The sequence below is a fragment of the Eschscholzia californica genome, unplaced genomic scaffold (genome assembly GCF_041429995.1).
Source record: "Eschscholzia californica isolate CP2 unplaced genomic scaffold, dmEscCali1.0.p SCAF_1, whole genome shotgun sequence".
In the NCBI taxonomy this organism is placed as follows: domain Eukaryota; kingdom Viridiplantae; phylum Streptophyta; class Magnoliopsida; order Ranunculales; family Papaveraceae; genus Eschscholzia; species Eschscholzia californica.
The window spans coordinates 61,696,600-61,801,292 of NW_028238198.1; the positions used below are offsets into that span (position 1 = coordinate 61,696,600).

The following is a 104,693-nucleotide window of genomic DNA, read 5'->3' on the forward strand; positions in this document are numbered from 1 at the left end:
TACTCCAATATGATTCGGTGTATCTCAATGGTAATCTTCAGCGCTCCAGCTTAAATCTAAAGGACACATGGCACGGTGCTCACAGATGGAGCGCTTGCACGTGAAAACATATAACTTTGATGAGCCTCTTCTGTAGCAAAATTTTGGTACCAACCAATACTCACGTGAATGGCCCCCATTATTCACTCCCTCCTTTTAGATTTAATTCAAAATCTATCTCTTATCTCCTCCTATCATTTTGGAAATAAATCTAATCCCACAAAAGATCAAACCAGATTTAAATGGAAAGAGATCAAACCAGATTTCTAGAGAGAGGATCCATGGGTATAGAGCAAGGATTCGTTTTTATAGAGAAGATGCAGAGATGGTAAGAAAATAATCAAGAATATTTCTTCCCTTTTTCTCTCTCTAAACCATCCTCTCATTATATTTTACGGCAATGGTAGTTTTTACTACTTTATACAGTAGAGAGAGGAAGAAGGCATAGAGATAATATTTTTGAGAGAGAATTAAAGAAGAGATTATGGGTAATATTTTTAGAGATAGAAAGAGATAGAAATCGTGAGATTTTCTCACAGAAGATAAGGAATGAGTTTTTCCGCTGGATAAGTAGAGAGAGAGAATAATCAAGGAAGAGATTCGACAGTGAGATACAAGAGCTGGAGATTTAGTGATTTTTATCCTTATTGAAAGATTACAGTAAAGAAGGTGATGATTGAAATATTTACAGTGGAGAGAGGGAGCTGGCTGGATTTCTTTCTCTGATTCGAAATATTCTTTAGAGAGATGGAGCTGCTACAAATTTCTTCTTCTTCTACTTCTATAAATAACAGAGAACAGGCAATTGAATGGAAATCTCATCTTTGGACAGCAATAATTTCTCTGTTCTTATTCCTCTCTGTGCTTCAATTATAAATTTTAGAGAGAAAGAGAGAGAGAGAAAGGGAGAGCCTCTTCTCAGATTTAATTCGTCTTCTTCTTTTGTTTTATTTTCTTTGTTAATCTTTTTGTGAGAGAAAGTAAAAAGAGAGAGAGAAACATAGTAGTGATTTAAATTGAGAGATGTGAAGAGGTAAGTCACCTCTCGAATAATTGAGATAACAGTTAACTGTGTTGTATTCATTGGTTTACATGGTGGGTATTTATAGGTTTACAAGTGATTTACATATAGAAGTAATCTAGGAATATTGGAAACTTACTTATACATAAAATATTACATAATATAGCAACTTCCTATAATATTAACCCTAGTCGGTTTGCCCCTTGCTTATGGTCGGTCGGGCTTGTCGAGTGGGCCTGGTGCTATACTCTAACACTCCCCCTCAAGTTGAAGCAGAAAGGGACGTGAGGCCCAACTTGCCAATAATCGTCTTGAATGCATCAGCTCCTAGTGGTTTGGTAAAGATATCCGCAAGTTGTTCAGAAGTTGGTGTGAAACGAAGAGCGATGACATTTGCTTTGATCTTTTCCCGAACGAAGTGACAATCAATCTCAATATGCTTTGTTCGTTCATGGAAAACTGGATTATCGGCGATATGGAGAGCAACTTTATTATCACAGTGAACCGTCATGGGTGAAGAATGTGTTATGCCAAGATCTTTGAGAAGATACTTCAGCCATTGAAGCTCACTAGTGAGATGTGCTAGCGCACGGTATTCTGCTTCAGCAGAAGATTTAGCAATCGTTGGTTATTTCTTGGATTTCCAAGAGAGAGGGCTAGAACCCAACATAGTGAAGTAACCTGCGGTAGAACGACGAGTGGAAGGGCATCCAGCCCAGTCAGAGTCACAATATCCAGTAATGTGAAGAGAACTGGAAGAAGAGAGAAGAAGGCCATGGCCAATGGATCCTTTGAGATAACGAAGGACCCGATGAGCAGCATCAAGGTGAGTAGTGCTGGGTTTTTATAGAAATTGACTAAGATTATTGACCGCGTAACAGATATCAGGACGTGTTACGGTAAGATAGAGAAGACGACCAATCAGCCGTCTGTAAACGGTGGGATCTGGAAGAAGATCACCATCGGAAGGACTGAGACAAAGCTTTTGTTCCATTGAGAAGGGAGAAGGACGGCATGCCGAAAGACCAGAGTCTTTAATGATGTCAAGGGAATATTTGCGTTGGCAAAGGAAGATGCCTTTGGAGGATCAGGAGACTTCGATCCCTAAAAAATATTGAAGACGACCCAAATCCTTGAGAGAGAAAGTGGTGTGGAGAAAGGATTTGAGTTTGGAAATGGCGGATTCATCATTTCCAGTGATGACAATATCATCTACATAAACTAGAACGTAAAGTTGTACGGAAGATGTGCAGAGAGAAAATAACGAATAATCAGAAAGGGACTGTGTGAAACCCTTTTTGATAAGGACGGAAGAAAATTTGTAAAATCATTGACGAGATGCCTGTTTGAGGCCATAGAGAGATTTCCGAAGTCGACAGACTTTGGACTCCCCTTGTTTGGAGAAACCGGGGGGTAATTTCATGAAGACCTCTTCATCGAGGTCGCCTTGGAGAAAGGCATTATTTACATCTAGTTGGTGGAGAGACCAACCTTTAATAGAAGCGATTGATAGAAGAACGCGTACAGTAACTAATTTTGCGACGGGGGCAAAGGTGTCATGAAAATCGAGACCCTCGATTTGTGTGTATCCTTTCGCTACTAGACGGGCTTTGTAGCGTTCAATGGAACCATCGGCCTTGAATTTGATTTTGTAGACCCATTTACATCCAATTGCCCTTTTTCCAGAAGGGAGGTCCATAATGGTCCATGTGTTATTTGATTCTAAAGCGGCAATTTCTTTAGACATTGCCTCACGCCAATGAGGTGATTTGACGGCTTAACAAAAGGAAGTGGGTTCAATGGTTGTGATTACCGAATTGAGAAAGACTTGATGAGAACCCGAGAATTGTTCAAAATTCAGATATTGAGTAAGAGGGTATACCACGTTAGAATCCGGGTAAGAATGACAGACGTAGTCATTGAGATGAGTGGGCGGTCGGCGGTTGCGTGATGGCCATGGAGGATGAATCGGATCAACGGGAGGAGGCACCTCTAGTGAAGTGGGCGCGTGATCGATAGAGGAGGGAGCTGGGCTCCGGCTTTGATCCGTGAGGTGCTCAGGGGTGCCCGAAGGGAAGTAACTGTCGGGTTGATCCGAAGCGGAAGGGACATAGCTGAAAGGCCGTGAGGGAGTGCCTATAGGCACATCAGTGGCGGTATGAGAGGCTTGTCGAGTAGCCGATTGTGGATGTGATGTCCTCGGAAAAGTAAAAGTGCCATCATCGTGGATGGAGACCATCGGTCGGTAGGGAGGACAAGAAGGGATCGGATGTTTAGATAACATCGGAAATTTATCTTCGTAAAAAAGAACATCACGAGATGTGATTATTTTACGAGAATTCAAGTCGAATACGCGATATCCTTTTTGACTGTGGGGATAGCCGACGAAAATACCCGGAGATGCTCGGGAATCTAACTTTGTTTGTACCAAAGGGCGTCTAGTACATCCAAAGACCCGAAGATGGTCAAATTTGGGAGGAGAACCCAAGAGTTTTTCATGAGGAGAAAGGCCTTGTAATGTTGGTGTTGGCAATTTGTTGATGAGATATACTGCCGTCAGAACACATTCACCCCAAAAGGAAATCGGGAGATGAGCTTGAAGTCGTAAGGAGCGTGCTACTTCTAGAATGTGTCGATGCTTTTTTTCGACGATGCCATTCTGTTGAGGAGTATGAGGGCAACTAGTTTGATGAATAATGCCCTTCTTACGGAACCATGATTGAAGTTCATGGTTCATAAATTCCGTACCATTATCGGATCGGATTGATTGAATTTTCGGAATAGGAATCGTTCCTTGTCCGGATTGTAAATTTGAGATTGAAGAATCAAATTGAGTTGATATATAATTAGAAAAATTCTTGAGAAATTGAGTAGTGTCGGATTTATGTGACATTAAAAAAATCCAAGTGCAACGAGTAAAATCGTCCACTAAGGTTAAGAAGTAACGACAACCAGAGTTTGAGGGAACGGACGAAAGGTCCCCATAAATCCGCATGAATTAATTCAAAGGGACGAGAAGAAGTAGAAGTACTTAACGGAAAAGATAATCTTGTAAATTTGGACAAGGGACAAATTTCGCACGGATTTTTATTGAATGAAACTAATTTCATACATTGATTCTTTGAAATTAAAGACTTAAAAATAGAAGAGACGGATGTCCGAGGCGCCAATGCCAAATATCGGAAACATCTTTATTATATAGACTATTACTAGAAATTGAAAAAGAGCAAATCCTAATATCCGTGCGGAGAAAGTATAGTCCTTCATGGAGATCACCAAGTCCAATCCTCGCTTTCGTCAATGGGTCCTGAAAGACACATGAGCAAAAATCGAATGTTACTAAACATCGAAGAGGATTGGTGAGTTGGGAGACAGAAATTAAATTGATTTTAAATTCCGGAACATGTAAAACGTTTTTGAGAATTAAGTTTGAATTGAAAACAATCGTTCCAATGTGACGTACTTGAATACGTTTACCATCCGGTAAACGGACAAAACAATGAAGTGGAGCATCAACATAATGTGAAAAACGAGATAAAGAACTACATATATGTTTAGCGGCACCGGAATCAATAACCCAAGGAGAAGAGAGGAATTTAATACCTGTAAAGTTAATACCTGCGTCGGTAGAACCTTGAGTAGGGTTGAAAGCGCCGTTAGACTGGCGTTGGTGATCAAGTAGTGAAAGAAGACCTTGATATTCCTCTTGAGTAAATGAGGTGGCTAGAGGTATTCCCGTGGGAGGAGTAACCGATTCGGTTATGGTGGCGGCAATAGGACCGGTCGGTCGTGGTGGGCGATTTGGCCGAGCACCCGAGTTGGATCGGTTTGGATAACCGTGTAGTTGATAACATGAAGCCCAAACGTGGCCATGTTGTTGACAATAGTCACAAAAGGGACGAGCTCGTTTAGGACGTTGAGCGTTTGGTTTCTCCATTCGAAAAGGTCGTTGATCATTGTTGTATGTTGCAAGGGTGGCGGCTTCCGGTGGATTGGAAGTAGCGGCCATGATGTTTTGTTGGATCTCTTCTTGTTTGACAAGAGAATGAATCTTTAGGATCGAAGGAAAAGGGTCCATTAACAAAACTTGACTTCGAATTGCCGAAAAACGGTCATGAAGCCCTTGAAGAAATTTCATAGCACGTTCTTGATTAGTACGATCAAGTAACGATTTCCCTTGACCACAAATACATGGATCGATTACCATAAGGGATTGTAACTCATCTTGTAGAGATTTGTGTTGAGTAAAATAGGAGGATACATCATGTCCTTGTTTGAAGGAAGAAATTGTCCGTTTCAATTGATAAATTTTTGGGGCATTGGTTTGAAAAAACCTTTCATAAAGATTACGCCAAATATCGGCGGTACTTTCATCGTATAAAATGGAAGACCGAATATCCGGAGCAATGGAGTTGATAATCCAACTACTAACAAGATCATTACACCTTCCCCATGAGTGTAATTGAGTTAGAGAAGTGGGTTTGGGAATAGAACCATCTACAAACCCGAATTTATCTTTTGCCCGTAGAGCCATCTTCATGGCTCTTGACCAGGAGGCATAGTTATCTCCGGTTAACAATGGAGTGATGAGAATTGTAATTGGTGAATCAGAATGATGAACATCAAACACCGGATTAGGTGGAGAATTAGGAGTATAATCTCCAGAATCGACTTCAGTAGTAGTCATGATAGAGAAAATTGATTATTAAAAAAAATTGAATTGGCTCTTATACCATGTGAAGATGTAAGTCACCTCTTGAATAATTGAGATAACAGTTAACTGAACACAGAGAGAGAGGGAGAGAAATCGTGAGAGAGAGAGAGAGAGAGATGTGAGAAAGAATTCTCTGTGTGTTGTATTCATTGGTTTACATGGGTATTTATAGGTTTACAAGTGATTTACATATAGAAGTAATCGAGGAATATTGGAAACTTACTTATACATAAAATATTACATAATATAGCAACTTCCTATAATATTAACCCTAGTCGGTTTGCCCCTTGCTTATGGTCGGTCGGGCTTGTCGAGTGGGCCTGGTGCTATACTCTAACAAGAGAGATAGAGAGAAAGAGAGTTGATGTTGTTCTCTGTTGAGTTTTAGAGAAGGATAGAGTGAGTTTGTGAGAGACTTTCTATCATCTTTTCTTCTAATAACAGAGAGTGATTGTAGAGAGAAATTAAGAAGAAAATTCAGAGCAAAGATTGTAGAGAGATGGGAGGAGATTGTCTTCTTCTCTTTTGCTATTATTGAAATCTCAAAGAGTTCTTTATCTTATTCATCTCTTTGTGAGAGAGAGTTGAAGAGAGAGGTGTTCTTTGTTAATAAAATTTCAGAGAGTTGGTTGAATGTCATTTATTTCTATTGAATCATTGAGTTTCTTTTCCTGTCCTCTCTGTTGGAAGTAAATTCATATTTTCTTTAGAGAGAGCGACAGAGACAGAGAAAGAATCCATTTCTTCAACTAATCTTCTTCATCTAACATCAACAAAGAGCTTCAGATTTGGTGATTTTCTTCGCCTCTCACTTGATTGTTATTTCATGAGAATATTTATGACATCTTTGATAAGCATGAGTAACTAATTTTTCTAGTCTAAGGTTTTGGATGAAGTTTTAACATGTTATTTTCGATGATATATTTTTATGCTTAATATCTTAATGTTTCAAACGTTGTAAGAATTTCATAGTTTCGAATATTCGAATTTTTCTTCATTACCTATGCTTTTGATTTGATGGTTCATGTTTAGGTTAAGTTCTTTAATGAGTCATGCTTACTAATTGATAGATAATAGTTGCGAGTTCGATATTTCGATACTTTGAGTTTTAACTTTAGGGTCAGCCGGCTTTAACTCGAAAATTTTTCGGGGTTCGGTATGATAGGTTACCGAAACTTGAGTGATAAGAAAAGATATGCATGATTAAGTCATTGTTAATACGTGTTAAGATGGATTCTAAAATCCTAGGTCTCTCCCCCATTTGAGTTCCTTGTATCATTTGTATTTATTTTCATTTCCGTTATTTTATTTTAATATTTTATTCACTTTAAAACCAAAATCAAAACATTTGAAAAATCTTATTACTTCCTAGTTTTAGAATAGGTTTAACTAGTCTCTAAGGAACGAACCGGTCTTACCGGAATTTATTACAACTTGACACCCGTGCACTTGCGGGTGTAGACCTATTTAGGGTAACCTTTTAGGCTCATCATTAGGCGATTAGACGACACTTTCGATGACTCGGGATTAACCGATTTAGACGTTTGTTTGATTAAGTATGATCTCCGGATATAAGTAGTACTTAGAGACATCTACTTTAGGAGTCGAACATCGATTGCACTTCGACACATTAAATCGGACTACACATAGTCGTAGGTTTATCATTATGGATTCCCGGACTTCGACACCTCTCTCACTTATTTGTTGCCCGAATCGAGTCTTACCGTCTCCCGACTCTTGTTCCTCTGACTCTTCTCTCGAATCTCTCTCGCCCGTTTACTTTTATTGTTTAGTCTAGTTTCATTTATTTTCTTGTTTTGTTACCCTTTCAATCCAAAACCCCCCCCCCCCCCCCCATTTATCCTTGTTTCTCTTCTTTTTAGTCTAAGTTAGCCTTTAATATCTAGACAGAGGGATAAGACCCTTCGATATCCACACTATCTTCCTATCCTTGGATCGATCCCGGCTTTGCCGGATTACTACTTGATACCTCCGCTTGGGTGTGCAACCTTTCCGGGTGCATCAAGTTTTTAGCGCCGCTGCCGAGGATAGGTTTAGTAGTTAGGATATCGTTTGTTGTTTTGTTCATTAGTTTAGTGTTATTTGCTTCTTAGACGTCTTTATTTTATTTTGTACTTTCTTAATTTCATTTTCTTTTAGGTACCATTATAAGAAAAGAGCCAAAAAGAGACATAAAAGCGAAGGAAAAGGAAGGAATCGAGGAGCTAAGGAAAAGACGAACGAAAAGAGAGGAGCACTCGATAGTATCACATTCTATCTCCTCCTTTTTACTTGTGTGTGATTGTTAGTCTATAACTGTTTGTTCCCATTTTGCGATTGTGTGTTAGTATCCTTGAATATTGTGAGATCATGGCAAGTTGGTCATTTGATGAGAATGACCTTATGAGAACTCTTTCCAACACTAGTCGACCATCTACAAGTCATCAGGACTACTCAAACTTATATAGGAATGGTCCGACTAGTGATAGGAATAGGCGAGTTGAGCCTGACCGACCTAGGATGACCATGGGTGAATATCGACAGATGTATGGAGTCGGTGAGACTCGTCATGAGTATGGTTTTAGGGATTATGAGCATGAGGATAATCAACCCCGTAAGAGTCTTCGAGACTATCGACAAGAATTTGGGATGACCATACCTTCACGTATGAATTTTTCATTTGATGAGGATCGTAGTTCCATTAGTATTGATCGACCACGTCGAAGTCTTCGTGACTATCGACAAGCATATTTGAACGGTCCATTTAGTGATGACAATTCCCGACTCGATGATTTTACTCAAAGAGTCGAGTCTAGGTATCTACATGAAGGTAGTGAAGAAAGGACCATGGAGACCATTAGCCTGGTTTGTGCTATTTGTGCGAGCTTACACCATTTGACCGATTATTGTCCCATGATCCGTGTTCCGCAAGAGTCTTCGTTTAGTTATACTCATATGCCTTATTACGAGGAGATGTCTGAAGATACTCTTCAAGCACTTTTAGAGTATCAAACAAGATTCAATCGAGATATAAAAGAAATCACGGAACGGATTCTCAATATTGTTGATAGACTTGAGTCAGAGCCTATCGTCGACGAAGAAGGGGTTTGCGCACCCCAAACTCAAGAAGAGACTATGAATGATGGTGAGGGTAATACACCTGACTCTAGTTTTAAGTTAAATGTCGAAGAAGCTCCTGATAGACCCTGTGAGATTGAATTGACCGATGACCCTTGTTGCTCACTCCCTCGACCATCGTCATCTCACCATGATTCGACTACACTAGACTTTGATGTTCAGGATGATAGCTCTATGAGCAAGTTTGGGGATCACACAATGTTGAACTTTCCAATCTTTAGCACTTGTGATTATTTGGATGGGTTATGTAGAATGGAAGGTGTTATAACTAACTTTGAGGCTCCCGATGCCTTTAAGGACGTCGACGACATAGAAGTTAGCGAGATAATGGATAGCTTGTTGGATTATTTACCTAAGGAAACCACGGACCTTGACTTGGTCCCCGAACATATTGCCTTACCCTTAGAGTTTAGTTCGACCTTCCACATGATCTCAGACTCGGTTGTTGACCCCTTCAGGGACACTTCGGACGTATTTCCTAGCATGTCTAGGGACTTAGTGGATGTTTTATCCACTAAGCTTGAGTTTGATTATTTGCCTCGGACTGACCTCTTAGACCTTCATTTGTATGCCGATCCTTTTGACGACTGTTTAGTCGTCGCCCCTAGCTTCTATGCGCACTTAGTGGACCGTGCATCCACTAAGTTTGGGGATGGCTTCTTTTCGCTTATAGTCTCACGTGCACTGTTTTGGTTTAATGTTCTTGTGAGACTTTTAGCATTTGTATATAGCTTTCTTTGGGTTGACCCCCAAATCTTCCGTCTTTTGCTATATGATCGTCAGCCGATTAAATTGGCCTTTGATGTTCGTGGGTATCATCTCTGGAAACCCTCCACGAGACATAACTCGTGCTCTTGTGTGAAAGCAAGAGAATCAAAGGCTAATTGCATAGCTCAGTGCAATCGAGTGATCCCGCGTGAGTGGTCATTTTATATGGTCATGTTTTTATGTGCTTCACTCTTATGATATTTGTTGATACTTTAAGAGCATTTCTTACGTGTTTTACTTCTAAGACGTGGTTTGTTCCAAGTTTGGGGATGGCGCGAGCTTGGCATCAACTTGGAACCTCTTTATACATGAGCCTTGGTAGTATCATCTTTTATCTCTTTCGGTTATGGTAATATCTCTCCACTCTTCTCTTTAAATTGATGTGCCTCCTTATCTTTTGGTGAGTGTATGCTTAGAACATTGAGGATAATGTTAGTTTTAAGTTTGGGGATGCGGGATATGACCATAACCAATGCATGACCATGGGTTTCAAAGACAAAAGGGTTCAAATTAGCCAAAATTTGAAAATTTTGAACATTTTGAGTAGATTTGCATGTGATTGTAGTGATGGTTTTAAGAATGTTGATGCATATGTGTTGAGCTAATGAGTTTTGTGATTGCTAATGGTCTTTGCATGAAAGTCGAGTCTTTGAGTGTTTGTGTTATACTATGGGAGTAACATCTTAGTGAAGAAGAAACATCTCTAAGAGACCTAGAGTAGGCATTAGTGGAGACTTAACCCATGTGAGAGCTCAAAGCCTAAATTGTCCTTCGAATGTACTCTTCCGCGCTAACTCCGAGTAGAATGAAGAGCTACTCAACCTCGTACCTATTAAAAGAGCTCATTTGATCTCGTGTGCTCAACTTCCTTAGCCACTAGGAGTGACATTAGGATAGCGAATTAATCTTGTCCTTGTAGTCTATGAAACCCGATCAGAATGCCAACTAGAGGGAGGCGGATACTCCATTACCATCATCATCTTATATCCCGAGAATGAATACATGGGAAGAAAAGAACAAAGAATGCCAAAAGCAAGTATGAAAGGGAAAAAAAAGTTGGTTGCACGAATATAGTACTGTGTGAGTTATGTTTGTTTTATGTGATGTTGTGTTATGAAAAAAAAAAAAAGAGAAAAAAAAAGTGAAAAAGTGAAAAAAAGAAAGAAAGAAAGACAAAAGGAAAAAAAATGAATGATGAATAAAGTTGTTTATGTTATGTTTGAGCATGTTAGCTCTTTTGTGTGAGTGATGTGATTGTATATATGTGTGTGTTTGTCTGTATGTTCATGAATAAGTATTCGAAGCAAGAAACGAATGTGGAAATGCTTAAGAGGTTCTATCATGAAAAGTTCGACATTCTCGGGAATCCACCATCATCACCCATTTCTAGTATCCGTTAACCTTTAGAAGGCATTCTTAGAGGGTAGAATGGGTGAGAAGGGCGAGTGAGCTTCCCCACTCTATTTAGTGGCTAATTCCTTTTCGAAGATCATTCGTTCCAAAATGTTGTCCTCGCCCCTTTTTATGTGTTAAGTCCATGTTAGTGATCACACTCACACATACGAGCGAACCATTCTTGAGTGATTTCATATTTGGAGTGTATGCCCGTGAGGCCGAAGTCGAGGCGAAATGTACTAACTTAGGAATCAAGGTTTTGTGACTTCGGAACATAGATGTTGCTCATTATGGTATGACACTTGCATTTTAGGGTAAGATCATTAGTGAAGGGGCCTTTAGCTTTTACAACAACTTATTTACTTGATTCATTATATGTTGACATGCTTAAACCCTTTACTATATGAATCATGCTTATCTATGATTTCGATGTCGGACCCTTGTGTCTCATGAGACTCGATGTTTGTGGGTGTCATCTATGGAAACCCTCACGAGACGACACTCGTCCTCTAGGGGTAACCTAGAGGTTTAAAGGCTTGTTGCATACGCTAAATGCAACCGGGATGCCTCCCAAAGTGAGTTAGGCTTTTATTTTATTTTGTTTGCTCGAGGACGATCAAAGTTTAAGTTTGGGGATCTTGATGTGACACGAAAATGTCACATTTGGAGGGTCTAATTAGACTAATTAGTTCTTTTCGAGTATTATAAATAATATTTTGTGTATTTTTCATGTTAGGTACCTATTTTGGATTTAAACATGTAAATCGGAATAAAGGGAACGAATTGTCACTATCATTTCATGTGCCGAAAACGAGAGAAAAAGGCTTCAAGCAAATCAAATGACAAGAGGAGTTAATGACGAGTCCGACGGTGAAAACGGAATTCAATTCGGAGTTCGGACGGGGAAGATGTGAAAGATAGAAGCTAAGGTCTTTTCTTGAAGGTACCCCCTTTGGTCCTTAATTCTAAGCCCAAGTTCAAGAATACCCAAAGAAGAAGGAAGGTGTAGAGATTTTATGAGTACCCACTTTTGTGCCCAAGTCAAAGTAGTCTAAAGACTTAGTCAAGTTGACTAAGTCTAGGGTTTGAATCAAGTGAGGTTACTATTCATCTTCTTCTTCATTCATCATGGAAGAACCAACAAAAGAAGGAAGAGAGAGAAAAGAGGCAAGGAGGCTAAGGCTTTTAGGGTTCTTATTCTTGAAAGAAGAGCTTGAGAGAGAGAAAAAGAGAGGAAGGAGAAGGAGGAGTGCCGGCCAAGCAAGGCCGGCCAAGCTTGGCCGGCAGCAGCTCGGGCTGCTCGGGAAGCATTCAGGGACGCGCGACAGCATCTCCAGGACGCGCAACAACAGCTCCTTCACGAATCAGCAACAACACGGCAGCAGCTTCACGCCGGCAGAAAGCTCGGACGTGCATGGGTTCTAGCTCGGGACGCGACCAAGGACGGCAGCTGCAGCTCGGACTCATGGGACGCGGATGGCAGCACGGTACAGCTCGGGCCGGAAGCCTTTAGCCCGGATCTAAGTGTTTTGGCCGGATTTTGAGCATCCTTTGGCCGGACTTATATGAGTTTTCCGACAACCTTCTTGGCTCGAAACCTTAGGGATTTTACTCTCCATGTCTTGATCTAGCTACCCATGTGATTTGATTTGATTTTGGACTACAAATTTCTAGAGAGAGAAAGCTAGGGTTAGCTTTAATGGAGGTTGTGTTCTAAATGGAGAAGATGATGGTGGTCGCTATGGGGAATCCAGGATTTGCTAAGGGGAGATCGGCTGAACCTTAAAGACTCATATTTTTCGACGATCTTAGCCTCGAATCACACCGAAAAAGGGGGATTCTCTCATCATCTTCTTTCCATTTCTTATTTAATCACCATGTTTAGCTAACTTTAGTGTGTCGATTATATGAGATGAAATGTGATGAATTCGTGATTATGTTTAATATGATTTGATGTTTTGATTATAAATTGATGTTCATTTATTTCGATTATCGTTTTGATCGTATTTTCATGTGTCTTGTCAAGCACTTCGTATAGTTAATAGACAAAACGAAGTATTCGATATCGATCGTAGTCTAAGTCATAATTTCATGTGTCTTGTCATGCACTTCACATAGTTAGGCGATTAGACGACACTTTCGATGACTCGGGATTAACCGATTTAGACGTTTGTTTGACTAAGTATGATCTTCGGATATACGTAGTACTTAGAGACATCTACTTTAGGAGTCGAACATCGATTGCACTTCGACACATTAAATCGGACTACACATAGTCGTAGGTTTATCATTATGGATTCGCGGACTTCGACACCTCTCTCACTTATTTGTTGCCCGAATCGAGTCTTACCGTCTCTCGACTCTTGTTCCTCCGACTCTTCTCTCGAATCTCTCTTGCCCGTTTACTTTTATTGTTTAGTCTAGTTTCATTTATTTTCTTGTTTTGTTACCCTTTCAATCCAAACCCCCCCCCCCCCCCCCATTTATCCTTGTTTCTCTTCTTTTTAGTCTAAGTTAGCCTTTAATATCTAGACAGAGGGATAAGACCCTTCGATATCCACACTATCTTCCTATCCTTGGATCGATCCCGGCTTTGCCGGATTACTACTTGATACCTCCGCTTGGGTGTGCAACCTTTCCGGGTGCATCATGCCTCAGTATTGGTTGGGAACCAAGATGACTTGATAGTCGAGACGCTCCGAAGATGTTCGGGAAGGTTGGCTATGTATTAGGAGGGAATGCATAGCGCCGCACGGCACGTTAGGATTTGATATTCCGCATTATCGTCCCGTGTGTTTTGAGCGTATTTAGCCGGGTCGACCTAACGGTCCGTGACACCAGGATCATTAATCAGATGATAGAAGAATGGGAGGGACTCTACAAACCAAAGAAAAGGAAGGAATTCTGGGAGCTTGATCCAGCTGCCATCATTTGGAATAGTTGGATTGATAGAAATAACGAGGTCTTCAAGGACATGAACCTCTCAAGCACCATAGACATAGAGGATATTAAAGGAACAATGTACTTATGGGCCAAAAGAAATGTATCTTTTAGATCTATTTCATATCTAGAATCTAGATGTGGTAGTGAATTGGGAGGCGTGGAATCGCCGTGGATATCGTGAGAGATTCCATGTCCAAACCCCTATCCTTTGTAATTAGTTTCTTTCTTTGATATATTCAACCAAATTTTCAAAAAAAATAGTGCACAATATAACCTCTTTGAAATATTGAAAGTGACCGATGGTTCACCAGAACTTCCACAGGGAGCATTAGCTCCAATTCTCTGGCCCCAGTTTTATCTTTGATATACCTGCACTTCTGAAGCGCAAGCTGGGAAATTGTAGCTCAATGTCAGAGATGTTACCAACTAACAAGAATCCGATGAATTGGAGAAGTTAATAGTATCGACATTCTCTTTTATTCTCTCATACTTCCTTACTTTCTCCCTTTCAGAGGCTTCTGCACTGCACATGGACCACAGACACCGAATTATGTTATACATATACAGTACTATGTACCAACTAGGATGAAATTTCAAGTGACAGCCATGCCTTGGATTTTGGAAGCACAGGCAATGCAAACTAAATTATGTTGTTCTTCACAGAGAAACTCATATAGTAATAATGGACAACTTGAGAAAAGTCTGTTTTATTTGTTTCACTTCTGGAATGGAAGAGGATGATGGTCGAAGCAGTCCAAAATCGGCCTTTGTGAAGCAATTTGCCGCTGGTTGCATGCTAGGCCACTGAAACTTCGAAACCCAATTATTGGATTAAAGGTAAACTCATGCTTTTGATGAGCTTTAAATAATTATAAAGGTTGATATGAGTAGACAATAAGCTATTTGCCTATCCACAGAAACCAATATTCCAATAATGGTAACTATTTTGAGTTGGATTTGAAACTCCGAAGTTCTGCTCCGTGAGTATCAGTATCTAGATCTTTCTGTAGATTCTTTAGTTTAATCATATTTACTTCGTTATATATTTTGAACAGCGTTGAAAAATACCTTGGTTGAGCATCTTGGGATAAACTGCCCTTATACTTGTGCAGTTACAGATGGATGATTGAGCTCTATGAACAGAGCTCAGTGCTGAAAGGCTCTCTCTAAGCAGTTGAACCAAATGGGTTTTGTACAGACAGGAAGGTTGAGCTAAGTAAACCGTTAGTCTCATTTGCCCAGTTAAATAAGACGGACCAAACCATCATCTATCATGTAATGGATCTTGTTATTTTTTCTCACGCATTGACAGTTCGCTTGGACGAATTCATGCTTCCTAAGATTGTTAACTGGTAATTATAGGCAACATAATTTGTTTATATTCTCTTTTGTGCACTCGGCTATCAAAACAGATATCTATAATCCTATAAATTATTAGCGGAAACTAAATATTTTGGAGTAAGGAATTGGATTTTGTGTTTATATTTTCAACGAACGACAATAATTCTATGTTATTTCAAAGTTGATTTCCAAGGCTGGAAATACTTTGCAAAAACTACACATAATAGTTTGTAACCTTACAGGAGGCTATGTGTTCGACTCTGATTTAGCTTCTACTTCTGCTGTGATTATTTGAAGCAGAATACAAATTATTTTCACCAACCACATACGTAACGAACGAACCAACGTTTTCCTAAGTTTCATACTTTTGCACCTGCTACATTGACAATTGCTTGAGCCAAGATGTATGTTACTTTATTACTTTCACTTTTCCTTTTCTATTTTTTCCTTTTGACTTGATTCCACTAGGATAAAGCTCTGACATATGGCCCTTCACCACTTTGGTGTCTCTTTCAGATTGAGTAATACCAACTTTGTTTTCATGTATTATGATTAAACTTTAGTTCTTCTTTTTCTGGTATGCAGGTACCTAAGCCTATCCTTGGCCTATGCGATAATCGCTACAGGAAGCTAAATGCTACAACTTCTCAAGTATGTTTGGTTTTCATGTGTCACATAAATTGGAAGCCAAACTCTGACTTTCGTAGTTTGCAGGCTTAGTTTGCGTATCCAATAGAGAGTCGCTTATAATATGTGAAGATCTAGTGATAATATTTCGACCGATTCATAAAATACCTTTTCGTTTTTTAATAAAAATAGTTTCGATTATTAATGGAGAGCACGTTTGTTTCTTTATGAAATTTGAAGCTGGTACTCTTACCTAATTTTCATTACTTTACCTATAAATACACCATGGCTCTAAATTTTTCCATATTATAGATCAACCACTTTTAGGTACCAAATTATTTGTCTGCATCTTACCTACCTTGTTCCCTACTTCATCTATAGGCCATACATACTAGTAATTTTAGTGTGATGAGTGGTAAAAAAATGATAAAATAGAATTTGCTTCAAGAAGGTCTATACAATAAAGGTATACCCTGACAAAAGGGAAAGACAAAAAAGAGAGAGAGAGGAGAGGGAAGAGAATAAAATCTTTTCATGGATCAAGAACAAAATTTATTAAGTTGACAGAGTAATAATTGTAGAATTCATTAAATATTTCGGTGGATTTGTAAATCAGAATTTGAATAAATGTGGGTCATCTTTGGATTCTTGACAGTCAGCCCTAAATCATCACAAACTTTAACAAAAGAAATAACAAAACAAAGAAAAATTCAAAAGAGATAAAAATGAAAGCAAAGCAAAGGAAAACTCTGTAGTTGGGCTTTTTCTACATTAGTTAAGATTATTTATTTCAGTGGAGAACAGTAATCATTCCAACATTTACTTTGCCCCCATCTTTAATTATACCCACTTAAGTAAAGAGAGAAAGAAACATGGAAAAGCAACAGACAACAAAAACAGGAATACTGAATATGAATTTAAAAGCTTTAAGTTTTTCAATTTGAACTTGAGAAGATCTTTCTGGTCTGGGTTTGTCTGCAATGGCTTTCTTCTCCTTGTTCTTCTGCTTCAAGTTCATCATGATCTGTTTTTTTCTCTATTTTACTTCTCTTTCAACTTCTCAACCCACTAATGACACCGAAATACTTGTTCAGTTTCGATCTCAAACAGATAGCCACGGAAATCTCCTCACAAATTGGAGCGCAGGAAACGCTTGCTCCGCTGGATGGCGTGGTGTCAGGTGTACTAAGGGTAGAATCACGGCTCTAATTCTTCCGTCTTTAGACTTGCGAGGGACCATCGATTCATTAGCTCAACTTGATCAGCTTCGTCTTCTAGACCTTCATAATAACCGTCTTAATGGTTCTATCACTCCCATTGCAAAGTTTAGTAATCTCAAACATCTTTATCTATCTAGAAACTATTTCTCAGGAGAGATACCGAGTGAGATTGGATCATTAAAACGTATTCTTAGGCTTGATATATCAGATAACAATCTAAGAGGTTCAATTCCTGAGAGTTTCTCTAAACTTGCCCGTCTCATTACAGTTCGCCTCCAGAATAACATTCTCTCGGGGAAGGTTCCTGATCTGTTTTCGACTTTGCGTGAATTGATAGAGTTGAACCTGTCAAATAATCAGTTATACGGGAAGGTACCAGAGGACTTGCAGAAGAAATTCGGTGAGCAAAGCTTCGAAGGAAATGAAGGCCTTTGTGGGCTTAGCCCATTCCCTTCTTGCTCATCTGTCAACATTCCTACTACACCGGATCAGTCGGTGGTGCCTTCTAATCCTAGTTCCTTGCCTTCAACAACAAAAGCAAATGGTAAGAAAGGGTCTCATAAAGGATTAAGTAGTGGTGAAATTGTTGCAGTTGTCGTAACAGCAGCAGTTTTACTGGCAATTACGTCGTTAGCCATTGCTTATTTATGCAGGAAGTATACTAGGGAAGAGAATGATATGAACATGAGTGAGAGTAATTATTCTAGTGAGAAGAAATTTAATGGGAAAAATGGAGGGGGAGGGGAGAGTGATGGGGACAAGAGTAAGCTTGTATTCTTTGACAGGAGAAAGATATTTGAGTTGGAAGATCTGCTCAGAGCCTCTGCTGAGATGTTAGGGAAAGGAAGCTTGGGAACAGTTTATAAAGCAGAGCTTGAAAATGGGTCGATCATGGCAGTGAAGAGACTCAAGGACTCGAATCCTTGTTCAAGAAAGGAATTTGAACAGTACATGGACATGATTGCGAAGCTTACACACCCAAACATAGTCCGTCTTAGAGCCTATTACTATGCCAAGGAAGAAAAGCTTCTGGTTTTCGATTACCTTCCCAATGGAAGCTTGTATTCACTTCTCCACGGTTGGTATTTACTATTTACTTGCAGTCTAACAGTAGTCTACTCTGAATCTTCCTTTTGTGCCTCTAGATCTGATGACATGTTTCTATATATTATGCAAAACTAGGAAACCGAGGGCCAGGAAGAATCCCTTTGGACTGGACAACAAGAATCAGTTTGGTGTTAGGAGCAGCTCGGGGCCTTGCTCGAATTCACCAAGAATACAGTGCAGTGAAGATGGCTCATGGGAATGTCAGATCGTCAAATGTGCTGTTAGACAAGAATGGTGTAGCTTGCATCTCTGATTTTGGGCTGGCTTTGCTTCTTAGTCCTGTTCATGCAACTGCAAGATCAGGAGGATATCGGGCACCCGAGCAGGCCAAAATCAAGAAACTGTCTCACCAAGCTGATGTTTACTCCTTTGGGGTATTATTACTCGAAGTACTTACAGGAAGAGCTCCGTCGCAATATCCTTCTTCGAATCGTAAGGAAAATGAAAGAGAAATCGAATTTGATCTTCCGAAATGGGTTCGATCAGTAGTGAGAGAAGAATGGACAGCTGAGGTGTTTGATCCAGAGTTACTGAGGTATAAGAACATAGAAGAGGAGTTAGTGGCAATGCTACATATTGCGTTAGCTTGTGTTGCAGAAAATCCAGAGAAGAGACCTACCATGTTAGAGGTGGCGAAATTGATCGAGGAACTAAGGGTGGATCAGTCCGATTCTCCATTTAGAGAAGATTTGGATGAATCCCGTATTTCAGTCTCGCCTTCTCTCACCACTACCACCACCACCGCTGCAACTGAAGATACCTCGGCAATGTAGTCATCAAACTCCTGCGTTTAATTTTTGGTTGGATGTATGCAAAGTATGTCTTTAGCACTAGTGGTATGTATTATTTTCTTGAGAAGGAAACATGTATATTTGGAACTTAACAAAAACAAACAAATATAGCAAACTGCATTGTCTGCACCTTTCTCTCTCCTAACCCGATAACTTATCACAAGATCTGCGAATGTGGTGAAGATTAGTGAAGAAGTATGAGATGTGCTTGGTGATAAGAGCTTCAAATCGGTCGAGCTTAGCCGATGCAGTAATCTGGAGCCCAACGTGGCTACATTGACTATGCCAAATCACATAATGGACTTGAGAAGATAATAGACCACATCAAGAGCAGAACAGCGGAATATGAGAAACCGAAAACTACTAGGAATCCTGTTATCTTCACTGCACTAATGCCATCATGTCCATGGAGATCATGCCGCTCGAACTGTCACGAAATATGCTTGAGTTGTTCCTGGGATGGCAATCATAAACACCCTCATGTTTTGCGCCTTCCAGGACAGCCAAGTAAAATACCCAAGAGAGTCGTGAACATACTCATATTCTCTGAAGCAGACTGAAGCATTAAAGCAGTAGAGTTGCCATCATCTCGAACCACTTCGGTTGCAACACGGTTAAGAAAATTACTATCTTCTGAAACAAATATACTCGCCATGACTCATCGCTCTCTGAGAATGACCGACTGTAATGTATTTCCTTCTATTGAAAAAAAGAAAAGCTCACAAACACAACAATGACATTTTTGAGTTTCAGAAAGTGAACAAGAAATACAATTGACAAAGAGAAGTTGATCATTGACAGGAACTAGTAGGACAACACTCTTTGTGTTAGGTCACCCACTTATGGATGAGAGAGAAAAGGCAAATATGAGGTCCTACCCACATGATGTGAGCTCCATTATCATAGATTGTTTTCAATTTTGTCATTCTTATATGTGATGATAAAAGTTACCAAGTAACAAGTAACAAATGACGTAAAGAAGAGAGAAATTGATAACTCGAAATAGTTCTCAATAATATATAATTTTAGAGGCCTTTTATGACTTCCAAGAAATGCATCAACCTTTACTAGCTTCGTGTACCAACTATACAGTAACGTATTACATTATAATCAATCATTTTTTCTTCACAGGAATTTGGTGTATTTGTTTCTACACCCATTTTCCGAAAATGTGTGTTATATACTACTAGAGCATTTCACGTTATGCTCATCAATCTATAAACTTTCCGAACAAGCTATACCTGGAAAATTTGGGCAGTATAATTACATCAGAAGAACGGAAAGAAGTGTAGTTATAGAGCCTCTGCCATGGCTTGGTGAAATGATGATTTCAGTTCTTCCCGAACATTCACATCTTATCTGCTGTGTTAGATCATATTTCTCAACTTCTGAAGGTGGAGCTTCCCGTTTCTTTATCGGTTTTCATAATAAAGATGAGTTTTTCCGGTGTCTAGAGGGTCTTGCCAGTTCAACTGAAACTCTGGGACTTGGGATCACACTTTCTACCGTGTCTGCTGGTTGGCCTGATGGCTGTGATAGAAGGTTGCACCCGATTTTCCTAGCCAAAAGACGTGGAGAACTGAGGGAGCTATGAGATTTAACTACTTTTTGCATTTCCTGTTTTATTTTACCAAATTCTTGTTCAAGTTCCCCTACTCTAGACCTCATTTTCTCGAGGTTTACTTTCAGAACCTGATTCTCGCGGACAACTGTGACCCAACCATCTCTCTGGATGACCTTGCCTGCCACGTCAGTACTGTTGGCAGCGAGACCAGAATGGACCACTTCGCTGTCTAAGGTATTGAGACAACCAGCAAGAGCTGTTCTTAACTGCAATTGCTCGAAGAATAGAACTTGAAGAACAACTCTTAGTGGCAAGCGGTCATTTTGAGAAGCATGGGCACATGCATCAATCGAGAGCTTCTGATAGTCAATGATGTTGCAGAGTCGCTCCTTCTCGCTATCTGAAAGCCATGGGTGTGCCTGGAGAGCAAATGCCCATAACATAATAAATGACCATCCACGAGAACGATTGCAAAACAAAATAGCCAGAAAATAATGAATGACCGTTCCTGAAATCAGTGGAATAATATATTCCCTACCCGCCTTCAGTGAAGAATTATAATAAAAACGCAAGAAACAATGAGTAGATTCAAACCTTGAAGTAGATATCTACTGCTCTATATAGCCCATCATGTAAGGTCCGAGAAGAATCTGGAAGGGCCTCAGCAAGATGTCTTATCTTATCAGGTTTCAAGTTAACATCTGAAGCAATCTCTGCAATGTAGCTATCGATCAACTTGGATACTTTTCTCATTGACCCAAGTGATGGTGATGCTTCTAGGTCAAGAGATGATGGTGAAAACAATGCTATATTTTGTTCTGAGGTCACAAAGTACCGAATTATCCGTTCAACGGAATCTGTGTTGTACAGAGTATCAGCATCTGAATAAGTAGGGATTAGAAGACTGTCAAGGGTTGCCATGTCCAGTTGCATCCCTATTCTCTTCTCAAGAGAATCCTTACATGCTTGACTAACATCAAGAATCATGGCAACACGAAGAAGTCCCAACAAGAAACGGCAGAAGGACTTCCCTTTCTTCTCTGGAAGCAACTTCTCGACGCTTTCCAGTAATATTCTCTGATTAACAGGAGCAGGTGTCATACTAAAACTCGCTACAGTTCTAGTTTTTCCACCTTCTCCACCTTGCCAACGCCCAAGACCTGGTAAATACTTTCTCGCGTAGTATATTATTGCTCTTGCTAATATTTCAGGCCTCATACCTCTTGCTTTCATTGTTTGAACAAGTCTCTCGAACAGAGGCACACTGAGGTAGGAGACATCTTCGAACCACCAATCAGATTCTGAGCTTCTAATTTTTGCTCCCGTATTTATGCCGTTCCATAGAATGCTTCCACCAGGACTCTGTAAGCTACCGTACATCATCATGGGCCATCCAAATAAACTTGGATCAGTACAGGCCATCATAGACAGAGCACCAAAACATTTGGTCAGTATTTGGAGCTTCTCGGCCCTTGGAATGATAACAGTTTCACAACTCTGAAGGGACAACACACAATCTTTCCAGCTCCGTAGTATTGTCTTGTGAAAGAAACTCTCTGATTTGGCTAATAAATTGTCATCCCCATATTCCTCTTTCATTTCAAGAAAATCTGCTGCACAATACACCACCACTATGTTTTTTGCTGTCAACTCTACTTTAAACCCATAGCAGAATTTAGCAACAAGTAAGAATGTTTCAGGTCCGCCAGGAAATTCAACTAATGCTGTGCTGAATGGCTTCCCATGGGCATCTTCAGACTCTTCTAATATGTTTGCAATCTTTCCGCATCTTGAAATAAGAGGAAACTTGAGAGATACAGTTTATTGTTAGATGCAACATAAAGGGGTAAAATATAGCAATAAATAGCAGGCCAAGGTGTTTGAATACAAGAATTTAAACCAATTTCTTTCCTTTAAGGGAATTGACACACTCCAGGACATAATGAAAAATGTGGGTAGCAATCAAGATTCATCATTGACGACGGAATCATTCTCGAAGGAGAAGCAAATTCAAACCACTTTTTAATTTTTTCTTCGTTTTGCCAAAAATTGCCCAATACTAAGGTCTCTCCTGGCTAGGTAATCTACAGCAGAATGACACCAGGTTACCAGCCACCAGAAGCAAGTGCTGCCGAAAAGCTGTAAGTCAATTATTCTACCAATCAACTAGATGGTACTTGTAGGCAAAGATATTAAGGTTGAAATGGTGTGAGGTGAATTACATCTTCCCAAAGGCATCATACTGACCGCCCCCATTTCCCTTATAATTTATAACCAAAAGAGGCTTGCTAGGGTTACCGTTTCCTCTTCTACACCTTTCCAACCTTAGAAAATTGATACCTAAATGAAACATTCTCGCAAGAACAAAGTCTTAAAGTAGCACAAACCACTACTCATTCTCCCTCACTAGGATGCACAAACAATATTACCTCAAAATTGTTCTAGTTCCAAAACAATTCAGCGAAATTGATAGAAATGTACATGAAAAAGAGTAAATTGATAGATTTTTCCCCAAATTCATGATTTAGAACAGAGTAAAACAATGGGAAAGCTTACCTTATGAAGATGAAAGAATAGGTCCTCAACTTCAATAGTAATATCACTAGGCAAACCAGAACCACAGTACCTATTATACAAATACATAAGTATGACCTAATTAAGTTACTAATTTACCAAAATCTACAGTTTCACAAAACCATTAAAATACATAATTTCTGTGTAGTATGAGAATCAATTGAAACTCATCAGTGTTTATTTAGAGATTTTCAAAAGACAAACACCATAATTTGGATTCAAACACATCGAATCAAACTACTTCAAATTTTGATCAGAAGTAGAAATTAACACTAAGAACTTCATAACTTAATAGAAAATCTCTGATTAAAGAAATTTCTTGAAGCAAAAGAGACCCACGAGAGAGGTAGAAAGAAGAAGAAGAAGAAGGTACGAACCAGTGGTTGTTGTCGCGATAGAATCCGGGAACTTTTCTAGTTGAAGCCATCAGAAGAACACGGAAACCCTTTATTTCAAAATTGCTATTAAACAGAGAGTTCTAGAGAGAGAAAGAGAGAGAGTTATAAAATGAAAGTTTTAGAGAGAGAGAGAGAAAAAGAGAGGGATTGAAGTGTTTGTGGGGAAAAGAAGAATTTACATAGCTTGCTTAAAATTAACAACAACAAAAATAGTAAGTAAGCAATATGGAAGACAGAGGACCCAAGGAGAGAGAAAAGTTTAGAGAGAGAGAGAGAGAGGAAAAGATTAGGAAGGTTTGTTTGTGTGTGTGTGGAAGATGAGTTGTACCGTGGGGACGGTTGATGACTCACTAGACAAGTAAATGTTTGGTCAACGTTATTATATATGGATGTAAATTTAGGTTTAAGGGAGGAATGTTTTGGGGAGTCTATTTTTTTTTTTTTTGAAATATATTGCATTAATTAAATCAAAACGTTATTACAATATTTATTCGCTAAAATACACGGTACATTCGACCACACTTTGTTACGTTGATTCTTCCTCGCCCATTTAGCCAATTTGTCTGCATTATGATTCAGCTCTCTCCCGATGTAATGGAATTTGAACATCTGAAAATCTGGAATATATGTCTTGATTTTCTTTATATGATTGATAGATTGTCATTGAACTGCATGTTTCGCATTTTGAAGACGATGGATAAGGTTGATGTTATCACTTTCTATTGATGATTCATCTCTTTAGCCCACTCAATACCAAGTAAGATTGCCTTAGCTTCGCTTTCTTCGTTGTTTCTCGCTCTACTAGATTTAACTTGTGCACCGATGAATTTAGATTTATCATTATGTGCAATAATGCTAATACCCATATTAGATATGATATTAGTAAATGAAGGATCAACATTAATTTTTATAGCAGTATTTGGCGGGGGTTGCCATTTTTCATCAGTTGAAGGGATATTCTTTCTATCGTTATTATTTGGTTTTTTGATTAATTTCGGGTAGTTTTCTATTGATGAATACCTTTAACACAAGTATATTTTAATTCTCTCATAAAAAAAAAGTATATTTTAGTTTAATTTTCGGCAATTTCACATCAGTGAGAAAACGTCACATGGTTGTTATAAGGTATTAAGCACCCTTTTGTACTTGTGTTTTTTTAAACGTTAAGAGATCTCCAATGTAAAATTAAAAAGAAAAATTTGTGTTCATCTCATGTGTCAAGTTCCAATTAAGATTTTCCCTTTTAAATGACGAAAATAGAAATTCTCAATTTTTTCGTGTTTCCAATACAAAACTCTAAACTTATTTTATTTACTTATATAGCATAATTATTTTTGTAAACAAATAATTATTTATTTAGAAAATAGAAGACTCGATTTATATTGGTTGAAAATCAAATATTGATGAGTTGGACCATTAGAGATATCTTAAGAGGACACTTTATTCCACCCTCGACACGTCATCTTAGTGATCCAAATAGAGTCTAAAAATCATATGTGTAGAGCATCTCCAATGCAAAACTCAATCTTAGAGCATCTCCAATGCAAGCCTCAATCTTAAAATCTTAAGTGCCACCTATGACTTCAGAATTTTTTTTGAGAAAAAACCTCTCCATGCAAAACTCAATTGTCATCTTAAGATGATGTGGAAGCATTAAGTTTTAAGATGTCTCAACTAGAAACTCTATTTTTGAGATCTCTTTTGAGAGTCTTAAGTGTCCTAGTCATCAAATTTAATTTTTGGACCAATAGAAAGTCGTTCTTTCTCAACCACTTTTTCCTATTAAATGTATGTGTGACATGTGTATCTATTAGAGTTTTTTTAGAGAGTTGCATTGGAGAAGAACTTGAATTAGAGACACTGAAGTTAGCCACATAGGAAAGAAAATCTCAATTGAGACTCAACACATAAGCCAAATAGAGTTTTTTTTTAAGTTTTGCATTGGAGATGCTCTTAGAAATTCGGAGTGCCATGTAAGATTTCTAGAATTTTATTTTAAATCATCTCCAATGCAAAACTCAACTAAGAACTCAAAGATGGCGTGTCAATGGTGGAATATCTCAAGATGACATTTTCGAAATAGTGTCCTGTTGAGATATCTATAAAAGCATCTCCAATGCAACACTCAAATTTTAAATCGCGGCACGTAAGATTTTCTTTAAATTTCTCTTTAAAATTCATCTTCCATGCAAAACTTAGCATGAATCTCTAAAATGATGTGTCAAGATTTATTTTAGAGATCCTTAAGATGACACTCTGGATTTAGAGTGCCCTCTAGAGAATCTCTAAATGCCATATAAATAAATCAATTAATTTTATACCAAAATATAAGTTTTTAGAGTTTCTCTTGTGTTGCATTGGAGAAAGCTTTCCAGTTGAGTATCTCTAAATAGCCAAATAGGAGAGAGACAATTTAGATACTCACTTTCACACTTGACATATAAGATATGGTGGCCAATACGCGGACAACCGTTTTTCTTATATGGACAATTATTTTTTGGCCGAATGTGAGTCAACTATGCTTGACTTAGTTGACTTTGATTTAATAAGGGGCCAACTCCATAAAGTCTTAAATACTAATAATTAGTAACTTGTGGACTACTAACAAAAATAATAGTTAAAGATTGAAAACCTAAACTGTCTTCTTCTTCCTTCTTCTTAGTCTTATTCTTCTTTCTTCACTTCTACTAAAAGTAAACTGTAGTTTCTACCATTTTTTTATCAAACCCTAGATGGATGAAGAAGACAAATATCTTCTTAGTCTTATTCTTCTTTCTTCACTTCTACTAAAAGTAAACTGTAGTTTCTACAATTTTTTTATCAAACCCTAGATGGATGAAGAATACAAAATCCCTCAAACAGCACCTGAAGAAGTTTTTCCGGGCGTTTCTATAATAGGCATTAATGACATTGATGAGGTAAAACAGAACATAACTTGCGACGAAAATCTGGTAATATCGGACAATTTTCCAGATTTTCGTAGCAACTTAGCTTCTGTTATGCCGTATTTTCGGAGAAAACTGACGAAAATATTGCATAACAAAAGCTAAGTTGCGACGAAAATCTGGCAAGTTTTCTGATTATGCCAGATTTTCGTCGCAAGTTATGTTCTGTTATGCCATATTTTTGCACAACCCGAATTACCAGATTCATCTTCCTCTTCACGATCGTTTTCAGAGTCGGAACCAACAGATCCATCTTCGTCTTCCACATCTTCTCTAATTTTCTCTGCCATCAGTACCATCTTCTTCTTAATGGTTGGTTTTAGAGTTTTAGGGTTCTAACCTTTGTCTTTAGGGAGATTCTACAACAACTCCCTTGCCTTTGTTTGATGCCATAACCACCAATGCTTCTCCAAGGAGTTTCTCTCTCTAGAAATTTGAGTGATGATGAAGAACAAGTAATAGGAGAGATGAAGACTAAACTAACCTAGGGTTTATGGAGAAAGAGAGAGGTCAGCAAATAATACATCTGATTCTAAGAGGATTTGAGTGAAAATAATAGAGAGTTGTCCCCTTAGAAACTGATGTCCACATAAAAATTTAATTTTTTTGCGTTGTCCACATAAAATAGTTGTCCATATAAGAAAAACGGTTGTCCGCGTATTTTTGCGTTGTCCACATAAAATAGAATTTTTCTAAAGTCTTGCACTGGAGATGTTCTAATTGTACAACTAATCAACATTTGAATTTTAACCAATATAAATTAAGTATTTATATATTTTCAAAATAATTAATTATTTATTTATAAAAGTTATGTTAGATAAGTAAAAAACTAATTTAGAATTTTGTATCGGAGACATACAAAAATTGATGATCTCTATTTTGTCACATAAGAATGAAAATCTTAATTGAAACTTGACGAATAAGACCAATTGAGTTTTTTTGAATTTCCCGTTGGAGATGCGCTAAAATCCTGAAGTGTTAAAAGAGACGATTCTTCGAGCAGCTAAAAAAGCTAGTACGCATAATTTTTCATCTTCTTTTTAAATCTTCATTTTTTTCTCTTTTATTTGTTTTTCTTCTTCATCATCGCTAATATTGTCCTTACCAGTGTTAGTTGTTGCCACCATCTCTCTTTGTCAGCTCCTCCGGTGGAGAAGGTGATACAGGGCTCCTTCTCTTCCGTCCGGTCGGGAGGACATAGAGAGGGAGAGAGAGAGGGCAATGATATATGCGTGTTGGTAGGTTGCTTAAAGAGTGTATAATGGTATGGACCCACTCACTTAAATTAGTGTCTGAAAACTGGTATGCCGGGCAAGTGCGGTTTTATTGTCCCCTCTATACAGCGCAGCGTTTGCACGCTTAATACAAACCCTAAATGATGATCAACCTAACCAATACTCTGGTCCCACTTGATCTACTACCACCTAAATCAACCCTTGGCTAATCCTGTTTAAAAATACTTGTTCCATCAACCCGTGAATAACCCCAAAAAATTCACAATCTGACAAAGATGGTAAATTTTGATCTCTAATATTGTTTCACAAAATCTAGTCGTCCATGTCTAGTTTCGACTAAATTTTACCTTTTGTTGGCGGACGTTATGTCACCTCTTAATGAATTTTGTTAATGTTCCACAAGACAAGGAATAGCTCTTACAAAACCAATTGGAATCAGGCGTGGACGAACACATTAAGACCCATATTTTTCTCACTATCATTTCTTCTCAGTATGAATTTATTTAACATACGACAAGATATGGAATGGTTCATCACAGAAAGGATTTGCATCCATCTAAAACTCCAAATGTGTTTATAACTTGATGGTTCTTTCAAATGGTATTTATAGAGATGTTTAAGATGGTCATGGAGAAGGTTTATCAACATTTCATGTGTTTATGACCATTGTATTTGTATTTGAAAAACTATAAAAAGGAAAACATACTCATCGTAAAAAAGAAGACCTAGAAAATATCAACAAAGAGCACTACTAATGCAAATAAAAGGGTAAAAACCACGAGTACTCTAATAAAATGTTGATGTTTTTAGCAATGATACTTTTTTGAGAAATATATTATATCATGTTAAATGGGACCATAAGAGACACAATTTAACTAGTGAAGGGCTGAGGGCTATGACAGCATTGTCTAATACATACACCACATAAACTATTCTTCATATCTTACTCATTAAGGCTGCAAGAAAAATGAACCTCAAAAATATAAACAATATTAAACATACTCAGATGTGATCATGATCTCCCCTGATGAGGGAAGGAAGCCCTACACCACATAACCTCCACTTACTGGTTCACAACGAGCCAACGTCCAGACGACCCATTTAGTCCCGTTTATATTGTACACCCCGTTTAGGAACGAGACATAATTTGCATCCACATCTGACACAACTCGTTTGGCCACAGAATGACCCAACCGTGAGCCGTGCACATAGGTCCCTCGCAGTTCCTAAGCAGGTTGCGCCACCACATTGTGAACCACTACCTCCACTTACATATTTAAATGTAACCAGAGAAAGGTTGGTATGAACTAAAATTTAAAAGAAGAAATGGGAGCAGAAAAGAGTTTAAATTATAATTATAAAAAATGAAAAGCTAATTTGTATTTGTCAAGTGAATGTGGAAAAGTGAGGTCACCTTTTCTTTTTTGACAATCAAACAAATGACAGTTTGATACTCAATACTAAGCAAGAGTTAATGACAGTGATATGGCATGTGCCCTAATTATAGGATGGGACCTCCACCATGATAATATGGCATACTCATGTTAAACAACAACCCACTAGTGTAAACAAAGCAAACAAAAAAAACATTCTCACTCATCATCACTAATTAACAAAAATAATTCAGAGTAAATATGATATATAATAGAAAGAGAGAGAGAGAGAGACTAATATTGGTGAAGTAAAGAACAAAAGCAATATAAAGCTAAGTATGCCAGTATTAGGTCTTATGGTGTAAGAGTTTGCATATATTCAAGGGCATTCTACTAATGAAACTGGTGTCTTAAGAAGTTAGATTACGAGTCATTCCTGACGCTTGGGGCTTCATCTCCAGAAGCTGGCTTCTCCTTCGATTCCTTCCATTTCACCCACATCCACCTAGCTATCATGAAACCTCCAAGAGCGTACACCTTCGAAAAATAAAAGAGAAAGAAAACCAGTTATACAACTTGGCACGAAACCAAGAATGATGGTCCCGCAAAGAGATGGCCTTAAAATTTGCATCTTACTTACTGAACTAAAATCCTCAACCTTCACAATTAGATATTACAATAGAAGTGCAAATATACATTCATTTGGGACACTCTCATATGAATACAAGCACACAGAATAAGTGAAGATACTCACCTATCAACTTTGAAACCACAATTCCAGGAATCTAATGACGGCAAGTAACAGTAACAATATATGGCGTAAATAAACTCAGTAAGATGTCCCTAGCTCCTTTTCTCGAAGCAGTGCACACTTCCTCTATCATCACAAATACATGTATTGTGGTACTTAAAACTGGTTAGTCACGTAAATGTTCTAACTGTTTGGACGACTAAGCCGATGGGTTTCAGCTAATTGGTATTACCAACACAAAATCAGCACTAGGATGAAGTCTTCTCTTTTTCCCGGGCGGATTCTAATATGAAACTATTAAGGTACACCACAATCATACACAAATGAATCGAGCACCCGACCCGATTACAAAGTCAACAACCTATTGATACTACAAGGATTCTTATTTATCTTTATGTATATTCTTATATTCTTTCTGTAATTATACGTACCCTAGTTTAACCTATATATACTTATACTCACTTTGATAATCAATACAATGAGAAACTTATTTATTCATTTCTCTATCTCCCGGCTTCTCTCTGACTTTCGATTTCTCTTTCTAATCTTCTCCCTCTCATACCAGTTCTCACTAAATCTCACAACAACACTTAGTTATTGTGTCTGAAAACTTTTTTCTGTCATAAGGTTGGACTCCATGTTCTACCACATGAGCAGTTTGCGTATTGCATACACAAGAAAAACTACTCTGAATCCTCAGTAATGCAACTGAGATGCGTGTCGTAGTAGTCTAAAAAAGTACTTCATAACCTTAAGTCTGTGTTCCTCATCACAAACAAGGAAGATACAACACGCGGATATCCTCACTGTCACTTAGAAGTGTAAGTTCATTTGGGTCGATTTGAGATGAATGGAGCGTCAGGTCCAGCACCAAATGAACAAGCATTGTGTAAGTGAAGATATATTCACCAATCAATTTCAAAACCACAAGTTCTGGAACTCCAATGAATACTGATCATGAACAATAGTTGAATACAACCGTATTTGACCAATTGACCTTAATACACTCAGTAAGATATTCATGTTTTGTTGAACTTAAAACTTGTTACTCATGCAAACATGTAGATACTAATAACTCTTCTAATGACTAAGCCCATGGGTTTTCACCAATTGATCTTACCTACACTAAATCACCACTAAAGGGCAAAGTCTTTTCTTTTTCCAATCGAATTCTAATAGGTAGCACTACTTAGTTGTTGTGTTGAAAACTTCTTCTCCGTCATAAGGATGGAGCCAATTTTCTACCTTACGAGCAGTTTGTAAACACGTCAAAACTAATCTGAATCACTAATGAGCCGAGCGTGTTGTAATAGTCAGGAGAGTACTCCATGACAATAAGTCTCTGTCGGTTGTCATCAACAAGATAGAACCACTGCATATTCTCACTGCAATTTAAACGGGTTGAAGAAATTTGCTTACCCAAAGTAAGGAGAACCATAAATACTTTTTTAATAGTGGTGACAAATAAATGCAAGATTAGGTATCCTTCAGCTATAAATCTTGGCAAAATTTCTTGTAGTGGGTCAAGCAAATTGGTGGATTACAGGCACAGAAGAACCTTAAAAATGAACAATGCAGTAACCTAATTGCGCTATAAAGACTTTATGAAGATAAATATACTACAATACTATTATTTTGATTTCTAGGGTTTAAAACATTGATTAAGGTTCCAATTTACTTGATTCACTAGGTATGCTAAATTCAATTTCTGCTGCGTTACAACCCTCATTATACTTGTATTTAAATGAAGACCAACAGTCAATACTAAACTCAAAGCTTTTTTAGGGTTTCAAGTAATGAAGCAAACCTGCCATAAATGGTTAGAACTCTTTCCATGTTCTTCGTCAGCATCTTCAATAGTCAATTTCAATGAAGAAAAATCTTGACGAGGATTTGCAAACCTAACTATATCAGGTTTCTGTTGTTTACTTTCTTCATCATTTTTCGTGTTTGTTCCTTCTTCAACAACAACAACCTTTTCAGTATCTCTCTTAAAATTAAACGGAGGGAAGTTAGACTGAAATTTCTGAAAAAACTCAACTACATAATTTTTCTTCTCTCCTTCAATTGATTTAGGTTCTATCTCTGCCATTTTCTCTCTCTCTCTCTCTCTCTCTAAAATTCTCACTTTCTCTCTCTACTTCGAACAATGGCGGAGAAAACAAATTTTCGAACTTTAGCGGAAGTTTTCGACGATTAGGTCCTAAAATGTGCTTGAAACTTCTAGGGTGCCTCTATGGTACCCCCTCCTTTTTTGTAGTCTACAGGGCCCTTATTATTGGCGCCCCCATGGATTGGGGCAGTCTTACAGCAAAGGGACTAGACTAGTCAAGTCTGTACTGTGAGTCGGAGGGCCACAAAGTGTGGCAAGAGAGGCTGAGGGCAGTCCAATAGAAAAAGGACAGAGTGCCTTTAGAGACACCCAAACCTTTAGAGACATCCAAATTCTCTCTTTCCTAACGATGAACAAAATACTGATACGTCAACACTTGGCTACCCAAGTGGTTGATAGTTTGACAAAAACTCCAAAACACTGGAGGTCTCAGGTTCGATTCGAGGAGGAGGAGGAGGAATCCATAGTTATGAATTTGGATTATTAAAGGTATAAATAATGCAATAAGTTTGTCGGGCTTTAGGCTTCTTTCATGTTGTTGGGCTTCAGGTCTCTTTCATTATTGGTTTAACTTAGGCAGTTATCGTGTTTATCACATCTTCATGATGTATCAATGCATTGTAACGATTAACGAAGATCGTAGTCTATTTCTCAAAAAAAATACTGATACTATGCTCCAGGTAGCGAAATAGGATAAACAAAAGTGTGGATTACATAAGATATTCAGGTTCGAGTTAAATTGGTCTTTTTTTAGAATCTCTGATCGGTTCCACCTCTCGATTTGCCAGAACCTTCAATCCAGTCGACCTCTCGACCTGTTCCAGAAGACCAATGACGAGACATGAAAATGTCTCATCTGAATCTCTTAACTAGGGTTAGTTAGTCCAATTCGAACAGTTACTCTGGTGAATTGTGTGTTTCTTTTGCTCAGGTGTCTTCTACGAGATAGAGCTCGAAAAATAGATAAAAGAGGGGCATTTTGGTCATTTTGGTGGTAAGGGTATTCGACGAGTTGTAGCTGATTTTGGCGCTCAGATGAAAGTAGATTCCAAGACGAATCCAGTGGCGAAAACGGGAGTCAAATCGGAGTTTAGATGAGAAAGATAGTTGGAGCCAAAGACATTTGACCAAATCAACTAAATACACGTGTACAGATTTAATCATGTGTGGGCTATATTCTGTCACACAGTTGGTGGACATTGGGATTTTTGAGAGTTCCTGATTCCATGTAGGCTGCCACAATATATCTCCGTGAACCAAAGGCCATCTAACGGTATACACTCACGTGGCTTTACCTTGGCTTGCTTGTAACTTACTAGACAACTCCGCGAAGCACATAATCATTTCTCTATTTTAGTTAACACATCACAGGCTGACCCTCAATATCTTTTTCCCCTATTATCATTCAAAAATGATGCTATGCCCGGCGGATTTCCCGGCCCAATCCCGGCCATCCGAGTTGGCACGCCAACCAGGCATAGCATCATGAGTTGGCAGCGTGAAATGAGTGATGTTTCAATATTTACACTTTGGTCCCTCAAATTTAATGCTTTCTGAGTTGAGTCCTTTTTAAAATAAGTGGAACCAAAACACGGGATTTCTTTTACTTTCCCTCTTTTGCTTCAAAGCTAGGGTTTGCTGCCAACAAAAAAAAAACTAAAACCTAGGGTTTCCTTGATTTGCAACTCTCAACTCGATTCCAGCTCGGTTTTGCTTCAAATTACTCGATTCCAGCAAGGTTTCTCTCTCTAAAAACCGCTCTTCTCAGGTCGGTTTAACCTCAAAACCACTTATTTGAATCCCCAAAACCGCTTTTTAGCTCTAAAAACCGCTTATAAGCTTTGCTCCCTTACTTCAAAACTGCTTAATACCTCCATTATTGTGATTTTAAGCTTTTTGCTTGTCAGTCACTAATACAGAGGTTTGAAGTTCTGAAAGGAAAACTCCAATTTGGTCTGTGAATTGAACCCTGAGTGAAAAATTTAGGTTGTACCATGAGGCATTGTCCCTACTATTATCTCTTGGTAGTGTGTATGTATTCTACTTGGTCCAAATCATTTGGCATCACCTTTATAAGTTCCCATGAAACTTCTTTCATATCAACCTCTTTATTATTCAAGTCCTTGACTCATTGACTAAATCCACTGTTAAGAAGAAGAAGAAACAAACATAAAAACAAAATACAAGAACAATCACTTAAACTACTACTGTAAAAATAATGTAGATGTTCTTGATACAGTCTATTGTATCTTTGGTTGCCAAGAAAAATTGTCCACATTTTGTCCAAGTCTTATTTTCAATTTACATAAAAAAAAATATAAACACACTTGATTGCACTGTTGCTTGACTAACTGCCTATTCAAGTATGTATTCTTTTCGATCTTTTCTTTTATTCTAAACATGCATGCTCTAGTATACTACCAATCCCGCTCTTCATTCACGGCTTCCTCCCAGCTGTCTGCGTATCTCGTTCAGTCGTCTCTCTTTGCATTTAAGATTGTCAGTCGTAGTGATACAAATATTAAGCTAGCTACGTACATCGATCTAATTAGAATAATCTCGATAAACTTCTCCATTTTATGATTACTACTTGCCTGATCATCTAGCAGCAGGCTCATCCTGGTACCACTACTCTAGCTAGGGTGATATATATGTTTGAGAATTTGGAATATGAAATATTATTATATACTAACTAGGATGATTACCCACAACCACAAGCTACTAAAATAATAATCATTTACATGGATTAGATTCCTTGTTACCAACCAAACCTAATTTAGAAATGATTCATGGCAGAGATAACCTAATGTAAACACCCTATTAATTAGATAGATTGTGTTTGGTAATATTTAGTCGAGACTTTAGACTAAAGGTAGGAAACCATAGTACAAACTACTAAATGTATGTATAATCTGGTTTTTAATTATCTTCTTGTTTTGTTGCTAAGATGTAAGAATTTTTTATATCTTATACTTATTTTGGCTGCAGAAATGTTATACTCTTCAGAGAGTGAGGATGTGGAATGTTTCGACAAAATGACCGAGAATGACATTGGCAAACAAAAAGAAGAATTATGCGAAGTTACAGTACCAACTATAGGTTTGGAGTTGAACAATTTGGATGAAGTGTATGCCGTTTGTCTTGCCTATAGTCGAAAAGAAGGTTTCTCACTCAGAAAACGATCAACTAAAAGAGAAGAAGGGGTAGTTCGATATATTACATTGACTTGTGCGAAGAGTGGGACAACTAAATCAGTAGGTAGCAATCCTATTGAACAACAACCTAGTAGTCGAAATGGGTGTAAAGCCAAAATCTGTTCGAAGTTGAATGAACGTGGGAAATACGAAATAACTAGTGTTATTTTAGAGCACAATCATATTCTTAGTCCCGGAAAAGTTCTACACTTTAGATGTAATCGAAAGATTAATGCTCATGTGGCAAGACAACTCGAAATTAGTGATATGGCAGGAATTAAAGTGAGCCGTAATTATAAGCAACATGTTGTAGCAGCTGGTGGACATGATGAGAATGTCCCATTCAATGAAAGAGATTGCAGAAATTATATTCAAAAGAAGAGATCTATACGTCTTGGAGAAGGAGATGCTTTAGCTATTCAACACTATTTTTTGACAATGCAAAAGAAGAGTAATGGTTTTATTTTTAGTATGGATTTAGACGTAGATGGTTGCTTACGTAATGTGTTTTGGGCAGATAGGAGGAGTAGGGAGGCATACAAAGAATTTGGCGACGTTGTGACGTTTGATACAACCTACTCAACAAATAGGTACGGTCTTCCTTTTGCTCCTTTTGTTGGCATTAATCATCATGGGCAATCAATCCTTTTGGGTTGTGGTTTATTGTCGAATGAAGATACAGAGACGTTTAGTTGGTTGTTTAGGACTTGGCTTGATGGTATGGATGGTAAGGCTCCAGATGGTATTATTACAGATCAAGATCAAGCTATGCGGTGTGCTATTGAAGAGGTTTTTCCTAATACAAGACATCGATGGTGTCTTTGGCATATAATGAAGAAGATACCACATAAACTAAGTAGCTACAAAGACTACAAGAAGATAAATATTGCGTTGCATGATATCGTTTATGACACACTTAGCATTGAAGAGTTCGAGTGTAAGTGGAGATACATGATAGATCATTACAGTTTACGGGATAATCGGTGGTTGGATGATATGTATAGAGAGAGGAAACGATGGGTTCCAATATTTGTGAAACCTTACTTTTGGGCGGGAATGTCTAATACCCAACGAAGTGAAAGTATGAATGCGTTCTTTGATGGATATGTCAATGCGAAAACCTCATTGAAGGTTTTTGTTGAACAATACAATGTGGCTTTAAGAGACAAAGTTGAAAAAGAGGCTAGAGAAGACTTCAGGACTTATCATTTTGAGTTGCCTTATGTGACTCCTTTCGAGATTGAAAGACAGATGAGAGACATTTACACACTAGCTAAGTTTCAAGATTTTCGGTCAGAACTTAATGGAAAGCTTGCTTGTGACTATGTAGAAGTCAAAGAGTACGGCACAATGTATGAGTATTTGATTTCAGAGAAAAAGGAATTTGGTCGGGCAAGATATTCCGTGGTTTTTCATCCTATTGAGTGTGATATTAAATGCAATTGTCTTTTGTTTGAGTTTAAGGGCATTTTATGCCGACATGTACTGATGGTGTTGTGTAGAAACGATGTGAAGGTAATACCGGAGAAATACATTCTAAAGAGATGGAGGAAGGATGTGAAAAGATCTCACACCCGGGTTAGTGTCAACTATGGCGGATGGGATTCTACACCGGAGCAAAAATGGTATGATGAATTGTGTGTATTATTCAGCGAAATAGCAGATGAAGCATCATTGAATGAGAGAAGCACCAATAGTTTAAAAGAATGGATGTCAAAGTATAAGTTGAAGATGAACTCAAAAGAGGACAAGAGAACTAGTTCAGGACCAAGCCGACAAGCGGGTTATATGGTCGACTGTGAGGATAATGTAAGGGAAGATATCCGTGATCCAGTGTTAGTTAAGTCGAAGGGTCGGCCAAGAGAGGTTAGAATTAAAAAGAAAGCATACAAAAGGAAAAAAGTAAGTAGTATTTGTCTATATTACCTATATTTATGTTTTGTGTTACTCTTATTTAGTATTGAATACTATGTTTGTGTTTTAGGTTTCAACAACTAAGATGCCGTCATGTGAGGGAGGGTTGAAAACACAAGAGAGTTCGCTTGGTAGTCAACAAAACACAAACTCTACACCGGAACCTATGATGGTAACTCTTATTGGCTGCGGCTTTGGGGAATAAAGAAAATTCTCCGGGGAATAAAGACTTTTCTTAAAACTAGTCAAATAAGTTTGACTTTTATGTTTTTTTTTATTACGAAGGGACTTCTAATTTTTGGGAGTTCTCCTCCATCTCATCACCTCTCTCTACCACCTCATCTCCACGCCATCTCATCATCTTCTCCGGTGAAGGTCGCCGGCCGGCGACCTTCAAACATAAAAAAAAATTATATTAAAATTTTTTTCTCTCTCCTCTCTCTCAAAATTTTTTTTTTTCTTCCTCTCTCTCTAGAACAGATCTAGAGAGAGAGTAGATCTTCACGAACAGACCCAGGTCTGTTCGTGATGAACACGAACAGACCTAGGTCTGTTCGTGAAGATCTACTCTCTCTCTCTCTAGATCTGTTCTAGAGAGAGAGAGGAAGGACAAAAAAAAAATTTGAGAGAGAGGAGAGAGAAAAAAAATTTTAATTTAATTTTTTTTTTTGTGTTTGAAGGTCGCCGGCCGGAAAATTGGCCGGCCGGCGACCTTCGTCGGAGAAGATGATGAGGTGGCGAGAAGATGAAGTGGCAGAGAGAATAGATGAGATGGAAGAGAACTTTTATAAAAATGTATTTTGTATTCCCCATAAAAATTTATTCCCCGGAGAACTTTCAAAAAAATCTGGATTCCCTCGAGAATTTATTCCCCAAAGCCGCGACCCTCTTATTTAGTGTTTCAGAAATAATCCTATGTTTGTGTTTCTTTTTTAGTTTTCACAGTCTAAATTGTCTTCATGTCAGCCCGTGTTGAATACACAACAGAGTTCGTTTGGTGGTAGTCAACAAAACACAAACTCTACACCGGAACCTATGATGGTAACTCTTATTTAGTGTTTTAGAAATAATCCTATGTTTTGTGTTTCTTTTTTAGTTTTCACCTTCTAAAATCTCTTCATGTCAGCCCGTGTTGGATACAGAAGAGAGCTCGCTTGGTGAAAGTCACCAACACACATACTATACACCGGAATCTGGGATGGTAATTTGTTTACCTTTCTTGTTATTAAGGTAATAAATCTAAATATATTTTTGTGTACTTTAGTTTGCTAATATTATCATATCTTATTACAAATGCAGTCTAACATGGAGTTATTGGTGGGAATATATCGTCCTGAATTTGAAAGTGGTGCAACTGTTCCGTTCTCAGCAAATGCAGCAGATCGACAATTTTATCAGACAAGGACACGTTTTCAATTGATCGATGAGCCAGATAACGATTTTGATTTTTCAACCGACGACACGTAATGAATGGTTAATTATGGTCGACTTCAATGTTTGGTTTCACGAACCATGTTATTTTGATTTTATGTTTGGATTCTATGTTCGGGTTTCATGAATTTTTGTTTCAAAACATCTTTGGTTTCACGAACCATGTTATTTTGATTTTATAGGTATAGTATTTATTGCAGAATTTTGCCTTGATATTTTTATGCCCTTAAGGTAATGGGGCATGCCTGTTTCTCTGCCTCACTAACTTGTTTTTGAGCTGTTCTTCCATGATTGATGGAACAATGAGAAATGCAAAAAATACAAAAAGGAAGACACCAATGTTAGATTATTTCCAACTACTTTTCGACTCGTTTGATACTAATTCAAAATTAATCATCAATATGAGAGCAAACAGGGCACTTAATTGTTTGATAATGGAGATTTTCTAATCCAGAAGTAGCTTTCGTCACTCATGGAATTAACTGTTACGCGGTTTCTTATTATACTAGTGCCAGCTAGTGACAATTCCAACTTCTTAATAAATAAACAAAATGGAACTTTGGCCGTCCCGTTTTTCAGCCTAGTGCCGGCTAGTGACGTGACCGGACAAAAATTAGAGAGACATAATGAACATTCTGTCATGGTCGGTAAATAAGCCCTACTTGAATACTTCACAAAATATTAATATTAATGATGGAGTAAACAAACTCTTACTACTGTTGAATAGAAATACAAACAACAATAAACACAAAGAAAAGAGACAATATCGCTTTTTAAGATTCACACATGTACCAAAAATACAAATCAAATAACTCATTAACAACAATTAAGATGAAATTGATTTTACATCTATAATTGCTTATTATATCTAATTATGGAGATTAAATATAGGATCAAATCGGTTCCATCAAACAAATCAATCAGTATGTTGAACAATCTAAGGAAATCATAAAGTAGCAAGCAAGATTCATATTAGTAGCATTACTTTATATACTTTACATGTTTTCTGTTCCAAATTTTAATCGTTTGGAAAGAAGAGAAAGATGTAAAAGAGATGTTCTAAAGTCAGGTCGGGGTCGGAAGGAACATGAGATAATAGTAGGGCACAAACAATTTCCAATGTTAACAAACTTTACAAAAATGTTGCTTAGAGCGAAACAAGTGAAATTTCAGTTTTTAATCAACTCTCTCAGATTTAATGTACATGGAGACCGAACTTCAGTATACAGTTACTTGTATAACATCGGGTAGTTATGCAAAAAAAGTTCATAAACCACGAAATTTTCTCCACTTCTCCAGTACCACTCTATGCCATAAACTCAAGATACATACTTCAATTTTACATGGAACTACCTAAACTTGCATATAATATACAAATTTGATTTGCTTCCCTAGATTTTTCTATTGATAATAACCAAATTATAAAATCAACTAATTCAAACTGAATATCTTGAAATCATGAAACTTAGAATATCTTCAACTTTATTAAAGAATTAGGGTTTCAATTCAATTCAATCCAAATACAACAAACCAATTTGTAAAATCAAAGAAACAACAACAAATATATATAATTAAAGAAGGAAATAATTTAAAGATTGAAATTAAACTTAATTTTGATAAATTTTGTGATTGTTCTAGTGGTGGTGGTGGTGGTGAAGAGATAAAGGGTTAAGAAGAAGATCAATAAAAAAAGAAAAAGAGTAAAATTAGTGTTGTTGTGTTATGGGGTTGTACCTGGATAGGGTGAGAACTGCAAAACAACAGAAACAAAGATACCCTATACTCCATTAAACACATAAAACCCTAGAATTTCAACAAAATCTTACTAGTTATGTTGTTCGATTTTGAGTTCAAAACTTACCTGATGATGCCTGGAGTTGAATCGAGTGAAGGAGTTGTATTTCTCGAGTGATTTGAAGCAAAACCCTAGAATTTCTCGAGTGATTTGAAGCAAACCTTGCTGGAATCGAGTTGGAAGAGGGAAAGTGAAGTGAAATAAACCCTAAGTTTTAGTTTTTTTTTTTTTTTTTTGTTGCCAGCAAACCCTAGCTTTGAAGCAAAAGAGGGAAAGTAAAAGAAATCCCGTGTTTTGGTTCCACTTATTTTAAAAAGGACTCAACTCAGAAAGCATTAAATTTGAGGGACCAAAGTGTAAATATTGAAACATCACTCATTTCACGCTGCCAACTCACAATGCTATGCCTAGTTGGCATGCCAACTCGGATGGCCGGGATTGGGCCGGGAAATCCGCCGGGCATAGCATCATTTTTTATTATCATTTCATTCCATCTTCAAAAATTAGAAACTATAACAGAGAGATAGAAACAGAAAGTGTGTAAACCAAGAGTGTGAGAAAGTTGGAGATATCAAACAGAGATGAAAACTTCACAAAAAAAAGGTAACAACAATATTCTCTTTCTCTTTCTATGGGGTTACTACTCTACAGATTTAAGGAGATTTGGGGATATTCGAAACAAAGAGAATGAAGAAAGTGTTGTGCTCGGTTATGGAAAAATATATTCTAGAGAGAGAGAATCAAGAATTCTCTTATCTTCTCTGGAAAATCAATTTATAGAGAAAGCTAGGTTGGAAATGAAATTGATTGACAAAGAGGATTCTAACCAGAGATGGAAATCTAGAGAGAAGGAAAGTTTTTAAACATTTGGAAAGAGAAACTGAGTTTTATAGAGAATACATTTTTAAGAGCAGAGGAGGAAAGAAATCTTTACTCAAATCTCTCGCTAGAATTCTTTCTGTCTTCAACACCTGGATTCATTATTTTTCAACCAAGAAGTGATTTGATTCACAGTATTGAATGGAGAGAGTGTGAACTGAATATTGTCTTACTATTAACAAATCAGAGAGAAGATCGAGATTGAAGAAGAGATATTCTTTACAGCAAGGTGAGTTTGATTGAACAGTGAGAGAAGTTGTTGGGATATTTTTAAAGAGATATTCTGGTATAAGATTGAAGAAGATATATTCAAAGATTGTAAAGAGGGAAGGGAATATTGATTGGCTTTGGATTTTTCTAATTCTTATTCTTCTCTATATAACAGAGAATGGAGAGACAGAGGAACATCTCATCTTTGGGGGATCATCTCTCTAGCTCATTTAGAACTAAAAATCAGAGAGAGAGAGAGTTAGAATCCAGAGCATCATCAACTGTCATCATATATTATTCATAGCTTTTCTTTTCTTTGTGAGAGAGTAAAGAGAGTGATTGTAGAGATAGAAACAGAGAGAAAGGAATGAGAGAAAGTGTGACAGAAACAGAGAGTGAAAGTGATTTGTAGAGAAAGATGATTGTTTTATAATTTTTCATTTAATATAATTATTCATCTTCAATTATTCAATTTTCTTCTTTGGGAGAGAGACAGGGAGTTGAGTAGTGTGAATATTCAAAGTTTTGAATCTCTAGATTGAAATAAACAGTAGAGAGAGAAATTTTGTTGGAGAAGAAGACCACGTTTGGCTATGAAATATTACTGGAAAATAATTTTCCCACACTGCTGGAAAAATATTTTCCCTAGGGGAACGTTTGCCTGCCAGAGGAAAATCAGTGAGAAAGTCTTATTCTTCCTCCATTTTACTCTCTTATTCGTCTTACTCGCTTAATCTTGTTTCATGAATAGCTAATCTCTCAAGCTAGGGTTGATGATGAAACCATATTCGAGCTTTTAGAAACATAAGTTATTTGGTTAATTCCTTGAATGTGATTTAATGTTTAAATTGTTTTAATTTTTCAAGTCAATTATCTTTTCACTATCTATGCTTTTAGGTTTGATGTATCGTGCTTAGGTTAAATCCTTTGACGGTGCATACTTATTGATTGATAGATAGTAGTTTAGAAATTCATTTTTTTTTAAATAAGACAATTACAATTTCATGGGTAAAAACCCGATCTTATCGAAAACATATTCCGGAGTTAGAATAGTTCATTATCCGAAATTCTGAGTTATAAAAAGGAGAATTAATCATTTTAAATATTTGTTCTAAACAAAAGTGATTTTATTGTGTGGATTCCAAAACCTTAGATCATATCCCCATTTGAGTTCACCTTTTTAATTGTTCTAATATTTTTATTTTATTTTAAAACCAAAAACCAATTTTCAAACAAAACTGTATTATTTCTAAGTTTTAGAATAGATTTAACTAGTCTCTGAGGAACGAACCTGTCTTTCCGGAAATATTACAACTTGACACCCGTGCACTTGCGGGTGTAGACCTATTTAGGGTAACTTTATAGGCCCATCAAGTTTTTGGCGCCGCTGTCGGGGACTATGTTTTAAATTTGTTCTAATCTTGGAAAGTTTTTATTTTTGGTAAGTTTTGATTTTTGGCCACTTTGACTTGCTTCTTTATTTTTGGTGTGTAGGGCATTAAGGAGCGAAAGAGAAGGCGCAAACAAGGAGGAGGAGTCAAAAAGAAGAAATTTACAGTTTTATTTTTTTATTTTATTTTTGGTGAGAGAGAGACTTTAGACTTTCTTAATTTTATTTTATTTTTCTGGATTAAAGTTTTGACCCTAAATTAGAGGGCTTATAAATTGTAACCGAAAATCAAACGAAGCCTCGAGTTCGGACACTTAAGGGAAGAGTGGCCCGGGTCGTCTACAAAGGTCGTCGCCCGTCTAGAACGGGAGGTAACTTTTCTGATCTCCCACGAATCCCCGTAAGTGGGTCCTTGTATGTGTTTTGTGTGCCTAATTGATTTGACAAAGTACTGCTTAGTTTAATCGTCTTTAGTAAGGGCACAAACCCCATTACAAGATAGGAGTCGGATTTCATCCCCGATCTCTTGCCCATTTAGGAAATAACGTTGCGAATCACAAACCTCACTTTAATTAAAATTTGGTGTAGACATTGGCCTTAGGGTATCGAGCTCATAGTATCTTTGAAACAATTCAAGTACTTAATTTTTATTTGGGCATTCCTCAAACGAAAAAGTCACTCAATTCTTTAAAAGGTCACCTCGAGAAGAGGAAACGTTACCGAAGGTTGGACGGCTATCACAACGTTCATCGTTGGTCGTCTCCAAGAATTGTTTGACCGTATTACTTTGACGGAGTAACCCTCATAACAATTATAGTTCAGGCTTTGTTACAATATAGGAGCTGTCTAGACTTTTTAAGTGAAATTGACCAACCTGTCAGTCGTCTAGATTTTGTTTAGGTTGCTTGGTTGAGTCAGCTTGATTGTGGTTGTTTTCCTTCTAGGATCTTCGTAGTGCTTCCCCGATTTTCGATTTTAAAAGAAAAAAAAATAAAAATAAAAAAATAAAATAAAATTTGATGAGAGATGGATAGATCGTGGTCCCAACATAATGGCAAAAGGAACGAGAGTTCTTCAAATCTACCATGGTGGTATTTAGCTAATGGTCAGAATAGTGTTAGTCATCCTAGATACAATGTGCATAATGATGGTCGTAGGGAGTATTATCAACCTCAAGAAGGTTATGAACCATATTATAGATATCCTGACAGATCATCTTACATGCATTACAGTAGAGAGTCTTATGCTCCAAATGTGTCCCAACCTCAATGGGATAACATTGAAACTAATGACTCTTACATGCATTATAATGAAGAGTTTTATGCCTCACACGTGTCTCAACCTCAATGGGATAACGGTGAAACTGTTGATCCTTCATCTTTAGCATCACCTTCATTAGTCCAAGTTGTCAGTGATCTTCAAAGATTACTTTCGAAGCTATTAGTGCGCTAAGGAGGATTTAATGGAGAGTCTTATGCTCCACACGTGTCTCAACCTCAATGGTATAACGATGAAAAGGTTGACTCTCCATCTTTAGGATCATCTTCGTTGGGCGAAACTATGAGTGATCTTCAAAAGAGTTGTCAGACTTTCGAACAAAAGACTGACAATATGTGCAAAACTATACAAGAAATGCTCAATAGGAGAACTAGTATTATAGAAGAGGATTATCAGGATAATATAGAGTACAATACACAACACCCTGTGTATGATGAGGTTACAATTTTAGAGGACTATAGTTCTCCCGAAAACATCGTTATTGAGCCCAAAATCTCAAAAACGGTAGAGCCCAATATTGAAATATCCTCTCAGTGTGCTGAGTTTGAAATCCTTTCAGGCCAAAATGAAGAGTCTGCTGGAGTTGAAGATGATGAGAAACCTAAACTCCCAACTGAGTCATGGTTGACCAATTTGTTAAATGAGTGTAATGACCCGTCTGACTTAGACGATGATCTAGAATTTTTAGAGGACCTCGATTACATCGTGATAAAAGAGATTACAGAATGTCTATCCGACCCGACTTCTAGGGACTTTGAGTCTGATAGTAGGGTTTCTCCATTGAAGGAACCCGAAGTACCTGTTTTAGAGAACCCTAGTTTAAGTCCGGGTATCATTGATAGTCCTCTAGATAATTTTGCATTTTGTCTTTCAGATACATGTGTAGATTTTGAAACACTCTCTCCCGATGTCTATCATCAATATAATGACCCCTTCTATCCGGTTTTTGATCTCTCTGGTGCAGTACCAAACTTAACGATCTTATTATCGTCTAAGTTTGGGGATTGCCCTTCTTTCTCGATAGTCTCACTTACACTATCACCAAATTACTCAAGTGTGAGACTATCGTTCACTGATCACTTTGTGTTTTGGGTGGACCCATAGATGTATCGATTATTGGTTTACAGTTAGTTGCACTTCTGTAATCTAGTAGGTATAATTCTTTCTATTTTCGAGTCATCTGTTTCGTCTGGCTGAAGACGTTAAACTTAGCGCTTTCTGGGAGGCAACCCATGCAGAGGACGCTGAATCGGGTAATATCTCTCCCTTCATCCTATTATTTTTGCATAGTCTTCAGAACATTGAGGACAATGTTCGGTTTAAGTTTGGGGATAGGGGAATGAATTTTTGCTAAGTCCTTATTTCAAAAACTCAAAAGGGTTTAAAATTTTAAAAATTTTTGATTGAAAATGTGAGTCTAGTTGTTTTTGCTTGTTAATAGTTATAAAGTCTAGTTGGTTGTACTACACTTTCGCTAAAGGTTTTTCCACGAATTTCGAGTCTTTGAGGTTGTCTGTGCAGTAGCCATGTGAGTGTTAGATAGGTGAAGAGTTGACTTTTCTGACAGAACTTAATCGATCATTAGTGGAGACTTAACCTATGTGAGATTCTGAGCCTTTCTTGTTGTTTTGAGTGATCTCTTCTGAGCTAATTCTGAGTAGAATGAAGAGCTACTCAACCTCGCAATATTGAAAGAAGAACTCATTTGATCTCTTGAGTTCAAATTTTACAACCACTAGGGATGTCATCAGGAAGTAAACCTTTCTCTTGTAGTCTGAGAAACTTGAAAACAGTGTCAACTAGAGGAAGATAGAAATCCATTTGTTAGAACCCTGAGAATAAGGCATGAGGCAAAGTGGAGAGAATTATACCCAAGGAAAGCGTTAAGAAAGTCTATTGTGTATCTTGAGTTTTATTACCAGAAGCGTATTAAAAAAAAAGAAAAAAAAAAAAAGAGAAAAATAGAAGAAAAAAAAAAAGAGAAAAAGGAAAAGTGTTTGTTTAGTTGTGTTTGAGTATTTATCCCTTGAAGTAGTTCTTGAAGATTTGAAGACGTCGAGTTCTCAGGAGTTTTAGTTCATCATTATAGTCTATTGACCTCTAGGAAGCATTGTTAGATAGTTGATCAGGTGAGAAGAGTTGGTTAGCTTCCCCATTCCGTATTAGTGGTTGTTTCCTTTCTATGAGATCAGTCGTTCACCAAAAATTTAGTCCGTTTTTTTCATGTGTTGAGTTTTCCTTCATACTCATACTCACACATTGAGTGAACCATTTATGAGTGACTTAAATTTTTGAGGGTATGCCCGTGAGGCAGTAGTCGAGGCGAAATGTATTGAGAAAGTAATCGAAGTCTTATCTGTTCTGAACCGAAATGATACTCATATTGGCTGGTCATGTGCACTTCGAGTCTTGATTACTAGTGAAGGAATTTTTAGCATTTGTATGGTTTGGTCGACTTAGATTTCATTTCTGTTAACTTTCGAAATCCTACCGGATAAACATTTTTAGTCCATATCATATTTAGACCTTATTGGATTTTGAAATTTCTGAATTTTGTGGGTATATTCACTGCAAACCCTCACGAGACAAAACTCGTCCTCTAGGGAAACCTAGAGGTTTAACGGCTTGTTGCACGTGCTAAGTGCAATCGTGATTCCCTACGAAAGTGGTGAAATGGGTTTAGGTTTATTTTTCTGTTTTGCTCGAGGACTAGCAAAATCTAAGTTTGGGAATGTTTGATGAGACATGAAAATGTCCCATCTGAATCTCTTAACTAGGGTTAGTTAGTCCAATTCGAACAGTTACTCTGGTGAATTGTGTGTTTCTTTTGCTCAGGTGTCTTCTACGGGATAGAGCTCGAAAAATAGATAAAAGAGGGGCATTTTGGTCATTTTGGTGGTAAGGGTATTCGACGAGTTGTAGCTGATTTTGACACTCAGATGAAAGTAGATTCCAAGACAAATCCAGTGGCGAAAACGGGAGTCAAATCGGAGTTTAGATGAGAAAGATAGTTGGAGCCAAAGACATTTGACCAAATCAACTAAATACACGTGTACAGATTTAATCATGTGTGGCCTATATTCTGTCACACAGTTGGTGGACATTGGGATTTTTGAGAGTTCCTGATTCCATGTAGGCTGCCACAATATATCTCCGTGAACCAAAGGGCATCTAACGGTATACACTCACGTGGCTTTACCTTGGCTTGCTTGTAACTTACTAGACAACTGCGCGAAGCACATAATCATTTCTCTATTTTAGTCAACACATCACAGGCTGGCCCTCAATATCTCTTTCCCCTATTATCATTTCATTCCATCTTCAAAAATTAGAAACTATAACAGAGAGATGGAAACAGAAAGTGTGTAAACCAAGAGTGTGAGAAAGTTGGAGATATCAAACAGAGATGGAAACTTCACAAAAAAAAAAGGTAACAACAATATTCTCTTTCGCTTTCTATGGGGTTACTACTCTACAGATTTAAGGAGATTTGGCGATATTCGAAACAAAGAGAATGAAGAAGGTGTTGTGCTCGGTTATGGAAAAATATATTCTAGAGAGAGAGAAATCAAGAATTCTCTTATCTTCTCTGGAAAATTAATTTATAGAGAAAGCTAGGTTGGAAATGAAATTGATTGACAAAGAGGATTCTAACCAGAGATGGAAATCTAGAGAGAAGGAAAGTTTTTAAACATTTGGAAAGAGAAACAGAGTTTTATAGAGAATACATTTTTAAGAACAGAGGAGGAAAAAAATCTTCACTCAAAATTTTCTCTAGAATTTTTTCTGTCTTCAACACCTGGATTCATTATTTTTCAGCCAAGAAGTGATTTGATTCACAGTATTGAATGGAGAGAGTGTGAACTGAATATTGTCTTACTATTAACAAATCAGAGAGAAGATCGAGATTGAAGAAGAGATATTCTTTACAGCAAGGTGAGTTTGATTGAACAGTGAGAGAAGTTGTTGGGATATTTTTAAAGAGATATTCTGGTATAAGATTGAAGAAGATATATTCAAAGATTGTAAAGAGGGAAGGGAAGATTGATTGGCTTTGGATTTTTCTAATTCTTATTCTTCTCTATATAACAGAGAATGGAGAGACAGAGGAACATCTCATCTTTGGGGGATCATCTCTCTAGCTCATTTAGAACTAAAAATCAGAGAGAGAGAGAGTTAGAATACAGAGCATCATCAACTGTCATCATATTATTTTCATAGCTTTTCTTTTCTTTGTGAGAGAGTAAAGAGAGTGATTGTAGAGATAGAAACAGAGAGAAAGGAATGAGAGAAAGTGTGACAGAAACAGAGAGTGAAAGTGATTTGTAGAGAAAGATGATTGTTTTATAATTTTTCATTTAATATAATTATTCATCTTCAATTATTCAATTTTCTTCTTTGGGAGAGAGACAGGGAGTTGAGTAGTGTGAATATTCAAAGTTTTGAATCTCTAGATTGAAATAAACATTAGAGAGAGAAATTTTATTGGAGAAGAAGACCACGTTTGGCTATGAAATATTACTGGAAAATAATTTTCCCACACTGCTGGAAAAATATTTTCCCTAGGGGAACGTTTGCCTGCCAGAGGAAAATAAGTGAGAAAGTCTTATTCTTCCTCCATTTTACTCTCTTATTCGTCTTACTCGCTTAATCTTGTTTCATGAATAGCTAATCTCTCAAGCTAGGGTTGATGATGAAACCATATTCGAGCTTTTAGAAACATAATTTATTTGGTTAATTCCTTGAATGTGATTTAATGTTTAAATTGTTTTAATTTGTCAAGTCAATTATCTTTTCACTATCTATGCTTTTAGGTTTGATGTATCGTGCTTCGGTTAAATCCTTTGACGGTTCATACGTATTGATTGATAGATAGTAGTTTAGAAACTCATTTTTTTTAAAATAAGACAATTACAATTTCATGGGTAAAAACCCGATCTTATCGAAAACATATTCCAGAGTTAGGATAGTTCATTATCCGAAATTCTGAGTTATAAAAAGGAGAATTAATCATTTTAAATATTTGTTATAAACAAAAGTGATTTTATTGTGTGGATTCCAAAACCTTAGATCATATCCCCATTTGAGTTCACCTTTTTAATTGTTCTAATATTTTTATTTTATTTTAAAACCAATAACCAATTTTCAAACAAAACTGTATTATTTCTAAGTTTTAGAATAGATTTAACTAGTCTCTGAGGAACGAACCGGTCTTTCCGGAAATATTACAACTTGAGACCCGTGCACTTGCGGGTGTAGACCTATTTAGGGTAACTTTATAGGCCCATCAACCAACTTGACAAACTACCCCGTAGAACCGAAACTCCGATCACTCTATGAGCCGAGACTGTTGGGCTATGTTGTCTCCTAGTATTGTTAGCGGAATCTCAGACATCTAATATGTCTAACACTAGTATCTCCAGGGTCTCATGCATAAGCTAATATAGTACTAAGTTAGTCTAGAGATTACCTTAATCGCTAACTTTCCCTCGAACCTTTCCAATCGCTTGAGAAGACCAAGAGCTTCAATTGTAGGCCCTCTACTTGAGGGTCCGAGCAATCAACTTAGTCTCCCACCTTGTTGTTAGTAGAACTCCAATGGTGGTTAGACGAAGAACACCTTCTTCTTTAGACTAGATAGATGTTGGAATTTCTCTCTCTTTCTTTCTCTACTTAATGTTGTAGAGTTAGAAAGCTTTTTGAGAATTTCCACACCTTATTCAACTCCAATGAGACATTATATAGAATTCCTAAGTTCGAGTCTAACCCTAATTAGGTATCCTAAAAGCCAAAATAGAAGTAGAATAAGGATTTAATCAAAATAGAAACATGTTTCTATTTCTTTCTCTTCCCTTACTCTGGCGGGCCAGACTAAGCCCTAATACGGCATATCTGGCCGGCCCCTATAGGGTAGTCGGCCACGCATGGCCGACCCCTATAATGGGCCTTAAATCTTCTTTTAAGCTCCGACCCAAATACCTCTTTATTTAGGGTCTTCGTACTATCTTTTGCCTTAGTTTCCTTTAGGCCTTTTGGACATATTTATGGGTCTAACCCATGTTTATATGTCTCATCCATATCGTCATATCTTCCGATCAAGTACACACCACTCTTTCGTGTAACTCGGTGTAGGATCCGGACAAAGTTAGCCGCGAATCGTTTCGTGATTCGACGATCGTAGTTGGTTTCTAGCTAACCACTATGTTCCGACAAATTGCTCGCATTGCATCTTTGGTCGAAGGACATCTCCTTCAAAGACACCTTCCGACGATACAACACGGCGATACCCTCAGCATTCCACTACTTATTCACTCTCTTTCTAGTTTGCTGACTTGACCATTAGAGCCACCTTGGCCGGCACCATCCTGGTGTCCCCAAGACTTCATGGTTCAACTTATTTTTGTTTGTCTACAGGTCCAGCTAGAACTTTGTCCATCTCGAGGTCTAAAGCCCAGTTGCTGGTGGCCACCAATCGACCTTCTGTTAATTGTTTAATTTTTCGCCGTCCACAGAAGCTTATCACAGTGAAAATCACTTAATAAGTGCAAAAATCAAACACCCTCACCCTACAACTTTTCATAATAACCGAGGCTCACCCAAGTTGAGTCTAGGTATCTAAAATTGCTCGGTAACAACTGAGGCCTAAGAGCATCTCCAATGCAAAACTCAAAAAAATCTCTATTCATCATATGTGTCAAGTTTCAATTGAGATTCTCACTCCTAGATGGAGTCAATAGAGATCCTCAAATTTTTTGTGTCTCCAATGCAAAACTCTAAACTTATCTTATTTACTTATGTGTCATGGTTATTTTTGTAAATAAATAATTAGTTATTTTTGAAAATATAGAAGACTCGATTTCTATTGGTTGAAAATCAAATATTGATGAGGTGGACAATTAGAGATATCTCTTGAGATATCTCTATTCCACCCTTGACACGTCATCTTAGAGATCCAAATAGAGTGTTGCATTGGAGATGATTTTTAAGAAAAAACTCTAAAAATCCTAAGTGGCACTCGGAGTTTCTAAGATTGAGTGTTGCATTGGAGATGCTCTAAGAGCATCTCCAATGGGACACTCTAACAAACACTCTATAAATCCTAAGTGTCAAGTGTCAATAGAGATTCTCTTTCCTAAATGTTAATATAGAGACACTCTAATTTTTGTTGATCTCCAATGAAGATCTCTAAAGTTTTTATACTTAATACACATGTCCATCTTCAATTCAATAGATAAAAAGTGGTTGAAAAGCAAAGTTTTCTATTGGTTGGAATATTAAAGTAACACTTAGAGAGTCTCAAGTACACACTCTCATTTTAGAGTTTCTCTCTCTAGACACTCTATAATAAATGTGTCCACTTCATATTAGAGTGTCTAACAAAGTGTTCTATTGGAGATGGTTTTTTAACAAAAACTCTCAAAAATCAAATGTGACACTCTAAATGTTAGAGATTGAGTGTCCCATTGGAGATGCTCTAAGTCGTAAGGACTAGTTGAGTGTACACATGGAGGACACAGATAGGCTAGAATGAAGGTAAGACAAGTGTGCACGTGTCATCATTCACAAAAAAAGATGTCTTAAAATGTTAATTGGTTACGGTTCCTTCTAAAAAGAGTAGTTACTCATGTCCTCTCTCTTCTTCTCTTCTCTTCTTCATCTCCCCCAAAAGTTATAAAACACTTTCAAACAGAATCCCAACTTTTTAAGATTTATATTGTTCTACCCACTTAATCAATTATTGTTTGTTGTTGTAAAGATGATAAAATTTCCAAAGTTTTGATTTTCAATAATGGGTTCGAGTAAAATTGATGATAGCAATCACAGAACAAGTAATAATAATAATAATAGTAGTAATGGCAGCAATACTTGTTGTGATATGACTTTAAAGTGTTGGTGTAGATGGAGATGGAAATGGGATCAATTTTCTCTCTCTAAATCTTCTCTCTTCTTTTTCTCATCTTTTCTTCTCTTTGTTTCACTTGTATCTCTTTATACTCATCTTACTTTCTCTCCTTACCGTTTCTCTCTTTCTCCTCCTTCTCTTGGTTGTCAAGATGATAATGAAGGTTCTTGGTCGATTGGAGTTTTCTATGGTCATTCTCCTTTTACTCTCAAACCCATTGAATCTGTAAGTCTCTCTATGTGTATATTGTTTTTGGATCTGGATCTGTTTTGTTTGATTAATTGTTTTGATTTGAATTTGGGAACAGATGAATGTGAATAAGGATGAGAGTACTGCTTGGCCTGTGGCAAACCCTATAATTACTTGTGGGTCAATCTCAAATGCTGGTTTCCTAAGTAATTTTGTTGCTGATCCTTTTCTCTTTGTTCAGGTACTTCAATGTTTTCCCAATTAATTAGGTTTTGAAGTTTCAAATTCTATGTTTAATGATTTTGACCCTTTCCCCAATTGGATTTCCATTTGATTTCTCTACACTTAGTGCCCTAATTACCTAGTTCTGTTTTAGAGCCCTTCAGTTACTGAATGAAGTAGAATGTGTATTGAGATTGATTCCGGTTCAGTAGAATAAATAAGATAGAATCACTTCGATTTGCTAAAAGAAACTTGATATATTCACAACAAAATCATTTAGTGACGAAGTACGAATTAGAATAGCTTGTGAAATTCTTTAGGACAATAACACTATAGGAGGCCTTAAAGGATCAGATCAAGGACTAGGGCAGATCCATTACAAAAGATAGGTAGGCGGAGAATGCAGAGTTAGTAGATGGGCTTATTAGTTATTATCTATTGTGTGGGGATATACCGGTTTGCTATAATTCATCATTTCAAACTAGGTAGTTATTCGTATTACTCAACGAGGACATTACTTGTCTGGTCGTTTAATTTTCCTTCTACGAAAGACAATTTACGTGAGCTTATCTTTTGTTCAGGGTGATACACTTTATGTGTTTTTTGAAACAAAGAACTCCATCACTATGCAAGGAGATATTGCTGTTGCAAAAAGTGTTGATAAGGGTGTCACTTGGGAGCAGTTAGGCATTGCTTTGGATGAGGCGTGGCATCTTTCCTTTCCTTACGTTTTTAACTACAATGACCAAGTAAGTTTTCACTTGTTACTTGTTATGTTCGGTCTTGGGCTTTTGGTTATTTAATGATATAGAATTTCTTTTATCGATATTTGGTGGATAATCCACTTAATTATTTACCCATTTGTGGGCTTTGGTTGTAATCTTCCTTTATTGACGCTGTCTTTTTCCCCTAGATATACATGTTACCGGAAAGCAGTCAGAAAGGGGAACTTCGTATTTATAGGGCGGTTGAGTTTCCTCTTAAATGGACACTAGAAAGCATTGTCATGAAAAAGGCGCTCGTGGATCCTGTCATTATAAACTACCATGGTAATTATTGGCTATTTGGCTCAGTTCACAGTGTTTTCAGCACAAATAAGAACGGACAACTTAAGATCTGGTATAGTAGTTCTCCTCTTGGTCCTTGGAAACCCCACAAGCATAACCCTAACAATTTAGGACTCCGGAACGGAGGTAAACCGTTTATATACAACGGAAATCTCTACCGTATAGCTCAGGATTGTCGAGAAACATATGGCAAGCGAGTTCACATCTTCAAGGTCGAGGTTCTCACAGTGGACGAATACAAAGAAACTGAAGTCCCATTGGGCATAGAAAATACGAAGAAGGGTATAAATGCTTGGAATGGCGCTCGTTACCATCATCTTGATGTGCAAAACCTAGGCCCGGAGGAGTGGATCGGGATTATGGATGGAGATCGAGTTCTTTCAGGTGATTCTTTTTACAGATATACAATCGGCTGTACTGCCGTTGCTCTTGTAGCTGCACTCATTGTACTAGTTGGTGTATTGCTGGGATATCTGAAATGCATTTTACCCCTTGGTTGGTTCTTCCCTAATACAGCAAAGAGAAGTGATGCATTCTTGACATGGGATAATCCGAATTCCTTTTCGTCCAAACTGAGGCAGTTTTATACTTGTTTGAATAGAACAAATTCGACAATTCGAGCCTGGGTGAACCCCAGTACTTGTGCAGGAAAATCGATTCTCGCTTTAATGTTTATAACCGGAGTGGCATTAATGTGTACAGGAGTTAGTTACATTTATGGTGGAAATGGTGCAGAAGAACCTTATATTTGGAAGGATCACTATTCTCAATTCACATTACTAACAATGACATATGAAGCTAGACTTTGGAATTTGAAAATGTGTATAAAGCATTACTCCAGATGTTCTTCGGTGAAGGAGATTGTTGTTGTCTGGAACAAAGGGATACCTCCTGACCCAAGTGATTTCGATTCCGCAGTGCCAGTTCGAATCAGAGTCGAAAACCAAAATTCATTAAATAATCGGTTTAAGATAGATTCTATGATAAAAACTCGGAGTGTTCTTGAGCTAGATGACGACATAATGATGACATGTGATGATGTAGAACGAGGGTTCAGAGTATGGCGTGAACACCCAAATACGATAGTTGGGTTTTACCCACGGCTCGTTGATGGAAGTCCGTTAAAATACAGAAATGAGAAATATGCTCGAACTCGAAAAGGGTATAATATGATATTGACAGGTGCTGCATTTATTGATAATAAAGTTGCATTTGAGAGGTATTGGAGTGAGAAAGCAAAGGAAGGAAGAGAAATGGTGGATAAGGTCTTCAACTGTGAAGATGTTCTTTTGAATTTCTTGTATGCAAATGCAAGCTCATCGGAAAAGGCGGTCGAATATGTGAAACCAGCATGGGCCATTGATACGTCGAAATTCTCTGGAGTAGCAATTAGTGGGAATACTCAGGCCCATTACAACATAAGAACTGAGTGCATTGTCAAGTTCACAGAGATATATGGAAGTATAGCAAACTGGAAATGGGATTTTGGCAGTCGAGAAGACGGTTGGGATCTATGAGTCGAAATATTAACAACAGCAGAAGATCTCTTATCTTGGCGCAAACCCGATTAAGAAATGTAGAAGTATGGTTTTATCCATGTTTAGGGTTATATCAACAGCCAAACAGCCATTGAAGAACTCTTGACTAGTCAGTAGGGTATCTATCCAACTATCTTTGTTTGAGACAGGTACTACCCCACAGCAACTTTCTCTCACCAAAAACCAGAAGAGACAAACTTTGTATGGGTAAAGGCTCATGGTTTCTTTATCTTCAAGCTTTAATAATGGAGATTTGTTATCCTACTTGCAATATGATCATGTAAGGACACCACAGTAGTGCTACAGTTATATATTACCCTTGAAGGTTTGTTGTTACCCATAAAAGTATAAAAAGTAGAACCAGATTCTTAGTAGTTAGTTCTAGTCAATTTGGCAATTTTTCATTGTTGTAACATTCATTTTGATATCAAAATAAGGTTTGAATAACTAGCAATTAATATAGTGAAAACTTATGCATTTGACCCAATACTGGATGTGGTTGTTTTCATGTAATTTTGTTCTACGCCCGATATTGTCTGGACTAAAGTTAAATTTTGATGTACAATTTTCAAAACTTTGTAAGAAATAGTCCCACATAGCCTAAAACTTATATAGGACGCCACAAGAATAGGTTTAGAGTACGTTAGGTGCTGGCTATGTTGAGATCAATCTGGTGTATCTATCGGACATATCCTTCAGGTTCAACCGTTCAAAAGGCCGGACATATCCTTCAGGTTAAACTATTCAAACGGCCTTCAGACGACCTCCAATATCCAAATCCAAACCTAGTCACTTCTAGACTTCAGACATTCTTATGCTCATTCGGGCTTAGGTGAATATAGGTTGTCTAACTTCGAACTTCTCCAACAAACAAAGAATTTTTTTCCTTTTTCCCCTTTCTTGAATTTGGTTTTTCTTTTATTGGTTGGGCTATAATTAGTTAGGTGTAACTTGTTGGTTGTTACTCTAGGCTAGGGAATATAGGTTGATTGAAGAGGAAGGATAGACAAGACTGATAAGTTTACGAGAAAGAAGAACCTTCACTTTTTATTCTTTTCTTTATAGAGAATTTATTTTGTCTTTTCAAATTTTATTTCTTCTTCTTTTAAAAATCACTTTTTGCAGAGAAAGAGGGGAAGAGAATCTGGTGAGATAGGAGAGAATTGGGTTCTTTCCTGTTTCCGTTGACCAGTCTTTCTTTCTTTCTTTCTCTCTTTCTTCCCTTTCTTTTGTTTTCGTTGGAGGCTGTGAGTCCTTTCTCCCCTTTGTCTCTCTTTCTCTGTGAAAGAGAAGAGAGAGAAACTAGAAACTAGAAAATAGAGAGAGAGAGAGAGAGAAGCAAATCAGATTAGAATTTAGATAAACACAGAGAGATTTAGGTATAGAGAGAAAGAGGAGAGAGAAAGAGAGAGAGAGGGAAATAATGGCTTTGGTTGGGGATGAAGGTGGTGCAGTAGAAATGGAGAAAGAATTCGAGTCCAAGCTTCATCTTCAGAACTCCCACACTGATGCCAATACTAATGATAGTTCTGTTCAGCGATCGAATAGTATAGTTTTTAGGGCTCCCCAAGAACAGTTCAGCATTCAAGATTTCCAATTGGGTAAGATCTATGGTGTTGGATCCTATTCAAAGGTACCTCCTTTCCCTTCTTTAAGTTTCCTGTTTTCATCTCTCTCTCAAATACTTTATACTTAACGCTTGCTTACTGTTCCAATCATGGTTGTTTATGGAAATGGGGATGTGGGATCCGAGAGAAAAGCTGAGAACTTTGATGAAACTTTCTATCTCTAAACCCATTTTGTAGATGATCTTGATTAAAACACTCCAGAAAAGCAATACCAAGTTGTTAAACTAAATGGGTTTATGATCTGAAAATCTAGATGAATTCCTTTCTGATACTTTGTACTGAATTCTTAAACCATAATTACTTTGTTATAGTGTTATACCATACATACTACAGGTTAAGTAATTTAGGTTTCAGCCTCTTATGAGCAATTGCTATGAGGTTTTGCTGGTTGGGTACTTAACATTTAGAATCAGTCCTAAAAATGTTGAATCTGGATTAAGATGCATTAGTATTATATACTATGAAGATAGAGTTAAGGTCTTTGTTAAGGCCGTGGGAAAGGGCTAACAAATAACAACAGTCAGTGTCGATCTTGAAGTGGGCCTTTGAGGCGGTTCTGGAAGTGTGGTAGAATGTTAGGATCCTAGATGTTAAGTACTTAGTTGCAGACTTTTCGCTCTTAATCAGCATCCATCAGTCACTTTTGACGTGTATTTTATCGAATAGTTGACACGTTTTTTCTTCCTTAATTTAGGCTGTTATTACTTACAGGTTACTTGGGTAATCATCGGTAAAGTTAAGTGTTCTTGTTAATGTAAATGATTTTATTAATTACTAATTAGGTTGTGAGGGCGAAGAAGAAGGACACGGGAGTGGTTTATGCCTTGAAGATTATGGACAAGAAGTTCATCACGAAAGAAAATAAGATATCTTATGTGAAGTTAGAGAGAATTGTACTTGATCAGTTGGACCATCCAGGCATCATCCGCCTGTTTTTTACATTTCAAGACACATGTTCTCTGTGTAGGTATTTCTGTCATCATCCATCATTAGATATTGATGTTATCCGTGGTTTATCATCCATATCTTTCTTTATTTATCAGTGCCTTAGTTTCACATAAAAGCAAATACAAATGCTTGCTTATTCTTCTGCACTTTCGTGATTTTTCCTTGTCTGACATGGTTGTGTTGATCAAACTTTGAAGATATGGCGCTTGAATCTTGTGACGGTGGTGAACTATTTGATCAAATACAAAGGGTAAGTCCTCTCTTTTAGTTTTGTTTATATCCAAAAATCGCACCATGTGCTCATAAGGTTCTTTTCATAGTTTTGCCACCAAATGCTCCTGATATATAAGCAATATAGAGCCTGCAGATAGTTCTTGAATATACTTTGTTTTTGTGGTCCAGAAACGCCGTCTTTCAGAAGATGAAGCCCGATTCTATGCAGCAGAGGTCATCGATGCTCTTGAATACATACATAGTGTAGGATTGATTCATCGTGATATTAAGGTACTTCTGGCTACATATATTATCCATCCTTTTCTAGAGCAGTTCCAGACATACTAACGAGTTTTCTAATGGCAGCCAGAGAATTTGCTACTTACTGCAGAAGGGCATATCAAAATTGCCGATTTTGGTAGTGTGAAGCCTATGAAGGACAGCCTAATTTCTGCTATTCCATCTTCACCATCGGGTAAGGTTATCATGGCATCCTTAGGGAAGACGTTGCTGTTAGTTTGTGCAACTTGATGGTAGCTTAAATTTGTGTTTCGCTGCATTATCCAGATGAAAAGGCTTGCACATTTGTGGGAACTGCTGCATATGTTCCCCCAGAGGTCCTTAACTCTTCTCCTGCAAGTTTTGGGTAAGGGAAATATCAGCTTTTCGAAAGGTTGAAAACCTAAGTTAGCTTTTGCCATTCTTAATTATACTTATGAAGTTATATTTTTCGTAGTTCAACCGATTTTATATCGAAGTATCAAATATTTGTTCGAGGTTCTGCAGATTAAGTTCTCTTCTTTCGTATGTTTTCTTCAAGTGTTTCGTGCATGTCATCTTATTTTAGTATATCCAAACAGCAATGACCTTTGGGCACTCGGATGCACCTTGTATCAAATGCTATCTGGATCTTCTCCCTTCAAAGATGCAAGTGAGTGGCTCATTTTCCAAAGAATTATTGCGAGAGACCTTAAATTTCCAGATTACTTTTCAGAAGAAGCTAGAGATCTTATTGATAAGTTATTGGTAAGAACAGTTTGCCTGAGAAGTATTTTGCCTTCTTCTAACTACGAGCTCGTCTAACCAGTACATTTTCATTCACTGAACTGTTTGTCTTTCTTCTTATTCACTTCATGTTTTTCTTGCTTAAATAAAAAATTATCCAGTCAAAACGTGCATATCTTCAGATGGCAGCTTAGCATTGTTGAACTTTTTTGTTGTCTCTGATAAAAGAACAATCCATCAAACCTGGGCTGAGGAGAAAAGTTTTACTAAAGAGTGAAAAAACAAAGTTTGAGGAAGGGGGTCTTAAACTTACAGAAATCAGCATGACCACTTATAAGAACATTGGATTGTGTGATCTTTAAATGATAGATATCTTTATCACTAGGTACCCTGTACAAAATATATTCATGTTCTTTATGGTGCATTCTCTCTCTAAATTTTGTGCTACCAGTGGTGTTAAGGTGTTTAACTTCCTAGTTTAACTCTTACTTTAGTAATCTCTTGAACCACTCTCTTTAGGTCCCTGTATTTCTACTATTAGATCCCCATATAAATCATATTAATTTTCTTTATGGTTTTATAACTTATACCTGTACGGTTTTTGTATATTCACTACTCATATAAGTTCAGAATTTATACTCGGGGAAATATTGTTGAAAGAGCAGAGGACCTTTCTCATGCAAACTTCCTGAACTTTTACTTCTCTTTTAGTTTCTTTTCTTCATTGAGGAATAAGGATGGTTGGAAAAGCGTTTTCACAGAGATAAGTGGAAGATGTCCTAAATGGATATTCGAAATTTGAAAGTATTTTTTGCCGAGTGCAGGACACAGATCCCAGCAAGAGACCAGGTGCTGGACCTGATGGCTATGCTTCACTTAAGAGGCATCCCTTCTTTAAGAGTGTAGCCTGGAAAAATATAAGATCTCAATCTCCTCCCAGACTTGCTTTGGAAAATGTATGGCACTTGCAATTAGAAATTTGCTTCTTCAAATTGAACAATATCGAGCTTTATCATTTCCAAAATTGGTTATTGAAATTATTCTTTTGATTTCAGACGGTGGAGGCTGATGATGCTCAGGATTGCGGATGGAACTTATCACACATTGGTGATGGTTCCGTTGGACTCACCGATGGAAGTAGTGGTGGTGCTACATCATCTTCTGAATCGTCTGCTCATATAACTAGACTTGCTTCTATTGACTCGTTCGATTCAAGATGGTAACTTTCTTGTCATTACATACTCTTGAGGAGATGTTCAATGGGATTCATCAAATATTTACTATAAGTTTCTTAGTCAATAAATTCCTGTAAATAAGATTAGTTGAATCTGTTTTACTTGTATAAACAGGCAACAATTCTTGGATCCTGGGGAATCTATTATTATGATATCAATGGTGAAGAAAATACAAAAACTTACTAACAAGAAGGTTCAACTTATACTCACTGACAAACCCAAATTGATTTGTGTGGATCCTTCAAAAATGATCCTAAAAGGGAACTTGTTATTTTCCGAGTCAGACAACCTCCGTGATCTTACCATTCAAGTCTCAAGTTCTTCGCATTTTAAGATTTGCACAGTAAGTTTATCCCCATCTATCCAAATTTCTTCTCCTTCATTTTGTTATTCAATTTCTCTAATATAGATTTCTTGAGATTTTCAGCCAAAGAAGATAATATCATTCGAGGATTCAAAACAGAGAGCGTGGCAGTGGAAGAAAGCAATTGAGTCCCTCCAGAACCGGTGATGTCTGTTAGGCAGATTCCAAACCATATTTATTTAGATGTAGAAGAGATTTTGAAGGATCGGCGGATACTCCAGACAAAATTTTATTGGTGAGATAGAAATTCAGAATCGCTTCTCCGACCAGTTTTTCAAGGTGCATTTCTTTTCCCTTCCGACCCTCCTTTTCCTTGTACCTTGTCAAAAATATTGTGACTCATGTAAAAACATTAAGAAGAACAGGGGAAAGTTCTTGTAGTGTGGGTGTTCGGGGTTGGTTAAATTTATGAACCGGTTTGTTTGTTTTATTGTAAAAGATACAACCATTAAATGAAAATTTTTACTCAGAAATATGGGTCACCATCTCTCCGACTAGTTGAAAATGCAGGTTGGTTTATCACATGTATGTATGATAGATTGACAAGAAAAAAAGTGATCAATCTCTTTAGGAGTGTCTAAATTATGATTGATTAGATGGGCCAAGTTTTTTTTTTTTGGAAGTCGACTACGATCAACGTATGTCGTTACATTTGGCACTTGATACATCATAGATGTGATAAGTTCGATAACCGCCCACTCAAACACTCACAAGACCGGGCCTATAGCCCAACTAGACATGGCCTAAAGCCCAACAACATTATTTACACCCTAATAATCCCAATTCAAATAACCAAAGATTCCACCTTCTCTGGTGATTCGAACCTGGGACCTCCAGGGCTTTCTGGAGTTTATGTCAACACCTTGGAACCACTTGAGCTACCAACTGTTGACAGATGGGCCAAGTTTGACCTTCTGTTTTTCCATATGAAATTCTGTAAGCATGGCTACCAAGTTCGTTGATATACTACTTAAAGTCCAATAACTAAACTTGAACAAAACAGAGATAAGACTTTATGTAGCCTAAGTAAACTTAGATGCAGTTCTAACTCTTTAAAGTATTGAACAAATTAGCGAGAACATGAAAGAACAGATACTTAAACCCTAAAACCCTAGATGTTCTGTGAGCAGTCTTAATGAAAACTTTGTGGTAAACTCCAGTAAGACGAGGAGATTGAATGATAGTCATCGATGGCAGAGTAGTAGCTTCCCTGGACAACTTGTTGGCCGGAACTGACTCCTTGTATGGTATGAGGGCTTTGAATATCAACTGGTGTGCTTTCGATTATCTCTTCTTCAGATATCTCAGTATACCCTGTAGAAACTTGCTTCGCCTTTGCCGTGAGAGTTTCAATCTTGGCCCGCAGTTTCATAACCTTCATAGTTATATACAAGTTTGCATTAGAAAAGAAACAATTGTTCATCTTATTGCATAGTCATTAATCTTGAACTTCTGCTGGATACTAAAAATTAAGGGTATCTGTATAAACATAAGAAATCTAGAGAGAGAGAAGGAGATTACTTCCTGTTGAAGCTTATACTTGTCTTTGGATACAATATCGAAGTCTTGCTTAAGAGCATAGTAAAGACGTTCGAGTTGCTTGTTCTTCCACCTAGCTCGTCTATTTTGAAACCAAACTGAAACTTGACGAGGTGGGAGACCGAGTTCTCGAGATAGCTTCATCTTCCTATCTGGTTCAAGCTTTGCCTCCTCCCTGAAGCTCCTTTCCAACAAATCTATCTGATCACTGGTTAGTCTTCTCTTCCTCATCATCGTCGTCTCTTCATTAATGTTGCTCTCATTTCTCAAACCAACACCCACAAGCAGAGGATTTTCAGCTGCAGATGACTTTATCATCATCCCTTCTCCTAAAAATTTTCACAGTAAAACCAATTAGTCAATATATACAACAAATCTAATATATGAGAAAAAAGTAGAAAGATTATGAAACCTGCAGGGGATGGGTAGCGCTTATGGTGATCGAAATAGTCGTCAAAGAAAGTAAAGGTTTGTTCTGTTCCTCCTGTAATTCTGAAGGGAACCTGTCTAATGTTGTTATGATCACAAGCCATTAAGAGAGAGAGAGAGAGAGAGAGAGGTGGGTTTCTTTCTTGTTAATGCCAAAAATGAAGAGAGAGGGGAGTGATGAGAATTGAGCTTGATATCTGATATTCACATTTATAGAATGGAAGAATGAATGCAGGTGCAGTTTTAGGTGACTATTCAAGTTAGAGAGTGAGAGAGAGAGAGAGAGAGGGGTTGGTGTCAAGAAGAAGAAGAAGAAAAGAGAGGGCAGTGGTTGTTTTATATAGGCAATGATTTAAAAAGGAGTAGAAAAGGATGGAGCAATGGTAATTAATTGGGATAAGAGATCCAAAAATGGTATATTGATAGAAAGCACAGCTAATTCATTTCCTCATATCCGTACACTAAAATTATAGACTAGAAGAATCCAGTAGTACGTACACATGCATGAACCCTAACTCCTGCATGCATAGCTAAGGGGGACTTACTACTACTACTACAGTGCAGTACTACTCTGATTATCATTTATTTCTCTTGATTACCCTCCTTCCTTATAGCCTGCCTGTACAGAGGAGGAGCTAAATTGTTCTCTCATTAGTCCATTTTTTGCTTCAACACAGAGAGAGAGAGAGAGAGAGAGAGAGAGAGAGAGAGAGAGAGGATGAGTATATGAAAGGGGTGCAGATTTTGAGCCGTAATTGTCAGACGTGACGTTATGAGACACCACACTGGACAAGAAGATGATGATTTGAGATATTTATAGGGTTATATTCCAAATGGCCCCAAGTGTATAACCAACTTCCCGCTTAGTCCTGTAGTTTATCAACAGTATCTAGATTACCCTTATTTTTTGCCGTTAATGTCAAAAGCCCGTTAAATATATATTTTCTCTCCCAAAATTATCCTTCATTTAATTATCTGACATACTCGACTCTTTTTTTCTCTCTTTCGATCTCTATGAAAAATCTCATTTCCTTTTTCCTAAAAACTTGCTTTCTAATTTTTTTTAAATGAATACCCGCAATTAAGTCCCATTTAATAGGGAAGAAGATGAGGAGTTTTATAGTACATCAACATTTTTAAGTAGTAATCTATTATAGAGAAGTATGTGACATTTTAGATGAAAAAGAGAGACAAATCTTGAAAAGATAATTTGATTAGTACCACCAACCATATTCATAATCAATGGTGGAGTTTCATTTAGCCAGGAATTGTTGGGTTTCTTGTTGTTGTTGGTAATTGACACGCCTCGTGAATAACATTATGTGAGGCTCATGGCGATGAATCGCATAACGACCCAACCATTAATATAATGATGACGAAGGCCGTGAAAATCAAATTTTTCTATGGTCAAGAATATGATGGTTAATATGATGATGATCATGAACAAGTTGTTCCATGGTCATCAGGATGATCTTGCCTTCTCACTTTCTCAGTCAAACTATAACTAAAATTTTAGGACGTCAATGGTTAATCGAGTAACCGATACTGAAGAAGAGGGAAAAAGGGATTCATTCGTCTCCTTTAGATCATTAAAAGATTGAAAAAATTATTAGGTCAAATTTATTTCAGCGACAACAACAACAACGACAAGATCATCATCATCATCTAAGTAGAACTCTTCGTGAAATAATTTTAACTTTCTTTCTCTCTCCATAAAGATATTTTATAAGAGAGTTTTTAGAAAGAAAAATAGATGATGAGAGAGAGAATTTTCAGAGGAGAGAGAGAGAATTGAATATGTCAGAGAATTGAACATGTCAGAGAATTAAATGAATGATAATTTTGGGAGAGAAATAAATATAAAGTAACGGTCTTTTGACGTTAATGGGAAAAAAGATGTCATCTGGATATTTTCGATAACTAAGGTGTTTGATTGCAAACTAGTCGTAAATTAAGGGATCATTTAGAAAATAACCCATATAGAAGCCCCTCTGACGCTATTCTCTCAACCAAATTCTCTGCTCCCTAATTTAATTGGGCTAAACCTTGGGATTGAGACCTATGACTTTTTCTTTTATGAACATGACACCTATGACTTCCTTGCCAAATCCCCACTTCGGTTCTCTTCAACCTTATTATCTTTTTTCTTTTTTTTTGTTGTTGAAACATTCAACCTCATTATCTTCTCTTCTAATTTAAAACACATCTGTCATTCTTCACATTAAATATAAGAAAATAATTAAAAGAAAAACTTATAAGAAAGGGTGCGACTAATAGCACCTACTAAAAGCGTCGTTAGCGCCGACCTCTGTAAGCGTCCGGTACGGAAGTGGCTCGGGCACCCGAGAGCACCCAACCCTTTTGACTCCGGTCAAAACACTAAGATCCACTTCCCTTTTGCCCTAATTTCCATTTCCATCTTTCACACCCAAGAGCACCTAGCCCGTTGTGTTCTTCTCCTTCCATCATTTCTCTGTTTTATGTAAGATTTTTAAATCTTTAGTTTGGTTGGATTAATCTTATTTAACGATGATAAGCTGTGATTTAGATTTTCGGAAGACTTTATTATACTTGTATGTTGTATGTCTAAGGACGATTTTTTGGAATTTGACTCGAGTCTCTTTGTTTGTGGAATACCTACTTGGAGTCGAACCAGTCTGATTGGTTCGGATTCACCAGTCTGATTGGTTCAGACTGACCAGTTCGAACAGAAATGTTTTAATTTTCCGTTTTAATTTTTCTTAGTTTTGTTTATCATTCCACCTTAGACTTTTGTTATTTTCATGGCGGAGCGTGTTCATCCTACCAGGAGCGAGAAGGCTCATAGAGTTCAAAGACAAATGGGGGTTGATATTTCGGTTCCGACCGAAGAACCTGTAACTACACCACCCTTAGAAAGTACTAGTACTGCTAAACCTGGATCAGACCCTTATCGTGGAGGTCCTCCGGATTGATCTTTGCTTCGAGGGTTCGAGAACACATTGCATTCCTGATCTGGAATAAATCGGTAAGTTTAGTCATAACTTTGAATGAATAATTTATTTTTTAATTGTTAATGTTTATTGAGTTATTTCTTTTTTGGCCCCCTACATTAGGACCAGCTTCCTTCTTGGCCCCCTATTTAGCATAAATTCATATATGACCCCCTTTTTTTAATGTAAATGTCATGACTACCCTTCCTATAAATATTTTTTCAAAATAAAATTAAATAGAAAACATGAATTTCCACCTCACTTCCACTTCACCTCTCTCTCCACCTCACATCTCTTTCCACCTCACCTTTCTCTCTCCACCTTACCTCTTTCTCCAACTCACCTCTCCCTCTCTTTCTTTGACTCACCTTTCTCTCTCCAACTCAACTCTCTCTTCTCCGACGAAGGTCGCCGACCGGAAAAATTTTCAGTCGCCGACCTTCAAACAGACAAAAAAAATCTCTCTTTCTGGTCGACAACCTTGAAGAACAGACCTACCTGCGGCGAAGGAAAACCCCTTCGCCGGAGTGTTTAGAGAGAGATGAGAGATTTTATTTATTTTTTTGAAGGTCGCCGGCCGGAAAAATTTTCGACTGACGACCTTCGTCGGAGAATAGAGAGGTGAGTTGGAGAGGGAGAGGTGAGGTGGAGAGAGATGTGAGGTGGAGAGAGAGTGAGGTGGAAGTGAGGTGGAAATTCATGTTTTCTATTTTATTTTATTTTGAAAAATATTTATAGGAAGGGTAGTTATGACATTTACATTAAAAAAATAGGGTTATATTTGGATTTATGAAAAATATGGGGCCATGAAGGAAGGTGGTCACAAAGTAGGGGGTCAAAAAAGAAATAACTCATGTTTATTTATTTTTTGTTATTTTAATTTTTCAGGAGAGACTGCCTTTGAAATTAATCATGCTTCTACTATCCTCACCGGATCTCTATCCAAGGAGACAATATATTCCATAAAGAAACAACAAGTGTGGGGCTTGGAACGGGAATGAGACAAAGTTCAAACAATAGAGCAGAAGACAAGAGTGACTCACATTATTAAGTATTCATACCAAAAGTTGGATCAAATCCTACTCTCGGCATTTGTGGAGAGGTGGTACGAAGACACCAACACTTTTCACATGTTTTTTGGAGAGATGACGATGACAAGAATCGTATATGTGGTCTTCCAGTGATAGGTGATGTAGTTTACGTACCAGATGAGAACAATGGAGGAGATATAGTTTTGGTGACCCAACTTCTAGGTGGTACGCTTTGATGATGTCGAAGAAGCGATGGGTACTTCAGAGCGGATATAAAGATGAAGAGAGTGAATGTCAGAAGATTTGTTGTGCTTGAGGATACATACTTCATCTTTTTGGATCCACACTTTTTGCTGATAAAAGTGGTTCCAAGGTCCCGACTACATACTTACAGTAGCCGAAGAACCTCGACGAGGTTCCAAAATACTCTTGGGGTTCTACAGCTCTTGCATATCTTTACAGATAACTTTGGCTTGCCTCGACAAATGGGGCTCAGTTGGCGGGTAATCTAACCCTCTTACAAGTAATACTTGATCTACCTAAGTATTTATATATTTATTTATGTAGTTTTAGTTTGAAATTTAATTTCTTCTTTTACTTTGCATTTGTAGGCTTGGATAGATGATCACTCTAGCCTGGGTTTATCCATTCCAAATCAATCATACGTGGCTAATGCTGACACTTCTCATATGAACAAATGGGAGGAACACATTATGAAAGGCACCCAAGATAGTACATTATCCAACAACCACCTCATCTGTTGAACAACTTGGAACCAACTTCGTGCCTCCTCTATTGAGTATGTTAGCCATTGTAGTGTGAGTGGAGGAAGTATAGTGTTTCTTCCAAGTTTAATAGAAAAAAAGGGCAACTGTTGACATATGCATGACCGATAAGAGTTTTGGCTGTCTTATGGTTATGCATTCCAGACACAACAACCACCTTCCACTTATCACCTTCACCAAGTATTCCTTTGAGATTGAATGGACAGTTACATTTTTTGTGCTACTTTTTCCTTTTCTTTTTAGGAGGTAAATTTACTTTTTTAACCAGATCCTTTTTAATATGTGACTGAAACTCACCTCTTCTTTCACAAATTAGTTGGAATCTTGGTTTGGTGTCACCTCTACCCTCTGACTTGCCTATCAAACTCACCTCTTTTTAATATGCCTTCTACCAATTTCTTTAGCCCATTGGATTAGTTTCTCACGGAGATTCGAACACATGAGACTCGTATAATAGTTTTAGATGTAAAAGAAACCTGTTTGTAGTAATTTTTCAAAAAACCAAAAAACTCAGATTTCTAAGCTAGGTTGTTTTCTTTATTTTTGTGTTGTCAGTTCTTTTGAATTTTTCCTCAAAACAATTTGTTCTTTGAAATTTTTGGTCAATGCTGCCATTTTTTCAAAATTTGAAGAGCCATAACACCGTAAACCTTTATCACTGGAAAGCATTTATGGGTTGTAATTTTGGATCGGAAACTAAAATAAAGAAAATGATTTGACATAAAAATATAAGTCTACAATGTTTATCAACCGAAAAGTTCAGATTGGGCAAACTCCTTTCAGCCAAATGGCCCAAATCAGATTTAGACAAAAAAAAAAAAAAAGATACAACTTAAATCAGACTTGAAAATAGACTTCTAAATCAAACATGAAAGACAAATGACCAAGAAGAATACGAAGAAGGTGTCAAGGGGCTTCAAGATTTCATAGAAGACAAAAGGATTAGGTCCTGAACATGCTCTTATAGAGGGCGTTGTTAGTTGGGTTTTAGGCCCATTACCTTGGCCGGTTTAATTTTGGTGGTTATCTTGCTTTATCACATATCCATGATGTACCAATGTCTTATAACGACTATCGTGTCTTCATATGAGATTTCATACATGGACTTACTAAGCTTACACACGCCCACACATATAAGTTTATGATGACATGAGATTTTTGTATGGATTTCATAGAAGACAAAATGATTAGGTCCTAAACATGCTCTTTATACAGCCCCCACCAAATCAAAGTTGTTAGTTGGGTTTTAGGCCCATTACTTTGGCCCTTAAGGGTTTAATTTTGAAGGTTATCTTGCTTATCACATCTTCATCATATCCAAGAAAATCATAACAGATCATATCTTCATATGTGATTTTATATATGGCCTTACTAGGCTTACACACACATAAGTTTATGATATTGACATTAACATGAGATTTTTGTATAGATTTTATGCATATAATAGTGTAACATAAATGCATTTCAAGACTAAAGAACAAATGAGATCTCTTGCAGCAATAAACTCTAAAGTCTAAACCTTAGATGCTTTACATTTTTCACCAACATCAAGAAAATCCAGTAAGAACAAGAGGATACATGAAAACGAAATGAGGAACTATTTCAAGTTACAAAAATCATCAAGAGGGACATGTAAATACAATGACAACTAAATCCCTGCACAATGTACCAAGTTTGTATGTATGAAAAACAAACCCTTTCAGTTTCGGGAGGCGAAAATATCAAAGCAACCAAAAAATACACTCACATTTTTTCATTCTTTGCTATTTCAAAACTTCTCTTCTTCTCTCTCTCAAATCACTTGGGAAGATATACACAGAATCTAGACATAACCCGCCTTTTGAGTGAGTACAATCGATCTGCTTCATCGAAAACCTAATTTCCTTCGTGGGTTCTGATTCTGTCACTATGAATTCCCCTACCTTGTATTCTATCCAGCATCCACGTTTTTGGTTTCCATTATAATCGTCCCTTTCAGACTCGTCTAAATAGCATTCACAGGTTGCTTGTTGACCATCTGAAGTTGATAGCTCAAATCGAACAGGTTTTATATCCCATCCATGGGTTTGCTCGTAATTACAGACACGTCTTCCCAGTCTTCTTGAAAATTTTCCAATGTGAAGTCGGAATGTCAGTGCATATATACCAGCAGGAAAAGGAAACCTCACTGTACCATCTACTTCAAACCACCATATTTGCTGGAGAAAAGCAACCACATTGAACCTGCAAAGTCGTTGGAAAATGAACCAACATGTTATAATCATCAATCAAAATTTGGTAAGTTAGTTAAAGCATTATAATTATAAATGAAACAAACAAAAAATCTATCATGAACTGAAAAGTTCCCCTTGTTATACTAGAAAAGGGGTCTCAGTAACAACTTATTTGGCTTGGTAGTCATCTTAAATTCTTCTTGTTAATATACTCTTTCAGATACTGGAAGAGAAGGAAACCTGACATTTACATCTCAAGTTAACCTAATGTTGCAGCTGTTCTAAAATTCATGAAGCTAAAGGAAATAGTTTTAACATGCTCGACAAAATTGAAGAACAGACAAATCCTGGTAGCAGGCCAGATTTTAGAATCGTAGCTTTTCTCATGTTAACATATAAAAGAAACACCACAAAATGCATGAGTTTCTGATAACATGAGTTTCGTCTCAAAAATATATCAGTTTTGCTATTGGTATTGTTTTAGCAGGAGCAAAGGCTTCTTGGAAAATATGAGTTTCGTCTAACAGTGGTTCATCGGAACTGCTGAATTGCCAACTATCTAGTACTTCTTATTGGTCTATGACGTCAGAAGCCAATTAACTGAACCGTGAGAAGGATCCTAAATATGCCATCTGCGAAAGCAGATAGTGACACGAGGATAAACATTCATCAACCGATAATTAATGCAAATAAGTATATCCAAGCCTAGTATTGGACGCCACTTACGGAGCACGGTAAAATCATAAAATACTTCTAGTATATGATGAGTTATTCTCCTCGGAGAAAATGAGGAAAATGGATGATTAGAAACTGGCATATAATGAGAAGAGAAGAAATACAAAAAAAATACGAAGAGATTTGTGCTTAAAGATTTTATTGTCAAAACCATTCAGAATATGCTCCTAATACATGGATGCAAGTAGGACAAAAAACAAACTGAAAGCACTTCATCTGACCCAGCAAACTATTGCTCATTTTTCAATACAAGATAATCTAATCCATTTATATTTTAAACCAAAAAGCAAGGGACTGGGTGTCCAACAATTACGTTTCAAATGCTCCACCACCACCACCATGTCTTTTACCACAATCTGCCACCCCTTGGCACTTCACCTTGATGTGTTTTAGTTATGCACTCTCCTCATCTCAAAAGAAACACAAAACTCACTTTACAAGATCCTTTCTACAGTCTCTCTAGGAAGGATTTTCGTTAAAAGGAAACGCCTAACTAATTCCACAGTCCAAAATCTAAAATATTCTTCTAGAATGCATGCTACCCACCGTTACCTGTAACCAGTTTCAATGATCTTATCCCCCTAATGCTCTGTACTTAAGATAAGATATTCCGAGTGAATTAGATGGGTTGCTTCTAAGCATCAAAGAAGCTACTAAAATCTAGTAAACCAAACAACATTCAATCCTTTGGATTGCTTCTATGCATCAAAGAAGCTACTAAATCTAGTAAACCTAACAATATACAATTCTTTGAGCTGAACCCGCTACCTCACAAATCTTAAGTCCCATAGTATTACACCTATTTAAAGCTTCAAATCTTTTTTGCTAGCATTGGTCAAAAACTGGATATGGAACATCATAAATGAAAAGTTTTAGGGTTTTGTGTGGATGAAACACTAGATGAGTTAATTCCATCTAATAACCACTACGCAATTTCTTTACAAGAAATTAAAGAAAGAACTGAAAATTGAAACTAACCTTGATTCTTCAGTAGGAATCCAATTCCAATATCTCCGATCTTCAATCCCTGTTATTGCCATAGCCTTAGCTGAAATTGCCATACAAACTCCTCCCGTAACCCTATCCAACCAAACTTCCTGCAAAATCACCCTAAATTACATAAACCCTAATAAAGAAACTAAAAGCCCTTGTTCAAATAACAAAAATTACTTGTTCAAAATACAATTAGAAGTCACCCAAATAGGTCTTACAAATAACAAATTGAGCATTAACCCTAAAACCCTAAAATTAATACAATAAAATTGAGAAAACCTACCTTGTTGCCATCATCAAAAGAGACGGAACGAGCAAGAAGAGCAAATATATCTTTCTTTGACAGATTTTGATGATGATCAGAAGGCAAGAACTCTAAAAGATCTTGATAATTTGAAGGTAATTTTGATTCCCAAACGGCATCTGAAGAAGCAGCACCACGAAAAGCACGATTCAGGCGAGCCAAATTACATATCTCTGGAGGCGATAAGTACATGAATACACACGCTACGCAACTCTCTGGTATATCACCTAATCCTGGACCGATTGTCGAACCATTCCATCCTCCTTCCGTTAGGTTAGAGAGCGATGCTCCCATGGTTTCTCTCTCTATCTACTTTGTCTCTCTCTTTCTCTGATTTTAAGTTATCGTCCTCTCATCGCCACCGTTGTTGTTGTTGGTGGTGGCGGTGGACCGGCGTCCGGCGGTGGTGGTGTTGATGGTGACGGCGGCGATGATTCGTCGGTGATTTTCTCTCTCTAAAAAGAAAAAGCAAAGCGTTGATGGAGGGAAACGGGGAAATGGACAGAGATATTGTGGATGAGGTGCGGGAAACAGCTGGTTTTAGAGAGAGAAAATGAAAATTGAAAGAGAGAGAATCTTTATAAATTCAATCTCGGGTCCGAAAATTAAAACTTTTTCATTTTTAATGAAATAAAACGAATAATTTTGTATTAATAATCAAATACTGGTTTTCTTAAATTCCACGTCTTCTCTGTGGTCTTATCACTGTTGAATGATAATTAATACAACCTTTTTTTTTTTAACTTAATTAATACAACCTAGAAAGTGATAAAACTAATTTAAAAATAAATTTATTATTATCATTATCTATGTATTATTATTAGATTAGAATTAACATAATATTCGAGCTTTTAACAGGAAAAAAAAAAAGGCAAGTGGTTGGCTACAGGGGCACCCATAATAGGAGAATGGGTCTCTAAAATTTTGAGGATCACATGTACTAATTGGAAACAATTCAAGAAACTTGATACATAGTTTATTTATTTATTAATTAATATTACCTAAGTAAATTAATTAGGTTTGTTATAAGACAAAAAAAAAAAAGTTAGTAATCCTCTTCATCTCTTGTGGATGAGGTTTGAAAAACTTAAAGAAAACAAAGAATTTCAAGGTAAAGGTAGAGAAGCATAGTCTCTCCATTAAGAATGTTTACCATAATTCTTATTTCGTTCGAATTATAGGTTTTAATATATCTACATAATAAAACAGAAGGGAAAACGTTCACTAGGACAAAGATTCTTTTTTAATAAAGGATATTTCTAGAAATTATTCCTAAAAAATTAAAAAATATTGTATCTCTTAGAAATTATATAATCTATTTAAAAAAGTAATCATATCATTCGTATAAATAAATAAAAAATTTAAGAAAAAAGAAAACAAAAATACAAGGATTAGAAAAATGAAATTGAAATCTTCTCTTAATAAAATAACTAATTTAAAAAAAAAATGAAACAAAAGAAAATAAACAATACGCATATACTAAAAAGTTAAAGTATCCATAACAAAGAGCAATAATAAATATGGAAAGTCGAGTGACACGTTTGGGAGGGACCACTAGGATAATACTATAGGGCGCCTATAGAGACACTGGAATAAAATTTCGTCAAATTCGATTGATACAACTGTTCGTATGTTTATAAATAAGACCGTCAGTCCAAAACATCTTAGCCTCATAACTATTATATAAATTGATATTGATTTATTCTTATTCTTTTTCCTTTTATATATTGGAGTCATGTGGAGCCATAATATGTTGTATGGTATCCAACAGTATTTATAGGTTCATATAGTTGTCAAAACTGTCTTTCATGCAGCCCCTTTCCATCCAATTTGGTCCCACTCTACTTGGTTAGCCCCATTAATTTCATTTATATTTGGTGAAAACATGTGTTTGTGCTGTTAGTTGGAATAGGGGTGCCACAAGTACAGATTTTCTTTGACGAAGCACAACGTTTAGTCAATAAAAATGGGACCCCAAATTGGTTACACGGCAAACCTCGGGTCAGTCTATAACCATCCACGTCCAAAAGGGTCATAAATGGAGATAGAAATACGAAAGCCTTCCACGTTGCTACTTCTCAGAGACGCCAAAAAAATAGAATTCACCAATTGACTCTACAAAATGATTCTACATCTACTAATGAAGGTGAAATTGTTAATGATTTTGTGAGCTTTTTTCAGAACTTATTTTAGGCAGAGCCCGTTAGCTCTCCCCCAATCGAGATTTTAAATGCATACCAAGTGCTTTCGGCTACGGATTGGGACTACATCTCTAGGGTTCCTATTGCTAAGGAAGTCAAGGATGTGGTGATGGAAATGGGCTCACTCAAAAGTCCCAGACCAGATGGACTCCCTTGCAACTTTTACCAACATGGATGGGATATTTTGGGCGATGAACTAGTTACTTACATCCAAACTGCATTTACAACAGGTGTTATTGATCCTTCTCTGAATTTCACTACTCTGGCCTTGATTCCTAAGGTTAGAAGCCCGAGTATGCTCAAGACTTTCGACCTATTTCAGTTTGCAACTCGATTTATAAGTTCATCACTAAAGTTATTGCGAATCGAGTCCGATCATACCTAGAACACTGTATTATGTACACGCAAACGCCTTCGTCCCACATACGCAAATTTTAGACAATATCATAGTCATCCGAGGGCTTTTACACTCTATGTCTCTGTCGAAAGCCCGCCCAAGGTGGATTTTCTCAAAAGATGGATATGGCGAATGCGTATGACAAGGTTAATTGGAATTTCTTGAGTTTGGTCTTAGAAGCCACGGATTTCTCAGGTAATATACTTAATCTCATCATGCCCTACATATCTACTGCACATTTTAATATCAAGATCAATGGGGGTCTCTATGGGGACTTTGTGGCTTCCCGTGGCCTTAGGTAAGGGTGTTCGTTGTCACCCTACCTATTTATCCTAGTCTCTCAGGCTCTATCTCTTTTGATTAGTCACTATGAGTCCAGGAACACTTATATGGCTTACGAAATAAATAAGCACTGCTCTAGTGTTACCCATCTTCTGTTTGCGGACGATCTTATTATATTTGGTAAAGCTTTCTCCCAAAATCTCCAAGCCGTCCTTGACATTATGCATGAATACTCCAACTTCTCTGGCCAACTTGTTAACTTTGACAAAACCTCCATTTTCTTTGGGATAGGAGTGCCCCAAGATGTTAGAGACATGTATACTTCATCTCTTCAGGTGCCGATCATGCGAACCAGGCTAAATACCTTAGTTCTTTTATCCTGAAAAAAAGAAATAGAATAGACAGTTATGCTTGATTAGTTGAGAAATTTTTGCACCTACCCCTGGTAGTTTGCAATTGATTCCTAAGCAGGTGTTAACCAGCTCGAACAATTACAACGATGTTTTTGGTAGGGTCACACGGTAGAGGAACAGAAGACATCGTGCGTAGTGATAATGTTATTCAACAAAAAGAAAATAAGGGGGAGGAAAAACTGAAAAAGATTTCATCCGTAATGATAAGGTTATTCGACACAAAGAAGGTAAGGACAAGGAAATTCCGGTAACTAAAGATGATTATGTAGTTGATTTAAATTGTTCAGAAATTTGGGAGTATTTAGATGAAGAGGTGGGTGGTCTAACGGATGCTTTGTCTTCAGATGAAGTGGAAATAGTTCATGAAAGTGCTTGGGATCGAGGTCGTTTTAAATGTGGAAAAGTTGATGGAGATGCTTAGGAAGATAGTCATGTTCCGAAAGAAGAGAAATCGGCAGTGATGATACACAAAATGGTCAACCGTTGACTAATGTCAAGAAGTAAAGAAAAGACCAAGAAGACCAACAGGTCAACCCGTCTCAAGGTAGCAGAACAGCTGAGCCCGAAAAGGTCTACCACCTAAGCCCAAATAGGGAGGTGGGCAAGAGCATCTAAGGAGCTCCAACCCTATTCTGCCTAAAATACGACAAGGTCTTGAAGGAGATGTCCTTCGACCAAAGATGCAGTGCGAGCAATTTGTCGGACAAGACAATTGGTGAAGAAGATCATCAAGTCCAGGCGATTTAGGGATCGTAGTGTTTAGCTAGAAACCAACTACGATCGTCAAATTACTATGTAATTCGCGGCTAACTTCGACCGGATCCTACATCGGCGTACACCAAAGAGTGTCAACTTGATCGGTAGATATGACTAAAGGGATGAGACATATATACATGGGTTAGACCCCTAAATATGTCCATAAGGCATAAAGAAGTTTAGGCAAAAATAGTGCAAAAGGCCCGAATAAAAGGTATTTGGGCCGGAGCATAAAAGAGATGATCTTAGGCCCAAAAAGGGGCCGACCTTGGCTGGCCGAGTGCCCTTATAGGGCCGGCCAGATCTGCCCAATTGGGCATGGTTTGGGCGGCCACAAGTTAGGGAATTGAGAAAATAGAAACTAGTTTCTATTTTTGAGTATTTCCTAATTCTTATTCAAAAGAGACTTTAGGAAACCCAATTAGGCTTGTACTCTAACTTGGGATTCTATATAATGTTTCTTAGAAGTTGAATAAGGTGTGGAGATTTCTCTAGGAGCTTTCTTACTCTCAACATCAAGTAGAGAAAGAAAAAAGAGAAAATAAATCCCAATTATCTATCTGGTCAAAGAAAAAGGTGTTCTTCATCTAACCTTCATTAAAGTTCTAGCTAAACTTGAGGAGGGAGATCAAGTTGATTGCTCGGTGTTCCAAGCAGAAGAGCTACATTTGGAGCTCTTGGTCTTCTTTATAGCGATTGGAAAGGTTCGAGAGAAAACTAACAATTAAGGTAAGGGTTATTTCCCTATGGCCCCCTACTTTGTGACCAACTTCCTACCTGGCCCCCTAAATTAGCAAAAATACCCATATGACCCCCTTTTTTCTGACACCGTTAACTTTCTGTCACTCTCTCTCCTCCATCATGTTTTCTCTCTCTGCCAAGTCACGCCACATCATATGTTACGCCACCTCATCACCTTCTCCGGCAGGGGTCGCCGACCGGCTAAATTTTCGGTCGGCGACCTTCAAACTAGAAAAAAAACTCTTCCTCTCTCTCTTTCTCTAACACTACTCCGGCGAAGGGAGACCTTCGCGCGGAGTGGTCTGTTCTTGCAGAACAGACCGAGATCTGTTCTTGCAGAACAGACCGAGATCTGTTCGTGAAGAACAGACCGAGATCTGTTCGTGAAGAACAGACCGAGATCTGTTCGTGAATAACAGACCTCTGTTCATTGAAAAACAGACCATTCCGGCGAAGGTCTTCCTTCGCCGGAGTAGTGTTAGAGAGAGAGAGAGAGGAAGAGAGAAAAAAATTAGTTTGAAGGTCGCCGACCGGCGACCTCTGCCGAGAAGGTGATGAGGTGGCGTAACAAGTGATGTGGCATTAAGAGAGAAAAAAAGATGGAGAAGAGAGAGTAACGGTGTTATAACGGAAGGGGGCCATATGGGTATTTCTCGTAAAGTGGGGGGTCAGGCGGGAAGCTGGTCACAAAGTAGGGGGCCATTAGGGAAATAACGCTGACGGTAATCTCTAACTTCTTAGTTCATCATTAGCTTATGCATGTGATCTTGGGGATACTAGTGTTAGACATTAGATGTCTGAGATTCCGCTAACAAGACTAGGAGATACCATAACCTAACAGGTTTGCCCTGGGATTCTCAAGAAGTGTAGGGGGTTCACGTAAGCAAGGCCGATCCCTTACGCTAGGGTGGGATAAATGCCCGGATACCCGAGACCCGAAGCGTTCACCGGCGCCCACAAACGATCATGGAACGTCCGCGCCCGAATCTAGGTAGACCCTGCCCGACCCGATAAATACTTGTGGGCGGACTCGGGTTGAATCCCTTACCCGTTCCCCCGCCCGAGCCCGACACCATTAGGTTAGGTCCGATGAACACTATTATTTGCCCAACCAAACTTGGCACATTTAATCCCTTAAATGCTTAACGTTTGTGGGGAACAGATCAAGTTAGCTGGTAATCTTCGTTATTGGGGTTATATAGCTTCACTCAAATATATTTCTCACACTGATTACTTAGTGTGGGACTAAAGTTTTCTTTTAGAGAGAACAAAATGCCTAGGTTTCTTCATCCCACATCGATGACTTTGAAGAGGAAGACTGGGCAGAGATGTATTAAAGTGGTTTTGGAAGATAGAGTCTCTTAGACCCTTTAGTCCCACATTGGCTCTTATGAAATAAATGAGAGCCTAGGAAGCTTATAAATTTGAGGTCAGTGTTCCCATCTCTTTGCCAAGCTTCTATAGGTTAGTTGCCAATCAAACCTCAACATTAAAGCAACCTGATACCCGGTTGTCCGAGCCCGACTTACCCGCTTCATTCAATGGGCATGGGCGGGCTTTGATCAATTGAAAACTCAAGATTACCCGCCCGATTTACCTGAGTGCCCGAAGAGCCAGTTAGGAAATCTGCTCGAACCCGAAGGCGGCCGAAGCCATGCTACCGATAGGCGTCCATGCCCGCCCGATTCCCACCCCAACCTTACGCCCTGAACATGGGAAGGTATAAGCATGAAACATGCTTACTGACTTAATCCCGAATCATCCTAAAGATCTCAGTCAGCTACGATCCTAAGTGTTTAATTAACCTGGGCTTCAAGAGTCTCAAAGGAGGAAACATCTCCTAGAAGATCTATCAACTCGGCATGATATCTATGAAGTATCCTTGAACATAGGAACTTCTAAATATCCAAGATACGATATAAACTCAAAACGAAACCCTAAATATCTCAACTACTAAAGATTAGTCTCAATCCCAAACGGTGGATCAAAACAACTTCATCTACACCGTCTATCACAGTCGGTCCATGGTAACCTATAAAAGGGCATCACATCACCTTCAACAAGGTATGTTCCCCAAGGATCAACCAATACTCAATCTTTAAACTGCAAAGAAAATCTGGTTATCTTGAGCGTCGGAGAGGTTTCTGAACTCTTTGTACGTTTTCCCCCCAGGTTTCCAAGAGCAGGATCGGAAGCTGGAGAACAAGTATCGATCGTTCAGATGGAGTATCAATCACTCAGATTCAATCAGACGCGATTCAACATCACAGTCTCTATTTCCTGACTGATAAACAGAATTGCCATTTTTGACATGAGCAATTGGCGCTAGAAGGAGGGTTGAACTCTAGTAAATATGATCAATTCGGTAATCCGAACCCTTACTCAATTCTTTTCCAGAAGTACCTTTACTATTTTCTGCTTCAACAATGCCTTCAAAAGAGGATACCCCCTTGAGCGTGAAATCGGACGTTCCCTCGTAGAGGAATTAAGAGTTGAGGTCGGACGCCTCAAAGCCGAAAAGCTTCGTGATGACGAAAACTCATAAAGCCTTCGTGAAGACCTCCGCAAAGCTAAAGAGGAGGCAAAATCAATTCAGAGAGAACGGGCGGCTAGAGAAAAGATGGAGAAGGTGAAAAGTCTCTCTTGGAAACTCTTCTCCACACCAACAAGCGCATCGCAATGAGGACTGAACAGAGGCTCTCAGACAGCTCGATAAAGAAAGAGAGCTAGACCAGGCAGGGATGCTGTGTGACGCCCCGTGTCCCAAAATAGACACGACCACGCCCCGGGTCCCAAAATAGACACGACCACGCCCCGGCAATTCACAGACAAGACAAAAATTCGGCAGAGTCTCCTCTGTAAATCGAACCGGTCGTACCTGTAAAACCTGTCATGCAAACCATACATTCGCATACACAGAAATATACTATAGAGCGGAAGTTAAACAAACTCAACTCAGTTTCGGATCGAAACCCGAACCACGGAAAGAACTACAAAAGCCTCTTACACATCAATACAACTTATAAACAACTCTAAGTGTTATTTATGTACATATTCGGGTTTAGTTCTGCAATAACTACATAACTTTAAAATAATGGAAAGCCAATAAACGACAACCGAAGAAAACAACGCAACGCCACTAGCCTCGTCAGACAAGATCACAACTTTACTTTCAGTTGTTCCTATAGTTTTTTTGACCTTGTAAGACCTTTTCTTGACCTTGTAAGACCCAACGTAAAAGTTGGTAGGTTTATTCTCTGATTCGTCATAAGCCCTTTCTCTTGAGGTCATGTTGGAAAATCTTACCTCCACTGTTGTTTGTTTCTGCCCAACTCACCCCTCTTTCTCTTGTTTATCCCTCTTGAGCTTTTCCTTAATCAAATCGTGCTCAAAACCCTCTTGAGCTTTTCCTACATCTACGTGCCGCGTACCTCTGATCTATAAGGTGGAAGACTAAGTCTAGTTAATACCATTCCAACTAAGGGTTATTGGCTATCTCTTCATTTTTATATGAGATTCTTATTAAGTCAGTACTCGACGTACTGTTTGAAAGTTATCTATATAAAGAGCTTCATAATTAACAAGAATTTGAAATAAATTCGGAGACGAAATTCTTTTACTTGAATTTCATCAACTTATTTATTCTGGTACATGTAAGAAACTAAAGAAGCAACAAAAAACATGGAAGTGAGGATGAATAGATCTGATAGAAGTATATTCATTTTACCAAGAAAACAAAATGTGATAGAATAAAGTGGTGTGGGTTTTCTTTGAATATCCCTGCCTGGCTGCTAGTTTTACGGTTTTGGATTTTTATTTGTAAGATGTTGGGGGCAGACCAGCTTGTAATCTTGCACATGCTTGATATCCCACCAGCTGCAGAAGCCTTGCACGGGGTCAAAATGGAGCTTGTCGATGCTGCATTTCCCCTTCTTAAAGGATTTGACTTTGAAACATGCCTAGGCGAAGCTACAATGGTGAATCCTCGAAATATTTGTTTGAGTTGATGGGCCATAAATGCTAATAACTGTCAATCTATTAGTAAGTTGGTTCTTTTAGTTTGATAAGTTGGTCAAAAGATTGATTGTTTTGTGGTTTTGAACTGTCTTAGTGATTTCAATTAGACTTCTTGCTTTGCTTTAACTAAACCCAGACAATTGAGTTGCTAGTAAAATCCTTGGAGGTTTGAGCATTATAGTCAAGTACGCCAATGGTTCCACATTTTTAATCTCTAAATTGGTGTTATTTTGTTCTTTGCAGACCGAGCACGAGGCTCAAAGGCTACAAAATGTTGAATTAGCTAAGATGCAAGGAGTCTTCCTCAAGAGAGGAGCATTATATCAAACCGTTTATGATGCTCTCACTAATGCTGCAAAAAGAATCACAAAAAGGAGAAGAAAAGTGCAAACCTGCTAGAATTTTCTCGTTTCTTCGATCTATTTTTGACTATGTATAGTTGTATTTCCTTTGTTAGCTTCAAACTGCAAAAATGGTAACTATTTGATTATGAATTTGGTTTATCCTATTTCTTGTATATGTTGCCCTGCCTCCTATTAGGCCTTGAGTTTCCAACCGTTGGGTCCTCCGTATGTATATTTTGTATGACTTCCAAAATTCTTCTATAGATTGTTGCAAACACATGTTTGCAGATTTTGTCTGCAAACACTTGTTTGCAGAACTTGTCTAAAAACACTTTTTTGCAAAACATATTGTTGCAAACACATATTTGCAGAACTTATTTGCAAACACTTGTTCTGCAAACACTTGTTTGCAAAACATATTGTTGCAAACACATGTTTGCAGAACTTATTTGCAAACACTAGTTTGCATAATACCCAACAGACCGATTGTAATAAATTATTGATTGTGCATTGATGATGGACCCAACATATGCAATGTTTGCAAATCATGTTTGCAGTTTATATTATGCAAATACATGTTTGCAGTTTACATTGTTGCAAACACGTTTGCATAACAGATTGTTGCAAACACGTTTGCAGAAAAATGGAAGGCTTTTTTTCTGATTTTTATTTTGAAAAAAAGTATTCAAAGTGGATCTTGTTAGAAAGCTAATGAAAAATCATCTCTAAATATATAATTTTTATAGAAATCCGACATCTCAAACAAAAGTTATATCGATTTAAAGTTTAAAGAAAAAAATAAAAGAATTTAGTTACACAAAATGACAAAAAGGAGTATTTTAGTATTTGCACACTTTTTGACCTGAATAATAATTTTGAAATGTTTTGTGCTTTTATGAGACAGACCGAAAGAATGTGTTGTTGATGGTTGTCTAGTTGCAGTGGCTACTCTAAAAAAACAAAAGAAACTCTCTATCTCTCTAAAATTACCATCTTTTTCACATGTTGTTGCCTCTCTCTCTCTTTCCAGGTTTCTTTCTCTAACTAAAAGCCAACCTGAGTGAGGGTAGTCCATTTTTCCTTCCTCGAGGTTAGACGCTTTCCTTGTACACCATTATGTGTAGAATTTGTTCCACTGTCGGTGCATACTCAATTAGTACCTGTCAACTCCATCTGAACCCCACATTCTTTACCTACACCCCACCACTTTATCCGTTAAATTCCATCTTAACTAATCTTTATTCCCCATCAAAATTGTATTACGGCATCTTAGTAGGAGAAATTTAACATCATTTGCTCTTCAATTGTAACCATTATAGTATTCCTCTTTTGATTTAAAAATTACAGTACATCTTTTTTATACTTCAAGATATAAGAATACCTTTATTGGTTTTTGCATACGAAAGTGTTATAGTCACAAAAGATTTCACAAAAGAAGTCACAAAAGAAGTCACTCAGTTGATGTAGCAGTTGTGATTTTTTTTTTTTTTTTTAATATTTTTCTCTTTGCTCTCTCATAATCTTTGTCGATATGCCACTAATGTTTGTAAACCAATCTTAATTTATAATTCTTTATCTTTTTCTTATTTCGTATTAGTATTTTTTTCTACTTTATTAACAATATTTATCTAACATTTAAGAATAATAAACCACAATAATTTGACCCAAAAGAATTTGTGAAACCGTAAACAAATTTTTTTAGTTCTAATTGTTCTATGTGGTTTAGGTTAAAACTAATATATAACCAATCTCAAAGAAAACTTCTTGATCTATGTTATTCTTTCTACAATTTTTAATTCGTGCACATTCAAAAAATTCAAATATAAATTTAAATGATAAACTAAATGAAAAATTAAAGATTAAAAGAAAGATTATTATTTGAACTACATATTAGAGATAATTTCAAGAGGGAATCGAAGTTGGAGGGTCATGAGAGCGCGAGGGGTCGAAAAAAAAAATGTATATTAAGGATAGAGTTGTTTTCGTTATTTTAAGTGGAAAATGAGTGTTTCACTAATTCTTTAGGGAGTCCCCTAATTAAGTGGAAAATGAGTGTTTCACTAATTCTTTAGGGAGTCCCCTAATTGAACACAAGTGAGGAGGACTAATGGGGTATTCTCCTAATGTGTACTAGTTTAGAATCAGTAGCACATCAATGTAAATAGAATATCTCATTCAGGTTAAAGTTTAGGATGTACTTATTTTTGTTATTGATGTGAAATTAACAGCTTGAAGACATTAGACAAACAGCTCATGTTGTATAGGTCAGTCCACTCAGTCACATGCAGTGTACATCATCCTGAATGATGGAATGGAAAAGTAAAGACCCTTTTTGATTAGTTATGTGGAAATTTAGCCCCAAAACTAACTTTTACTTCGAATTTGCTCTCCTGATTTTGTCTTATTTCTAATTTAACCCTTTCATTTCCTCTTCATTTTGGAACATTTAAGCAACATTTTCTTTTACTTTTCAAAACTGTCTTGGTAATCTATGTGTTTGCGTGTTTCCTCACTCTCTCTATTCCTCTCTTATATTTCCCAATTTTATTTTTTTCCTTAGTCGGCTATCCGCTTTTCTTCTCCGTTTCACTCTAACTTGTATTGATTTTTACCAATAGATGAAAATACGTAATTTTATTGAGATTTTCTAAATCAATAGATTACAAGTATATCATTAGTTTTGATCTAAAGGAGGAATCCTCCCTTTTCTGTTCAAATTTGTTGGGACTAAAAAGTAATTAGAGTAATTAGGCTTTCTTTAATCAATAATTAACGAAGTCAAAGATGTAAAAAGATACTGAAGAAGAGAAAAAAGAAAAAAATGATAGTAACTCGGCGCAATTTCCTAAAGCAAAAAATGAAGAGTTAACAGTTGTGAAACTATTAAGAGAAAAAAGTCATACAAAGAGTTTGACAAATGAAGAGTCTAAAAGAATTATTGGTTGCCATAAGAAAAGTAGCCTTAATTAATAAACACTAATTTTGTTATGTTCCTAACTTGTGACCAACTGTCGATTTGGCCTCTAGTTACGTAGTGGTCCTTAGTGTACAACTTCATAAACTGTTGCAAACCAATCTTCACTTTCTCTATATTTGACTTTTCTGTTGCGCATTGTACACAATCTTTATAATGGACGAGTTATCTTTACTATTTTGTTTTAAATGCAACAATATATGTTTGGAGAGTGATCGACTTCAAGTTAAACTCTTAAAGATTCTCGATTCATCTTCATTCAATTGAGCCGCATATGAATAACTAATGAGATTCTTCTCAAGTTGGTGGTTGTGATGTCCGTCGATCAATAATCTACTTCTTACGAAGTGCGACATATTTTATTTTTACAACAAAAAAACAATTACATTTAGAAGAACCCGTACGCATCTTTTTTTACTAGGAACTATGCTAGAAACTCAATTTACTGATTTGTGGCTACTGAATTTACCACTTCATTAACTTTCGCATCTTTTTCATAATGACAAAACTTACGTCACTATACTAATCTATGACCACATCACTCGAATCAAACAACTGCAACATATAAGAAAATACATTATCTTCAAACAATTATCAATTCATTCATGTAATGGTAATAATAAAACGAATTCATACCAGGTTTGTCGGAAATAAATGTGATACATCCAATCTCGTCGCCGAACTTATATGTTTGGGCATCGAAGGATCATTTAAGCCAAATTGAAGAATCTGAAATAATACGTACACAACGGAAGAAATCAGAATCTGAAATAAATCTATGTAACAGATTTGACAAAAACACAATCATCTGTGAAACAAAGAAAAAAATTGCGGGATAAGAAGCTGAAATTTCGTGCGCTAGTATCCCATAAAACTTTTCGTGAGGCATTATTCCACGAAATATTTGTGCTTTAGAACCCGCGAAATAAGTCGTGGTGTGTGACTCGCGAATTCGCTTTACTGTTCCATTATTCCACGAAACTATTTGTGCTAATAGAACAGTAAAAAATATTTGAATGAATTATCATTTTATAAAATTAAGAAACCTTTTTAGGCATCCAGAGACAATACTTCTTCCAACACTTTCTTCTTGTCTTCATCTTTTTCAAAGCTTGTTCATCTTCAGAATCATTTCTGGCACATTCCTATTCTTCATCATTGAAGTTTGTTCATTTAAGCTTTAAGATCATAAGTATTTTAAGCTTCTTCTTCTCGTCATTAAAACTTAAACACATGGAGAAAAAACCTACTCATCTGCGAAACTATTTATACTTTATTGATCCTCTAAAAATTTGTGTTTTTTAACTCCTATAATTGGAAGCCTATAGAAAAAAGAAGATTTGGTTGATTTCTTTATGCCCGAAAAAACATATCTTACTGACTTACCCTAGACAACCAAATTTACTCTAGACAAACAAGAGAGCTGCCCCCTAAGGGTCGGTCTCCCCGATTGCTGCTAGCAGCGACCTTCGCACTTTACGACCCAAAACCAAGGTAGCTATTGTTACGTATCTCGAGGAGAATCGAGATGTAGTGAGGGAGTACGATGCTCTCGCGGAGGACAACAATCAACTGGTCATGCAAATAATAGATGCGGTCTGAATGGGTAGAGAGAGAGAGAAGTGGCGGTGCTCCAATAATCTACTACTCCGCGTAAACCTCACTTCTTTAAATTTAATCCCCTCCAATTCTTCTCTTCCCTGGAATTTCTCTCTTTCTCTCTCTAAATTTCTTCATCTCCCCGCGCACATTACACATTTGACGAACACCGTCGGCAAAATGTCGGCAAGAGTAGATCTAGATGGAAATCCGATCAAGCCAATGACGATCTGTATGATCGGTGCTGGTGGATTCATCGGTTCTCATCTCTGCGAGAAGATAATGTCGGAAACTTCTCATACTGTTTTAGCTGTTGATGTTTATAATGACAAAATCAAACATCTTTTAGAACCTGATACTTTACCTTGGTCTGGAAGGATTCAATTTCATAGAATCAATATTAAACATGATTCTAGACTTGAAGGACTTATTAAAATGGCAGATCTGGTACTTTATCTTCTTGATTTGATCTTCTTCTTTCATTCTCGTTCTTGATTTGTTTGATTTTGTTAATTTTGATGTGCTTTTTTGTGGTGTAGACGATTAATCTAGCTGCGATCTGTACACCGGCGGATTATAATACTCGTCCTCTTGATACAATTTACAGTAATTTCATTGATGCACTTCCTGTGGTAAGATTTTGAAGATTTGATCAAATCTTGATGAGATTTTGACGGATTATGAAATTCTGATTTTGTGTAAAATTTGTGCAATTGAATTAGGTTAAATACTGTTCAGAAAACAACAAACGTCTTATTCATTTCTCTACCTGTGAAATTTATGGTAAAACAATTGGAAGCTTTCTACCAAAGGATCATCCTTTACGCGAGGTAACCTTTTTGGTCTTTCTTTACTTGTCGGCATTGTTTATTATCTATTTTTTTAATTGCTTTTCTTGCAAGTTATTTGATTATGATCTTTAAATAATCAATTTGTGGGGGATATTTACTTGATTAGAATTGAGTGGTAGTGTTTATAAATTCTAGGAAAAGTTGAGTTTTGGGAATTGTTTAGATGCATGAGATATTACTACTAGCTATCTATCATTTATAGATCACACTTCCCGAATTCAGTATCCGAAATAGTAATATAATTTATTTATGAATATTTATAAGATCGAAGATATGCTTGTGAGTTGACTTAGTTTGAATAGCCTAAGTTGGATTTTATAAGTTACCGCCATTTTCGTCACATGTATTTATGTGGGTGCCCGTTTGTGGAGTGTGCTCATTTAGTACATGTGGAAGATAGCGAGTATATTTCATTTTTAACCATCGATGATGTGAAGGAGAATTGAGGTCTAGTTAGTACTAGGAGACAATTGATGGTCTTGAAGTGTCTATATTAGATGGTACTCAAAGATCATGACATTTTCATTTCTGCAACTTACGGAGGCCCTGTCTACGTTGGTAATTTGGTGTATCTTGTCACGTGTGGACCTGTTTACCCAAGTTTTTTTCGTTCATTTTATCATTCCATCTCTTTGTTAATGAGGAAATAAGAATATTTGAACGTGTAGTAGTTCGCTGTTGCCGTACTACATTTTCTTTATTCTTTTATGAGCTCTCATTTAATTAGATTTACCCTTAATGACGCATCAGGATCCTGAATTCTATGTATTAAAAGAAGATGCCTCCCCTTGCATTTTTGGCCCAATTGAGAAGCAGAGGTGGTCTTATGCATGTGCCAAACAGTTGATCGAGCGGCTGATTTATGGTGGGTTATAGCTCATTCATTTGTTTAACCTAATTTAGATCTCTTAAATGTCAACCAAGAACACCGGACACTCACCCTCTCTTTTAATATGCTTACAGCTGAAGGCGCTGAAAACGGTCTTGAGTTCACCATCGTGAGACCTTTCAACTGGATAGGCCCACGAATGGATTTCATCCCTGGTGTCGACGGTCCAAGTGAAGGTGTTCCTCGGGTTCTGGCGTGTTTCAGTAATGTAAGAAAAACATTTCAATTCTGTAGATCCATATTCATCAGTTTCTATCTCTTTTGAGTTTTGAGTAACTTGTATTCTTTTACACTCTTACAGAATCTCCTTCGTGGTGAGCCACTCAAGCTTGTGGACGGTGGTCAGTCACAGAGGACCTTCATTTATATCAAGGATGCCATTGAAGCTGTTATGTTGATGATAGTATGTGAACACACGACTAATATTTTTCGATTTTGCTTTTACGATTGAAACTTGATATCTAACAAAAAATGGTTTTTCAGGAAAATCCCGCAAGAGCCAATGGGCAGATATTCAATGTGGGCAACCCCCACAATGAAGTCACTGTGAAACAACTTGCAGAAATGATGACAGAGGTTTGTACACAAGTGGTTCCTGTAGTTTTCTCATCTGCTGTTCTTTGTAGTCTGCTGTATATTAAGTGTAATATTGTTTGAAATTCTTCAGGTATACTCAAAGGTTAGTGGAGAACCCAGTATAGAAGTACCCACCATTGATGTAAGCTCGAAAGAGTTCTATGGTGAAGGCTATGACGACAGTGACAAGCGAATTCCAGACATGACCATAATCAACAGACAACTTGGTATTTCTTCAACTCCTACTATTTTTCTATTTATTCCTTGACCGATATAGAGAGATAAACGTTGACTAACGTGAACGTCTGGAATTGCAGGTTGGAACCCTAAGACATCGCTGTGGGACTTGCTTGAATCAACCCTTACGTACCAACATAGGACATACGCAGAAGCTGTTAAGCAAGCGATTGCAAAACCAATTGCATCCAGTTAGAATGATCGATCGTTTATATGTCCTAATAAGAGAAGAAACTCGTTTGGCAGATTGGAGAGGGGATCTATTCTTTTAAAGGAAATGCTTGGGGTATAGTATTATTAAGAATATGTTTCTTTTTTTGTTCTTACAAACTAATGGGGAGAGGTTCCAAGATTCGGTAGTCATGTATTAGAAATTTGTAGTTCTAGGGGTACTGGGTCTGTTATAGTTGACGAGTTAAACTTCAAAAGTCGTCGTTCCTTTCTTCCTGAATCCTCCTCTCAAATCTCAATAGGAATGTGTTGTATTCATTTGATCTGTTATCTTTAAATCCATTTAAAGCTAATGTCTGTTTCATTGTGCTTGTTTGAACAGGAGTATATATATATATATATAGATATATATATATACATTAAATTCTGCATACAACATTTTTGTGCTTTTATAAATGAAAATAGAATAAAATCAAAATAACCAAGTGAAGGACCTGGAGGTTTTTTGAGGAGAGAGAGCGCAGTGATGCCAGCCACGAAAACTCATCCCTTTCCTTTTCACCTCTAGATCCCCAATTCAGAAACCCTAATCGATGTTTCTCCAAACCTAAATCCTTCCCCATTAACTATCATAAGAGCATTAAAGGAGTCCCAACTACTTCCTTATCTCAAATCCACACTAACGACAACATAAATCTTTTGCTAAGCACGCGATTTTGGTTTCCCTAGACAAGAACTCTAGGGATTGGGGGAGCCTCACATCGGATTTCAGCTCGAGGAACAATCAATGCCAACTCCAAGACAAGGTAACAGTTGGTTTCAAACACTTCTTTTTGCAGGTAATTGTGGGCAGCCTTCTTGCGGTTGTATCCCTTTCTGCCTTTTCGTTAGCTGCCACCTTTCCCTTCTGTCTCTTTAGGTTTTCTTTTGTCTCTGCAGTGATTGTTCTCTCTGTGGGCTGCCTTTATATTTTTGTTGTCGTCACTCTTCATGTACCCATCTCTAATAAATTCTAACCACACCCCAATGGACCTGGCTGTCTTGGCCTGGAACGTCAGGGGGTGTGGTAACTTTGCCAAAAGAAAACACTTGAGGCGTCTCATTAACGAAAAGAACCCGGAGTTCATTTTCTTATCGGAGACAAAATGTATTAACACCAACCTAGCAAGATTCCTAATCTCAATAATATTTACGATAAACATGTTGTTGACCCTATTAACAAAGCCGGTGGGCTTGCCCTGTATTGGTCCCCAACTACACTCTTGATATTTTATATACAGACCAAAACATGATTCATGCTAAAGGCACCCAAGTTGATAATAACAGTCACATCTATATAACGGGTTTCTATGGGTGTCCTCACAACAACAACAAAATGAAACCCTGGGAAACTCTGGCTAGAAACACCCCGGAGAACCAGTATCCGTGGCTTGTCATTGGGGATCTTAACTGCATTCTGCACCCATCAGAGAAACCTGGTGGAAAGAGGCCCACAGTTCTAACATGCTTAATTGTAAGCAAACTATCAATGGGCTGGCTCTCAATGATATTGGCTTCTCCTGGTATCCCTACACTTGGTCCAACAAACAATTTAAAGGCAATCTCATTCGGGAAAGACTCGACCGCGTTCTAGTAAATCACAATTGGCTTACCATCTATCCTCATTCTAAACTCACTCATCTCCCCACTCTTGGCTCTAACCATAACCCCATCCTCCTCACCACTAAAGTCAACTTTTCTTTGGGGCGGAAACCATTCAAGTTCATCCGTACTTGGATGTCTCACCCCAAATGTGTCCAATTCATCAAAACTAACTGGATCTCGCTTTCTAATCCCATTCAAGCCAAACTGAACTCCCTGACCATCAGGCTTTCGAAATGGATCGAAGAAGTCTTCGGTCACCTGGATACTAATATCAAACTGTTCACCAACAAAATTTAAACTATTCAGGACCCGGAGGCTTTCAAAGAGACTTTCACACAGATAGAAACTCTGCTGCTTCGGTAGGAAAGTCTCTGGAAAGAAAAATCCAGAATCACTAATATAAACCTTGGTGACAGAAACACCCAATACTTTCATGCTAAAGCGGCTACCCGGAATCGAAAGAATCAAATTCACTCAATCAAGAAAGAAGACAACTCATGGACCAACGACGAGGCAAAGATCTCATCGATATTTTCCAACCATCTCCTTAATATATCCTCGACGACTGGCTCCAACCTTTCTCCCAATATTATTGAGTGCTTTTCTTCTCAACTCACCGACCTTCAAAACGATTCTTTGATCACTCTTCCCACATTGGAGGAGATCCGGAAAGCCACTTTCTCCCTCAAGCCAGGGGCAGCCCCGGGCAGCCCCGGGCCCGGATGGTTATCCCCATTCTTCTATCAAGCCAACTGGGACACAGTGCAGGAAGACATAAAGGATATGGTCACTTCTTTAGCACTGCGATCCTTCCGCCCCAGTCCAATCACACTCACATCTGCCTGCTCGCGAAAACTAAAATCCCCCAAACTCTAGCGAACTACAGACCGATTAGCCTTCTTAACACTACCTATAAAATCATTACCAAAATCATGGGTAATCGTCTCAAACTCATTTTGCCAGATCTCATTTCCCCTTTTCAGTCAGCGTATGTGTCAGGAAGACAGATCACCGATAAAATCATCATCAGTCAAGAGCTTATCCATTCGTTTAAGAAAATCAGAGGGCCAAAAACCTACTTTGGCCTTAAACTAGACATGTCCAAAGCGTTTGATCGCATAGAATGGAGCTATCTGGATAAGATCATGAACCTTATGGGCTTCTCCCCACTTTGGATTAATCTTATCAATACCTGCCTTAACACCAGCACCATGGCAGTTCTTATCAATGGTCGTCCTGGCTCAGTTTTCGACGTCAGTCGAGGGATCAGACAAGGTGACCCTCTTTCTCCGTTCTTGTTTTCCATTGCCATGGAAGGCCTCAGTCGCTCATTAGAGAATAACAATAACCAAACCCCTTTTGTCGGATTTCCCATCCCGAACTCCAATCTCACCATTAAGCACCTGTTATTCACAGACGACTGCATTATCTTCGGGCAGATTTCCCTCGAGAATATTCATAAGCTCAAATATCTTCTTTTCTAAAAACTCGCACCCCAAATTCAAAAGACTTATCATCCATAACCTCAAAGTCTACCAATCCTCCTCGGGAGATAAGTACCTTGGTACTAATCTCTTCATCGACAGAAACAAAAATCAAGCCTTCAAGCCTCTCCTTACCCAACTAAAAACAAACTCGCTAAATGGCAAACCAATCTCTCTCAAGATGGTCGCTCGATAGTTATATCGACTATCGCAGCGGCCATTCCCTGATACCAAATGCAGTGCTTTGCTATCCCTAAAGTCATTTGCACCAGCATTGAGTCCCTCGAAAGGACTTTCTGGTGGGGAAAATCCAAAACCTTCCACACTATAAACTGGTCCGCCATCTGCAAGCCTCGCAAATTAGGAGGATTAGGGTTTCGTCTCCCTCTTCTGGATAATGAATCATTCCTCAACAAACTCAACTGGCAGCTGCTCAACAACCCTCAGGTGATCTGGGTTCAAGTTCTCAGAGGCAAGTATTTCCCCAAATCAAACAAACCCACTCCTGTCAAATCGAACCACTCCTGGTCGTGGAAATCTATCAGTAAATAGTTCAGTCAAGTGGAGGGTCTTATCTTCTGGGATATTAACAGAGGTAGTCACATCAATATCTGGCATGATTATTGGATTCCCAACCATCCTCCTCCTCTCACTAATTAGAGCGACTCGAATCTTGAATGGGTTGCCCAACTTATCACTAATAATACCTGGAATATGAATTTAATTAACAAATGTTTTGACCGTGATATTTGCAGCTCAATAGCTGGTATAAACCTGCAGACAGACCAGGCAGACAAAGCCAAATGGACGCTAACAAAATCTGGTAACTTCTCGATTAAATCTATGTATAATTTTCTTAGAACAGGAAGCTCAGGACCAATGATTGACCAGAACGACTGGTTTTTTTATTCAGAATATGAACACCATTCCTCGTATAAAATTATTCCAATGCAAATGTTGCACGAATAGTTAACCAATAAAGGACAAAATCAGTAAGTAAATCGGAAACTCTTAATCTTGTATCAATTGTAATTAAAATGAAACTTTACACCATGTGATGTTACATTGTAACTACGCTAGAGCAATATGGTTCAATTTTCAGGTCAGAACAGAACAATTAAGCACGGTATATCTTTGGAACAAACAATGGAAAAATTTAGAGGAAGATACAACCAATTTATATGCCAAAATACTATGGTTCATATGGAAAGCCAGGTGTGAAAATTGCTTTTCGACCAATAAACAAACCCCTATACAGATGATCACTCGAATTAACAACTCCTCGACCATTCCACTCAAAATTGAATCTATTATAACTAACAAATGCATGTACAAACCACAACAACAAAAATGGAGACCTCCATCGACACCATTCCTTAAGGTAAATGTAGACGCTTCTTTCATCAAACTCACAGAACCATCAGGAATTGGATGTATCATTCACGATGAAGAAGTTAATTTCATCATAGCGGCAGCTGACTCAGTGCGGTGCCAAAACGCGGAAGAATGTGAAAGTATGGCGATTCACTTTAGCATTTTATGGGCCATTCAACTACGCATCCATCACGTGCACATACAGAGCGACAAACAAACCTTGATCCAGTACATCAATGACAATGGTGATGGGCTACACTGGCAATCTAAAAAGATCATGGAACAATCTTTGGCTCTTAAAGATCAGTTCACAGACATAATCTTCTCCTATGCTCCCAGGGAATGCAACGCTAAAGCTGACTAAATCAGCAATTAAAATGATCTGTTTAGAGAGGGACGCTTTTAGCCGTTTTCAATAATACGTAGGGAGGCGCCAATAGGACTATCAGCAATTAAAATGATCACACGGAATACTCTACTCAAATTTATTCAAAGTATTTTTTTCAACCTTCCTTCCTTTTGAGTTTTGAAACCCTCCGCCATGGTTTGGTTCCTCAAGAAACTCTTCTTCACATCTGTTAGATTTGAAACCCAATACTTTCATGCTAAAGCGGCTACCCGGAATCGTAAGAATCAAATTCACTCGATCAAGAAAGAAGACAACTCATGGACCAACGACGAGGCAGAGATCTCATCCATCTTTTCCAACCATCTCGTTAAATACTAAACCACATGGACTGTCGTTTAAATACTAAACAACATTTATACAATGACGAAATAACTAATTTATTTCCGATAACGAGAGTTTGTAAATCTGAGTATCTTCCGTAAACTCCTTTACTCACTCAATTTACCAGTCAAAGGTTATTCCCAGAATATACCTCATGCCTTAGACTTGTGTGTGAATTTATTCATACTTCGTCTTAGGTGACAATTTAGTTGACAACGGATGTAATCCATTTAAACTTTGCTAATTATCAATTATTTGAAGGTTGTGAGGGGTCGAATTGGGGAGTCAAGTCAAGTCAAGAGGATCGGGACGTTGACTGGAAGTCAAACCTTCACTTGTTAATAATTTTGCAGGCACCGACGACATCTTTGGGCCTAACCTGTGACAAGAGGTGAAACACACGTGTCCGTAAGATCCCTGGGACACCGGGATGGTGTCGACTTAAGGGGGTTCCGGCGGTCAAGTCAGTAAACTTGACAAATATTGAATACGAATAATAAACCAGAGATTTGAGTTATGGAGTCAAATATGTTATCTGAACAAGACGATCGTTGGGAGAGAAGGTGATACAACCGGGTGTATGCTTGCCTAATTCTTTGGTCGTGGAGTGAGATAAAGTGCTTGTACCCCTCGGTCGTGTGGAGAGAGAAAGATCAATCGCCAGCTGCTTGATCAGGTGGTCATCAGGAGAGAGAGAAAGATCACTCGTCTGCTGCTTGATCAAGTGGTCGTCAGGGGAGAGAAAGATCAGTCGCCAGCTGCTTAATCAAGTGGTACTCAGGAGAGAGAATGATAGTAGCAGTTGTTGCTCGCATGCCAAAGGTTTGGATGATCGATGTGAGAGAGAAAATAAGTGGTTAGTCGATTGCGGGTGAATTGGATGTCGTGTGTTGTTATCCGTCATTGGATTATTCAGTCGATCACTAGCTGATACTTATATAGAGTTTCGTGGTCAACAGTCCCTTTTGATCAACTATCACCTAGTGGTGAGTTGTTGCCTTGAATGTGGTAAGGCATGGAGCTATTACCATGAATGCGAATATCATAACTCCCATCCAACAGATATATTGATGATATCCTTAACTAACTATTATCTTGAATAACAATAATTCCTCAACAGGTATATGGGAAGAAGGTCTGCTTAGGAAATAACGACCAACCTTTTTGTGCAGCGCTGCCTTCTTTATCCGAGGCTGACTTCTTTGTTTAATGTGTGTGTCACCCCTGGTGCTTGAAGGTGAATGTGACGGACCCCTTTGCCATTTGGTTCATGGGTCTGGCCATCCTGTAGGCTTATTAATTGTGGATTTCTAGGGTCACTCTTGACGACGGATTTTGGCCCATAGAAAGGTCACTTCAATTTATTTGATAATTTCTATTTTCTTTGCTGGTTTTGAAACTTCTTAAGTTTCAATTTTATTCTTTCGTTTGTAGAGTCTGCAACAGCTCCCGGCTCGAAACTCTTTCCAACCTACTTTCCTTCCATGTCTGGAAGTTTGCAATGTGTGACTTTGTTCAACTTTTGTACTACTTCATCCTACAACCTTTTAGGATGCTCTTAAGTAGTGGTTCATATTATCTAATCTGAATTCGGATGTCAACGTCTCATTTACTCTTCAGTATTTGAGATGTCTAAATGCTAATCATATTCCACATGACCAATTTTATGTTCTGAGCATAAATATCTTTCTCATGCGCGCTTGATCATTAGTGCCTTTTTGACTCCGAGTCTTGCTTTGCTTTATGTCATGAGTTTTTGGTTGAATTTCTCTTATAGAGTTTTTTCGAGTTTGGATTTTAAGAATCTTAGCGTGCCAAGTTTCTTAACTTAATCCTATCATCCTCTCGATCTATGCTTATAGATCTTTGACACCCAAAAGCATTTCATCCTTTTGTGTGTGATGAAAATAATTGTAATAATCTCCTCTGTTTCTTAGCCATGTGGAGATGTGATGTAATCCGAGTGATCCCAATTTTCTATTCGGTTCCAGAGCTCTCTCACTGTTGTTGTTCTTCAAGTTATATAAAGAGGGAAAACTCAATTCAAATCCTCTCATTCTCCAATTATCACTTTCCATTTCTTCTCTCTGAAATTTTATCAATCAATCTGGTTATCCTCCTTAATGAACTGAATCTTTCCCTTTCAAGCCATTTCTATCTCTCCACCGAATCTTCATATTTTCTCTCTCTAAAATATTTAATAATTTTGAACCGAAATCCTTCTTCCTCAATATCTCTTTCTCGGATTTTTCCTTTCCATCAATATAGGCGATTGGTAAGGGGAGCTCGGAATTGTTGTTGGGGAGTTGTAGTACAAAATTAATTTTTTGTACTACAGCTCCCCATACCAATTTAGTATTAGGAACTATTTTTTTGAATTTTAAGTTAAATATTGAAATACAGAGGGATTAGAAAACGATTATAGAATTTCTAAATTTAAAAATTTTAATTGTAATTTTTTTGAAGATTGTTTTTTGTTCATGATTTAAGATTTCAAGTTTAAAACGATAATGTTTCATTTTATAAATGTCATGGCCTTTAAAATTAGATATGATATGAGTTGCAATAGAGTTTTATATTAATTTTTGCTCTAATTCAAATTATCTATATTGATGTGTTGGAAATTTTTCGTTAAACAATTTCCCTCCAGTGGAGGGAAATATGGTGAACAAACACGGAAACAGTAAGTTTTCCCTAGGGAACTGCATATACATGATTTTTTTCTTCAATAAATTCCCCCCAGCTGAGGAAAATTAGACGAAAAAATGTGAAAACAGTAAGTTTTCTCTAGGGAAGCACATATATATGTTATTCTCTTAAACAAATTTCCCTCCAATCGAGGGAAATTAGGCAAAAAAAAGGGGGAAAAACAAGGCACATTAGTAAAGTTGCAAGCACTATGTTTTTGTCATTGTAATAGAACTTTAAAAAATGAAAAACTAGGCACACTAGTAAAGTTTCTTCCCATTTCTGAAATTTGATGATTAGTAGGATTACATTAGAGATATAACATATCAATTCTCTTCACAAAATAGTCACAAAAAGATTCACCAAACTATTGTCAATTTTACTCATAATCTTCATCCTCATCGCTTGAATCGTTCCATCGCTTGAATCGCTCGCATCTTCTTTGTTTGAGACTTGATTTCCTCTTTCAGCAGAATGTTGGTAATAAAATTGCCATCAAAACTCTAGATATAGTTTTCAAGCTAGCACAACAATATTAAGTATAAATTAAAGAAATTCCCAATGCTATTCAATTTGTAATCAAATTCCCATCAAAACCTTAGATATAAAACTCACTAAAATTCCTACTCAATACTATCCATTTTGTCTTCTCTATTTTCCTTGAAGTAGAAAAGATTTGCAGGAAAATGGATGAGATTGAAGAATTTGGAATAAAATTTTATAATGCTACCCATCCAGAAGACTCATCTCCATACACATCTTCACCTTCATAGATTGTTTGTTTCTTGGAAATGGATGAAATTATGGAGAGTTCTCCATTAATGGTGGGTGTGATTTGTAGTGGTAAAAAAACTCACTAAAACCCTAGATATAAAACTCAATAAAACCCTAAAAATTAGAAGGGGGGAAGAAGAAGTCACAAGACTTTGGTTGATGTCTTCCTAATTAGGCAAAATACTTTGTAAGAAAACGCCAGAGATTTGTAGTTGATGAAGGAAAGAGATTGTCGGAGGGGAGATTGGAAAGTCGACTTCAGAAGAGAGAAGAGTGAAAGAGGAAGAAGGTTTTTTTTTTCTTTTGTTATTTATGAGATATTAGACTATGTTACACTTGAGTCCTTCAAATTATGATTAACATCTTTAACATAGAAGGTCTTTAAAATAATAATCCAAAAGTCTTATCTCCCCTTACTAATCTCTATAGCTCCCCAACAACTATTCCCAGCTCCCTTTACCAATCGCCTCAATATATCTTTCCTTCCCTGTAAAAATCACTATCCACCGAACTCTCTCTCTTTCTGTTTATGTCATTCATTCATTCTTTCTTCTCCCACTGTGCTATTAACAAAACCGAGAGAAAGGGAAAGAGATATTCTCATTAATATGGGAACCAGTCAACGTGGGATGCTTTGTTGTAAACAGAGGACGTTATGGTGTATCATGGAGAATCGGGTTAGTGTGCGTCCAGAGAAGGGATCGTTGGATTTATGTGGCCTGCTGTTTTATCTTGCATCTCGTCACATGGAGGCAGCAACTGGAAAAATACTGGAGAGAGTCTGATTCTGCCCAACAGTGTACCGAAACTTTCACCATCGCCGTTGGATTGTTCGCCACGTGTCGCTAAAGGCTCTATATTGACTTGATTTTTGACACAAACTTTGACTTGCTCTATCTTTCTCGTCCGGACTCCGATTTGATATATGTTTTCACCGGTGGGTTCGTCTTGGACCCTACATTTCATTCGAGCACCACAGTTGACGAAATAGTCAGACTACCATAATGTTTCAAATGACCAAAAAATGCCCTGTGTGCCTTTGTCCCGATTTTATATGTTTTTTCGCGTTCAATTCTGTAAAAGACTCTTGGGCAAAAGAAACACACAATTCATCAGAGTAACTGCTCGAATTAGACTAACTAGCCTCGATTAAGAGATTCTGATGGGACATTTTCATGTCTCATCAAACATCCCCAAACTTAGATTTTGCTAGTCCTCGAGCAAAACAGAAAAATACAACTAAACCCATTGATGTGACACGAAAATGTCACATTTGGAGAGCCTAACTTAGACTACTTTGTCCTTTTCGAGTGTTATCAATAATATTTTATATGTTTTTCTTGTTAGGTATCATTTTTGGAGTTAAACATGTAATTTGGAAAAAAAAGAGCGAATTATCACTATCATTTCATGTGCCGAAAACGATAGAAAAAGATTTTAAGCAAACCAAATGAGAAGTGGAGTCAATGACGAGTCCGACGGTGAAAACGGAAGTTGAATCGGAGTTCGGACGGAGAAATTATGGAAGATGCAAGCCAAAGTCGCCTCTTGAAATTAGATTTGTAGAAACCCTAGCTTTCTCCCTCTAGAAATTTCTAACCCAAAATCAAATCAAACCACATGAGAAGCAAGATCATGGCATGGTGAGTAAAAGCCCTAAGGTTTCCGGCCAAGAAAGTGGCCGGAACACCATGAAAATCCGGCCAAAGAAAGACATGAAATCCGGCCAAAAACCATGAAATCCGGCCAAAACACTTAGATCCGGGCCAAAGGAGCTACCGGCCCTTGCTGCGCGTCCCGTGCATGCGTCCCTTGCTGCCGTCCCGGCAACGGAACCTCTACAAATCTAATTTCAAGAGGCGACTTTGGCTTGCATCTTCCATAATTTCTCCGTCCGAACTCCGATTCAACTTCCGTTTTTACCGTTAGTTTCGTCATTGACTCCACTTGTCATTTGATTTGCTTGAAATCTTTTTCTATCGTTTTCGGCACATGAAATGATAGTGATAATTCGCTCTCTTTGTTCCAAATTACATGTTTAACTCCAAAAATGATACCTAACAAGAAAAACACATAAAATATTATTGATAACACTCGAAAAGGACTAAGTAGTCTAAGTTAGGCTCTCCAAATGTGACATTTTCGTGTCACATCAAGATCCCAAACTTAGAGCATCTCCAATGCAAAACTCAAAAGAAACTCTGAAAATCCTATGTGTCGAGATTCAAATTTCAATATCTAATTTTTCTCTTTCCTATTTGTCAAGATTGAGATCCTCTATTTGAAGGACTTCTCAAATGCAACACTCTAAAACTCAAAAAAATGTTTATGTAGTAGCGTTACTTTAAAAAAAAAAAATAATTAAAAAATTCAACATTTTTAACCAAAATAGCCCGCAAAAACCAGTCTCGTTTTAACCTCATTTTCGCCCATATCTATTTTGTTTTTGAGAAACATTCGTCCATACCTTTTTTTTTTGATGAAAGGCTGAAGCCTAACTTAATTCAAATGAAATATTGGCTAAATCCGTCGCCAATTCACTTACAATGCAAGATGGGATGTCCGAAGACTCCCAACTATGAGTTACATTATTTGAAAACGCAAATTTTGCAAGTAAATGGGCAATAGTGTTTTTCGTCCGGCCACAATGCCCGAATTCAATATCATCGAAGTTCTGAACCTCCAACTGTATATCTGAAATGATATGCTCAATACGCCATGGGGGTTGTTCTTCCATTCGTTTACATGCCGAGATGACCTGTATCGAATCCCTCTCCAAATTAACATTCCTGTAGTTCCAATTCTTGGCTAAAATGATTGCCAATGTAGCTGCCATTGTCTCAGCCACTAGCACATCAGACACCACTATAGCTTTTGTCATAGCAGCTAAAAACAATCCTTTGCAATCTCTAGCTACCGCCGCGAGTGCAGCCCTGTCGTCTTTCACTGCTGCGTCAAAGTTAGTTTTAATCCTACCTTCTCGGGGAGGGGACCAACGTACCGAATTAGATGGTAGCCTCGGTTCTTTCACAGGAGCCTCTTCAAAGACCAACAAGTTGTCGTCATCTCCCATTTTCATAGCTTGTTGAACTATAGTAAAAACACAAGGTAACACCCCATCGAATACTCGTTTATTTCGAGCTTTCCATAAACACCACATAGTGTAAATTCTCAGCTTCACTTTGTACTCATCTATTTCTTCTTTAAAACAGGTTAGTAACACCTCTTGGATGCAAGAGGCCTCTTCTAATCGCAGAGACAATAATGAACAATTCCAGACCTCTCTTGCCACTCTACAAGATCTGAATAAATGATCTATAGTCTCCTCCTTTTGATTACAAAAAGGACAGAGCTTCGAAACCACAACATTGAACCTAAGAGCCCGGTCTTTTGTGGGAAGAGCTTGATGTAGCAATCGCCAAATGAAGAATTTGACTCTAGGCAACACACATAATTTTTTCCAAAAAGAATGTCAGGAGAAAGTTGAAGATAACTCACAAGTTTCGGCTGATGAGGGGATAGCTTTCTCAATAATTTGGTAAAGTGATTTCGTCGAGAAAGTTCCTTTTGTTGTATGCACCCATATGGCTTTGTCAATCCTACTTCGTGTACTCAGCTAAATTTGAAGTATAGCTCTCGCTGAGATTTCATTGAACACATCAACTATTACTTCCTTCTTCCACTCTCCGGATGAATTAATCAAGTCCTTAACTCGAAACAGATTTGGTATGTCTTGTTCTTCCACTCTTTTTCCTGGCTTGAAACCCCTCAAGGTGGGAACCCAGGGATCTTCCCAAATACGGATATTCGCACCATCTCCTACTGCAAAATATAAACCTTCCTTAATGAACTCTCTCATTGATAACATACCTTTCCAAGTTTGTGTACAAGGAGTTTTGGATTTATGTAACCAAAAATCGGAGCTTTTAAGATATTTGGCTCTCAATAGTCGAACCCATAAAGCATTTGGTTCTGTGATGAATCTCCACACCAATTTGCCAACCATTGCTTTGTTCACCAATCCCATATTATGGATTCCTAGTCCTCCATTTTTCTGACTGGCTTGTAACTTCCTCCAACTAAGATAATGCATTTTCACGGATTCTGTATCATGCATGCCCCCACCAAAAATTTCTTCTGTGTTTCTCAATATTCTCGATCACCCCTTTCGGAACAATATTAGTAGATAGAAAATAAATAGGTATGGAGGACAACTCACTTTTGAGAAGGACCGTTCTCCCCACGTGTGAGAGTGTCTTCCGTTTCCAACCCGTTAATTTCTTTTCAATTTTGTCCACGATGAAATCATATGATTTGATCTTGTGTTTTGGTTTGAGAAGAAAATTTCCCAGATACTTATCATCATTCTTCATTTCCTGAACTCCTAACCCATTGGTCACCATCTTCTTTCTAGTAGACTCACAGTTCCTACTAAGTTTCACAGATGATTTATGATAATTTATAAGCTGCTCCGAATAAGACGCATAAGAATCTAGTATTTGCTTTAACTGTGTAACATTAGTTTCCGATGCCTTGCCAAAAAAGAATAAATCATCAGCGAACATCAAATGACTTACACTTGGAGCGTATCGATTTAATTTCAGCCCACTATATATACCGTCAGTTTCTGCCTGAACCACTAATTTGGTGAGTGTTTCTGAACATAATATAAATAAGTAAGGGCTTAACGGACATCCTTGTCTTAACCCCCGCTCACTATAGAAGAAACCTTTAGGTATTCCATTCAGTAAAATAGAGAAAGATGTTGTCGTTACACAATTCATAATAAGAAGTAATGATTTCGTTAGAATACCATATCGGGTTAGAACAACATGTAAAAATTTCCAATCTACCCGATCATATGCCTTTGCCATATCTACCTTTAGTGCAAAGTATCCATCTGCAGCTGAGGTCTTAGCCATAGAGTGAAAAATTTCCTGTGCCACAATAATGTTATCTGATATTTGTCTACCAGGTATGAAAGCATTTTGGACTACTGAAATCAGATTTTCTAGTAGGGGTCGAAATCTGCAAGTCAATATTTTTGTAATGACTCTATGCAGTACATTACAAAGGGAGATTGGTCTATAATCCACCGGAGTTTCTGGATTGTGAATCATTGGGATCAAAGCAATATAGGTATGATTCAGGTTACTTGGTAATTGGCCCGACATAAAGATTGATTGAATTTGGGAGGTAACAGCATCACCTATAACATTCCAACATTTTTTATAAAAGATTGCCGAGAATCCGTCCGGACCTGGTGCTTTACACGCCTTCATGCCTTTCAATATATGCCAGATTTCATCTTTCGACGGAGGAGCAGATAGCATGTCATTCTCGGCTACTGTCAAAGGCTTATCAGTCAATGCCACGGCTGCCGGGAGATCCACAGTTGCTTCAGCTCGTGAAACCTTGAAAAAGTGATCTACAAAAACGTTAGAAATAATTTTTGGATCAGCTGACCAAGACTGGTCATCTAATCTTACAGCATATATGTTATTTTTCCTCCGTCTATTGAGAACTGACAGATGAAAGAATTTTGTGTTTTTATCAATATCAGTCACCCAATGTTTTTTAGTTCTTTGGGTCCAAAAAACCTCCTCCATTTTTCGTAACCTGACCAAGCGATCATAAGCACCCTTTTCTTCTTGAATAACATCTTCAGAAGGTTGTTGATTTTGAATGTGTAAGAGCTCTTCCTCGATAGCCTTTATTTGAGCAAATAATTGTCCCAGATTTGATCTACTCCAAGCTTTCAACTTTTTCGCAATTTGTGGGAGTTTTTCTGTGAAAACCCCATGAGTTTGGTTCCCACTGTTTTCCATAACCTGAATAAAGTCCTTGTGTATCGTCCAATGAGCTTCGAATCTGAACGACAATCTCCCTCTAAATTCCCCATCTCTGTATTCAAAATGATAGGTGCATGATCACTGTTGAACCTAGGGAGATGTTTCACATGAGCATTCGGGAATCTAATCCGCCAATCTGTACAAGCCATTGCTCGATTTAGTCTTTCACGAATGTGGTCCTGAAACCTTCTTCCGTTCGCCCAAGTGTAGGACGGATCAGAATACCCAATATCTAGCAAATTGCAATCATTAATCATATTCCGAAATAGGCTAGCAGCCTTCTGATTGAATCCTGAACCACCCCATTTCTCGGATGCCATTTAAATAGCATTAAAGTCCCCAATTGCACACCAAGGCTCCCCCACCTGAGTGCTAAATCTCCTCATGAAATCCCAGAACTCAGATCTGTCATTGGTACATGGAGGGCCATAAACCGCTAATAAACTCCACTTTTGAGAATTTCCAACTTCGTTAATACGCACATGTATATGATTAATAGAATGAGAAATAAAATCAATACGCACATCATCATCCCATAACAACCATAAACCACCACTTACCCCAATAGCAGGAACAATAAACGAATTCTTATACACCACCTTTTGTATCCATACATCCGTAGAATTTTGTGACAACTTCGTTTCGGGAAAAAAAACAATGGAAGGTTTAATCGCCCGGAGGAATGAATTCAAGGACAGAATAGTCGGGTCATTCCCCACACCCCGACAATTCCAACTTTGTATAATCATTTATCGAGCGGCCTTAAAGGGCTGGCCGCCTTAACTCGATCAGAATTAGTAGCAACATCACTAGCAAGTTTACTTTTCTTTCCATCTTCATCTGACCAATCTACCTCCATACCTATTGTCACCAAATGTTAAAGGAAAATATATAGATATAAACAACCATATATTAAGACACAAGATTAAATAGACAAAAATGTTTCAATGGTCCATTCAGGCCAAACATAGAATTCAAACTCAACCAAAAGCTACCCTAGGGTTGTACAACGAAAAGAAGGTAAGATATAAAGAAAATATGACATTCCATGATTCATACACGATTCTCTCTATAATTCATTAATGAATCGAAGTAGTTCTTTGTTTTTTAAATTGATTCATCAGTGATGATGCTTATGACATTCTTTACAAGCCACTGTGAATCAAGATAAGTTTCTGATTTTTAAACTGATTCATCCATGATATCCTCTAGAATTCATTAATTAATTAATGAATCAAGATAGATTTCTGTTTTTCAAATTGTAAAGAGATGAGCAAATGGAACAAAGAGAGAAAATTATATATCCAAGTTTAATTCTTCTTAAATTTATAAATCTCCATCTAATTCTAATTTTTATTTTAAGTCTTCTACAATCCTTTTACAGTTCATTAGGGTTTTCCGATTTAGGGACAATTCATATGGTGATAAATTCTTCAATTTTTTTTAGTCAATCTTCTTTCTCTTATCCAGACATAGAGAAAGATAAAATAGAGAGAGGCAGACATATGAACCACCAAAAGATAAATTAGAGAGAGGCAGAAAGATAAACCTAGAGAGAGGCATGGAAATGAATCACTGAGAGAATGAGTGAGAGAAAGAATTCTTGTGTTGGTGAAGAAGCCGTGAGAATAGAATTCTGTTAGTAGTTATTTTTATTTAAGTTTAAGTTTTTTTTTAATTTGATATATAAAAAATATGATGATTTGGCACGTAGAGATATCTCAATTCCACCCTTGACACGTCATCTTGGAGATTTAAGTTGAGATTTGCATTGGAGAAGATTTTTTTAACAAACTCTAAAAATCCTAGGTGGAACTCTAAAGTTCAGAGATTGAGTTTTGCATTGGAGATGCTCTTAAACTTTGCTGGTCCTCCAGCAAATAAAACAAAATAGAAGCCTAGCTCACTTTCGGAGGCATCCCGGTTGCATTTAGCGTATGCAACAAGCCTTTAAACCTCTAGGTTACCCCTAGAGGACGAGCGTTGTCTCGTGAGGGTTTTCATAGATGACACCCACAAACATCATGGTTTCATATACACAAGGGTCCAACATCCAAATCATAGATAAGCATGGTTCGTATAGTAAAGGATTTAAGCATGTCAACACATAATGAATCAAGTAAATAAGTTCATATAAAAGCTAAAGTCCTCTTCACTAATGATCTTACCCTAAAATGCAAGTGTCATACCATAACGAGCAACATCTATGTTCCGAAGTCACAACGCCTTGATTCCTAG

The 104,693-nt window shown here is 37.5% G+C and overlaps 10 protein-coding genes across 18 annotated transcripts; 6 read left to right on the plus strand and 4 right to left on the minus strand.

Annotated features, from left to right (window-relative positions):
• The first annotated feature begins 16,670 nt into the window (after positions 1–16,670).
• Positions 16,671–19,233, plus strand: LOC147568028 (leucine-rich repeat receptor-like protein kinase PXC1). Its single transcript, XM_086654478.1, has 2 exons — positions 16,671–18,284; positions 18,389–19,233. The coding sequence occupies exons 1-2, from the start codon at positions 16,967–16,969 to the stop codon at positions 19,084–19,086; spliced, it is 2,016 nt and encodes a 671-aa protein (XP_086510604.1). The 5' UTR covers positions 16,671–16,966; the 3' UTR covers positions 19,087–19,233.
• Positions 16,748–23,996, minus strand: LOC147568029 (Phototropic-responsive NPH3 family protein). Of its 8 annotated transcripts, XR_015230943.1 has the most exons (8): positions 23,620–23,996; positions 23,225–23,294; positions 21,263–22,474; positions 20,346–21,087; positions 19,642–19,803; positions 19,235–19,558; positions 18,933–19,097; positions 16,748–18,843 (listed from the first exon to the last, which is right to left on the minus strand). XR_015230943.1 is itself a non-coding variant. In XM_086654479.1 (4 exons), the coding sequence occupies exons 1-4, from the start codon at positions 23,667–23,669 to the stop codon at positions 20,527–20,529; spliced, it is 1,893 nt and encodes a 630-aa protein (XP_086510605.1). In that variant the 5' UTR covers positions 23,670–23,996; the 3' UTR covers positions 20,094–20,526. The 8 variants fall into 8 exon arrangements, 1 of the variants encoding a protein (XP_086510605.1); XR_015230942.1 differs by having other exon boundaries at positions 19,235–19,800; XR_015230940.1 differs by having other exon boundaries at positions 18,933–19,558.
• Positions 23,997–33,672: 9,676 nt separating this feature from the next.
• LOC147568030 (protein FAR1-RELATED SEQUENCE 5-like) lies at positions 33,673–38,702 on the plus strand. The gene is made up of 6 exons (XM_086670396.1): positions 33,673–33,825; positions 35,046–37,153; positions 37,236–37,337; positions 38,132–38,206; positions 38,292–38,366; positions 38,465–38,702. The coding sequence occupies exons 2-6, from the start codon at positions 35,048–35,050 to the stop codon at positions 38,630–38,632; spliced, it is 2,526 nt and encodes an 841-aa protein (XP_086526522.1). The 5' UTR covers positions 33,673–33,825; positions 35,046–35,047; the 3' UTR covers positions 38,633–38,702.
• A 12,899-nt stretch (positions 38,703–51,601) lies between these two features.
• LOC147568031 (glucosamine inositolphosphorylceramide transferase 1-like) lies at positions 51,602–55,554 on the plus strand. Its single transcript, XM_086654480.1, has 4 exons — positions 51,602–52,276; positions 52,359–52,481; positions 53,044–53,211; positions 53,376–55,554. The coding sequence occupies exons 1-4, from the start codon at positions 51,938–51,940 to the stop codon at positions 55,044–55,046; spliced, it is 2,301 nt and encodes a 766-aa protein (XP_086510606.1). The 5' UTR covers positions 51,602–51,937; the 3' UTR covers positions 55,047–55,554.
• On the plus strand, positions 55,547–60,933 carry LOC147568032 (3-phosphoinositide-dependent protein kinase 2-like). Of its 2 annotated transcripts, XM_086654482.1 has the most exons (12): positions 55,735–56,700; positions 57,478–57,658; positions 57,841–57,893; positions 58,046–58,147; positions 58,223–58,331; positions 58,424–58,502; positions 58,717–58,882; positions 59,686–59,817; positions 59,917–60,080; positions 60,211–60,289; positions 60,381–60,439; positions 60,524–60,933. In XM_086654482.1, the coding sequence occupies exons 1-12, from the start codon at positions 56,491–56,493 to the stop codon at positions 60,534–60,536; spliced, it is 1,347 nt and encodes a 448-aa protein (XP_086510608.1). In that variant the 5' UTR covers positions 55,735–56,490; the 3' UTR covers positions 60,537–60,933. The 2 variants fall into 2 exon arrangements, with proteins under 2 accessions (XP_086510607.1, XP_086510608.1); XM_086654481.1 differs by having other exon boundaries at positions 55,547–56,700; positions 60,211–60,439.
• A 466-nt stretch (positions 60,934–61,399) lies between these two features.
• LOC147568033 (homeobox-leucine zipper protein ATHB-22-like) lies at positions 61,400–63,104 on the minus strand. The gene is made up of 3 exons (XM_086654483.1): positions 62,412–63,104; positions 61,982–62,328; positions 61,400–61,835 (listed from the first exon to the last, which is right to left on the minus strand). Exons 1-3 carry the CDS (start codon positions 62,530–62,532, stop codon positions 61,593–61,595), a joined length of 711 nt encoding a protein of 236 aa, XP_086510609.1. The 5' UTR covers positions 62,533–63,104; the 3' UTR covers positions 61,400–61,592.
• Positions 63,105–68,707: 5,603 nt separating this feature from the next.
• On the minus strand, positions 68,708–72,082 carry PP2-A15 (phloem protein 2-A15). Its single transcript, XM_086654484.1, has 3 exons — positions 71,441–72,082; positions 71,143–71,261; positions 68,708–69,439 (listed from the first exon to the last, which is right to left on the minus strand). The coding sequence occupies exons 1-3, from the start codon at positions 71,753–71,755 to the stop codon at positions 68,980–68,982; spliced, it is 894 nt and encodes a 297-aa protein (XP_086510610.1). The 5' UTR covers positions 71,756–72,082; the 3' UTR covers positions 68,708–68,979.
• Positions 72,083–85,101: 13,019 nt separating this feature from the next.
• Positions 85,102–88,273, plus strand: LOC147568035 (UDP-D-apiose/UDP-D-xylose synthase 2-like). Its single transcript, XM_086654485.1, has 9 exons — positions 85,102–85,632; positions 85,725–85,817; positions 85,908–86,015; positions 86,787–86,901; positions 87,000–87,133; positions 87,227–87,328; positions 87,409–87,501; positions 87,593–87,728; positions 87,819–88,273. The coding sequence occupies exons 1-9, from the start codon at positions 85,189–85,191 to the stop codon at positions 87,932–87,934; spliced, it is 1,341 nt and encodes a 446-aa protein (XP_086510611.1). The 5' UTR covers positions 85,102–85,188; the 3' UTR covers positions 87,935–88,273.
• Positions 88,274–92,364: 4,091 nt separating this feature from the next.
• On the plus strand, positions 92,365–92,775 carry LOC147568036 (uncharacterized). Its single transcript, XM_086658916.1, has one exon. The coding sequence runs from the start codon at positions 92,365–92,367 to the stop codon at positions 92,773–92,775; it is 411 nt and encodes a 136-aa protein (XP_086515042.1).
• A 6,322-nt stretch (positions 92,776–99,097) lies between these two features.
• LOC147568037 (uncharacterized) lies at positions 99,098–99,676 on the minus strand. Its single transcript, XM_086658918.1, has one exon. The coding sequence runs from the start codon at positions 99,674–99,676 to the stop codon at positions 99,098–99,100; it is 579 nt and encodes a 192-aa protein (XP_086515044.1).
• Between the last annotated feature and the right edge of the window lie 5,017 nt (positions 99,677–104,693).

Coding starts and splice junctions, on each gene's coding strand:
- LOC147568030 (XM_086670396.1), top strand. CDS start 35,048: ATGTTATACTCTTCAGAGAGTGAGGATGTGGAATGTTTCGACAAAATG. Junction 38,207..38,291: donor CTACACCGGAACCTATGATG/GTAACTCTTATT, acceptor TCTTCATGTCAG/CCCGTGTTGGATACAGAAGA. Junction 38,367..38,464: donor ATACACCGGAATCTGGGATG/GTAATTTGTTTA, acceptor TTACAAATGCAG/TCTAACATGGAGTTATTGGT.
- LOC147568028 (XM_086654478.1), top strand. CDS start 16,967: ATGGCTTTCTTCTCCTTGTTCTTCTGCTTCAAGTTCATCATGATCTGT. Junction 18,285..18,388: donor CTTGTATTCACTTCTCCACG/GTTGGTATTTAC, acceptor ATGCAAAACTAG/GAAACCGAGGGCCAGGAAGA.
- LOC147568032 (XM_086654481.1), top strand. CDS start 56,491: ATGGCTTTGGTTGGGGATGAAGGTGGTGCAGTAGAAATGGAGAAAGAA. Junction 58,148..58,222: donor TGATTCATCGTGATATTAAG/GTACTTCTGGCT, acceptor TTCTAATGGCAG/CCAGAGAATTTGCTACTTAC. Junction 60,440..60,523: donor CGCATTTTAAGATTTGCACA/GTAAGTTTATCC, acceptor TGAGATTTTCAG/CCAAAGAAGATAATATCATT.
- LOC147568029 (XM_086654479.1), bottom strand. CDS start 23,669: ATGGCTTCAACTAGAAAAGTTCCCGGATTCTATCGCGACAACAACCAC. Junction 23,295..23,619: donor TATCGCGACAACAACCACTG/GTTCGTACCTTC, acceptor TTTGTATAATAG/GTACTGTGGTTCTGGTTTGC. Junction 21,088..21,262: donor CAGTAGATATCTACTTCAAG/GTTTGAATCTAC, acceptor TTTGCTCTCCAG/GCACACCCATGGCTTTCAGA.
- LOC147568035 (XM_086654485.1), top strand. CDS start 85,189: ATGGGTAGAGAGAGAGAGAAGTGGCGGTGCTCCAATAATCTACTACTC. Junction 86,016..86,786: donor AGGATCATCCTTTACGCGAG/GTAACCTTTTTG, acceptor ATGACGCATCAG/GATCCTGAATTCTATGTATT. Junction 87,729..87,818: donor CATAATCAACAGACAACTTG/GTATTTCTTCAA, acceptor CTGGAATTGCAG/GTTGGAACCCTAAGACATCG.
- PP2-A15 (XM_086654484.1), bottom strand. CDS start 71,755: ATGGGAGCATCGCTCTCTAACCTAACGGAAGGAGGATGGAATGGTTCG. Junction 71,262..71,440: donor CTTTTGATGATGGCAACAAG/GTAGGTTTTCTC, acceptor GTGATTTTGCAG/GAAGTTTGGTTGGATAGGGT. Junction 69,440..71,142: donor ATTCCTACTGAAGAATCAAG/GTTAGTTTCAAT, acceptor ACGACTTTGCAG/GTTCAATGTGGTTGCTTTTC.
- LOC147568037 (XM_086658918.1), bottom strand. CDS start 99,676: ATGGGAGATGACGACAACTTGTTGGTCTTTGAAGAGGCTCCTGTGAAA.
- LOC147568033 (XM_086654483.1), bottom strand. CDS start 62,532: ATGGCTTGTGATCATAACAACATTAGACAGGTTCCCTTCAGAATTACA. Junction 62,329..62,411: donor GCGCTACCCATCCCCTGCAG/GTTTCATAATCT, acceptor GAAAATTTTTAG/GAGAAGGGATGATGATAAAG. Junction 61,836..61,981: donor AGTATAAGCTTCAACAGGAA/GTAATCTCCTTC, acceptor ATAACTATGAAG/GTTATGAAACTGCGGGCCAA.
- LOC147568031 (XM_086654480.1), top strand. CDS start 51,938: ATGGGTTCGAGTAAAATTGATGATAGCAATCACAGAACAAGTAATAAT. Junction 52,277..52,358: donor CTCTCAAACCCATTGAATCT/GTAAGTCTCTCT, acceptor ATTTGGGAACAG/ATGAATGTGAATAAGGATGA. Junction 53,212..53,375: donor TTTTTAACTACAATGACCAA/GTAAGTTTTCAC, acceptor TTTTTCCCCTAG/ATATACATGTTACCGGAAAG.
- LOC147568036 (XM_086658916.1), top strand. CDS start 92,365: ATGTACAAACCACAACAACAAAAATGGAGACCTCCATCGACACCATTC.